The sequence below is a fragment of the Bubalus bubalis genome, chromosome X (assembly GCF_019923935.1).
Source record: "Bubalus bubalis isolate 160015118507 breed Murrah chromosome X, NDDB_SH_1, whole genome shotgun sequence".
Taxonomy (NCBI): domain Eukaryota; kingdom Metazoa; phylum Chordata; class Mammalia; order Artiodactyla; family Bovidae; genus Bubalus; species Bubalus bubalis.
The window spans coordinates 87,724,899-87,836,341 of NC_059181.1; the positions used below are offsets into that span (position 1 = coordinate 87,724,899).

General features: G+C 38.4%; 1 protein-coding gene across 2 annotated transcripts; it reads right to left on the reverse strand.

The window, feature by feature from the left end:
- Positions 1 to 22,448: 22,448 nt before the first annotated feature.
- TBC1D8B (TBC1 domain family member 8B) lies at positions 22,449 to 97,776 on the reverse strand. Of its 2 annotated transcripts, XM_006052780.3 has the most exons (21): positions 97,484 to 97,776; positions 77,999 to 78,109; positions 74,577 to 74,695; positions 73,852 to 74,077; positions 72,879 to 73,119; positions 69,200 to 69,407; positions 68,379 to 68,546; positions 56,260 to 56,409; positions 55,584 to 55,734; positions 52,772 to 52,986; positions 42,737 to 42,854; positions 41,249 to 41,534; positions 40,240 to 40,369; positions 39,638 to 39,736; positions 33,468 to 33,536; positions 33,060 to 33,300; positions 32,255 to 32,320; positions 30,420 to 30,503; positions 29,314 to 29,370; positions 27,863 to 27,960; positions 22,449 to 25,626 (listed from the first exon to the last, which is right to left on the reverse strand). In XM_006052780.3, the coding sequence occupies exons 1-21, from the start codon at positions 97,611 to 97,613 to the stop codon at positions 25,231 to 25,233; spliced, it is 3,363 nt and encodes a 1,120-aa protein (XP_006052842.1). In that variant the 5' UTR covers positions 97,614 to 97,776; the 3' UTR covers positions 22,449 to 25,230. The 2 variants fall into 2 exon arrangements, 1 of the variants encoding a protein (XP_006052842.1); XR_003106617.2 differs by lacking the exons at positions 22,449 to 25,626; positions 27,863 to 27,960; positions 29,314 to 29,370; positions 33,060 to 33,300 and having other exon boundaries at positions 30,461 to 30,503.
- Positions 97,777 to 111,443: the final 13,667 nt, after the last annotated feature.

The window sequence follows — 111,443 nt, forward strand, 5'->3', positions numbered from 1 at the left end:
TAGTAAAAGCACACAATAAGTAGTGGTATTCATAGTAATCATAGTTGTAGCAGTGGTTATTATTAATTTTATGATAGAAATCAGCTAGTAGGCTAGAGTCAGCTAATGACTGGATTTATTCAACTAAAGATTGATTTATCAGTCATCTCCACCTGATCTCCCTGGCACCATTTGATGGTTTACCAATCTCAGGATGTATCGTTTGTCCCCCATTAAGCAAACAAACAAAAGGAAACAGACCAAATGTGGCTTCAACTTATTTTCTGAGCTTCAGCAGGAACACCCTTCTTTTGAATTGAATGCAGAGGGCCAACATACAAGCCAGATAAAGATTCAGGAGCTGCCCTGGGAATTACAATGGAAGACACAGAATTCCTACTTTGGTGTCCTCTCTATGTAAACGAACTCTCTTCACCCCCTTTTTGTGAGGTACCATCAGAGGTCTCTAGATGGTGTGAAAGACTATTTGAAACCACTATCCCAAGAGTTAAACCAAGGTTGATTTGAAGTTGAAGAGGGATTAGTATTTTTAACATGTCCAGTGTTCTGATTAAAATCCTTGTTTGGGTCCTAGGCTCCCAGCATTTCATTTCATTTGAGCATTTCATAGCTCAAAAATTGCTCAAGTCCTTGTACCATAGGTAGTAGGAGTTTAAAATCTTTGGAATCCCAATATCTTTGGTTTTAGGGTATTATGTAGCATAGAATTACAAATCCCTAAATCCCCAGTGGCTTAAAGACCCTAAAACCCTTGGGGCAGTAATTCTTAACTCAATGAGCTCCTCTTACTTCCCTCTCTCCTCCCCCTTACTGAGCATGTGCCATTGGTCAGTGGCAGCCATTTTGTCTCATTTTCCTCCCAGTCCCTTGCCCTGAAATGGCTTCCAATCCTCTTCCCCCGACATAGTTGCTAAGTGATTGGAAGTCACTGTTCTGACTAATCAGAGTACAGTGTGAGTTGCTTTGTTGTCATGGATGTATCCATTCACTGTAGCAACATCAGATCCAGTGCACAGACTTGGGGTGGGGGGAATCTTTGCAAAACTGAGTCCTTCCTCTGGCTCCACCTAGCTGGCCCACCCTAGTTGCCCATATGTCCTCATCCCAGCACTACTCCTCCTGTTTCCCCCATAACAATGAGAACAGGGTACTTTGGTTGAGTGCAAATCTTCATTTGAGCTGGGGCTTGAAGAATGGGCCCAGGTAGAGATGGAGAGAGAAAACTTTCCACCAAGAGGCAGCTGTGTGAATTCCTTCATTAAACGAATGTTCATTGAGCACCTCCTCCATGCCAGGCATTAATATTATAGTGATTAAGAGCATGAGCTTTGGAGGCAGATGCACCTCAGTTCAACTCCCGTATCTGACACTGCTGGTTCCATCATAGGCCCACTCGCCTCAGGTGTCAAGGTCAGTTCTCTACACTCAGCCTCAGGTGTCAAGGTCAGTTCTCTACACTCAGCCTTCTCACTACATCTCTGTAGTCCTTGATTATATCACTCACACAGTCACACACATACACGCTGCATATACTCGTTAAGAGTTGCCTATTTTCTCCTCTGTTTCTGGGCAAGGAAAGCCCTCTCTCCAACCCCAGTGGTTGTTACCAACTCCATCTCTCTCCTCTTCTCCCGGACTGTACCTGTGTGGTTATCTAGTGGGCAGTTGGTCTCCTCTTCAACCCAGGCCCCTGTTGTAAAATGGTGGCCAATCCTCCTCCCAATCAAAGTTGTTGGGTGGCCTGAGTTCACTGTTTGGACCTCTCAGGGGCCTGGTGTTGGTTACTATGTTTTGGGTTTACTCCCCAGCTGGCAAGACTTGTAGCAACCTCTGGGCAAGCGCATAAACCCAGGTAGAAAACCTGGCAAAGAACCAGTCTTTAGGAAGTGGTAGTCACACGTTCTCCAAGGCACTTGCTGCTCGCATTAGCCGCCATGATCTCCTATGCTACTATAATCACAACAATCCTGAGGAGACACCACTCTTATGCCCATTTATGAATGAGAAACTTAAGGTTAGTAAGGATTTTGTCCCTGGGTCTGTGTGTTTGTGTGGAGGTTACTACGAGCATGGCCACTTCTTAGGATGAGGCACTTTACCCTATTACCTCATTTAATCCTTACAACAACTCTGATACATAAGTACTGTTATTATCCCCACTTTAGAGGTGAACAAACTGTGGTTTGGAGAGTTTAAGGAATCTGCTTAAGGTCACACCATGAATCAATGGCTGAACCTAGATTTGAATGATTACAGCACTTGCCCAGGTTATACCAGTAATAAGCAGCAGAACCAGGCTTCCAGTCTGTCTCATGGCAGAGCCCCAGTGCTTTCAGGAAGTAGAGTCTACAGAGCTTGGTGAAGGATTCAATTTGTGAGAGGGCAAGAGAGAAAACGTTTCAACTCCAGCTGAAGGGAAGTAAGTCAGAGATTAGGAACAATTCTGAGCCAGGAAGAGCTGAGGGCTGCTGAAAGGTGTCACCAAGAGAGGGATATATGAGGGTCTCCTGCTGGGCAGTGGCAGCCTCTCACAGAGCCTGGGCCCTTTGGAGCACAGGGCTACCAGAGGCCAGGGCCAGATGAAGGACTTCTGTTCCCTCCCCTCAGCGCTGTGCAACCTCTGTGTGGACTCCATCCTGGCTGGGCGAGCTTCCTTCTGGCTGAAGGGTCTGGGCCCAGAAGGAGAAACTTTCAATAGCCCAGCTCTCCTGAGATGCACCAGGCACTGAGCTCAGCACTCCACATGCTTTATCCTGAACAAGGCTCACCAAATCCCAGCAGGGTGGTGTGGGGAGGTGCTATCCTCATGTTTACAAATAGGAAAAGGGGGCTCAGAGAGTTGAAATGACCTCAGCAAGGCCAGAAAGTGGGGAACCTGAGGGAGACCCAGACAGTGTAGTCACGGAGTTCTGGCTCTTAACTGCTCGGCTCCTTCTACTCATTTCCTTCTGTGGCCTACATGGAAGAGAAGCATATAAACTGATGTGCAAGGCATTTTTATCCCCATCACTGGGGAAATCTGGGCCCTGGGGCTAAGTGTGAATTAAAGGGGTTGAGCAAGAACTCAAGAAAAACCTGGAGTTGGGCTCTGGGTTCTTCCAGAATTCTTCCCTCCCTGAGAGAGAATAGCCAGCTTTGGCTTCCCTGGCAGCTCAGATGGTAAAGAATCTGCTTGCAATGCAGGAGACCCAGCTTCATTCCCTGGGTCGGGAAGATCCCTTAGGTGAGAGCATGCCAACCCACTCTAGTATTCTTGCTGGGAGAATCCCATGGACAGAGGAGTCAGGCGGGCTCCAGTTCATAGGGTCGCACAGAGTGGGGACATGATTGAAGCGACTTAGCACGCAGCATGCACAAGTCCCCAGCAATTCAACTGCTGCCCATTAACAGCATGGGAGGCAGCGCCTCCTGGTGGCTGAGTTCCAAACTGACCGTAGACCTTTAGCATTGGGTGAGGGATCAGGAGGTCCAGGCACCCAGGAGATTCTATGGCCAACAATTTAGTGCCGGGTGGTTATATGAACAGGCTGTGGAGTCACACTACACACACACACCTGGATTGCAAATATGGGTTCTTTGCTAGCTAAACGATGACAGCCAAAATAGCAAATTAGTCTCTAAGCCTCAGTTCCTTCATCTATAAGACAGGTATGATAATACATTCACAGGGTAATTATAAGGATTAAATTAGATAATACATGTAAAATACTTAGCAGAGTACTGGGCATGTTACAGATCTGAGACTCAGTATGTCGTGTGTTGTGTGTCATGTGTGTTTGTGTGTGTGTGTGTGTGGAGATAGATAGATATAGATTTATAAAATGTGTGCATATATATAATCATTTTCTGGACACACACTTGAGGGCTCAGTTGTGTCCTACTCTTTGCAACCCCGTAGACTGTAGCCTGCCAAACTCCTCTGTCCGTGGAATTCTCCAGGCAAGAATACTGGAATGGATAGCCATTTCCTTCTCCAGGGGATCTTCCTGACCCAGGGATCAAACTCAGGTCTCCCACATTGCAGGCAGATTCTTTACCATCTGAGCCACCAGGGAAGCCCCATCATGGTATCATTTCAGTAATCACATCCTTGGCTTGCCTTGACTTCCCTTGTTGTTCAGTCGCTAAGTCATGTCCGATTCTTTGCAACCCCATGAACTGCAGCACGTCAGGTTTCCCTGTCTTTCCCTATTTGGCTCTATTAGGTCCCTGGTGCCTCCAAGCTTGCAGTCTCCCCTGAAGGGAGGCACTGTCAACGCTTACCCAAGGCTTATGGGCAAGAAATGGGTTAAAACATTTGTTTTTCTCCATGGATACTTTCAAGTACCTTGGACTGTACATCTTTGTCCTTCACTATCCTGTGATGTTAGTAAGCTGGCTTTACATACAGGCTGGGCTCTTTCTGCACTTCAGAGCAGCTTGGCATCCATGGACTCATTTGAGTCTCTTATTACTCCCCATGAGATATTCCCATCTTTCAATAAGGAAATTGAAGATGATGAGAGAAGCAATTGGTTCAAGGTTGCCCCACAAGTCAGTACAGGAGCCAAGACTGGACCCCTAAATCTTATGTTGAGTCCAGGGCTTTTCCACTAATCCTTGCAATCGTTCTGAGCTCTGGCTAAACATGAAGCATCTATAATCCAGGATACAGCTTTATTGTGTGGAAGCCACATCACTACACTCTGACAAAAGGTTTCCTGTTTCTAAGGCCAGGACTGCATCTGCTGTAAACTGTCAAACCATGTTATTTTCCTAAAAGAAAAGATAGCAACTTCCCGGGACTGGTTACCCAATATAGCCACATCTCTAACACATGCCAAGAATACAATTAAATGTCAGATGATAGGTTTGAGGTGAGATGAACATTATCTCCCCTGCCAACCTGTGGGAGAAATTAACTGCTGTCCTGTATTCACAGCCAACTTGGTTAGCCACTTGTGTTGGACTGAACCGTCGGGACCTCAGAAGGGCAAATCTGCCCTGTTTGCAAATCTGCCCAGACACTGGGAGGTGCTGATGTGTGTCATCTGTGTGGGTCCTGATTGGTAACACCTGTTTGCAGGCACTAAGGGAAGCAATATTATAATAGCCCTCGGTGTCATTTGACATGAACACAGGCTTGAGTGTCAGTATCAGAGGCTGGGATCCTCTCATTCTGGCACGTTGGTAGCAGCACAAGCCCTGCGGAGATAACAGGTCTTTGGGCCCAAAGAGAAGGCCCTTCTTCCTCAGGCCCTATGGTACTCGGAAGCCCCAGCAAGTTTGGTTCTACTGTGAGGGGAATCTTGTTAATTCCTCCTGGAACACTGCATCTCTGGATGACACTGGATTTCTCTTTATGCTGTCACTTACTCTTCTCTCTGTCATCACCATGGCAACCTGAGAGGGAGCCAACATCAAAATCAACTCCTCCCCAGCAAACATATGTGGAACAGTGAGCGTATTCTCTCTCATATTAGGAAAGGGAGCATTTTTAAGCCTCCTCTCCATGCTTCAGCTTTGGTCCATGGTGAAGAGCAAATTCAGGTTACCTACAAACTGACGTTTGCTATACCTCTTTCTGAGCTCTTCCTGCATAGAAGCTGCTAATCTGGTGGGTCTGAGATCAATCATTACGCTACATCTCACTGGTGAGCAGGGTCATCACAGTGAAAAGTGATCTATACATCTATAGACTATATTGTTGGTTCCACCTGCTCAGAATGATTTCAGTTAAGTAAAAGTCACTCACTCTTGTCCGACTCTTTGGTCCATGGAATTCTGTAGGCCAGAATAGTGGAGTAGGTAGACTTCCCCTTCTCCAACCTAGGGATCGAACCCAGTTCTCCTGCATTGGAGGTAGATTCTTTACCAGCTGAGCCACAAGGGAAGCCCAAGAATACTGGGGTGGGCAGCCTATCCCTTCTCCAGCGGATCTTCCTGACCCAGGAATAGCACCAGGCTCTCCTGCATTGCAGGTGGGTTCTTTACCAACTGAGCTATCAGGTCAGGCCACATTTGTTCTGACCACCTTAGATTCTCAGATTCAGAGGAGGAGTAGCTTGTGTTTTCTGATTAATTTGTGAAACCAGAGAACTCTAAAACAGAGAGAATGAGGGGAGGAGGGATTACCAAGTGTTTCTGAATTCTCATATCAAGCTTTTATTAATAAAAGACACTTCTCTTGCTGTTCTAATCACTCTGTGTGCCTATAGGTTTCTCAGTGGAAACCTTTTTTTTTCACTATTAGTTTTACTTTATTTTTTTAATTGGAGGATAATTGCTTTACAATGTTGTGTTGGTTTCATGCGACAATGTGAATCAGCTATAAGTATACATATATCCCCTCCCTCTTGAGTCTTCCTCCCACCCACTCCCTATCCCAGCCCTCTGGGTTGTCACAGAGCACAAGGTTGAGCTCCCCATGCTATGCAGCAGCTTCCCACAAGCCGTCTGTTTTACACATGGTAGTGTATATATGTCCATGCTACTCTCTCAATTCGTCCCACCCTCTCCTTCCCCCACTGCGTCCACAAGCCCGTTCTCTATGTCTGTGTCTCCATTTCTTCCCTGTAAATAGGTTCATCAGTACCTCAGCGGAAAACTTGGAAGAGAAGGGTGAATGGTGGGATTCGGGCATGAAAACTCCTTCTTGAACCAATGAAACCTAGGAAGATTGGTCTAGGGTCAGCGTCTTGTCCTAGCCGATGTCTACACTGGACAGAAAGGACGTACTTGTTCCATTTCCTCACCTTCTCATGATCTCTGAGGATGTGGGGGAGCAAATTCAATTTAAATTCAAATTTCATATCGAGTCTGTAGATGTGTGTAACTCTTTCATGGACACCCAGGAGTGACAGGACTATGTTGTGAAATTGTGAGCCTGGGAGTAGTGGTTTTACCTTGGGCTAACAGTGAAAATGTCCCCTGCTCAAAAAGATCCAAGGAAACTTGTTTAATTATCAAAGAACCTTTGGAAAACTGATGACAATTTCCACAGGTAAGAAAAGTTTAAAATAAAAATCCATTGTGTGCAAACTTATCAGACATTTTTCTTCTTTTCTTCTGGTTTTACATTTAGGTCTATGATCCATTTTGAGTTAATCTTTGTGTATGGTGCAAGGTATGATCAGTTGTTGTTGCTATTTTTTGCATAGAGGTATTCAAGTTTTCTAGTGCCACTTGTCCTGCACCACATGACACGTGGGATCTTAGTTCTTCTTAGTTCCCCAATCAGGGATCGAACCCATGACCCCTGCACTGGAAGGTGGAGTCTTAACCACTGGACCACCAGTGAAATTCCTATCAGATTTTATTATGGCAAATATTTTCTGAGGTGAGGGAACATTGTGAGTAGGAGACTTGCCTGAGGTACTTGTTCAGGTTCTGTCATTTATTATCTGTAATATGTTGGTCTATTGACTTAGTTTCCTCATCTCTAAAAAGGGGGCCAGTCCTTAGCCTATCAACTTCTTTGGGTTTGTTGGAAATGAAGTTTGGGTGGGTGATTATATAATGAAATCACTCTGAAAATTGTAAAAAATTTATATAGAGTTGTATTTTAATAAGCACCATGAAGGAAACTTCAGTATAATAATAGTCTGCCTTTCAAAATGCAGGCACAAGCCCCAGAAATTTCTAGGAGAAACCCTTGGAGATCTGGCATAAAAGCCATTCAGGTAAATTACTGGAGGAGATGAAGCTCATGGCTTTACTCCTAGAGGTAGCTGAAATATTGCCATTTTTATGTCCTGTCCAACTTTCCTGGAAACTCCATCTCCTGGTCAACTTGGGAAATCTGTCCAAGAGGCTCTGTGTACAAACCTGTGAATATGGGAGTAGAACAGTAGTTTTGCTTGAGTTACTGGGAGTGGTGACTTTTGGTAGTTGCCATTGGCAAGGGCTTACAAAATCCTCAGTTTTCTGCAAATCTAGGCTGCCTTCACATTTGAGTAAAATGAACATATTATACCACTCCAAATGTAGTCAGTGTGTTTGTTAGGAAAATGGATTTTTTTCCCTAGAAGCCATTTTAAGGACTCACACTATTCAAATTCCAAAAAGATACTGAAAATTTTTAAAAGTTCTCTAAAATGATGGGAAAACTTAAAAATAATCTACAAAAGAATTGGCATAAGAAAAACAGTAAAAATGGTAGGAGACATCTCAACTGACCAAAACATTTGCTGAAACATAAAAAGTAAGATAAAAGGAGAGTAATGGGAATTAAAATAAAATTACTGAAAGTATCACAGGAAGAGCCATATACAAAGAGTTTGGATTCATGGAAGAACATGAACTTGAGGGATCAACTTCAAAAGTAAGTGAGGAAAAAATGGAACCAGTCAGGAATGCAATGAGATGGCAGATGGCCATGTGTTCCTTGATATGGTCTTTCTCTCATAATATCACAAATCTTGAGGAAAAGGACAAAAATCATCAAGTACTTATTGTGTTTTTGTTGCAGGAAAGGAGACCCCTTCCAGGGCCCGAGAGTGGGCTCGTGTTTAACACTCAGAAATGAATTGTCCAAGGAGACACACATGCTGAAAGCAAGAGACTTTATTGGGAAGGAGCGCCAGGGCAGAGAGCTGCAAGGTAAGGGAACCCAAGAGGACTGCTCTGTCACGTGGTTCACAGCTTCAGGCTTTATGGTAATGTGGTTAATTTCCCGGCTGTCTCTGGCCAATCATTCTGACTCAGGGTCCTTTCTGGTGTTGCTCAGCCAAGATAGATTCCAGTGAGGAGGATTCTGGGAGGTGGTAGGACACATGGACTGGCATCTCCTCTCTCCTTTTGACCTTTCCTGAATTCTTCCAGTGGTGGTGGCTTGTTAGTTCTGTGTTGCTTACCAGGACCTCCTGTCATAAAATAACTCATGAAAATGGTTACTATGGTGCCTGGCCTGGGAGGGCAGTTTCAGTCAGTGTTTCCCCTAACATTACAATTTCTTTTAGAAGATGGTGAGAGGGCTAAAGGTTTTGGCCAGGTTCTGATTAGAGGCACCAGAAAGTCTATGTGCACATAGAAGCAGAGAATGATTCAGAGAAACAGAAGAAAATTGAAAGAAGTCTGAGTTTCCTGTTATCCTGGAATTGGGATTCCAGGATATATACTAAATATACTAAAGCCAAATATACTAAATCTTTGATGAGGGTTAGGATAGGTATGGTAGCTTGGTGTTCAACTCCATTCCAACCCCCATCCTAGTGTGTCATGCAGTTGATGGAAAGTATAAAAAGACACACACACACTTTCTGGACTTCCTTTCAGCTGAGATTCTGAATGATTTAGGTTCAGCTAATCATATGCATAGGTTTCCCTGATGGCTCAGCCAGTAAAGAATCTCCCTACAATGCTTCCTCCTTAAACTAGGTAGCGTGGTTTCTGCTCTCTGCAACTGAACCCTGACCAATGAAGGGCGCTCAAAGGCACGAGTGTTCATGCAAGTTTGGGTGCCCAATGCACAGTGAGGCCAAACAAACTGAAATGTTGGAGTTTGGAGGAGAGAAAGGTTTATTGCAGGGCTATGCAAGCAGACAGGTGGCTCAAGCTCTAAAGCCTGGAACTCCCCGAAGGGTTTCAGCAAAGCACTAAGGTCCTACTCTATAGCACAGGGAACTCTGCTCAGTGCAGCCTAGATGGGAGGGGAGTTTGGGGGAGAATGGATACATGTATATGGATGGCTGGGTCCCTTCGCCCTCCACCTGAAACTATCACAACATTGTTTGTTAATTGGCTATACCTCAATATGGGCTTCCCAGGTGGTGCTAGTGGTAAAGAACCCGCCTGCCAATGCAGGAGATGTAGGAGACACGGGTTCAATCCCTGGGTCAGGAAGATCCCCTGGAGGAGGGCACGGCAATCCACTGCAGTATTCTTGCCTGGAGAATCCCATGGACAGAGGAGCATGGTGGGCTATGGTCCATAGGGTCTCAAAGAGTCGGACGCGACTGAAGTGACTTAGCATGCATGCACACACCCCAATACAAAATAAAAAGTTTTAAAAAATATAAGCCAGGTGAGGGAGGAGGGTCGCAGGGTCTGAGATCAGCTTGTGCACATTTCTCTGGCTGATGGTGAGGCAGCAGGGTGGTATCACGGTTTGACATTATCAGTCCCTAGGCTCCAGGAGGCCTGGGACTCTGTCAAGTAGTTAACATCTTCCATTCTTGGACAGGGGAAGGTTTTTTACATCTGCAAAACAACTCAGAAAATGTGCATCAAATACTATTATCTAGATATTTTGGAGAGGAACTAAAGCAGAGGATATGGAGGAAGGCCTGTCTCCTAACAGCTCCCTCCCCCACCAAGGCTCCATGGGGTTCTTGCTGTTGTTCAGCTGCTCAGTCCTGTCTGACTCTTTGTGACCCCATGGACTACAGCACCCCACATTTCTCTGATCTTCACTATCTCGGGAGTTTGCTCAAACTCGTGTTAATTGAGGCGATGATGCCATCCAACCATCTCATCCTCTGTCACCCCCTTCTCCTCCTGCCTTCAATCTTTCCCAGCATGAGGGGCTTTTCCAATAAGTTGGCTCTTTGCATCAGATGGCCAAAGTTTTGGAGCTTCAACTTCAGCATCAGTCCTTCCAATGAATATTCAGGGTTGATTTCATTTAGGATTGATTGGCTTGATCTCCTTGCAGTCCAAGGGACTCTCAAGAGACTTTTCCAGCACCACAGTTTGAAAGCATCAGTTCTTAGGCACTCAGCCTTCTTTATGGTACAACTCTCACATCCGTACATGACTACTGGAAAGACTATAACTTTGACTGTGCAGATCTTTCTTGGCAAAGTGATGTCTCATGCTTTTTAACATGCTGTCTAGGTTTGTCATAGCTTTTATTCTAAGGAGCAAGCATCTTTTAATTTCATGGCTGCAGTCACCATCCACACTGATTTTGGAGCCCAAGAAAATAAAGTCTGTCACTGTTTCCATTGGTTCCCCATCTATTTGCCATGAAGTCATGGGACAGGATGCCATGATCTTAGTTTTCTGAATGTTGACTTTTAAGGCAGCTTTTTCACTCTCTTTCACCATCATCAAGAGGCTCTTCAGTTCCTCTTCACTTTCCACCATTAGGGTGGTGTCATCTACATATCCAAGGTTATTGATATTTCTCCTGGCAATCTTGATTCCAGCTTGAGCTTCATCCAGTCCAGCGTTTCACAAGATGTACAAACAGGCTGACAATATATAAACAGGCTGACAATATACGGCCTTGACATACTCCTTTCCCGATTTGGAACCGGTCTGTTCCATGTCCAGTTCTAACTGTTGCTTCTTGAGATGCATACATTTTCTCAGGAGGCAGGTAAGGTGATCTGGTATTCCTATCTCTTTAAGAATTTTCTAGCTTGTTGTGATCCATACAATCAAAGGCTTTAGCATAGTCCATGAAGCAGAAGTAGATGTTTTTCTGGAATTTCCTTGTGTTTTCTATGAACCAGCTGATGCTCTAAATTTGATCTCTGCTCCCTCTGCCTTTGCTAAATCCAGCTTTTACCTTTGGAAGTTATCAGTTCACGTACTGTTTAAACCTAGCTTGAAAAATTTTGAGCATTACCTTGCTAGCATGTGAAATGAGTGTAATTGTGCAGTAGTTTGAACATTCTTTGGCATGGCCCTTCTTTGGGATTGGAATGAAAACTGACCTTTTCCAGTCCCATGGCCACTGCTGAGTTTTCCAAATTTGCTGGCATATTGAGTGCAGCACTTTAACAGCATCATCCTTTAAAATCTGAAATAGCTTAGCTGGAATTCCACCACCTCCACTAGCTTTGTTTGAGGTCCAAAAGTGTTTCAGGAAAACAGGAAATTAGAATTGATTAGATAGCCTGATTGGATTTGAAAGTAGTGCTAATTCTATTAGTATTCAGAAAAGGAGATGCTAGTATTTCATGACACAAAATGCAAACCAATCAAATCACAACCAGTAGGCATCTACAATGAAGTGCCTCCTGAACGCAAGGCTTGGTGGTCTGGGTAGCTGCTACTACAGATTATTTAGACAGTAATGATGAACCCAAGAACTATGGAGTGGGATGACTTCTAACTGTGTTCTCAGTTCAGTCACTCAGTCATGTGTGACTCTTTGTGACCCCCATGGACTGCAGCATGCCAGGCTTCCCTGTCCATCCCCAACTCCTGGAGCTTATGTCAAACTCATGTCCATCGAGCTGGTGATGCCATCCAACCATCTCATCTCCCCTTCTTCTCCTGCCTTCAGTCTTTCTCAGCCTCAGGGTCTTTTCCAAGGAGTCAGTTCCTTGCATCAGGTGGCCAAAGTATTGGAGCTTCAGCTTCAGCATCAGTCCTTCCAATGAATATTCAGGACTGATTTCTTTTAGGATTGACTGGTTGGATTTCCTTACAATCCAAGGGACTCTCAAGAGTCTTCTCCAATACCACAATTCAAAAGCATCAATTCTCTGGTGCTCAGCTTTCTATATAGTCCAACTCTCACATCCATACATGACTACTGGAAAAACTATAGCTTTGACTAGATGGACTTTTGTTGGCAAAGTAATGTCTCTGCATTTTAATATGCTGTCTAGGTTGGTCATAACTTTTCTTTCAAGGAGCAAATGTCTTTTAATTTCATGGCTGCAGTCACCAACTGCAGTGATTTTGGAGCTCCAAAAAGTAAATTATCTCACTGTTTCCATTGTTTCCCCATCTATTTGCCATGAAGTCCTGGGACCAGATGCCATGATCTTTGTTTTTTGAATGTTGAGTTTCAACCCAGCTTTTTCATGTTCCTCTTTCACTTTCATCAAGAGGCTCTTCAGCTCTTCTTTGCTTTCTGCCATAAGGGTGGTGTCATCTGCATATCTGAGGTTATTGATATTTCTCCCAGCAATCCTGATTCCAGCTTGTGTTTCATCCAGCCTAGCATTTCACATGATGTACTCTGTATATAAGTTAAATAAGCAGGGTGACAATATACAGCCCTGATGTACTCCTTTCCTGATTTGGAGCCAGTCTATTGTTCCATGTCCGGTTCTAACTGCTGCTTCTTGACCTGCATACAGATTACTCAAGAGGCAGGTCAGGCGGTCTGGTATTCCCATCTCTTGAAGAATTTTCCACAGTTTGTTGTGATCCACACCATCAAAGGCTTTGGCATATTCAGTAAAGCAGAAGTAGATATTTTTCTGGAATTCTGTTGGTTTTTCTATGATCTGAGGGATGTTGGCAATTTGATCTCTGGTTCCTCTGCTTTTTCTAAATCCAGCTTGAACATCTGGAAGTTCATGGTTCACATACTGTTGAAGCCTCACTTGGAGAATTTTAAGTATTACTTTGCTAGCTTGTGAGATGAATGCAATTGTGCGGTAGGCAGATCCCATATGCCGAGGGACACTTAGGCCCATGTGCCATAACTATTGAGCCTGCACTCTGGAGCCCACAAGCCACAACCACTGAGCCCTCGTGCAGCAACTACTGAAGCCCGAGTGCCCCAAAGCCTGTGCTCAACCACAAGAGAAGCCACCACAATGAGACGCTCACACACCATAAGTAAAGAGTAGCCTCCTCCCTCCAAAACTAGAAAAAGCCTGTACACAGTAATGATGACCCAGCACAGCAAAAAATAATAATTAAAAAAAAAGAAAATGATAATCCTAAGATTTAAATTGCCAGCTCAAGAAACAGAGGATGGTAAGTTTCTATTATCTCTTGTTGATATAGATCACAGACCGATTGGAACCAGAAGGTTGTTGATGCTGAGTCCCACTTACTTCACCGCCTACCAATCAGCAGAATGTCCACAAGCTGATCATGCCCTTTTTGAACCATTATTAAAATAATTTCTCACTACCCTCTCCAGGTTGCAACACACAGTTTTGAGGGCATTAGCCCACTGTGGCCTCCTTCACCTGGCAAAGCAATAAATCTATTCTTTTCTACTTCACCCAAAACTCCACCTCTAAGAATTAATTCAGTGTCAGGGTACACAGGCCATATTCAGCTTCATATAGCTGAAAATTAGAGTCTTATTCCTATAGGTGTTTGAATTACAATATATAATGAACTCACAGCATTGTCATGTGTCACTTTGGGGAAAGTAAGGGCATTTGTTTGATTAGATGAGATCTCCTAGAATAGAAATGAGGATATTTGGGTGAATTCAGATGATTCTAAGTACCTCACCAATTAGACTTCTTTGTCCTAAAAGCCATCCCTAGTTGATGAACCTGGCCCTGCCTTGCTTCAGCATCCTCAAGTTACTTTCAAGGGAATGCCTATTTTCCTCATGTACCATTCCTACCACCTCTCATTGCTTCCAGACCTACAACTAGAGTTAGATCATAATATAGTCATGTATGGATGTGAGAGTTGGACTATAAAGAAATCTGAGTGCCGAAAAATTGATGCTTTTGAAGTGTGGTATTGGAGAAGACTCTTGAGAGTCCCTTGGACTGCAAGGAGATCCAACCAGTCCATCCTAAAGGAAATCAGTCCTGAATATTCATTGGAAGGACTGATGTTGAAGCTGAAACTCCAATACTTTGGCCACCTGATGCGAAGAACTGACTCACTGGAAAAGACCCTGATCCTGGGAAAGACTGAGGGCAGGAGGAGAAGGGGACGACAGAGGATGAGATGGTTGGATGGCAGATGGACATGAATTTGAGCGAGCTCCGGGAGCTGATGAGGGACAGGGAGGCCTGGTGTGCTGCAGTCCATGGGGTCGCAAAGAGTTGGACAGGACTAAGTGACTGAACTGAACTGACACTCTAAGAATACAAATATAAGTCTGAACTGGAAGGAGGAAATTGTGAAATTTTGCTAATTTATAACAGCAGAAATTTGGAGAATATGTGTGGGAATGTATTTTAAGGATAGATACTATGCCTTGGAGGAAGGAATGTAATTTTAATTGGGCCACTTATCAGAGATTCTGGATTCAATTACTAGCTTGCCCACTTGAAAGTGGTTCTATTTGCTTGGTTGACTGAAGTCAAGGCTGAAAATTAGCCCATATTAAATGAAGTTGATATGCCAGATATCCTTGGTATAATGTAAAGGAAGTTCTCCAAAGGCTTAAGGAAATCAAAACATCAGAATACATTTATGATACATGATCCACTCATCTACATCCTAACCATGTCCCCCAATAGGACCTAGGGGATGTTTTCTTCCACAAGACACTGAAAAATACATTGACAAGAGGAGCCTTATCACTCTTGGAACATGGTACAGTGGAAGTCTTCAGTAGGCCAGAGATAGGATTGAGAGATGCTGCAACTGAAGGTAACTTGCTAATTTCAATGAGAATAATGAGATCTTAGAATAGCAGAGAACAAGTGGCAGCACTTAATGACCAGAGATGGGGTGAGCATGGCTAACATGACAGGAACATAGCTAGAGAAGTAATCTGAATGTTCTGACCTGCAGAGAAGTTTGGTGATGGCTAATTATTCTTCAGATGGAAATAGATGAGCAACCAATTCCTACTTGATCTGCATAGTGGAAACAGTTCTACCTGGCGAATAAAGATCTAATTTGAGTTATTATGATGGAGATTCATGGCCTCTTGAAGCCAAATCCAGCCTTTGTACCCCAATACCGAATTAATTCTCAGAGACAGAGTTTTGGGTGATGTGGAAAAGAATAGCTTTATCTCTTTGCCAGGCAAAAGGGGCCACAGTGGGCTAATACCCTCAAACTGTGTGTCTTGAGTGGGTGGTGAGGAGTTTTATAGTAATGATTAAAAGAGGGCATAATGAGTTCATGGACATTCCTCTGACTGGTTGGTGAGGTAAGTGGGAAAGAACATCATCAACCTTCTGGTTTCAATTGGTCTGAGGTCTACGTGTGTGTGCAGCATACTGTTAACTTCTCCCACCTGGTGGGGGGTTTCAGTATCTGCAAAACAGCTCAAAGATAGTGCTAGTGTATCCTTTGAGGGGGAACCAGGACTCTGCCCCAAGGCTGCACTACTGTTTCTTTTGACTGTCTTGTCTCTGCATCCTTTTCCCTCCCCAATTAGCAAATGTTTGGACCTGCTCCTTGGATCTCAGGGAAGGTAATGGAGGCCGAATGAAGCCTATTTCCTGTAATCAAGAAATGGGGGACACAAAAAGACTTTTGTGCCCAGAAGCCCCACAGGGGCCTGCTTGGTTATCAATTTCACTTATTTGCAGACCTGAGTCAGTTCACACACCCAGAGGCCCTGGAAGGGAAAGCCAGGTCCCCCTTGAAGAAGAATACCATAAGCATGTATTGTGGATTTCTCCCTAGCTTTCCTCCTTCTTTCTAGCCAGAAGGGCCTTTGGTCATTTACCTGGGTAGCCATGCACTAGGAAATTGGAAATGTAACAGGGAAGAACTAATTCTGACTCCATGTTGGGTCTGTTTATTTGACTTTAACCTTTGCTTTTCATTGCTTTTGTTATTATAATCATACATAATGGCCTGCCTCAGGGAACCCTGCCCCTCTGCCTGAATGTTAAAGTGGCTTTGTTCAGCTCACAGGGAGACAATCTGACCCTGCCAACCTGTGAGTGGCTGAAGAAAAGATGAACACATCCCCTCCTATTTTGCAAGATAAATGGCCTTTTTACTTTATTTCCTCATCTTCTCTCCCTCTCTGTTCTATAAAAGAAACTAGTATCCAGACTCCAATAAGATGCTTTTTTTGGAGACACTACTCTGCCATCTTCTCAGTCTGCCAGCTTTCCAAATAAAGTCATTATTCCTTGCCTCAACACCTCATCTCCTGATTCATTGGCCTGTCGTGTCGCAAGCAGAGTGAGCCTGGACTCTGTAACAAAAACACACACTTTTCAGTGTTTTGAACACTGATTATGAATTCACATTCATCCAGGACCAATGTGGGGGTGGGGTAGGGGGAGAGTTTACAACACAATGGTCATTGATTGGTCAGAGTCAGGGCTTAGGGAGTCCAGAAATAAAATTTTATCCTAAATCCATCTACAATGGATCCAGTAGATCTGCAAATATATCATATGATTCTTAGTTTATGAATGAATATTTGAAGTAGTAATACTCAACAACTGGCAGACCTACCACATTTGCTCCCTGACCAGTGTAGTAAGGGCTATTTATAGTAGAAATGGCCAAGTAGAATTCACTGTATCTGTCAGTACTGCACCCCCAGGGAAATCACACAGCTGAGTGCCCACCAAATATCTGAAGGATGTATGTATGTATGGGAGGTGATTTCTATTACATCCTCATTTAATTTGCCTGTTTGGCTTGTGCAAAAGGCATGCAGGTCTTGGAGAATGGTGGTTGATAATCAAAATTTAATAATGTCAAACATGACTTTTTTAAAAGCTAGATAAATCATAAATAAGAAACTGCAGAACACTGGCAACACCAAGATCTTAAAAGCAGCCATAAAGAAAAGACATTACTCTCAAAGGAAGACAAGTAGAATTAGAGAATAGGAAATCTACTGCTTGGTGCTTTGGGGATGGGGGAAAAACTAGTTCTGATGACAGAAATGGATGCTGCAGTAAAATGTGAGATTAAGGATTAAATGCCCTTCTGCCAGTGAGTGTAAGCCTAGGAATGTAGCTACCAGGATAATTTGTTAGCCTGGCCTCAAGGGAGATGGTGCTACAGGGCTCCCAGGGTCACATGTATCAACCTTACCTTAGATAGCCAGTGAAACGGATTCTGGCTGGCAAAAGGAGAAAAAGACTTTATTGAACTGTTGGGCTCACAGATGTGTTAGGGAAATTGCTGACTGAAACCACGCACCCTGGCCAGGGACCACAGTAACCATCTGCATGAATTACTTTACAACAGGAGATCCTGGTAAGGAACATGGAACTAACAAGCCACCACCAACTGGAAGAATTCAGGAAAGCTCAAAAGGAGAGAGGAGATGCTAGTTCATAAGTCCTACCAACTTCCAAGAGTCCTTCTCCTTTGAATCCATCTTGGTTGAGCGATATGCCACCATCAAGGACCCTGAGACAGAATGGCCAGTGAAAACTCAGAAACTAACCCTATCACCATAAATTTGAGCCTGTGAGCCATGTAGTAGAGTTCTCCTGGGTTCCCTTACTCTGGTGCTCTTTTCCTGGGTGCTCCTTCTCAATAAAGTTTTTGCTTTGTCAGCATGTGTCTCCTTGGATAATTCATTTCCAAGGTCAGACAAGAGCCCATTCGTGGGCCCTGCAAGAGATGCACTAAGAAGCTCCTCTCCCTCAAAAAGGGGGATAAAGTCTATGCATCCATAAGCACTTGAAGTCCTACTTCAGAACCAGAGTGTTGATGTGAAGATGCCACTACCGCCACCAGAATGTCTTCTTTACTTTCTCTCCTGCTCTGCTATATAGATTGAGAAATTCAAGCAGAAGCATGTCATTAACCAATTCTTTGTCACATGGCTACAAGGGGCAGGGATTTGGGGACAGCAAACATCTGGTCTTTAATATGTTAGGGAAAACCCTGATGATAAGTGGTTATTAGGGGTGGGGAGAGAATGTGACTATGAAAAGACAGACTGCTTCAGGGAGTTTTGGAAGCGAAGGAATTTTAATTGTGTTCTGCATTCTAATTGCGGTGATGGTTACAGGAACACATACCTGTGTTAAAAATTCATATAAGTGGGACTTTCCTGATGGTACAGCGGATAGGAATCTGCCTGCCAATGCAGGGGACACAGGTTCAATCTCTGGTCCAGGAAGATCCCACATGCCACAGAGCAACCAAGCCCATCGTGTGCCATAGCTACTGAGCCCACGAGCCGCAACTACTGAATTCATGTGCTGCAACTACTGAACCTGTGCGCCTAGAGCCTGCCCTCCACAAAAAGAGAAGCCACCATAATGAGAAGCCTGTGCAGCACAACAAAGAGTAGCTGCTGCTCGCTGCAACTAGAGAAAAGCCCGTGTGGAGCAACAAAGACCCTGCACCACCAAAAAAAAGAATCATAGAGGTGTATATATAAAAAAAAAAAGCTAATTTATTGTATGATAATTAAAAAAAAAAAACACAACTATGGTTGCATTGTAGGAATGAGGACTACTGTACCTATCCATAGTTTCTGCCTTTCTTTTTTAGGTACATAATTATATACAGGAGGCAGTGATCAAGACCATCCCCAAGGAAAAGAAATGCAAAAAGGCAAAATGGTTGTCTGAGGAGGCCTTACAAATAGATGAGAAAAGTAGAGAAGTGAAAGGCAAAGGAGAAAAGGAAAGATATACCCATTTGAATGCAGAGTTCCAAACAATAGCAAGGAGAGATAAGAAAGCCTTCCTCAGTGATCAATGCAAAGAAATAGAGGAAAACAATAGAATGGGAAAGACTAGAGATCTCTTCAAGAAAATTAGAGATACCAAGGGAACATTTCATGCAAAGAGGGGGCTCAATAAAGGACAGAAATTGTATGGACCTAACAGAAGCAGAAGATATTAAGAAGAGGTGGCAAGAATACACAGAAGAACTACACAAAAAAGATCTTTATGACCCAGATAACCACGATGGTGTGATCACTCACCTAAGCCAGACATCCTGGAGTGCAGTCAGAGGGATTTAGGAAGCATCACTATAAACAAAGCTAGTGGAGGTGATGGAATTCCAGTTGAGCTATTTCAAATCCTAAAAGATAATGCCGTGAAAATGCTGCACTCAATGTCAGCAAATTTGGAAAACTCAGCAGTGGCCACAGGACTGGGAAAGGTCAGTTTTCATTCCAATCCCAAAGGCAATGCCAAAGAATGTTCAAACTACCGCACGATTGCACTCATCTCACACGCTAGCAAAGCTCAAAACTCTCCAAGCTAGGCTTCAACAGTCCAGGAACCGAGAACTTTCAGGTGTTCAAGCTGGAATTAGAAAAGGCAGAGGAACCAGATATCAAATTGCCAGCATCCACTGGATCATGGAAAAAGCAAGAGAGCTCCAGAAAAACATCTACTTCTGCTTACTGACTATGCCAAAGCCTTTGACAGTGTGGGTCACAACAAACTGTGGAAAATTCTGAAAGAGATGGAAACACCAGACCACCTGACCTGCCTCCTGAGAAATCTGTATGCAGGTCAAGAAGCAACAGTTAGACCCAGACATGGAACAACAGACTGGTTCCAAATCGGGAAAGGAGTACATCAAAGCTGTATATTGTCACCCTGATTATTTAACTTATATAGAGTACATCATGAGAAATGCTGCGCTGGATGAAGCACAAGCTGGAATCAGGATTGCCGGGAGAAATATCAATAACCTCAGATATGCAGATGACACCACCCTTATGGCAGAAAGCGAAGAACTAAAAAGCCTCCTGATGAAGGTGAAAGAGGAGAGTGAAAAAGCTGCCTTGAAACTCAACATTCAGAAAACTAAGATCATGGCATCCAGTCCCATCACTTCATGGCAAATAGAAGGGGGGAAGATGGAAACAGTGAGAGACTTTTTTTGGGGGGCTCCAAAATCACTGCAGATGGTGATTGTAGCCATGAAAGGCGCCTGCTCCTTGGAAAAAAAGCTGTGACCAACCCAGATAGCATATTAAAAAGCAGAGACATTACTTTTCTGACAAAGGTCTGTCTAGTCAAAGCTATGGTTTTTCCAGTAGTCATGTATGGATGTGAAAGTCGGACTATAAAGAATGCTGAGCACTGAAGAATTGATGCTTTTGAACTGTGGTGTTGGAGAAGACTCTTGAGAGTCCCTTGGACTGCAAGGAGATCCAACCAGTCAATCCAAAAGGAAATCAGTCCTGGGTGTTCATTGCAAGGACCGATGCTGAAGCCGAAACTCCAATACTTTGGCCACCTGATGTGAAGAACTGACACACTGGAAAAGACCCTGATGCTGGGAAAGACTGAAGGCAGGAGGAGGGGACAACAGAGGATGAGATGGCTGGATGGCATCACTGACTCAATGGACATGAGTCTGAGCAAGTTGCAGGAGTTGGTGATGGACAGGGAAGCCTGGTGAGCTGCAGTCCATGGGGTCGCAAAGAGTCTGATATGACTGAGCGACTGAACTGAACTGAATTATATACTTAAATTTCTTTCCCTACTTCTCTACTTTATATAAGGTGAGTTGATGGTAGTTAACTTTTTGTAGTTCACATGTAAGATGGGATGGAGATTGAATTAAGACTAAAAACTTGGATTTTCCCTTAGGAGAGAGGATTAGTGCGTTTTTTTGCTATGAGGATTTCTGTTGTGACAGAAGCATACCACTGATGCTATTAGCTCTTCTACAGAAGTATGAGAAGGGTATGGCTGTGTGGGAAAAGAGGTGGGTAATATAGATTCTTGTGGTGAACAGACTCCACAGTGCACTCCCTAGAACCTTTGCCTCCTGATGTTCATGTGTAATCTTCCGCCCTTTAAAGTGGACAGAACCTGTGACTTACCTTTAATTAACTAACAGAATATGGCAAAGGGGATATGTCACACTGTGAGATCATGTGACATTATATAAGACACTGTCTTGCTAGCAGACTTGCTTCAGAGACTCTCCTTGCTGGATTGATGAAGTAAGTGGCCATCTGAGTGAAGCCCACATGGCAAGGTCAGGAAGCCTGAAGAAGCAGTTTCTGGGAACTGAGTAAAGCCTCTAGGAGCTGGGGTGGCTTCCAGTCAACTGCCTGCGAGAAGCTGGGGCCTCCAGACCTATGACCGTATGGAAATAACTCCTGTCAACAGCCTGAGTTAGGCTGGAAGTGGATTCTTCCCCAGTTAAGCCTCTACAATAAGAACCACCTTGGAAAAAACCTTGGTTTTGCAGCTTGTCAGATCCTAAGCAGAGAACCCAGCTAAGCTGAGCCTGGAGTCCTGACTCATTGCAATGGTGAAATAATGTGTATTGAGATAATTTGTTACCCAGCAAGAGAAAGCAAACACAGTGCTCAGTGTCCATTCCAGCCTCTTAGTGTGCCTTTCTGTACTGCCGGGGCTAAGAAACTAAGGACATTTCCCAGATTCCCTCACAACCAGGACTCTGGACATTATAGGGCAGTCAGATACAAACGTGAGACAACTGGCAGAAGGGAGGTGGAGGCTACGCTTCTGCCGTTTCTGCTGGTAAACATGGTTGTGCAGCTGTCGGGTTGTCCTACTGCAATTTAGTCACTAGCTTGTGGGTGCTGAGAGGCAGGATGCTTGGCATCCATTTCACTGGTGTAAATAGTAGTAGGTGGAGTGTGGTTCTGGGGACAGGAGCCATACAGCTGGCTTTTCATCATGGAGTAGGAAGTGGCAGTTTCCTAATCGGAGAAGAATTAGCAACTCCCTTGGTGACCTGATGCTGTGGTATAGCTTTGGAAGTTGTTCTTGAATGCTCAATTTAGAGGCAGTCCTCCTGATAATTCTATAAGTGACTTAATGTCTGGTAATCTTTTCCTGCCTAAACTAATTAGAGTTAATTCTGTTCTCTGCAACTGAGCCTTAACTAATATAGGAGGGAAGTCCTCAAGTGATAGAGTTAAATATAAATACATCATAGTAAATAACAGTAAGATCTCTAAGTAAGCCATTTTCATATTTATTTAATAGATTTATAACATTTATTTTTATAAAGACAAGTAAAGCCCACCTTATAACACCTAATTTAATGTATAAGGTACAATGCACTGGTTCAGTGTGACACAACTACCTAAGAAAAACCCATTTGTTCAACAAGGTAGTGACTACAAAACTATGTGTTCAGTTTATTTCTCCTGCAGACTCAGAAAATAAATGTTTGTCTTTTTAACTTGCATTTATAATCTTTTTGCAACTCAAAAATCTCTTTAGGTACTCAACTTTAACTAATCTAGGCTAAAATACAATACTAAGTAATCTTCAATATTCTGATTTTAAAATCATATCAAATATCAATAACATATGCTCTTAAGAAAGTATCTTTTTATAAATACAACTGACAAAATATTGAACAATGTGCAACAGTGCATTTGAATATAAGCAGAGCCTTGTGTCTTATAGAGCTACTATAGTTTAACAATCATTGCTTAAAAGCAGATGTGTGATAGTTCACATACAAACTATTAACTGAACTCTAAAATTTGGACACATTTCAGGCAAATCATTTCTGAGAAAAGGCACAGATGTTTATTTAGCAATTATCTCTTTAAGTGGTAATTTCCTTGAAAAGACAAAGCTGACAAAATCATTTTAAAGACATTACTAGTAAGTGTTTGGTCAAGTCCAATTTACAAAAATTTTCAAGGGGTCAACTTGAAAATTCTTGAATCTCTCTGAAAATAACACATTTTGTGGTGATGAAACCCTCTGGGTTAAGCCTTGTTCACAGTGGATTCTTGCCAAAAGCTGATTATACCAATTCTTTTCCACAAAGGGAGACTTCTTGGGTCATTCTTAAAGGATGTCTGCCTTCTCATGGTTTCAAATCTGAAAAGTCAAAAGGCTTAAAACCAAAGTCTTTTGTGAAGAAACAAGTTGCAATGGATGCATTCTCCTCAGTTTTCCAAATCAATTGATTTATAAATTGCTTTTATCAGAAACAGCACAGAATATCAGACAGCTATGTTTTTTTCTCTTTAAAGTGCTAACAAAGCCCATTATCTCTAAATGAACTTTCACTGTAATGACTGAAATATAAGCAGCATAAAGTATACAGAAATTACACATTTAAATTAGATAAATTACAGCTTTTTAGATAGATGCCAAAATTCTATACATTATCTTAACAATCCTTATGCACAAGTACAGGCATACCTTGGATGTTGCAGGTTTGGTTCCAGATCACTGGGATAGAAGCAAATATTGCAATAAAGCAAATAACATGAATTTTTTGGTTTCCCAGGGCATACAAGAGTTATGTTTACACTATAGTGTAGTCTATTAAGTATACAATAATAGCATTATGTATAAAAAAGGAAAAAACTTTAATTAAAACTATTTTATCACTTAAAAATGCTAGCCATCATATGAGGCTTCAGTGAGTTGCATTAATAACATTAAAGATCACTCATCACGGATCACCATGACAAACATAATAATAATGAAAAAGTCCCAAATATTGTGAGAATCACTGAAATGTGACAGAGACACAGTGAGCAAATGCTGTTGGAAAAATGGCACTGATTAGACTTGCTCAATGCAGTGTTGCCACAAGCCTTCATTTTCAATAAACTGTAGTATCTGTGGGAATTTTCTGGTGGTCCAGTGGTTAGGACTCTGCACTTTTACTGCCAAGGGCCCGGGTTCAATCCCTGTAGGGAACTACCATCCTGTAAGCCTGGATCCCACAAGCCCACTAGTCACAAATCACGTGGTGGCCAAAAAAAAAAAAAAAAAAACCAAAAACTGTAGTATCTGTGGAGCACAATCAAGCAAAGTGCAATAAAACAAGGTATGCTTGTATACTTTATGAACTTGTCAGACTAATACAATAAATCAATCTATCTACTATAACTTAAAATATGACTGGTGAAAATCCAAAATCTAAAATTAGAACCAAACTACTCTGAGAAAAATACCACAAAGAGCAGTGCTTGGAATTTCAAGTAACTTCTCAGTCCAATGAGAGATGTGTACACAGTTAACTGTACATTTATTTACCCTTCTGAATTGGCTCATTTTAACCAGCTCAAATCCAAATCCAATATCATTTTTCCTCATATCAGCCCAGTATTTGAGTTTTTTATTTTTGTTAGTAACAGAGCTGGAAGTGTGTCATAGCTTCTGAACTGCTCAGGTTAGGGAGAAGGTAGAATTTACATAAAAAAAAAATCAACTACGTAATACTAGAAGACTGAATGAGATTAACTTTAAGAAGTTAATATTATTTCAGTTAGATAACTTGAAAATGAGGTTCCCATACGGTAATCTTCTAGATAATTAAGGCTACAGATCTAAGAGTTTGAGTTTCTAAAGCACAGTAATAGGACTGAGGCAATTTGGAAAGTAAGATTTATCATTATGGCATGTCAGCATCACTAATACTCAAACATAACACCACATTTTCAAAAATCATCACTAATTCATATGTAAATAGCAGCACAAACTAGTTATTTGCTTACTAAAAGTGATATGGTGGTGCCCTCTGGTGGTGACATTTAGCATACTCTCCCTGATACTGCATGTCTTGCGAAATATAAAAAGTATATTCGAATTATAGAATATCAAAATTAGATATTACCCCAAAGGAATAAATCATTGTGCTTACAATATCTTCTTTTTAACCTTCAAACACATTGGTAACAAGATAAATCCCTGATCCCTATTTCCAGGAATCAAGCTGATGGTTATAAGAATCTTGGTAAAATGCCTGTTAAGAGCTTTACTTCTTGGTTCTACAACTTAACTGAGAGGTTTTTGCATTTTCTAGTTTGGCTTTTAGATCTATGGATTTCTCAAAAAACTTCACCAATGCCGGTTCATTCAACAAAGAGGCAAGAATCTGTTCAAACGCAAATGACCACTGAGGTTCTTCCCTGGGCGAGAAGGGTTCTTTCTCCAAGGGTTTCTCTGCCTGCCCCTCACTGGGTACTCCAGAAACACAGACTGCACCAGACAGCCCTTTCATTGCCGATGGAGGGCTATGGAGTTTCCTTCCAACTTCTTCCATCCTGAGCAAAAGGCTGGTTACAACAGCAATGGCTTGATATAATGATTCTTCTTCAGGGTCCCCATGAAATAAGTTATATAGTGTCTTTGAAAACTGAATAAATTGTGACTAGAAGACACAAGTTAGAAATATCACATTATTAGACTTAGCAAATATATAAAGAGAACTTAGAAGTGAATAGTCTTCTATTTAGAATCTGCACCACATAACCCTCACCATAGAAGTTATAAGAACTGATGATAAATCCCCAAGTAAATTTTGGTTCTAGAAAAATGGGTATGAATTATGAAAGAAAATTCCACTTAAGTTTTCTCATCTGTTGCCTAATAACAGTAAATTATATATATATATATATATATATATATATATGTATATATGTATGTATATAGTGTGTAGCATTAGTCACTCAGTCATGTCTGACTCTTTGTGACCTCATGGACTATAGCCCGCCAGTCCGTGCGATTTTCCAGGCAAGAATACTGGAGTGGGTTGCCATTCCCTTCTCCAGGGGATCTTCCTGACTTTGGGATTGAACTCCAGTCTCCTGCACTGCAAGCAGATTCTTTACCATCTGAGCCACCAGGGAAGCCCCCCAAACAACATATATGTACATATTTTATACATACAATAATTCCTGGACAGTATCTGCCAGCACTCCTTCAATGTTAGGTGATACTTTTAATTAGGCAAAGTCCCATATTTGCCTACATACAAATAATTCATTCAATTAATCAATCTTAATGAACAGACTAGGATGACTTAAATTTAAGGAAGGATGTTTTGGAACCAATTCAGTAATACAAGGAGGTCATGTGGACATGTTTCTTTTTAAAGGCTAAGGAGGGGCCCTAGTAAAGAAATAAACTGGATTGTTTGCTAACTGTCTCTAGACAATCCACAGACATTCCTAGAAGATCCTTGCCAATATAAAAATTTTTTTCCAACACAAAAGTCCTATAAGTCAATCATCCTACTAGAAAAGTTTATCTGTAAATAAAAAGCAAATAAAAAAGATATACTTTGGGTGGGGGCTGCACTGTAAGGCATGCAGGATCTTAGTTCCCCAACAAGGGATCCAACCTATGCCCCCTGCAGTGGAAGCATGGATTCTTCACTACTGGACTGCCAGGGAAAGGGGAAGTAAAAGTAGCTCAGTCATGTCTGACTCTTTGTGACCCCATGGACTAAATAGTCCATAGAATTCTCCAGGCCAGAATACTGGAGTGGGTAGCCTTTCCCTTCTCCAAGGGATCTTCCCAACCCAGGATTGAACCCAGGTCTCTCGCATTGCAGGCAGAGTCTTTCCCAGTTAAGCCACAAGGGAAATCCAAGAATACTGGAGTGGGTAGCCTATCCCTTCTCCAGCGGATCTTCCCGACCTAGGAATTGAACCGGGTTTTCCTGCATTGCAGGCGGATTCTTTACCAACTGAGCTATCAGGGAAACCCCAGTACTGTCAGGAAGCCCCAGGACTGTCAGGGAAGTCCCCCTAAAAAGATACACTTTATAAAAATTTATTGTACCAAACTTTAAGCTTTATTTTTCTTTCTTTCTTAGTCTGTAACACTGTTTATTAAAATTTTAGTATTAATATATTGATTAATTTTAAGAAGTACTTATTACCTATTCCACTGAGAAAAATGAAGTTATTTCATATTTCTCATTTTGGTTAAGTTCTGAGAATCCTCAGTATCTGTACCAAAAGAATTTATTTAAAAAATATAAGAACATACAATGACTGAATAGTGTGCAAGCAAGAAATGGATTTATAATTGTGTCAATAGGGAATTCTGATGGTCCAGAGCTTAAGACTCTGTGCTTCCACAGCAGAGAGTGCGGGTTTGATCCCTGGTCCAGGAACTAAGATCCCACATGCTACATGACATGGCCAAAAACAAAAGTTGTGTTAACAGTAGTCGTTAGTACTATCTGAGCAGATTCAAGATGATTAGGAACCAGGGTATAACCTATTTTAGTTATTTCTTATTCCTACTACCTAGTATTGGGCATGTCATCTAGTAGTCACTAAAAAATGTCTACTGAATAAATGAACATTTCTAATAAAGATAGAAGTAGAAAACACTGAAATATATGTTATACACACATCTTTTCTATAGGTACAAATGTCACAGCAGAGGACTGTACTGAAACTCTAGATGCATTTAAGTGTTTAAAGTAGAAAATCATTTAAAATTTTACTCCCACTCTTCTATACTCATCTGAAACTTACAGAGATGATGCAGAGATTATTTTTGTAATAGCATGTTAGCTATTTTAGATTTGGAAACACCCACATTCATTTTAATAAAACACATAAGAAAACCAGAATTTATGAACTGAATACCTGATTCATTCTTGGTAAATCCTTAATGTTTTCTTCTTTTTTTACAAGTTCATCTTGCCATTGACTTAGATATGCTTGAATATTGACTTTTTCTTTTTCTAAATGAGGGGAATAAAATCATTTCATAATGAACAGCCCACTATATTTTCCCAAATCCTCAAAAGAACAATTATTATTGAAAGATATTTCATTGAGATATAAGATTCCACTTTTTTCTCCAGAAATTGATCTGACTATACCTTTTCTTTCACTTACTGGCTCTCAAAATATTCTCCATTTCCATTAAACTAAAATTTTTACTTTGAAAAGGTTGGGAACTAGAGAAGATGTAAGGTGAGGGGAAGAATGCCTTTTAGATTAAACAGTACACCCTGACTTGATGATGTAAAATTCATGTAGATGTTCTCATGTATACCACTAAGTTTAAAATAGCTTCTATATGATGTTCTTAATATGCAAATACCAAAGTGGTCTATGGTGACTCTTTCAAAAATTCAAAACAGTACTTATTCATTCATTCCTTTGAAGAGTTTAATCACAATGATGTTAATGTGACTTTATTAATAATTATTTAGATCTCTTGGAAAACTAGGATATACTGAACAACCTGGTGAAGTGGTCATATCTAAGCAGATCTTCAAAAATTATTTTTTAGCTGTTACTCAAAAACATAAAAAGAATGATGGACTTTTGTAGAACAATTTGACAGTCTCTATCAAAATACTAAATGTGCATATTCTTTGTGACCCAGCATCCTCATACCTCTATGAATTTATTCTATCTTAAAGAAATATGCCCCAAAGTATCATTAAAGGTAAGTATAAAAATGTTTGTTGGAGCATAGTTTGCAATATAATTAATTGGATATAACCTAAGTGTTCATCAATATTGAGCTAGTTACTGAAATAAATGACAATACAACCAAACTCTGTACCCCAATACTCAGTACATGTCAGATCCACATGTACTGACATGAAAAGATGTCCATGATATACTAAAAAATAGAAAAACAAGTTATAAAACAGTATTTATGAAGTGTTTCTTTTTTTAAAAATAGATGTCTATTTATATTTGTTTATATGCAGAAGCAGGTCTGGAAAGAATATAGGCCAAAATGTTTTCACATCTACTTCAGGGTGGGGGTGGGTGGGGATATGAGCATTTCTGTGCCATTTAAATTTCTTTTATATGAATTATCTATTACTTATACAATTAAAATAAATATTTTTAAAATAATAAATAAATATGGGTCATTTACTGTTACATTTTCTGTAACTTCTGAGACTGAAGTATCCAGAGAAGAATAAATTGTTAAACTTACACAAAGGAACTGAAAAAGCTCTAAGGACAAATCAAGAGATTTTAAAAGGAATCCATGCCTCCCCCTTGTGTAGTTAACCTTATTTACAAAAACAATAACTTAAACTAAATGATACTCCTAAATCATATACCTTTTTCTGGGCTGTTTCTTGCTGACTTTGCTTCCTTCTCCTTTGTAGGCTTGGAAACTAGAGGAGAAGAGGACAACTGCAATTTGTAAAATATTTAAAAAATACCTTTTGAAAGTAAAATAGTATTTTGATAGACTTATAAGCACACATTATTTTCTTCAACAAACCAATTATAGCTAATCTGACCTCCTATCATGAGAAGACAAAGTATTCAAGAACTTTAAAAAGAACACTGCGGGAAAATCCATATTAAAAAATCTTAGATAGAAGTATATGAATTAATTTATTTCTGGGTGGTATGTGATATTTCCTTCCTTGTGATTTTCTTCAAATTGAATAGTATTACTTCTTTTATTAGGAAAAAAATATACTGAGAGCCAAAAGACTGAGCTAAAAAAAAAAAGACTGAGCTACTAGTCCTAACTGTGGTAAAACCTCATTGAAAAATCTCACACGAGTCACTTCTCCCTTCTGGGCCTCAGTGCCCCCTGTATAATTTAGGGACTTGACTAGATGATTTGTAAGGTTGCTTCAAACCTAATGTTCAAACACCATCATACAGTAACCATACACAAGGTTACATAAGGACTTCTCTCTAAGATACTTCTATTTATGAAAAAGCAGCAAAAGACACAACAATAAGCCCATAATACTTCCAAATTTTGTCTCCAAGACAGACTCATCCCTATCTCCTACACCTACAGTGATTTATAATAAGTATGCACTGTTTGAATAATAGCTATGACCTTCTATCATCAAAGATTCTATTGTCTTCATTGCATTTTAACAAGGCATTTAAAAAGCCTGATACATTTTAGAAATTTCTGATACAAAAGTAGAAGCAAAATGCATTTTCTTTCAAATTCTCCAGTAAACAAGAAATTCCATAAATCAAAATCCAAAATGTAGTTTAGTTACTCAGTCAAATATTTATGGAATACTTACCATGCATTTAGGACTATGCTAAGTGCTATGGCAGCACAAAAGAAGTGTAAGGTATAATTAACTCAAATTTTACTAGTAGTAGCTGGGTAAAGAATGTTTAAACCAGAAAGATGTCTAAGTGATTAATCAGCAAAACAGATATATTCAAAACAGATATTTACCATGGAGTTGACTGAAGTACAGCAATTCTTCCTTGGAAAGTTCATCTCCCTTTGAAGGGTCTTTATACTGCACTTCAGTATAAGCTGCAAATAGATAACCCAGATCATATTTGTAACAATGAGAGACAGAAACAGGTCCTATAATGGATCAATTAAATCTGGGGACAGAGAATTAAACAGAGAGTCCCTGTAAAAGAAAGACATATGTGAAGAAGTATAGAAGTAGTACTACTCTGCTGCTGCTGCTGCTGAGTCGCTTCAGTCGTGTCCGACTCTGTGCGACCCCATAGACGGCCGCCCACCAGGCTCCCCATCCCTGGGATTCTCCAGGCAAGAACACTGGAGTGGGTTGCCATTTCCTTCTCCAAAGCATGAGAGTGAAAAGTGAAAGTGAAGTCGCTCAGTCGTGTCCGACTCCTAGCGACCCCATGGACTGCAGCCCACCAGGCTCCTCCATCCATGGGATTTTCCAGGCAAGAGTGCTGGAGTGGGGTACTACTCTACTGTATAGCAAATATTTTAACAAGAAGTATTTGATCACTTTGAATTCTATTTCTCCAAATTACTTGCTTTTTAACAGTTTTCCAAAAGCCATTACAAATTGAAATTTAAAAATATGACACTTGGGAATCTCTGAAAATGTGACCACAGTCATCTAAAAACATCATTAATAATAAGGAAAACATGAAACTGAGTGCTGTAACAGATATACAGTGTTTTTCCTATTTTTGATCCTTCTATGGAAAATCATATTCATTCCATTACAATATTAGACAATCTAATGACAAATTTGACTTGACAATGTAAAGTCCTTCACGGTTAAATTATTATTTGATTTGTCTTTGGTTTTTAACACTGTGTTTATGATTTGAGTTTGTGAAGGTTAAACATGACTTTTAGATTTTTGGTGTGGTAAAGAATGGTTCCCAACTATCCTGGGAAGACTTTAAAAGGGACCTCAGGTGTAGTTTTAGACAAATTATAAGGTGCTTTTTTTTTTTTTTTGGTGAATCACCCTATTTAAGCTAAAAGGTATTTTTGCAATGTTCCTTTAAAGTTTAAGACTAGATTCCCAATTATGGATCAGGCTGGCAAAGGCAGCCTCTTGAGCTCAGAGGGAAACACTTAAGTAGAACTGATGTGGTAACAGTAAGGCAGTATGGTAGAATAGAAAGAAGCCTGCATTTTGGAGTCAAACCTTAGTCTGAATTTCAGCTAAGCAATTTATTAGATATGTTGTCTTCAGCAAATTTAATCTTTCTCTTAGTTTCCATATCGTCAAAATTGGACAGATAATACCACCTTTCAAGGATATCATGAAAATTAAATAAAAGAATGCATATAAATGCCTGAACAGAACAAGTGCTCAATAAAGGGTAGTTTTTGTTTCCTCCTCCAAATGTTTAATATCCCCTGCTGCCCAGTCTCACTTTTCTGAATAATCTGTAGTATTTCACAAGTTTGGCGGTTTGTCTAAAGTTAAATTCTACTGTCTAATGACAACAACAATAAAAATTCAACATTATGCCAATATTCAAATGATAGACAGTTCTTACACATAAACTACTTATTAAATTGACTGACCACTAACAGGAAGGAAACCTATGAACCTATCTGTTACACAGAATCTCCTCTACAGATTTCAGTGTAACTATATATTAGCAAAAATATTGCTAACGTGATCCACAGGCCACAATTAAGCAACGACCTTATACCATATGGAAAATTATATTATTCGTTAAAATAGAACGTTATCTGTAATTATACTTGTTAAAAAGTATAATTGATGTATAGAATCAACTTCTATACATCACTAACAACTATTAAACTCTTACCTGGAGAAATATGCAGCTTAAAAAGCAGCTTAAGCTTCTCAGTAAAACTTCCATTGTACATTATGTCTGTTCAATAAAATTAAATTGCAAATAATCACAGCCAAAGAACATTCAATCAATTACAGCAACACAGATTAATTAAGACACAGATATGAGCTAGGATTCAGAAACCTTCTGTTACTTAAACTATCAGTTAACCAACATCCAGTAGGCCAGATTCTCTCCCTGAAGTATATAAGCAAAATAAAGGGATAAATAAAATGCTCTCTTACTGAACTCTCTCCCCAACCCCAATCTAAAATTTACTTTTTCTTTTGAATGCTTCATCAGAGGAGAGAACTCCTCTTCAAGGGGGAATCCCTAAGAAAGCACATTAGGGTGTCTGGAAAAGCAAAGGAACGATATAACTGGTGGACTATCTACAGGCACAAAATGTTTGTTGACTATTTCTTTACTACTTTTGTAGGCTATGTGATTGCATTTTTACTGAGGTAGAATATCCTCCTGAAGAATCCATATGCCTAAAGGTGGGGAAATCAGGACATTATCTTCCTTCATGTTAATCATTAAAACAACCACATCTAACAGCTTGTTTTTTTCTGGGAGGGTTGGGGCAAGATGAGATGAAATATTTAGATTTAGTAACAAACAAAGAAAATAGTCCAGTTATTGCTAAAGCTGGAGATAGTGTAAATCAGGCTGATAAAATCTGACTAAATTGGCAATGACAGGCAGTACTAAGTATTTCTAGGGGTACCTTTATTTTTCTGCTTTAAAAAAGAAAAGTTATTGGACATCATCCTACCAATTGCAGAGGAGAATTCTTTGAAGTTGATAAGGCAGTCGGAGTTTTCATCCAACAATCTGAATGTCCATAAAGCTAGGGAATCTCTATTTGCAGAATGAGCCCAGGGACTCAACAAGTGATACAACACTCTGAACTGCTGGCAGTCAATCTGATACTGCTCCAAATATGGCAGACTGGGATCATGGTGCTTCAATACTGGAGAACTCAAACACCAATAATAAGAAAAAAATAACTCTTTCTATTTAAAAAATGGGAAAAAAGACAAAAGTCATTAAATCAGAAAATGTAACTTCATAACATTTTTTAAAATCTGTCTACTAAAATAATTAAAGATAAAATAGTTGGGTGGTTCTGGTAAAATTCTGCTAAGAATATTATTTTTCATTTAAAGAAGGAAAAGAGTACCTTAAAGATGACATAAAGTTCATCCAGTTCATGAAGGCTCAACTTCACGTCTTGTGATACAACACGCAACTTTAAAAAGATTAAAAGCAATTCAGAATTTAACACCTTGGTATAGAAATTGTCTTTGAACCCATTTAGAAAACTCCCTCTGCCAGAATACAATATTTTAAACTTTAAGGAATAACAAAAGGTAAATGTACCTATTTTTGTCCTTTAAAAAAGCTGTGCATAGAGTATAGTTCAGTTCTACTCTGATATGTAATTTGACCTTTGTCTCTTCGTACACAGAGATAGCCACCAGAAGACAGCCAGTTAATATCTGTAAATATTAACTTGGATCATCGAAAAAGTAAGAGAATTCCAGAAAAACATCTATTTCTGCTTTATTGACTATGCCAAAGCCTTTGACTGTGTGGATCACAATAAACTGGAAAATTCTTCAAGAGATGGGAATACCAGACCACCTGACTGCCTCTTGAGAAACCTGTATGCCGGTCAGGAAGCAACAGTTAGAACTGGACATGGAACAACAGACTGGTTCCAAATAGGAAAAGGAGTATGTCAAGGCTATATATTCTCACCCTGCTTATTTAACTTATATGCAGAGTACATTATGAGAAATGCTGGGCTGGATGAAGCACAAGCTGGAATCAAGATTGCCGGGAAAAATATCAATAACCTCAGATATGTAGATGACACCACCCTGATGGCAGAAAGTGAAGAAGAACTAAAGAGCCTCTTGATGAAAGTGAAAGAGGAGAGTGAAAAAGTTGGCCTAAAGCTCAACATTCAGAAAACTAAGATCATGGCATGTGGTCCCATCACTTCATGGCAAATAGATGGGGAAACAGTGGCTGACTTTATTTTTCTGGGCTCCAAAATCCCGGCAGATGATGACTGCAGCCATGAAATTAAAAGAGTTATGACCAACCTAGACAGCATATTAAAAAGTAGAGACATTACTCTGCCAACAAAGGTCCATATAGTCAAAGCTATGTTTTTTCCAGTAGTCATGTATGGATTTAAGAGTTGGACTATAAAGAAAGCTGAGCACTGAAGAATTGATGCTTTTGAACTGTGGTGTAGGAGAAGACTCTTGAGAGTCCCTTGGACTGCAAGGAGATCCAACCAGTCCATCCTAAAGGAAATCAGTCCTGGGTGTTCATTGGAAGGACTGATGTTGAAGCCGAAACTCCAATATTTTGGCCACCGGATGCGAAGAACTGACTCGTTTGAAAAGACCCTGATGTTGGGAAAGATTGAAGGCAGGAGGAGAAGGGGACAACAGAGGATGAGATGGTTAGATGGCATCACTGACTCAATGGACATGAGTTTGGGTAAACTCCAGGAGTTGGGGATGGACAGGGAGGCCTGGTGTGCTGCAGTTCATGGGGTCGCAAAGAGTCAGACATGACTGAGCAACTGAACTGAACTAACTGAAATATAAGCCACAGTATTCTATGTCTTTTTCTACATAGGCGATTTGTGAAGTCACCCTGTGGGGTTGTCATTAAAGACTTCAAAGGCACTGGGAGATGTACATTCCCTCTTTGTGCCAAAAAAATGTAACCCAAGAATGAATAATCTCAGAAAATATGCAATATCATTCTACTCCAGGAAGAATAAGCACTGATGGTTACAATGATTTTGGTATTTAAGACATTTTAAAGCAAGGGTACGAGGCACGATACTGGATGCTTGGGGCTGGTGCACTGGGACGACCCAGAGGGATGGTACAGGGAGGGAGGAGGGAGGAGGGTTCAGGATGGGGAACACGTATATACCTGTGGTGGATTCATGTTGATATATGGCAAAACCAATTCAATATTGTAAAGTTAAAAAATAAAATAAAGAAAAGCAAAAAAAAAAAAAAAAAGATTTAAATCCAAAAAAATAAATAAATAAATAAAGCAAGGGTAAAGATAAAAGGCTAGAATTAATGAAACAGGAGTAACTAAAAAAAAAGTATACTTCATAAATAAAAGAGTTTGCAAACTAAAAAAGTAAAATAAATATCTGGCAAGTTTGATAAAAGAAAGCATGAATAAATATCCTTGAGAAGTAAAAGAATACTATAAAGATAGACATATAAATTATTGTGTCCAGCATATAGAAAGTAACATTAATTATCTGTTCAATGAATTCCACAAGCTGTAAAACAACATGTCTGAAAGTCTAGATGAAATGGGTAATCTCTATAAAAATATAAATGACTAAAATTAACTCAGGAAGAACAAGTTCTGAATAGACAGAACTGAAAAGGTAATCAAATGCCCACCAAAGGCAGCAGATCCAGATGGTTTTACAGGTTCATCTCAAACTTTCAGGTACTGGGTAATTTCTATGTGGTTTAAACTATCCCAGCACATAGAAAAATATGATTTGTTCAAAACTCCATTCTATGACAAGAGTCCAATTCTAATATGAAAAAATAAAGTTAGCACACACACACTGTAAGTCAATGTCACTTTAACATATGTAAAGAACCTAGCTAAACTATTCAGGAAAACTATCAAAGCAGAATATTAAAAGAATAACACAACACGAACAAATAGGATTCATCTCAAGAATTAAACAGAAGTTCAACCTAGGAATTCTTTAATGTACTTTACTATATTAATAAAGTAGAAAAATATATAATCTCAAGATACAGAAAAGTTATTTGATCAAAGTTAACACTCAATATTGATTTTTTAAAATGTCCCAAATCTTTTTTTTATGATTTTATTTTATTTTTTAACTTTACAATATTGTATTGGTTTTGCCATATATCAACATGAATCCACCACAACCTAAATGAAACTACTAAATTTGATTAAAAAGAGTCCTTCAAAAATTAACAGCAAACATCATACTTAATAAAATACTAGAGGCACTTCTATTAAATTCCAGAATGAGACAAAGAAGCTTGCTTCTACTGTTATTATTTAATACTTCTCTGAAGATTCTACCCACTACAAGAATACAAATAAAAATCTAAAAGAGGTATACATATTAGGAAGGGTCAAAACTCTTAAGCCTAGAAAAGATATGCCTGTCTATTCAGAAATTCAACTGAAAAAAATCAGAATTAATGACAGTCAGTAACACAGCCATTAAAAAAAGCAACATGTACTAATCAATAGGTTTTATAAATACAATAAATGAATTAGAAAATATAAAGGAAAAAAAGGTCTCATCCATATTAGTAACAAAACCATAAACTACACAGGAGACAAACCCAACAATAAATGTGTAAGATCTATATGATAAAAATAATAAAATTTTACACTAAAGGACATTTAAAAAGACATAATTCAAATGGATTTTAAAAAGGGCTTCCCTGGTGGCTCACTGGTGAAGAATCTGCCTGCCAATGCAGCAGACGCAAGAGACCCGAGTTCTATCCCTGGGTGGAGAAGATCCCCTGGAGTAGGAAATGGCAACCCACTCCAGTATTCTTGCCTGGAAAATTCTATGGGCAGAGGAGCCTGGGGGGCTACAGTCCATGGGGCCACAAAGAGTCAAACATGACTGAGTGACTAAGCACATACCAGATTTCAAAATGGATTATAAAGCCACAATAATTAACAGTGTGGTGTTATAGGGAAAAAAAGAAACTCCAGAAATAAATCCATGTATGTATATAAGTATTTAGCATATGAAAAAGGCAGAGTATAGAAAGGATGGACTATTTAATAAATGGTATTCAAAAAATTGATTGTTTCAGCTGGAAAAAATACTATTAGAATCCTGTATCACACTATTAACAAAATGTATACTTTAGGTGTATTAAAGATCTAAATGTTTAAAAAAAAAAAAAAGCAATACCAGTATTAAAAGCTAGTATGAGAAACTGTGTTTATAAATTATATAATTTCATATGGGGAAGGCCTTGCTAAGTTTGACATGAAACCCACACAATATGAAGAAAGAGATTTGACTACATAAAATTTTGAAACTTACACACCCTGAAATACATCATAAAAAATTAAAGAAACAAGACTGGGGGAAATATTAGCCACAAATATAACTGACAAAGAATTAACACCAGTAATATTTTTTAGTAACTAGTGGGAATGTGGGGAAAAGGGCATTTTTACATACTGTCAGTGGGATTATAATTTGATACAAATCTTTTAGAAGACAACTTAGCAGGACTTGTCAATTTTTAAATGGGCACACCCTTTGACCCAGCTGACGCTTCCAAGAATCCACCTTATAGAAATATTTTTACAAATGTGTAAGATTAGAAATACAGTTGACCCTTGAACAACATGGGGGTTAAGGGTGCTGACCTTCCACACAGTCAAAAATCTGCCTATAGAGCTTCCCAGGTGGCTCAGGGGTAAGAAATACACCTGCCACTGCAGGAGACACAGGTTTGATCCCTGATCCGGGAAGATCCCAGATGTTAAGAACAACTAGGCCCGTGTGCCACAACTACTTAGCCTGTGCTCTAGAGCCCAGTAACTGCAACTTCTTAGCCCACATGCCACAACTACTAAAACCTGAAAGCCCTAGAGCCCATGCTCCACAAGAGAAGCCACTGCTGAAAAGCCCACACACCACAACTAGAAAAAGCTCACACACAGCAACAAAGATCTAGTAGAGTCAAAAATGAATAAATTAAAAAAATCTGCATATAACTTTATAGTTGGCCCTTCACATCCATGATTCCACATCTGCAGATTCAACCAACCATGGATCCTATAGTACTAAAGTACATGTTCATTGAAAAAAATCCACATGTAGGTGAATCTGCACAGTTCAAACCCATGTGATTTAAATAAGGTATTACTTGTAAGAGCAAAAAAAAAATAAAATGTAAGGGGGGTATACATATTAAATGCATATCAACAAGGAATAGGTAAGTCAAGTATAGCATATCCATACTGTGGTATACTATTCAGCGCATTAAGAAAAGTGAGTTATACAATGATATGCAATGACTGTGATATATTTCTGAGTGAAAAAAGTAAGTTACAGAACATGCAACTAAATGGTATGATCTCATTTGGAAAGCTATATTGTCCCTCTCACCCCTTCCTTACATACATAGACGTGTATGTCTATAGATATTTAGAAAAAAGGTCTGGAAGGATACATGCCAAATCATTTTAAATGTTGATTACTCCTAGAGTAGGTAAGTTTTACTTTTTTACATTTCTATATGTTTGAATTATACATAATGAATACATATTCAGAAATGTTAATTTTCCCAGATTTGTATATCTGATGACTTAACCTTTAAGCAAGTAGGTTTACAAAAACAATATATTCTCATGATAAAAGCTTGAACAGTACAGAAGATTCATGTGCATGTGTGCATGTTCAGTTGCTAAGGCATGACTGACTCCTTGCAATCCCATGGACTGTAGCCCACCAGGCTCCTCTCATTCATATGTGTGCGTGTTCAATTGCTAAGTCGTGTCCGACTCTTTGTGACCCCATGGTCTGTAACCCACCAGACTTCTCTGTCCCTGGAATTTTCCAGGCAAGAATACTGGAGTGGGTTGCCGTGTCCTACTCCAGAAGAATTCTTTCAACAAAGTAAAACGCTCCCTCTTTCAACCAGCAATCTATTAATCCCACTCACTAGAGGCAATCAATATTAACAGCTTCTAATGTAGTCATCCAAATATTAAAAAAAGTACTTAAAACACATTGCTTTATACCTTTTTTTGGGGGGGATTTAAACATTTTTTATTTTATCATCCATCAGTTCCTAAGGACAGTTTAGGGTGACTTTCTCTCGTGGTGTTTGTATTTTAACAAACGGAACTGTTTAAGTCAAACAAATTAATCTCTCATGGTTTGTTTTATACCTTTTATACTTTATCTTGAGTATCCAACGATAATAATATATATTAGCAACCTAGACTATTATGTAGGTCAGCTGTTCTTGATAAAGTACATCACAAATATGTTATGCTTAAATGCCAACATCATAGCATTCAATATTAAAGGTCAAATAATACAAAACATGTTGGAGAAACCAATATGCTTCAACCAGAAGAAAATCGCTTATTTCCTCTCAAAAAATTTACAGTAAGCTAAGCTGTGACAAGACTCTAGCTCAAATGTATAGTTATTCTATTTTCTTCACATGAAATGATAATTTTTTAAAAGAAGTTGAGGAAAAAAAAAATGTTATTCCAATTGGTTTGCCCCATTTGGTGGATACTTACCACATTCTGCTTTGTCGTTTCCTCTAGGGTCTGTATCACATACAACCTGTTTCGACAGCGCATGCTGTGTATATTTTCATAGCGAATATTACCATATTTCTGTAAGAAATATGATTTCAGTGGATACTCATTCATAATAAATACCCACTTCTCTTACAGTTGAATTTCATCAGATTCAATTCTCAGAAGCTTTGGTTCTATTTCTAGTTATTTTCCCAACTTGTTCAGTGATTATGCAAATTTTCACCTCCCACATTTCAGTTTTTCTATATATTCACAGGAGAGCATTCCATCTACTATGGGCCTAGACTAAGTACAAGAACACTGGTAAAATTCTTAGGCTCTAAGAAGAGAATATTTTTCACCTTTAAATATAGTGATGAATATTTGTGAAATCATGTGAGTAATTTCATTTAATGAAAAGCAAACTGAAGCAGAGGAAGCTATATAACTGAGGAACAGTTCACAGAACTCATTTTTAAAGTGAAGTCAGATTTTAAATTACTACATCTTTACTTGTATTATTATCTAGAGATACAGCTATAGTATCTATCATTTTAAATACGCTATTTAATTATATTTATGGAATAAGAAAAACTTACCTCATTAGATTCTCTAATCAAATCTGTAATATCCACTCTAATCTGACTGCTTTTTTCATCACTTACATTTGAACCCTGCTGCACACTTGAAGGCAGTGGGCTATCCTTATTAGTGACATTGTTGAAGAACCTATCCAAAAGTGACAGTAATACAGAATTAGTAGAAGTATGCAGAGAAAATTACAACTAATTTCTCCCTAGATAGTCAAAGGTTAATTTCAACTGAGAGGACAAGAGACAGTTTGATGAAGAAGTAGAATTTAAAGATGGTTGGGAATTAGGAGGACATGGGAGTGAGAGATGGGATGGTGATGAAAAGACTTCAGAGGTAGACTTACTAGGATGGAATTTAGGGCATGTAGAAGCATTTAAGGAGAAATAATTTAAGAAAGATATATTGAAGCCTTAACATTGAGAGTTCTAAATGCCAGAGTGAGGTGTTTATACTTTATTCTGTACATAAATGGGATCTGATGCATCATTACAACAGTTACCCAAATATTCATATATTCATTCATTTAACATATACACAGTGTATACATACACACACACATCTCCATATATGTGCTTTAATACAAAATAGAATTCACAGAAAAGGCACCAGGAAAATAAAGCTCAGCCTATGCAATTGAAAATACCTAAAAACCAGAACAATTTCCCCCACTGTATATTTAATATTATCAACCAACTTTCCCCCCTCAAATTACTCTTACACACGTTATAGCTCAAACAGGGACTATGAAAGTCTCAGCATATTGAATCAACAATATTAGTGTACATGTGTATATAACCTAGCAGTTTCCTTCAAACTGATTTTTGTTATATTCTATTTGGAAACAGAGGAGTGGACTTTAGGACTAGCTTTCTCATTCAACTAGCTAGCTTTGTGACTTTGGGCCAATTATTTAATGTTTCTAGGGATCAGTTTCTTCACCTATAAAATAAAGGGCTTGAGCAACATAATCTCTAAGGGGCTCTCCATATTTAAATGTTATGGTTCTCACATTACCTATTTAAAGCTGTCACAGCTTCAGCATCATCTTTACATGCCAGCAGTTTGTCTAAGTTATAGTCAAGTATTGCCAATCCCAGTTGTAAAATGGCCTTTATTCCATCATAGAAGAAACAGTCCACCACATTCACTGCACTTTCAATAGGTAGCACACTAATAAAAAGTGTGAGGAACCATGAGAGAGAAACTGAGGAAAAGAATGTCATATCAGTCATATGTTCAGTCAGCTGGGGAAGGTGATCTCTGATAAGTTCTTCAAAGACTGCCTGATCCACCAAGGCACCTGGAGAACATAAAAAGAAATTTAAAAATGAACACCTTTCAAAAGGACTTGTTTTCAATACCTTCCCACTACTATTAGTAGGCTGATATATCTCATTTCTCTTCCTTAAATTATGAACTTCTTCAGTGCCTTTTCTATATTTCACACATCTCTTTATCTGATAGCAGTATCATGCATAAAGAAGCACTTGAGAAACTCAATTTATATTCATTTCACAGTTACTTATAGAATCTTTATTATGTCCAGAAACCTATACTAGGTGTTATAAGAGATATACCAATTAATTAAAATGTTCTCATCCTCAGAGAGTTTAATCTCTAATAGAACTTAAGATAAATACACAAATAACTATAACACAAGATAATATAATCAGTGACCTAGCCACGATACACCCACTCCAGTGTTCTTGCCTGGAGAATCCCAGGGACAGGAGAGCCTGGTGGGCTGCCGTCTATGGGGTCGCACAGAGTCAGACACAACTGAAGTGACTTAGCAGCAGCAGCAGCAGCAGCCATGATACAGAAGGCTTAGTCAAAGTTGCTCAGTCATGTCTGACTCTTTGTGACACCATGGACTATACAATCCATGGAATTCTCTAGGCCAAAATACTGGAGTGGGTAGCCTTTCCATTCTCCAGGGGATCTTTCCATTCCAGGGATCAAAACCCAGACTCCTGAATTGCAGGCAGATTCTTTACAAGTTGAGCCACAAGGGAAGCAAACAGAAGGCTTATGAAGGTACAAAGGAAAGACCACCTATGGTTTTAAAGTAAGGGATCACAGATCTATAAATATTTGATGACTGAAGAAAATATTATATAATTAACAAACTAAGAACTTGATCCTTCTTTCCAAGCTTGCATATATCTATACAATTCATAAAAATGTGGAGATTTTAAGCTGATTAAAATCTCGTTCAAGATACTTAACAACAGTAAACTTAAAACTTTGATTGTATAAAGAAACAGGCCAGGTACTTTCTTTTTAAAAAGCAATATATTAAGCAATCTTTCCAATCATATGTCGAGTGCAAAAAGCTCTTCTCTTGAGCATGTCAGTGAATGTGGTATCTTGATATTGCTTACGTTTTATACATTTCAAAAACTTAATTGATCAGTTCTTCCATTTGATAGGTAACCGGAGAGACAAGAGAAAAGAAATATGTGTTTGTATATGTATACATGTGTGTGTACTTATTTTTACCAATGATTCGACGATTAAAATAATCAGGTAGCATTCGTTCACATACAGCAACCAGAAGCCAAAAAGCCTCTTCCTCTTTTGCATACAGAAGCAACACTGAAGTCAAAATATTCATTGCCTAAAATTCATAGAAAAATAAAACATAAATGTTGCTTGGGTAATCATTACATCTCTTCTTCAAATATAGTAGTTTTCAGCAATAACAACTATGAGAGTAATCATAAATGGATACATGAAAACTCTGAGCCAGTCCAAAGCAAAACAAGTTGAAGTCAGTCTATCATTTGCTAATCAGTTATTTTACATGGTAAATTTCAGGAAAATGAAATAGTAATATCATGAACATAGAACACACTTAAGTAAAACCTCTGTAATTTAGACTAATTTCAATGAGTAAAAAGTATAAATTATCACAAGTCTTAAAAAATACATACATTCTCAGATCATTGCCAAATTCAGACTTAAATTGAAGAAAGTAGGAAAAACCACTAGACCATTCAGGTATGACCTAAATCAAATCCTGTGCAGTTCTACAGTGGAAGTGAGAAATAGATTCAAGGGATTAGATCTGATAGACATAGTGCCTAAAAAACTATGGATGGAGATTCATGATCTTGTTCAGGAGACAGGAATCAAGACCATCTGCAAGAAAAAGAAATGCAAAAAAGCAAAATGGTTGTCTGAGGAGGCCTTACAAATAGCTGTGAAAATAAGAGAAACAAAAAGCAAAGGAGAAAAGGAAAGATATACCCATTTGAATGCAGAGTTCCAAACAATAGCAAGGAGAGAGAAGAAAGCCTTCCTCAGTGATCAATGCAAAGAAATAGAAGAAAACAAGTGAATGGGAAAGACTAGAGATCTCTTCCAGAAAATTAGAGATACCAAGGGAACATTTCATGCAAAGATGGGCACAATAAAGGACAGAAATGGTATGGACCTAACTGAAGCAGAAGATATTAAGAAGAGGTGGCAAGAATACACAGAAGAATTGTACAAAAAAGATCTTCACAATCCAGATAATCACGATGGTGTGATCACTCACCTAGAGCCAGACATCCTGGAATGTGAAGTCAAGTGGGCCTTAGGAAGCATCATTATGAACAAAGCTAATGGAGATGATAGAATTGCAGCTGAGCTATTTCAAATCCTAGAAGATGATGCTGTGAAAGTGCTGCATTCAATATGCCAGCAAATTTGGAAAACTCAGCAGTGGCCACAGGACTGGAAAAGGTCACTTTTTATTGCAATCCCAAAGAAAGGCAATGCCAAAGAATGCTCAAACTGCAGCACAATTGCACTCATCTCACACGCTAGCAAAGTAATGCTCAAAATTCTCCAAGCCAGGCTTCAGCAATACATGAACCGTGAACTTCCAGATGTTCAAGCTGGATTTAGCAAAGGCAGAGGAACCAGAGATCAAATTGCCACTATCCATTGGATCATAGAAAAAGGAAGGGAATTTCAGAAAAACATCTACTTCTGCTTCATTGACTATGCTAAACCTCTGACTATGTGGATTACAACAAACTGTGGAAAATTTTTCAGGAAAATTCTTCAAAATTCTTCACCTGACCTGCCTCTTGAGAAATCTGTATGCAGGTCAGGAAGCAACAGTTAGAACTGGACATGGAACAACAGACTGGTTCCAAATAGGAAAAGGAGTACGTCAAGGCTGTATATTGTCACCCTGCTTATTTAACTTATATGCAGAGTACATCATGAGAAACGCTGGGCTGGAAGAAGCACAAGCTGGAATCAAGATTGCCGGGAGAAATATCAATAACCTCAGATATGCAGATGACACCACCCTGATGGCAGAAAGCGAGGAAGAACTAAAGAGCCTCTTGATGAAAGTGAAAGAGGAGAAGTGAAAAAGTTGGCTTAAAACTCAACATTCAAAAAACAAAGATCATGGCATCTGGTCCCATCACTTCATGGGAAATAGATGGGAAACAGTGTAAATAGTGACAGACTTTATTTTCTTGGGCTCCAAAATCACTGCAGATGGTGACTGCAGCCATGAAATTAAAATAGGCTTACTCCTTGGAAGGAAAGTTATGACCAACCTAAACAGCATATTAAAAAGCAGAGACATTACTTTGCCAACAAAGGTCCACCTAGTCAAGGCTATGGTTTTCCCAGTGGTCATGTATGGATGTGAGAGTTGCACTATAAAGAAAGCTGAGGGCTGAAGAATTGATGCTTTTGAAATGTGGTGTAGGAGAAGACTCTTGAGAGTCCCTTGGACTGCAAGGAGATCCAACCAGTCCATCCTAAAGGACATCAGTCCTGAATATTCATTGGAAGGGCTGATGTTGAAGCCGAAACTCCAATACTTTGGCCACCTGATGCAAAGAACTGACTCATTTGAAAAGACCCTGATGCTGGGAAGATTGAAGGTGGGAGGAGACGGGGACGACAGAGGATGAGATGGTTGGATGGCATCACCGACTCAATGGACATGAGTTTGAGTAAACTCCAGGAGTTGTTGATGGACAGGGATGCTTGGCGTGCTGCAATTCATGGGGTTGCAGAGTTGGACATGACTGAGCAACTGAACTGAACTGAACTGAGGACATATTAAGATTGGAAAAACAAACCTCATCTGTATTTTCATCCATCCACAAGGTAACATCCCTTAAATGTCATTCTCAATTGTGTCTAAAACTAAATTTTCTTTCTTCTATTAAATAACATTTTCTTTGCTACCTTAATTTTGATCATGCTAGAAACCCTTTATCTACCACATCCAATTTGTCTTCACATTCTAGAGTTTCTTCTTATAAGAAGTCTTTTATTTTTATGTATTTATTTTTCTGGCTGCACCACATGGCATGTGGGATCTTACTTCCCCCATCAGGTATTGAACCTGTGCCCCCTACAGTTGGACTGCAGAGCTCTAACCACTGGACAACCAGGGAATTCCTAAAATGTCTTTTAAATTTGCTTTAACCTCTCCATTCTCACTACCACCCTAACTTTCTCCTTCTAATCTATCTTCCATACTAATGTCAGATCATTACTTTTATATAACATTTGGTCATAGCCCCTATTATAAAGGTAATATAATGTATAGAATCTGGAAAGAATGGAAAGGTGTGAAGAATATCAAACCTCTTGCATCCTACCTAGCCAGTTGATGTACTTTTTTCTGTGTTTTTATTTTCTTTTTCCCCTTCTAAAATTTAGACCAAACTGTATATTAAAGTTTGTTTTTTTTACTTAACATTATACATTTTCAATGCCATCAAATCATCAAATAGCTCTTCTAAAATAGTATTTTAATGACTGTAAAAAATCTAATAAGTGTAATATACTATAAATGATTTAGCTATTCTACTATTATTGGACATCTAGGCTGATTTTAGCATTTCAGTATTATATATAAAACACTGTTAATGAATATCTCCATATGTATCTCCAAGTGGTTTACTATTTTCTCAGTAAAGATACATAGAAATTAAATTATTTGGTCAATTAATATTATTTTTAAATGACTTGATATTACTGCCAAATTGTATTCTAGAAAGACTGTACCAATTTATATTCCTGACTTATAGTATTTGAATGTTTCCTTCCCTGTGCCTTTGCCAATACTAAGAACTGTGACAATTATAACTGTCTTTGCTGATTTGATAGTGAAAATAGTATGTCATGGTTTGAATTTTACTTTCTTTGAGATTGAACCTTTTTTTTTTTTAAACTTTATTATCTGTATTTTTTATCTGTGACTATCTTTTCATGTCCATTGCTCATTTTTATAACTCAGTACTTTTCTTATAGATTTGTATATTAAGTATATCAATCTTTGTCAGATCTGGAGCAATATCTGACTTCAAGTTCAGTTTTCACTCTATCACTTTCCTGTTCAAGAAGCCATAATGGGAGCAGCATCAGTGAAAATAGCAGAGTAAGGCCCTCTGAAAAAAGCTTTCCTTGGTAAAAGCAGTAAGAACACTAGCAAAAATCATCAAAATCAATTTTCAGAACTTTGAAAGTTCACCAAAAGCTTACAGCAAGTCAGGAAGCATTAGTTAATAAAATGGCTGAATCTCAAAAAAAACAGTGAACCCTGTGGCATTTTAAATTGTCCAAGTCCCACCCCTCCTGAGCTTCACAGAAGCCTGAAAAACCAACACTCAGGAATCATGGTGAAAAGCAGCACCTAGCAGCCATGGGAGGAAACACAATGGGGCTCAAGTGCCTCCAACATCCCATTCCCAGTGAACTGTCATTATTTGACCTATCTGGTCATTCCCTAGAAAACTGCACTCATAAGGCTGTCTTTATTTGACCCAACACAGAGCTTACCCAAGGCAAACAACCTTTCTTTTAAAAAATCAGAAGCAGTTGCTGAACGTGTGGCTTCCTGAGGTAATGGTAACAACTGGGCCAAACAACAGGCTAATAAGGGGTGAAAATGAAAAGCTGGAGAATGAGACATCCATGGGGGACTTTGGAAAGCTCTAATTTATTCCTGGGAATCTAGAAGACCAAATGCATGATATGGTTTTATGCCTGCCCAGAGCTGTAGGCACATTCAGGAAAGAACAGAAAAAGCCCTAAGCTCTTATCTCTGGCTAATCTTGAGGCTCTGCACAAACAGGAAGTGATAGAGAATAGAAAAAAATAGGGAAAACTCAACCAAATCAAAAGCTGGTTCTTTAGAAAGATTTAAAAACCTGAAATACCTTTAGGTAACCTAACCAAAAAGACAAAAAATAGAAAGAGAGACTGACTCAAATTAAAATCAAGAAATAGAGAACATTACTACCAATGTTAACAGAAATAAAAAGGATTATTAAGGGAATACAAGGAATAACTATGCTAACAAATTAGACAACCTAGATAAAATGGACAATTTCCTAGAAAAACCAAGACCAACTCAAGAAGAAACTGAAAAATCTGACAACACTTATTACAAGTAAAGATATTGAACTAATAATAAAAAAAAAAACTTTCTACAAAAAAACTCTAGGAACAGATAGTTTCATTGGCCAATTCTATCACAATTTAAAGAAGGATTAACACCAAATGGGAGGGCAAGAAACATTACCAAGCTCATTCTTTGACGTGCGTACATGCATGCTAAGTCACTTCAGTCATGTTTGACTCTTTGCAACCCGATGGACTATAGTCTGTCAGGTTCCTCTGTCCATGGGCATTCTCCAGGCAAGAATATTGGAGTGGGTTGCCAATCTTTTTTCCAGGGGATCTTCCTGACTCTGGGATCAAACCTGCCATCTCTTATGTCTCCTGCATTGGCAGGTTGGTTCTTTACCACTAGCCGCCACCTGGGAAGCCCAATTCTTTTGACACCCTGACATGCCCTGACACTAAAACCAGACAAAGACATCACAAGAAAATTATCAATACATTTTATGAATATAAATGCAAAAATCTCCAACAAAATACTAGAAAATCGAACACAATAGCCTATAAAAAAGGATTACACATAATGACCCAGTAAGATTTACCCTGGCAATACAAGTGTGGTGAAACATGACAACAAAAGTAATACACGATGTAAAAAATTAACAAATGGAAACTTCAATTAAATAGTTTGGAGACCAGAAGGGGGCGCTCTCATGCCCTGCAACTACAGCAGAGACTAACAGGAAGACTTTTCTTTCCTGACAAGGCCAATGTAAAGCTATGGACTCTTAGTTTACTATAGCCCTTCCAACTTTCTTTTCTTCTCTCTAAAAGTTTTCTCCTCCCCTTGGCATGAGGGGACTTGCCAATGGCTCACCATGGTTGTAGACCCCAAACCGCCAGTTCTATGCTCATCCTAAATAAACCCATCTTTGCTGAAGAAATATCTGGTCATCTATTTGTTTCAGGTCAACAATGATATTACTAAAATAAAGGGGGAAAGTCACATGATTATCTCAACAGACACAGAAAATTACTTAAAATCCACTACCCTTTCATGATAAAGACACTTAATGAACTAGGAATATAAGGGAACTTCCACAACATGATAAACATAATCTATAAAACGCCCACATCTAACATCTACTTAATGATGAAAGACTGATTGCTTCCTTTTAAGATAAATAACAAGAAAGGAATACGCATTCTCAGCAGTTTTCTTTAACATTGTACCTGAAGGTTATAGCCAAGTCAACCAGGCAAGAAAAAGAGGGGAAAAAGACATCTAGGTTGGAATGGAAGAAGTAAAAATATTCACTATTCAGATTCCATGATCTTGTATACAGAAAATCCTAAGTAAGGAATCCACAAAAGAAAAAAAAAAAAAGACTCCACTAGAACTAATAAGCTCAGCAAGATTACAGGATACAAAATCAATATATACAAAAATCAACTGTATTTCTATATAGTGGCAAATGAGCAATCCAAAAATAAAATCAAGAAAACAATTCCATTTATTGTAATGTCAAAAAGAATAAAAAATTTAGAAATAAAATTAACAAAGGAAGTAAGAATCTAGAGCCTTCCACATAGGAAACTACAAAACAACCTTGAATAAAATCTAAAAAGAATTAAATGGGAAAAGAAAAAAATCCTGTGTTCATGGTTAGAAGACCAGGATTTTTTTTGCTTTCTTCAGAAATTGTCAAACAGATCCTAAAATTCATAAGGAAATGCAAGAGATCTAAAAAAGCCAAAATAATTTTTGGAAAAATAGTTAAAGGACTCAAATTTCCCCATTTCAAAAGTTACTACACAGCTGCAGTAAAAAAGACAGTATGATATTGGCATAAGAACAGAAACATAAATCAATAGAACAGAATTTTGAGTCAAGAAATAAGCCCTAACATTTATAGTCAATTGATTTTCAGCAGAGTACCAAGGCAATTTAGTGAGTAAAAGATTGGTTTTTTTTCAACTAATGGCACTGGGACAACTGGCTATTCACAAGTAAAAGAATGAAGCTGAACCTTTTCTATACACTACACATGAAAATTAACACAAAAGGGTCCAGAAACCTAAATTTTAGCATTAAAACTATAAAACCCTTAGAAGAAAACATAGGAATAAATCTTTTTAACCTTGGCTTAGGCAATGGCTTCTTAGATATGACATCAAAAGCACACACAACAAAAGAAAAACATAAAAATAAATATTAAAACTTTGGTGCTTCAAAGAGTACCATTAAGAAAATGAACAATCCATGGAATAGAAGAAAAAATTGCAACTACTATATTTGATAAAGGATTAGTATCCAAAATATATAAAGAATCATTACAACTCAACAACAACAAGATAAACAAAATTTAAAGATGATAAAGAAGAGATAAAGCCAGTCAGCCAGACATAATGAGTTAGTATTGTTCACCTGGGTTTTTGATAACAAGCAATAAAACCTGCTTACCATATTAAATTCAAACTTTTCCCAAACTTAAAAGATTCACCACGATCTTGCTTCACACAAACTTACTTACTTCTTGAGTCCAACATGAACCTATCCAGTCTGACCTCCATGGCCAACTTATTTTCACCTGAATGACAGTGCTCATAGTGTTACCTAACTCAGTAACTTTCCTCTGGCCCTCCAAGTTTCTAACTTTGCTTTCATTTTTTAGAAGTAAAAAATCGAGTAATGCCTACTTTGAAGCTGCCTCTAAACTACTGCATACAGATAATCTCAGGCTTTGTGAGTGTAAGCTCTTTGAGAAAAGAAGCATTATGCTTCTTTTTTACCTTTCAGGGACCCTAAAACAGGCTAAATACTTGTCATTTAGACAACCCATTCACTTAAATTACTTTTCAAACTTTCCTCTCTACTGATAAGTTTCAATAGATAGATAGGATTGATATGTAGTCATAATGGTTTGTTGTTGTTGTTGTTTAGTCGTTAAGTTGTGTCCAAATCTTTTGCGCCCCCATGTACTATAGCTCACCATGCTCCTGTATCCATGGGATTTCCCAGGCAAAAATACAGGAGTGGGATGCCATTTCCTTTTTTAGAGGATCTTCTCAATCCAAGGACTGAACTTATGTCTCACAAACTGGCAGGTGGATTCTTGACCACTGAGCCACTCTGAACATATGAGTATGTACTGATTCAAATTTTCTTTTGGTTTCTTCACAGAACTATCTAGCCTCTTGCTTCAATCTTTAGTAGCTGCTCTCAAGGCATGTTTCCTTCAGTTCCTTTCCTAGGTTGATGTCCTCTTTCTGAGAATCATCTCTTCCTTTTTTCATCCTCCTCAGCTTATTTTGTAGGCTTCTTCAGGTGGAGTCAGTGGTAAAGAATCCACCTGCCAATGCAGGAGACACTGGAGACATGTGTTCAATCCCTGGGTCAGGAAGATCCCCTGGAGGAGGGCATGGCAACCCACTCCAGTATTCTTGCCTGGAGAATTCCATGGACAGAGGAGCCTGATGGGCTACAATCCATGGGGTTGCAAAGAGTCAGACACAACTGAGTACACAAGCAGGCACACAACTTATTTTATAAAATCATACATTCCAGTAGCTTCTTAAGAAAGGATACATGGAAGAAAAATGTTTTAAATGCTTGCATTTGACATCGAATTGACCATTTGATTAAATATAGAATACCAAGTTAAAGATTTTTTCCTCAAGATTTAAAGGCATCATTTCACTGTTTACTACCTTAAGAGTTACTGCTGAGCAGTCTGGTGACATTCTAATTTTGTTTCCTTTCTGGTGATGTATTTCTCCCTTCTCTGGGAAGTTTAAAGATTTTTTCACTTTTGGAATTCTCAAATTTCACCGAGATGAAACTTGGTCCATTTCCATTCATTGTGATGAGTACTGGATGAGCCTTCATTATAAATAAATGTGTGGCTAAGAGTACTAGCTAGTCACCATAATCCAGTCTCCCTTTCTCCCATAGTATCTGGATGTACGTGTGTGTAATCATGCTGGATTTTTGCAGACTTCTTTATAAATATGTGTTGCCTGAGACCAAGATCCTCCAATAATATGTGGGCCTGGACAAAATAATTTCCCGTAATTATTTCTCTATGCTCTCTCCCTTCTTCCTGTGAGTAGTAATGGCAATGAAAGAGCACCGTGGAAGGCATGTTTTGAAGATGACAGAGCCTGTTGTCATCCTATACCTCTGAATAATCACACGAAGTAGAACTACCTACTGACCTGAAAACTTGCTCTGTTAAATGAACTGTTTAATCTTTTAAGTAAACTTCTGTGTTTGAGCAATTATCTGTTTGAAATTATTGGTTAGCAGTCAAGCATACCCTTTAGTGTCCTCCTAAAGGATTTTTTTCAATGATTTCTCCACTGTCTACAAAGTAAAATCAAACTCCTGACTTATCCCAATCTACCTTATTGATCCCTCCTCCACCGCCCAATTGCCCAGTTACTTCATTTCATTAACTCTACACTTCTACTAAATAGAACATCTGTCCGTTAGTCACTCAGTCGTGCCCAACTCTTTGTGACCCCATGGACTGCAGCCCACCAGGCTCCTTGGTCCATGGGATTTTCCAGGCAAGGATACTGGAGGGGGTTGCCATTTCTTTCTCCAAAACAGAACATGGTCCTACATATATTCCATATTTACCTCTATCTGTGCCTGGTTACACCAATCCCTTCATCTAGAATGGTCTTTCATTCCTTCTCCATATATCCAAAATTCACGGATTTCAAGACCTACAAGTGCCACTTTTTCCATGAAGTCTTTTCTGTTCCTCCAACTTATTCCTTTTATGAATCCTGGTGAGACTTAATATTCTCTAATAAACTGTCTCATTTGTTTTTCATTTGTCAATGAATCTGTTTTAATACCTGCCAGTCCAAATATTTTTAAGGGGAGGATTCTTATCTGATTCAGCTTTATGTAGTCCTGAGTACCAGCATAGTATCTTTCACAGAGCAGGAATTCAATAAATATTTGTTAAATATAAAAGAGAAATGAAATAATAGAATATCAATTCTAAATACTTCTACTACCATTCTTAGATTAATAATATCCACTATCAATCGCAGCCCAATCTCTGTTCTTATTAGTAGAGTTGGATTTGATGTGATTTTATCATTTGGAACATGTAAATAGTTGAGTTCATAATGACAGCATACCTGGCAGTATCCAATTTTGGGATTTCTGAATGCATAAGCAGTAAGTACCCGCCTCAGAGCAGATATACCAGTGTCACTCTGAAAGGCTGGATGCTCAGGCAGGGAGCGACGCAAATCACGTTCAATTTCTTCAGTAGCCAAGTTGCAGGTCCCTAAGGACTGCTCAACCACTTCAGCATAATAGCCAGGATTAGCAGCCATGTCATTAACAGCACCTGTATAGATGATTACATTGACACACAAAAGAAGAGGAATATAAAAAAGCTACAACTTGCATATATACATGAAGAACTGGATTGCTTTTAAATTTAGCTCTATGCTCAAGTGTTATCTGAGTACAAACAAAATGAAAAGCTTCACACTATACAGCAATCAGAAAATAAAAAGAAATTAAAGGAATCCGGATCAGAAAAGAAGTAAAGCTCTCACTGTTTGCAGATGACATGATACTAAAGATAGTATCAGAACCCTAAAGATAGTATCAGAACATTACTAGAGCTAATCAGTGAATTTAGCAAAGTTTCAGGATACAGAATCAATACACAGAAATCACTTGCATTTCTATATACTAACAATGAAAAATCAGAAAGAGAGATTAAGGAATCAATCCTATTCGCCACTGCAACAAAAATAATAAAATATCTAGGAATAAACTTGTCTAAGAACTGTACATAGAAAATTATAAGACACTAATGAAAGAAATCAAAGATGACATAAACAGATATTGCATGTTCCAGGGTAGGAAGAATCAATATTGTGAAAATGACTATACTACCAAATGCAATCTACAGATGCAATGTGATTCCTATCAAATTATCAATGGCTTTTTTCACAGAAATAGAACAAAAAATTTCACAATTCATATGGAAACACAAAAGACCCCAAATAGCCAAAGCAGTCTTGAGAAAGAAGAATGGAGTTGGAATAATCAACATTCCTGACTTCAGATTATACTACAAAGCTACAGTCATCAAGACAGCATGGTACTAGCACAAAAACAGAAACATAGACCAATGGAACAAGATAGAAAGCCCAGAGATAAACCCATGCACCTATGGGTACCTTATTTTTGACAAAGGAGGCAAGAATATACAATGGAGCAAAGACAGCCTCTTCAATAAATGGTGCTGGGAAAACTGGACAGCTACATGTTAAAGAATGAAATTAGAATACCTCCTAATACTATACACAAAGATAAACTCAAAATGGATTCTAGACCTAAATGTAAGATCAGAAACCATAATACTCTTAGAGGAAAACATAGGCAGAACACTCGATGACATAAATCAAAGCAAGATCCTCTATAACACACCTCCTAGAGTAATGGAAATAAAAACAAAAGTAAACAAATGGGACCTGTTTAAACTTAAAAGCTTTCGCATAGCAAAAAGACAACTCTCAGAATGGGAGAAAATAATAGCAAATGAAACAACTGACAAAGGATTAATCTCCAAAATATACAAGCAGCTCATACAACTCAATACCAGAAAAACAAACAACACATTCAAAAAGTGGGAAAAAGACCTAAACAGAAATTTCTCCAAAGAAAACATACAGATGGCTAATACATGAAAAGATGCTCAACATCACTCATTATTAGAGAAATGCAAATCAAAACTACAATGAGAAATCACCTCATACTGGTCAGAATGGCCATCATCAAAAAGTCTACAAGCAATAAATGCTGGAGAGAGTGTGGAGTAAAAGGGAATGCTCTTGTACTGTTGGTGGGAATGTATGTTGATATAGCCACTATGGAAGACAATATGGAGATTCCTTAAAAAACTAGGAATAAAACCACCATACGACCCAGCAATCCCACTTCTAGGCCTATACTGTGAGGAAACCAAAATTGAAAGAGACACATGTTTCCCATTGTTCACTGTAGCACTATTTACAATAGCTAGAACATGGAAGCAACCTAGATGTCCATTGACAAATGAACGGATAAAGAAGCTGTGGTACATATTCACAATGGAATATTACTCAGCCATTAACAGGAACACATTTGAGTAAGTTCTAATGAGATGGATGAACTTAGAACCTATTATACAGAGTGAAGTGAGTCAGAAAGAGAAAGATAAATACCGTATTCTAAAATATATATATATGGAATCTAGAAAAACGGTATTTAAGAATTTATTCACAGGGCAACAATGCAGAAAGAGACATAGAGAATGGTCTAATGGACATAGGGAAAGGGGAGGAGAGGGTGAAATGTATGGAAAGAGTAACATGGAAACTTACATTACCATATGTAAAATAGATAGCCAATGGGAATTTGCTGTATGGCTCAGGAAACTCAAACAGGGGCTCTGTATCAACCTAGAGGGGTGGGATGGGGAGGGAGATGGGAGGGAGTTTCAAAAGGAAGGGGATATATATATACCTATGGCTGATTCATGTTGAGGTTTGACAGAAAACAGCAAAATTCTATAAAGCAATTATCCTTCAACAAAAAATAAATTAAAAAAAGGAAAAGCTTCACACTAAAACCTCTAACATCAGGACACCAATCTTATCCAAAAGAGTAACATTTTCATGAAATGTCATTTCCCCTTAACTTTCCTCTGACACTAGAGGTTCCCATTCCATCCCTTGCAGTTAGCTATATATTGCCTCATAAACTTATCTGCTCAGGCAATGGATGTGTGTATATAAAGGTAAGTACATGTAATTATTGTACTCTCTTTGACTAGTCTGAACTCATGATGGGATGATGAGTAAGACTTTGTTCTAGCCATCTTTGTAATTATTTTTATTGGGGCATAGTTAATGTCTGTTAAATGAATAAAGTGAGTAAGTGGAATACCTGAAAAAAGCATCCAGAGCTCTCCTCTTAAGGTCTCTGGAATCCCTCTTACAACCAGATCTCGAGTCTTTTTGGTCCGAAACATGCTAACACCACGTCCACATTCTGAAAATAGAATGTTCCAGGACTGTTCCTTCATCTTTTCTTTCAACTATAACAACAACAAAAAAATCAAAACAATTAAACATGATGAGAAATTAACTTAATTTGAAATTAAGTTTCAAATAACTTGACAACTTTCTTCACCAAAAAACAATACCTATGGAAAATAAGAACACAGAAAGTCAAAATCGGTATTCACAGATGGGCTAACCACTGGAACACTGTCATCACAAAAATCTTCTAAACCCATGTGAGCATAACAGCTTTAATTTACTATTTTAGTTCTTAGCTAAACTCACGTTAAAATGGGAAAATCAGGACACTTAGGAGGTAAAACTTTGAACCATCATTCTCACCAATCACTCCAATTAGGATTGACTGTCAGAAATCTATGCAAATAAAACCCAAGATTCAACTTTCATCTTAATTCTAGATAATAGTCGTATTTTGTATCTGCTAAAAAATCTTTTCTAGCCCTAAAAGAAGAATTTTCAGTTGCAATACCTTCTAGTCTAATATTTTTATTTTTAATCAATTGTTTCAATCCACAGATTTAAATATTTTGTTTTCCTACCATTTTGGAATCAAGGGTCTCCAAATTCTGAGGGTGAAATACTGTCATTAAAGCTTCAGTGTTCACAGTTTTGCTGCATTCTCTCTGACATGTCAAAGACTGTACCTCGGTATCATCAGATGGGTCTATAGAATCAGAACTAACAGGAACCTGGAAAAGAAGGAATATAATTGTCCCAAATGGGTGCCTAAAAGTTTCTGCAAGAGGAAAAAGTGCTAATGTTTTATCTGTCATTTAAGAACCACGATTTATATACATAATAAATATTAATGCAATGTCTCAGAAGAACATTGTTTTTCTATCAAAATTAGAGATGTCAACAAACCAATGTCAAGAACATCAAACTCAGGACCTTAGTGAATCAATTCCTCTATATGGGCAAACAAATACTGGCAAAATATTAAAAAGCAAAAAACAGTTCAGAACACCGGAAATTAACCAAAGGTACAGAATGAACTGAAAAGTATCAATTAAAGAAAAAAAAAAAAAGAAAACTATTGAACCTCAGTAAGAACACCAGTCTGTTACGTTTTAACTTCAAGTTATTCCCATCCTCCCTCCCTTCCAAGTTCAAAGGTATAGTAGTCATGAAAGTCAGAACTATCACAGCCAATGGATCTTTTGGAGGTTCATTAAAAGCCCCATCCCCAGAACACAGTCAATATTTTCACCAAATTAGTAGCTACCCAGAAAACTCCATTCCCAGGGAGTTGTCACCATTGGATTTTATTCTGAGCTCAGTTCAGTTCAGTTCAGTTCAGTCGCTCAGTCGTGTCCGACTCTTTGTGACCCCATGAATTGCAGCACGCCAGGCATCCCTGTCCATCACCAACTCCCGGAGTTCACCCAAACCCACGTCCATCGAGTCAGTGATGCCATCCAGCCATCTCATCCTCTGTCGTTCCCTTTTCCTCCTGCCCCCAATCCCTCCCAGCATCAGAGTCTTTTCCAATGAGTCAACTCTTCACATGAGGTGGCCAAAGTACTGGAGTTTCAGCTTTAGCATCATTCCTTCCAAAGAAATCCCAGGGCTGATCTCCTTCAGAAAGGACTGGTTGGATCTCCTTGCAGTCCAAGGGACTCTCAAGAGTCTTCTCCAACACCACAGTTCAAAAGCATCAATTCTTCGGCGCTCAGCCTTCTTCACAGTCCAACTCTCACATCCATACATGACCACAGGAAAAACCATAGCCTTGACTAGACGGACCTTTGTTGGCAAAGTAATGTCTCTGCTTTTTAATATGCTGTTTAGGTTGGTCATAACTTTCCTTCCAAGGAGTAAGCATCTTTTAATTTCATGGCCACAATCACCATCTGCAGTCATTTTGGAGCCCCCCAAAATAAAGTCTGACACTGTTTCCCCATCTATTTCCCATGAAGTGATGGGACCAGATGCCATGATCTTCGTTTTTGAATGTTGAGCTTTAAGCCAACTTTTTCACTCTCCTCTTTCACTTTCATCAAGAGGCTTTTTAGTTCCTCTTCACTTTCTGCCATCAGGGTGGTGTCATCTGCATATCTGAGGTTATTGATGTTTCTCCCGGCAATCTTGATTCCAGCTTGTGCTTCTTCCAGCCCCGCGTTTCTCATGATGTACTCTGCATATAAGTTAAATAAGCAGGGTGACAATATACGGCCTTGACGTACTCCTTTTCCTATTTGGAACCAGTCTGTTGTTCCATGTCCAGTTCTAACTGTTGCTTCCTGACCTGCATATTCAGAGCTCAGATCTTTGTAAAAAGTACTTTCCTCAGGGCATTATAAGAAAACCACAGCAATCTGCTGATGTCACAGCTGCCTAAGGCTATGATTTCAATTTGGAGCAAACAAGAGCCTGGCTAAAATGTTAAAGGAGGGCTTTGAAAACAAGATGGCCATAAGGGAGCTTTGAAAGATTCCAACATATTCTTTGGAATCTGAAAATATGCATGAGTATACAAGACTGTGAACCTGCCCAGGAACAAGATGGGACAGGAGAAGGCCCGCGTCACTCAACTCTGGCTGATCTTGGAAATAAGAAATGAAAACTAAGGCTGACTGATAAACTGCCTAAAGTATGAGGAATACCTTTACACAAAGATCTCCTTGGAAAAGGTGGAGAACTTAATGGTTCAAGGCATTTAAGGACATCTCTGACCCATCATTGGCTGACCACTGATTTATAATGACTGAGGGGGTGATCTGAAGAAGCCAGGTTTAAAAAATACACACAAGGGGCTTCCCTGGTAGCTCAGTGGTAAAGGAGATACAGAAGACAATGCAGGAGACATGGGTTTGATCCCTGATCCAAGAAGATCCCACATGCTGCGGAGCAACTAAGCCTGTGCAACACAACTATTGAGCCTGTGCCACAATGAGAAACCCACACACTGCAATTAGAGAGCAGCCCCTGCACGCCACAACTACAGAAAAGCCCTTGCAGCAACGAAGACCTAGCACAGCCAAAACATTAATTAATTAAATTATTTTTTAAATACAAACAAGAATTTTTTTTCGAAAAAAGGCAACCAACAAATGTCCCTGAAGGGCCTCACTTCTTAGATTTTTTAAAACTAAGAATGGAAACCAGCTATTATACATATATTCAAAGAACTAAAGGAAACTGTTTAAAAAAAAATAAAGGACTCGGTTAAAAAGTAGGCAAAAGACCTAAGCAGAGACCTCACCCAAAATATATATATATATAAAAAGATGACAATCATATGAAAAGATGCTCAATATCATTTATCTTTAGGTAACTGCAAAGTTAAAGAGTAAGATACCATTTCATACCTATTAAAATGGCTAAAATCCAGGATACTGATAACACCAAGGGCTACTGAAGATGTGGAACAAGAACTCATTGCTGATGGGAATACAAGGCAGTACAGTACTTTAAGAGATGGTGTGACAGTTTCTTATAAAGCTAAACATAGGGTTACCTTATGATTCAGCAACTGTGCTCCAAGGGATATACCCAAATAAGCTGAAAACTTACATCTACACAAAAATCTGCACATGAATGTTAATAGCAGTTTTATTCATAACTGCCAAAACCTGGACGCAACTAAGGTATCCTTCAATAGGTGAATGGATAAACACTGCTATATCCATTATACATATATTATATATATCCAAATATATCCAAAAATGGAATATTTTTCAGCAATAAAAAGACATGAACAATCAACACAACTAAGAGCTGGTTTTTTTTAAAGATAAACAAAACTGATAAACCTTTAGCTAGATTTACCAAGAAAAAAAGAGAATTCAAGCAAAATTAGAAATGAAAGAGGAGATTTTGTCTGATGACACAGAAATTAAAAAGATCATAAGGACTACTATGACTGATTATATGCCAATAAATGGGATGACACTGAAGAAATGCACAAATTCCAAGAGACATACAATCTACCAAGATATAATCATAAAAAATAGGAAATCTGAACTTAACCAATGATATGTAAGGAAACTGAATCCAATACAAAATCTCCCAACAATTACAACAAAAATCCCTGGCTTCATGGGTGAAATCTGTCAAATATGTAAAGAAGAATTAATGCTAATCCTCAAACTTTTCCAAAAAATTAAATAGGAGTCAACACTCCCAAACTTCTTTTACAAGGCCAGCAGTCCCCTGAAACCAAAGCCAGATGGGAACACTACAAGAAAAGAAAACTATAGGCCAAAAATCCGTGATGAATACAGATGCAAAAATTCTCAACAAAATACTGGCAAACTGAATTCAACAGCACATTAGAAGGATCGTACACCATGATCAACTACGATCTCTGGAAGGCAAGGATGGTTCAAAATATACAAATCAATAAAATGAATAGAATGAAAGACAAAAACCATATGATCATTTCAACAGATGCAGAAAAATTATTTGACACATATTCAACATCCTTTCACAATAAAAACTTTCAATAAAGTGGATACAGAGAAACATACCTCAATATAATAAAGGCTATGTGTGACAAGCCCAAAGCAAACATCATACTCCATGGTGAAAGGTTAAAAGCTTTCTAAGATTAAGAACAAGAAAAGGGTGCCCACTGTCACTACTACTATTCAACAAAGTGCCATACATCCGGGCCAGAGAAACTAAGCAAGAAAAACAAATGAGATATAACTACACACTTGTTAGAATGGCTTTTATCAAAAGACAAGAGTTAAGTATTGGCAAGAATATGGAAAAAAAGAGAGCACAAGCACAGTTTGTGATGATGCAAATTGGTGCCACACTATGGAAAACATGTATGAAGGTTCCTCAAAAAAATTAAAACTAGAACTACCACTTGGGGACCTCCCTGATGGTACAGTGGTTAAAAATCTGCCTGCCTCAATATAATATAGGAAGGGGACATGGGTTTGATCCCTGGTCCGAGAAGATTCCGCATGCTGCAGAGCAACTAGTGAGCCTGTCCTCTAGAGCCTGTGCTCCGCAACAAGAGAAGCAGAGAAATCACCACAGTGAGAAGCCCGTGTACCTCAATGAAGAGTAGCCCCTGCTTGCTGACACTAGAGAAAGGATGAGCATAGCAATGAAGACCCAGCATAACCAAAAATATAAATAAATAAAGTTTTTAAAAAAAGACCAACCACATGATTCAGTAATCCCACTTCTCAGTATATATTCAAAGGAAATGAAGTCACTATCTTCAGGAGATAACTGCATCCCATATGCTCACTGCAGCATTGTTCACAAAAGCTAAGGCAAACCTAACTGTTGACAGATTAATCAACAAAGAAAATGTGGTATAGAGATAAACAAAAAATTATTATTCAGCCATAAAAGGAAGTTTTGCAATGTGCAACAACATTGACAGACATTAAGGGCACTACACTAAGTGAAATAAACTGGACAGAGAAAGACAAATACTGTATGATCTCACTTACGTGTGGAATCTAAAATAGCCAGCTTTACAGAAGCAGAGTAGAATGGGGGTTTGCAGGGGCTAGGAAAGGGGGAAATGAAGAGATGTTGGTTAATGTGTACATACTTCTAGTTTATATGAGAAATAAACCCTAGGACTCTAATCTACAGCATGATGACTATAGTTATCAATATTGTATATCTGAAAGTTGCTATGAGAGTAGAATTTAAATGTTTTCACTACAACTACAAAATTGTAATTACATGAGTGGGTGATAAGTGAAATAACTTTACTGTGGTAATCATTTAATTGACATATAAATTGTATAAGTTTGAGATGTATGATGTGATGATTTGATACACAGATATATTAAGGCCTATTTTAATATATCTGTGTATCAAATCATCACATCATACATCTTAAACTTACACAATTTGTCAATTATCACAATAAATCTGAGGGTAGGGAAAGAACCTGGCAGTTCCTTACACACATAGTTGAAGTTTAACAAGTATCTGTTGAATTTTTTAATTTAAAAAATGAGATATCAAACCACAAAAAGATATGGGGGAAACTTAAATGCATACTGCCAAGGAATCAGTCTGAAAAGAATACATATGTTATATAAAATTTTGGAAAAGGCAACCCCTCATTCATAAAACTAGGATCGTGGCAGCTGGTCCCATCACTTCATGGCAAATAGATGGGGAAACAATAGAAAGAGTGAAAGACTATTTTCTTGGGCCCCAAAATCACTGTGGATGGTGACTGCAGCATGAAATTAAAAGACACTTGCTCTTTGGAAGGAAAGCTATGACGAACCTAGACAGCATATTAAAAAGCAGAGACAATACTTTGCTGACAAAAGTCCATATGGTCAAAGCTATGGTTTTTCCAGTAGTCATGTATGGATGTGAGAGTTGGACCATAAAGAAGGCTGAGCGCCGATGAATGCTTTCAAACTGTGGTGCTGGATAAGACTCAACAGTCCCTCAGACTACAAGGAGATCAAACCAGTCAATCCTAAAGGAAATCAACCCTGAATATTCATTGGAAGGACTGATGCTGAAGCTGAAGCTCCAATACTTTGGCCACCTGATGCAAAGAGCCAACTCATGAGAAGAGACCCTGATGCTGGGAAAGATTGAAGGCAGGAGGAGAAGGGGGCAACAGATGAGAAGGTTGGATGGCACTCAGTGGACATGAGTTTGAGCAAGCTCTAGGAGATGGTGAAGGACAGGGAAGCCTGGCGTGCTGCAGCCCATGGGGTCACAGAGTGTTGGACACGACTGAGCGACTGAACACATAACACAGAAGGGTTGAAAGTTAAGAGGATTCAGGGAAAGTTTAAAAGGAGTATTCAAAACAATGTCTGAATATAAGGGTAGGACGGAAGAATCTTAGAAAGGAAAAAAAAAAAAACAATTATTAGTGAGTATATGTCCCATGTTACAACACTTTCTTTTTTAAAAAAGCTTGTTTTGACAAGTATGTATCTGACTCTGTGATCCCATGGACCACAGCTGGCCAGGCTCCTCTGTCCATGGCATTTGCCAAGCAAGAATACTGGAGTGTGTTGCCATCTCCCTCTCTACTTGACAAGTATACTTTACTATTAATGCTAAATTTTGATGTTCTAATTAGGGATTATGTTTTTCCAAAACCAATTCAAAAATTCATGGCTGTAGTCTGGATCTCAAAGTAAAGTGCATTCTCTTAATTTAGGACATATGACTGAGACTCCAGCTTATCTATTAGTTGTATATCTGCTGCTGCTAAGTCACTTCAGTCGTGTCCGACTCTGTGCGACCCCATAGACAGCAGCCCACCAGGCTCCCCCGTCCCTGGGATTATCCAGGCAAGAACAGTGGAGTGGGTTGCCATTTCCTTCTCCAATGCATGAAAGTGAGAAGTGAAAGTGAAGTCGCTCAGTCGTGTCCGACCCTCAGCAACCCCATGGACTGCAGCCTACCAGGCTCCTCCGTCCATGTGATTTTCTAGGCAAGAGTACTGAAGTAGGATGCCATCACCGAGTTGTATATCTAAACTATAGTAAAAGTAGCCAAGAAGGAAAATAAAAATAACCCTTATAAAATGCCAAATATCAACATATAAAACAGACAGTGTGTGCTGCTTCTCTCCATGATTACCTTTTAAGTATTCACAAAAGTCACATTAACACGCTGCTGCTGCTCAGCTGCTTCAGTTGTGTCCGACTCTTAGTAACCCTATGGACTGTATCCTGCCAGGCTCCTCTGTCCGCGGGATTCTTCAGCCAAGAATACAGGAGTGGGTTGCCATTCCCTTCTCCAGGGGATCTTCCCAACCCAGGGATTGAACCTGCATCTTGTGTTTCATATTTACCTTCAAAGATGTTTGTTTAAAAATCAATTTAATATTTGATTTGAAGAGCATAATATAGAATTAGGAAGATAAGCTTACATTTCTTAACTTTTATTTTTGTTCTGGCACTTTGAATGGGAGGATTTTACCCCAAGGCCATAACAATTCTATATATCCATATAGCTATATAGATATGTAGAATATGCTGTATATAAATATATGCTCACACTTGTGATGGTTATAAATTTGGCACTCTTCAGACATTTAGTGACTGAGCAAAATCCAATCACATGAAGAAGCAACATAGGTTGCTGACTTTATAAAGGGTATTCTTAGACTGGTTTGGTTTTTAGTATCTGCTATTGACTTTAGAAATAGCATATGGCTTCTAAAAGTGAAGAAAAGGCAGAGGAAAGATAAGTATTTCTGTATGTGTAACTTTAACTTTTCCACAATTAGATTTAAATTAAAATATCTCATTAAACTCAGCATAATAATGACTGGGGGCCACTGTTGACCTGTAAATTCAAAAACTACAACAAAAATACGAAGAAATACTTCCCTTAGATATCACAAGCTTATCTTAAAATATGCTCCTGTACATTGTTGTTGTTCAGTCACTCAGTTGTGTCTGATTCTTAGAAACCCCATGGTCTGTAGCACACCAGGCTTCCCTGTCTTCACCATCTCCCGGAGGTTGCTCAAATTCATGTCTATTGAGTTGGTGATGCCATCCAACATCTCGTCCTCTGTGGTCCCCTTCTCCTCCTGCCTTCTATCTTTCCCAGCTTCAGGATCTTTTCTAATGAGTCAGTTCTTCACACAAGGTGGCCAAAGTATTGGAACTTCAGCTTCAGCATCAGTCCTTCTAATGAATATATTCAGGATTGATTTCCTTTAGGATTGACTGGTTTGACTGTACATTGTACATAACTTTAAATTAGTATTAATTTTATTTTTAATAAAACTTTCTGATTTCCTAATGTTGAAATTCCAATCCCAAAGAAGGGCAATGCCGAAGAATGTTCTCAAACTACTGCACAATTGCTCTCATTTCACATGACAGCAAGGTAATACTCAAAATTCTTCAAGCTAGGCTTCAACAGTATGTGAAGGACTTCCAAATGTACAAGCTGTATTTAGAAAAGGCAGAAGAACCAGAGATCAAATTGCCAATATCCGTTGGATCATAGAAAAAGGAAGGGAATTCCAGAAAAATATCTACTTCTGCTTCATTGACTATACTAAAGCCTTTGACTTTGTGGATCACAACAAACTGGAAAATTCTTCAAGAGATGGGAATACCAGACCACCTTACCCCTGCTTCCTGAGAAAACTGTATACAGGTCAAGAAGCAACAGTTAGAACTAGACATGAAGCAACAGACTGGTTCCAAATTGGGAAAGGAGTACGTCAAGGCTGTATTGTCACCCTGCTTTATTTAACTTATTTGCAGAGTACATCATGGGAAATGCCAAGCTGGATGAATCACAAGTTTGGAATTAAGATTGCCTAGAGAAACCTCTGATACGCAGATAATACTAATAGCAGAAGGCAAAGAGCAACTAAAGAGCCTCTTGCTGAGGGTGAAAGAGGAGAGTGAAAAAGCTGGCTTAAAATTCAACATTCAAAAGCAAGATCATGGCATCTGGTCCCATCACTTCATGGCAAATAAATGGGGAAACAATGAAAACAGTGACAGACTTCATTTTCTTGGGCTCCAAAATCACTGCGGATGGTGACTGCAGCCATGAAATTAAGAAGCTTACTCCTGGAAGAAAAGCTATGACCAACCTAGACAGCACATTAAAAAGCAGAGACATTTTGCCAACAAAGGTCTGTATAGTCAAAGCTATGGTTTTCCCAGTAGTAATGTACAGATTTGAGAGTCGGACCATAAAGAAGGCTGAACGTCGAAGAATTGATGCTTTTGAATTGTGGTGCTGGAGAAGACTCCTGAGACAGCAAGGAGATCAAATCAGTCAATCCCAAAGAAAATCAACCCTGATTATTCATTGAAGGATTGATACTGAAGCTCCAATACTTTGGCCACCTGGTGCAAAGAGCCAACTCATTAGAAAAGACCCTGAAGCTGGGAAAGATTTAAGGCAGGAGAAAGGGATGGCAGAGGATGAGATGGTTGGATGGCATTCAATGGACATGAGTTTAAGCAAACTCTGGGAGATAATGAAGGACAGGGAAGCCTAGCATGCTGCATTCCATGCAGTCACAAAGAGTCAGACATGACTTAGCAAATGAACAACAAGAAGTGTTGAAATAAAGCTACTCCACACAGCTTAAGCATCTCTAATTTACATTATAGCTACAGAAAATATATTACTTTATTCTGACAAGGCAAAGAAAACATAAGTTGTGTGGGTTAGATTATTCTTTTTTAAGAAATTATTTATTTTTGGCTGTGGTGTGTCTTCATTGCTGCATGGACTTTTCTCTAGTTGCAGCGCTTGGGCTTCTCATTACAGTGTTTTCTCCTGTTGCAGAGCATGGGTTCTAGAGCGCCCAGCCTCTAGAGCACAGGCTCAAAAGTTGTGGAGCTCAGGCTTAGTTGCTCCACAGCATGTGGGATCTTCCCGGATCAGGTATCAAACCCTTGTCTCCTGCATTGGCAGGTAGATTCTTTACCACTGAGCCACCAGGGAAGCCCTAAAGTATTATTCTTATCTGCATTATCATGGAGGATAAGGAAGCCGTTAGATAGGATTGGTTATGAAAACTAATGAAACAAGTATATTTATAAACACTTCAATAATCTGTAGATTTTGCCCTTTTAAACATTCCAATGCATAGCTCAATTTCTACCTCTTCTTGACATTCTATAGTTCCTATGATCCACTTACAATGTGGTTGCAAAGCATCAAGTAAAGGATCTTCAGCAGTACTTTCCCTCTTAAGTCACTTTGCTTAAAACTAACCTAAAAGGGCCCATTTTTCTTTCACTTATTATAGTTCTGAAAAATTATCATATCTGGTAATATTTCTTGAGTATATGTGTTAATAAAAAATAAAAGATTAATGTGTTTTCTAAGCATTTGATTGGAAAATTTCAAAACCTGTGTATACACCTGGATTTTAACTTAACAAAATGTGGAGAATTTTAATTGACATATTTAAAAATTTAGACAGAACTGATACTTATGCATACTCCCAGTTGTTTTTGGGAGCATTTGTTCTTTGTTTCACAATTTGATATACTCATGGGAAAAATTTCCTAGTCCTTCTTGTATTCATATTTAGATTTGTTGATTTAGACTTCCATGAGATTTAGAATAAAAAGTCTTGTTGTTTGTGTATAATTTTTTAATATAATTATTTCTTTGTTTCAGTATGCTAGGTGTAGCTATAAAATAACTACAATGTCTGTCATTTAGAAATCAAATGGAACCAGCTCCTCTTTAAAAAGCTCTTTACTATTTTTTAAAATGTAGTTTAAAAATAAAGCTAGACATATACAGATTATAGTAAAACAAGTTAATATTCCTCCTCACGGTGAAGATAAAAATCTTAAGTGAAAACAGAATGTTCTGTCAATTAAAAAAAAACATACATTTCCAAGCAAGCCAGTTTACTAACTGGTATTTCGTACATATCTTTGTTAAAATCTTTAAAAATGGGTAAGAGAAACTAGAAAACCTTAGAACTTTGACATACATCTGAAAAGACGGCAAACTCATTTTGAAACAAAATCCTTTCTTGACAGTTGAGCATATCCAACTATTAAGATGCATCTGAGAATTTTCAGGGGAAAAAAATTCCAGGTATTCAGGTTTAAGAGAAACAGATAAATTAAAGGAAAGGGAAAGATAAACGGAGTGTTACATCCAACACAGAGACTGAATCTGAAATGGACTTATGACTGAAAAACAAAAGTGAGATAAGCAAGAATATGTGAGCAAGACTGATAAGTTTACTTATGTCCTCACATCAAACTGTGGTATACTATGGGTATATATATTTGACGAAAATGAAAGATTAGCAAGTTGGGGCACAAAAACTCTTAAATGGCCAACATGAAGGTTCTGTGTCTGGAACAGAGACTGTTATTGTTGTTTGGTCGCTAAGTCATGTCCAACTCTTAAACTGAAATATATACATATTTTTTAATTATATGCTTTCCCTGCACTTTTCTATTATCAAGTAGAGAGTCAGTCTTGTCAATTCTGCATTCTAATTGACTTAGCATAATATTTTCAGTCTCTGCTCTAGGGGAAGAAATAAAAGCCTCTATAATCCAATCCAAGTAAAATAATATAGCCAGTGAAGCCAATGTTGATTTTTTTCTTTGAATTTTTAATTAAAATAAAAGTAGTTGTAATGTTTTATCAATCTATTAAAACATGAGATTGAAAAAGAAAAATTAATTTGAATTGAAACTACATTTCCATAAAAGACAAACATCAAAATCAGGCTTTTAATTATCTTTTGCCAAGAATATTTGCCTTGTCTAATATTTTACAAGTAAATAGATATGTCACTATTTTGCTTTGGCCCAGATTATATAAATAAGGCTGACCTGCTTGATGTTAAATAAAAAGATTATCAGACCATCTCCCTACAGCATTGAGTCCTTTTTTAATGCCTCATTGAATTCTCATAGTTTGAGTTGTTAAAAGCCATGTTATATGAAAGTACAAGGTATGTATATATGATTAAACAACAAATATAGTCAAGAAAAATAACAAGATAATTTTTTAAAGTCTGAATTCCTAAAAAATGATAACGTCCCTAATTTTCACTTCTGCTTTATGATGTGACTTAGAGAATACAATTTCTTTGGTATTCATCTTATGAAAACTAAACATAAGTATAAATAGGAAAGGTACTATGAGTTCCTTTTAAAGAGGGGACCACACAAACATAAATCTTTTTTTCAAAATGATTTGATTGGTATATAATTACCTCTGTGCTAATATCGTGATATTGAGTTGAAGTTGCCCCACACTTGAGCCTGAGCTTTGCCACCAATTCCTCAAATTCTTTTACTTCACTGAAGCGAAAAGCTGTTTTTCCTTTGACGCTAATGATGACAGATTTGCTGGAATCATTTGTCTTATCTATAGCTAAGACCTGGGGGATGAAAACATAAGTGAATCACTTTTTTTCTCATTTTTGACAAGGTCAGGCAAAATGGCTTAGCTTATTATTATTTGTTTTTTGTGGCAACAAGTTTTGGTCTGTGGTAGGACTTAGTAAGGAATAGACTTTGAGTATTAGTAGTATCACTGACACAAGCAATCTCAGCGCAAGTTATTTCACTTCTTAAGGGAAAGGTTAACATGTAACCTTTAAAAATGACAAATGTAAAAATTCAACGCCGCAATACTGATAACTGATTTTTGACTTATAGAAAAGCTATCAATTCTATTCTTTCTGACCATGTATATATATCAAATGGGATAGCGTAAGTTTTGGTATTCATGTCATAAATGTCTGAGTGATTATACTCCATGTTGCATCACCCCAAACCCTTATGTTGTACATAAACTTTTAGTTGTTTTCATTTTCAATAAGAGCTATAAGGTTCTTATCCTAGTACTCTTATCCTTAGGAATGGTACTCTTATCCTGGAGAATATTATGGAACTTAAAAAAGATTATTTAAAAATTACTAAAAAGATGTTGCACATTGTTTTTAATAATTTACAAAATTAAAGGGTATTTTACTCTGTGAATGATAACATTTTTGAACTAAAAACTGATATGCAACTAAACTTACTTTACCTCTCGTAATGGAATGATTACACTACACAGATTGCCATCCTGGCTAGCAAAGCAGATATAGTTTTCCGAGATGCACATTTTTCCATGAGTGTTGAAGTGGCTGAATGGTACCCATAAGAAACATTCATGTACTTCTTTCAAAGTCTCTTCTTTGGGCAGCCTAAAAAAAGCACTGAATTGCTCACTGTGGGCTCGGTTTTCCAGACCTCTATAGGAAAGAAAAAAGAAGGGGCTCAAATGATGCCTTCTAAAGTGTACACATGTCTACACTAATTAAGTGCACTGTAAAACAGAATGATTAAACACTACATGCTATGCTCTTCAACAAATTATGAAATGGAAGAAACACACTGATTCCTAACCAATTTGTTCTCTTTTCCAGTTTTGTATTATTAGTAGATTCCAATGCACAACAGTTAGAGATGATGTAGGTCTTCAAACCATCTGTTAAAGGGTGACTTGCTAGGAGACTATTCTATTATTATATTCATATGTGAATATGGCTAAAACCAATCTTGGAAGATAATAATTTTTACACCTGGTTATCAGGAAAATCAAGAGAGTTACCCAGTTTAAACAAAATGATGAAAATTTACGGCATCAAAATTTAGACGGGAAGACTAGTACATAAAAATAACATTAAAATCAAATGAAGCCAAAATCGAAACGAATGTTTAAAAAATTCAAAGTAGAGACACAATAAAACAGTGCTTTCACAGTTTTGGGCACAGGATGGGTGTCAATAAATACAGATGACTTGTTAACTGACACATAAATATATAAATAAAAAACAATTGCTTAAAATAGCACAATTTTTCTAGAGGCATTAAACACTTGAGCTAAGCAGCAAAGCCATCTGGGGTAGTGAGTAAATTATGCAAGTTCTAACTCTAAGCCAAAAAAGTTAAAACTAAATTTATCCTTCCAGCATATACTGTTTGAATATGTGGCAGTTCACCAAGTCTTTTAAAAATAATTCTGATAAATATAAACAGAGACTCACAATATTTACCTCACTTAAATTGCAATTTGGTGGGTTTTTCCACTATTATTGAAAAACATAACATCTTTTTATATGAATGAAAAGATGTCTGCAATATATTATTTTAAGAGGAGAAGTAGACTGTAGCATAATATGTGATGTTTAATCCCATTCATGCTTTTGGCAAATATTCTTTAATTCATGCATTAAAAGGTCTGGAAGGATATACACTGAATTTAGCTACTATAATTCATATTTGTAAAAACAATAAACCAAAGCAATAGATATTCCATTTTATTTTAAAAATGTCATTTGGAGACGAAGTCTAAATGATCTATTTTTTTTAATGTACTAGGGAAAAGGATTTAGATATATATGATATTCAATGCATGTGCTCAGTCACTTCAGTCATGTCTGATTCTTTGTCACCCGATGGACTCCAGCCCACCATGCTCCTCTGTCCATGGGATTTTCCTAGCAAGAATACTGGAGTGGGTTGCTATTTCCTCCTCCAGGGGATGTTCCAGACCCAGGGATCAAACCCACATGTCTCCTGCATTGAAGGTAGATTCTTTACTGCTGAGTTGTAGGGGAAGCCCTAATTTTCAATAGGTTCTTTTAAAAATGCACATAGACAAAAATGAATCTACTATATCTCATTTAAATACAGACTTGGTAATGAATAACTCATTGATAAGTGGCCTTTTAGGATATTTTAAGGGAAATTAAATAGCTAAAATGTTTATGCTTAGGGTGGCCAATCAAAACAACCTATATAAACAAATGCTTCACTATAACATAACATAAATTATATTCTTAATCCTTATAGAGTTTAAATCATGCACACTGGGACCTAATTTTGATAGTAAGGTGTAAAACAAATTCACCTTGCCGATCTATCTCCAGAAAAGTAAGAAGGCTCACAAAGGGAACCCTTATGTATATAGATTTTAGGAATGGTTTAAGAATAGGCAAGAGGAACAACTGTACCCAGGTTAGGGCTATGTAACAATCACACAGCATCCAGGTTACCAGTTCTGGTCTATCCACAGGACTGCAGCTTAGCTTTATCTTATTTACACTTTCCCATACAGTCTATACCCTCATGCTTCTTGCCAGAAGCGGTTCTCACTAGCTATTTCTGGATCCTCTCCCCTTTGGCACACTCATTTCAGTCAACTGTTCTGAGTGTTGAGCAGGATGAAAGGGCTCTGGTCGGTTTCAGCAAAGCAAATATAGAGGCAAACAGCTATAAGATAGATACTTCTGATGCAGGCACTAATAATGGTTACTATTTATCTAGTGCTTTATATTTTACAAAGTGCTTTCACATGTTATATTGCTCATTCCTCACAAGTGCTCTCTGAGGTACAAACAATAGATGAGAAAACTGAGGTCCTGAGAGGTTACAACTTTTCCTCTAATTAGGGAAATATTAGCAACCTCATCAGGGTTGCTCTAATCTTATTCTAAAGCTCATGTTCCATTGATTCTACTAACTTATCCTTATAATAAAATGTGAAACTCTCAGGGGAAGAGGGTTGGAAGAGGGAAAAATTGGGAGTTTGGGATTAGTAGATGCAAGCTATTACATATAGGATGGATAAACAAGATCTTACTGTATAGCACAGGGAACTATATTCAGTATCCTCTGATAAACCATAAAGGAAAAGAATATGAAAAAAAATATATGTATAGCCAACTGAGTCACTTGGCTATACAGCAGAAATTAACACAACATTGTAAATCAACTATATGTCAATAAAATTTTATAAACAAAGAAAAAATGAAACTACCTATAAAATGTGTTTAAAAATAAACAATACATTTAACAAGTTCAGCCTTAAATCTATCTAGGCTACTCCTCAGGCTAACCATGTACATGAAAACTTCTATGTTTCTAAAAGCACTCCAGAGCAAATCCTACTGAGATCTTAAGAAATAATTTTCAAATCTAACTTCTATTACTTCTTAACATTAAATTTCTCAAAGAGGATACTATTTGTGAAATGCATATGAATAAACTTTAAAAACTCACACATCAATGATTACTCCAAAGAAAAACTATCATATAACATAGAACAGTTAACTTTTTAAAAATTAATTTATTTAATTGGAGGCTAATTACTTTACAATATTGTGGTGGTTTTTGCCATACATTAACATGACTCAGCCACGGGTATACATGCGTCCCCCATCCCAAACCCCCCCTCCCACCTCCCTCCCATCCCTCTGGGTTGTCCCAGTGTACCAGTTCTGAGTGCCCTGTTTCATGCATCAAACTTGGACTGGTCATGTTATTTCACATATGGTAATATACATGTTTCAATGCTATTCTCTCAAATCATCCCATCTTCACCTTCTCCCACAAAGTCCAAAAGTCTGTTTATATCTGTGTCTCTTTTGCTGTCTCATGTATATGGGCGTTGTTACCATCTTTCTAAATTCCATATATATGCATTAATATACTGCATTGGTGTTTTTGTTTCTGACTTACTTCACTCTGTATAATAGGCTCCAGTTTCATCCACCTCATTAGAACTGATTCAAATGTGTTCTTTTTAATAGTTGAGTAATATTCCATTGTGTATATGTATCAGAACTTTCTTATCCATTCGTCTTTTAATGTTATTCAATGCCACTGTTCTTTGGTCAAACAATACTTTAAAAAATAAATATTAATTAAGCTTTGAATACCTTTTAGTGATTTGTAGAGGATCATCAAGGACTGGGTCATTATCAAATGTTTCCTTATCAAAAATTCTTTTTATAGCATAGTTTGCCAGTTGTTCCATAAGAAGGTATGTTTGGTTAATATGTAAAAACATCGAAAAGTAGTGATTCTCCCCTTGGGAACACACATGAATACTCTCTGTCAGTATGACATTTGAAGTCTTTTCAAGTTTTGAGACTGCATCCCAGGAGATAATGAGTTTTACTGCAAATTAGAGTTATAAGCAGATATGATTAAATTTCTCAATGTTGATTAATGTTTATCAATCAGGTCTTTCAAAACAAACAATAGTCACTTAAAAAATGCTATGAACAACTAAAATGCTTTTGAGTTCAAGATTAGTTTAAATTTTGAAGCATAACAATGAACATACAACAACTGATTTTAGGAACAGATATAATTCACCAGGGAAGTCCCTAATTTTAAATAATTTTTAATCTTTTTTTCTGATTTGATATTTAAACCTGATATTAAATTTGGTATTTCAATTTATACAATTATATAACTATTGGGGTAAAAGCTATACATGTGCTATGAACAGTACTGCTTGATTCTTCTTTGTAGCTGTAGGACATTAGGTACTATGATTACTACACATATTGTGTATTGTATGTTTAAAACAATTATTTAAATATAGATTGAAGCAAGTGCATAGTTTAGAACAAGGGAAAAAAAGGATATGTCAGATCACCATCATCATTTAATATTCATTTGCTTCCCACAACAGGCAAGGCATTCTATATACAATTCAAATGGTTCTTATGTTAAACAACCAGTCTTAAAAGTATTCTTCCCCAGATGAAGTGAACTTTTAAATGTATAGTTTAATTACCTTTAATATCTATTCTATTACTTTACATGCAACCTAATATCATCACAAAGTTGATAGGTAAGTTTGTAAATTCAAAGTCATAGTAAACAACAGAAACCACTTACTTTCTGATCCTAACAAAAAAGAATAGAAGCTCAGAAAATTGGTGCTAAGATATAGCCAACCCTGACAAGGAACCCGTCCTTTCCAATAACTGCACGAGTAATAGGTAACTAACTTTTCCTGCTCTGGCAAACCAAAACATTTTTCAAATTTCAAAAGGGCTTCTCGAAATTTTTCAGGATCGTCTTCTTTTGCAAAAGAATGTTTTCCCTCTTCAGCAATTAATCCCTAAAGGAGACAAAATAATTTCTGAAAATTAATAATTATCCATCAACAAAAATACACCTCACATGTTTAAACAGTTCCTTGAATAAAACTGTGTATACACATACACACATACCTACATCTCTTATGACAGAAGTGAGCAGATCCTCTTTAATTTTGTAATTAAATTTCTTTAAATTTGCCATTTTGTAATTTAATCTTTTCCTAATGCCTCAAAAAAAGCTACCAAAAATACAGGTGCTAAATATTATCTTGATTGAGTGAAGGGTTCATTCAAAGAGATTCTGAAATGAAAATATCCCTAAGTGCACTCACAAGGGCACCAAAGAATAACCACTAAGTTTACAACTCTCTTTAGCTCTGATTTTGATATTTATATGTGTGCTTCTGCCAGTCCTGAAAGGTGCCAGTAAAACAATGAGCTTCTATGCAACTTTCATCCTCAAATAAAAGAGTCGAAGAGTTTAGTATTCCATCTACAAACTATATCCATGCCACTTACTCTTATCTTTCCTTGTACAAAATTAGTAATATCTTCATTTGAATCAAACACAGATAAGGTCTTCATGATATTTTCTTCTAACCACTCCCAATGTTTGGTTATTTCTTCTCTGTCAGCACCTGATTAATAATAAAAGAGAAAGAGAGACTCAAAGAAAACTTCACACACACAAAAAAACTGCTCTTGATATTTATAAGCTTAGTTTAAAAAGCTATAAAATAATATTTGCTCTTTTAAAAAATGATCATCATAAAGAAACAGGACACAATGTTTATTCTCCATGTCATCCTTAAATGTGAGTATGAACACTAGTTTTTGTTATAAATAGAAAGAATAAAATATTTAATGAAAGTGGAGAAAAGTAAATACAACTCATTCGAGAAAAGATATAAAATTTTAAAAACAAGGTGCCAGTAACTGGTACCTACAGTAACCAGTTCTTTTAAGAGAATATATCAAGTGTGTGCTCAGTTGCTCAGTCATATCTGACTCTTTGTGACCCCACGGACTGTAGCCCGCAGGCTCCTCTGTTCATGGGATTTTCCAGGCAAGAATACTGGAGTGGATTGCTATGCCCTCCTCCAGGGGATCTTCCCAACTCAGGGATCAAACCTGCATCTCCTGCAGCTCCTGCATTGCAGGCGGATTCTTAACTGCTGAGCCACCAGGGAAGCCATGATATATAGTGTATGTGTGTATTTGTTAGTTGCTCAGTCGTGTCCGACTCTTTGCGACCCCATGGACTGTAGCCTGCCAGGCTCCTCTGTACATGGGATTCTCTAGGCGGGAGTACTGGAGTGGGTTGCCATTCCCTTCTCCAGGGGATCTTCCCAATCAAGGGATTGAACCTGGGTTCCCCACATGGCAGGCAGATTCTTTACCATCTGTGCCACCAGGGAAGCCCAAATATATAGAGTACTAGAATATAAATATACATAATTTAATCTTTGGTCTTCAAATAATACAGTCAGCCCTGTGCCTGTGTGACTGAAAACAGCATGCATATGACAATCCTATGCACACTGCATAAACACAGATCTCAACTGTGGCAACCCTCAGGAGTATGGAGCTTTCTCTCAGTCAGCTCTTTCATTAAAAAGTCTAGTCAACTTACAGAAATTTTATGAAAGAGATTAGAAATCCTATAGCAAGGTTAAATCCTTGTGATCTGCTGAATCAAGGTTAGGTGGTTTACTGAGGGTCAGAGTACTTGCATTGACAGTCAGTATTATGCTTAACTCTGGGTTGCTTTGGTTTGAAGAACATTTTAATATTTTAATATCTATCAATTTTCCCCTATAACCAACATACTTTTAAGATCTCCCCAGCACTGTAGATTATACAAATCTCACTCAAAAGAAATATCCTGACTTCTAAGTATGTTTTATGACATATGGAGAGTGAAACATTAAAAAATGCATTGATGGGCTTCACTGGTGGTCTAGTGGTTAAGAATTCATCCACCTGCCAATTCAGGGAACATGGGTTCTATCATTGGTCCGGGAAGATACCACATACAGTGGACAACTAACCCCATACCTCACAACTACTGAGCACACGCACCGTAATTACTGAGCCTGCGCACCTAGAGCCTGTGCTCCACAACAGAAGTCACCACAATGAAAAGTCTGCATTGCAATGAAGAGTAGCCCCTGCTCACTGCAACTAGAGAAAGCCCATATGTAGCAACGAAGACCCAGTGGCAGCCAAAAATAATTTTTTAAAAAAGTATTGACACTTCAAAACTGCCTATTTCCTACAGATCAGTTAGAACTGTATTCATGTTACTCAAGTCATCACACCATGTGTAATAACTTTCTTTAATGAGCCACAAATAAAAGCCATGGGGAAATTTTAAGGCCTTTATTGTGGCCCTTTAGGTATAAAGAAGCTTCACTAATAGGTAACTACTATATTTCTGTGAATTTCCCAGGTGGCTCAGAGGTAAAGAATCTGCCTGCCAATGCAGGAGATGCAGGTTCAATCCCTAGGTCGGGAAGCTCTCCTGGAGGAGGAAATGGCAACCCACTCCCATATTCTTGCCTGGAGAATACCACAGACAGAGGAGCCTGGCAGGCCACAGTCCATAGGGTCACAAAGAGTCAGACATGACTGAGCAACTGAACACACATGTACTGTGTTTCTGCATCAAGTTAATTGGGAAGTAAGTTGTATATTCATCCTTTTTTTTAAGAAATGAGGATATAATTTCAACCAACTCAACTTAGAGCTGAGGTTATAGACATCTCATGATGTCAGCAAGTATAATATCTTCTATATTTAGTTTAAATGGTATTCAATTTGAAAGAGTCAAGAAAAAACACTCATCAGAAACACTAAAGGAAATTGAGAGGGAGATGCAAAAAACAAGCCACACAGTTTTAAAAATTAATTGTATGCTATATGTTCACACACATGAACTGTCCAGAAGTTCACATGCTTTTGTATTTTTTAAGTATATCTACTTTAAAAAGAGAGGGGGAGAAGAAAGAATCAGAAAAAGGCAACCTTTCAACATTAAAAGAAACCCATAAATCTCAGATTCTAATTTAGACCAACATTGTAATGGCATCATTAAAGAAGTAACAACTATCACTGTATTTTTTCTTAATTTTGAGTTGCTATGTTAAGAAGAATCATCCTAATTCCTTTTCTACCACAATAGATACATGTGGAAGAAACTGAACCACCTGAATATGGACGCATTTGAACATATTCATGGATGAATATGTTGCACTACGTGTAAGTTATCCCTTCATATTTCAAGGATATGATGCCTTGTTTAGGTTTTCAGGCTTATATTTTCTTCGAGATCAGCCTTTAAGTTTTGGGCTTGATTCTCCTCATCTGAATTATAAGAGATGAAACAAAGAACTTCATGGGGGAGGTTCTCATCTTCCTAGCAGTTGGGTTAAGCAGGAAAGGTGAGTTGAAGAAAGGAGTCAGATTAACAGTAGCACTGACCAAAATTTGCTCAGAATCAACACTGCCAGAACACATGCTTCAGGTCTCACATATTAATTGATTTTTAAAAAATCTGTAATCTTTCTTAAATAGATATTTTTCTAGTCTCTCAAAGTAGAGCTGCACATTTAACTCAATTCTAAATTAAAACAACTGGAGAGATTCTATTACCATATAGGTCATTACAAAGTATTAAGTAGAGTTCCTTGTGCTATACAGTAGGTTCTTATTAGTTATCTATTTTATAGTAGTGTGTATATGTCAATCCCAATCTCCTAATTTATCCTTCACCCTCCCATATACCTCATTTGTTTTCTACATCTGTGACTCTATTTGTAAGTCAACTATACTCCAATAAAAAATAATTAAAAAAAACTGGGGAGTATAAATAAATTTAAATATTCAGTTCCTTAAGATCCTTATTTGTTTGAATTCTATGTTTTAAAAATCATACTCACCACATGCAATTGACAGGTAAACTTGAGAATCTGGTGTCTGATGTAGGATGCGAAATGGAGCTACTTTTGCAGTAGAGTCTAAGACTGAATCAAGAGTCCCAACCAAAAGTCCTGTTGTAATAAAGAGACTGTTGAAACAAGGATCTTACAAGAGATAAAATCAATATTGCTTCACACGAATAACAACCAATGGTTTTTTTTTCATTTCTAACTCAAAGCTTCTTTACAGAGATTTTTCTTAAAGAAAAAAGTACAATCGGGATGAAGAGATTACAGTGTTCCAGTGTCATTAGTGCTTTAAAAATTATCTTTCAATAAAATAATGTCAGATTCATTTGTCTAAACCTCATGATATATTTGCAGCACTTATTTACCTCCTTTACAAGGTTATGTATAAAGCAGATAAGAATGCAGATTCTAGTACCAGAGATTTTCTAGGTTTGAATCCTAGTACTAACTTGTGTCAACTTGACCCAGTTGTACTTACCTTTTCTTCATTCTCATTTGTAAAATAAGGGGTTAAAACTGGAGCCTACCACAAAAGGTTATTGGAAAGATAAAATGAGTTATTACACATAAAACACTTAGCACAATGTTAGCACATAGTAAAAGACTCAATGTTAGCTAATACTATAAGAAAAACAATGGATTTTAACAAGATAAAAATCTTGATTAATTAAAATGCTTAAAGGGGATTTTTTTCTTTTTAACATTTAATTCCTCAATTTCAAATTCAAGGTTTTTATTACTTAGCTTCAATTTAATTATTTGATATTTCCTACTCCTCCTAGAATAAGTTTCCTGTTTTCTTAATTTCTCCCTTAAAGTCTTTGCATAGCAAGTCTGGGGTTCCCTGGTGGCTCAGTAGTAAAAAAATCCACCTGCCAATGCAGGAGACCTCAGTCTTATCCCTGGTCCCGGAAGAGTCCACGTGCCATGGAGCATCTAAGCTCGTGAGACAACAATTAAGCCGGTGCTCTAGAGCCAGAGAGCCACAACTACTGAGCCCATGTGCCCTAGAGTCTGTGCTCCACAACAAAATAAGCCTGGGCACTGCAACTAGAAAGTAGTCTGGGCTCTCTGCAACTAGAGAAAAGGCCCATGCAAAGCAACAAAGATCCAATACAGCCAAACGTAAATAAATAAATAAAAACTTAAAAAGTCTCTGCTAAGCAAGTCTCTTTTTTACCTAGAAATGTAAATGGAAGTCTTGTAGACCAGTGTGGCTAATCCAAATTCTATGTTTTCTTCAAGACCCAATTCCCCTAAGAAATCTTCATTGGCAACCCCAAGCAATTATGCCTTCCCTTGTCTCTGATTATACACAGCACTTAAAGTCTGTATGATACAATCCAGCATTCTGATTATTAGGTTAGTTATTACAACTACTTTCTAAGTACTTCATGTATATTAATTTTGCCTCTTTACCTAGATTATTAGTTCTCTGAGGACAATAACCATGTCTTCTACCTCTAGGTTTCTTTTTTTTTTTTTTTTTTTTAATTTTATTTTATTTTTAAACTTTACATAACTGTATTAGATTTGCCAAATATCAAAATGAATCCGCCACAGGTTTACATTTCTATCCCTAACTTTCAGGAGCAAAATTTGTTAACTTATCAGTGAGATGGCTGAGAAACATAAATCAATCTTTCTTTTCTGGAAGCTTTGACTGGTTGAGTGTTGGTTTTACTTTATGAGGCATTCCTCTTTGATTTAGCATACAGACTTAAGAAAAAAATAACTCAACTATAAAACAGGCCTTTGGCTATTTTCCTATCTTTACCCACTTAAAAGGAGTTAAGATTTCAAGCAAGATTTGAATGAGAATATAGGTACATTGGCAGATGTGAGGTAGGGAGTTATTATAAGCATAGAAGGAAGTAAATTAGAAGAGTAGAAGATAAAACAAAGAAATAAAGAGAAACTTGGCTCAGGTGAAAGGAAAGGGTGGGAGAGAGATGTAGGAATTGGTAAAAACAGGGGTCACAAATGCAGCATATCAATTAGCAGTCTTAAAGGGCAGTCTTAGAAGGAAGATTTTGGCAATCACAACATGTGCAGATAATAGGAAAAAGCAATTATCTGATATGAAAAAGTTATAATATGAATTGAAGATTAAGAAAAAGAAATATGAACACCTACACAAATATTATGAAAGAGATGGTACGGGGGAAGAGAGAATGGGAATGAAGACGTGAGATATAGGAAGTGATTCTATGTCAACTAATGAGGGAATTACTGAAGGGTTGGAGATAAAAGGAAAAATAAGTCTATCACTCTCAGTATGAAAAAGTGACTGTGAGAAATTGGAGATCTGGCTAAGAGATTAGGATAAAGTAAGAAAAGTGGGAGCTGGTGAAAAAGAAAAGTGGGAGTTAAACATATGCAGATAGCCTCTTCAGAGCAACTTAACTGAAATTATTCAGGAAATAGAAAAAAAAGAGGATGTTTTCATTTTGAAGATGGGAAAGTGAAAATACTAAAAAGAGGCAGCGAAAGAAAACCAAAAGAGGGAACTATCTTCAGGTTGAAAAAATGGAATCAAGTATATGAATGCGTGTTTATATAAACAAACATACAATGACTTAACAAAATTGTCAAAATAAGGAGTTCAAATAAAAGCATTCATTAAAAACAGCACTATTAAGCTGCTGGATTTGGCTCCCATGAATTTAAGTTCTAAAAAAGCTTTCAAAAAAGTTTTTGCAAATTTGCAAGGAAAATTATTTACTGCACGTTTTGCCACATTTCAAAGAAAAGGAGCTCAAAGTCTATTTCCTTCTTCATATACACTAGAAAAAGCATTATTAGAAGAATGGGAAAAAGAACAAAGAGGTCAAGAAAAGTTTGGCTCAGCTGAAAGTTAACATGGAGTGTGGAAGTGTGAGGAGGCAGAAAGGAAAGGAGAGACTACAGATCATTATTTCTGAGTAACATAAGAAAAATTAGCTCTTCGATAGAAAGTTTGAGACTGGGAACAAAGTAGTGAAAATCACTGGCATGAAAGGTCATTGTTTTTGCAACAGAAATGTTTGCAAGATTATAAGTGCTTTACACTATGCAGAAAGGAAACTGGTCAGTTTTGGTAAGTGCTTTAAATCTGGGAGCTAGTGCAAAACCATGCAAAAAATAATTTGGAAGCTAGTGCAATACATTTCAAGTCACTTGGGGAAGTCTTGAAGCTTATTAAGCTATAATCATCATCAAGTCCCTGCAAGTCATTCAGGAATTAATATGTACCAATGTCTGGGTTCTAGAAGTACAAGAAAATAAGCAGAGAACTTTGGGTTGCTTTTCCATATAAACAGAGGTTTATCATCTGATAGCCTGAACATCCAAGGTCATGAATCAGCCTACATATAGGAAGATCTATAGCAATAGAAACGGGCTTCCTTGATGGCTCAGAGATAAAGAATCTACCTGCAATGCAGGAGCCTCAGGAGACATAGGTTCAATTCCTGGGTGGGAAGATCCCCTGGAGGAGGGCAATGGCAACCTACTCCAGTCTTCTTGCCTGGAGAATCCCATGGACAGAGGAGCCTAGAGAGCTACAGTCCATAGGGTCACAGACAGCTGGATATGACTGAAGTGACTTAGCACGCATGCATAGCAATAGTAAATTGGGAAAAGAATACTGTCTGTCAGCTGCAGGACAGAACAAGAGAGTTAAAAATATTAAGAAACTCAAAAATCATTTTTTGAATGTCTATAGCTAAGTAAGGTAATGTTCTACACCATGTTAAAGGAAACCATCGCCATAGTTGATATGAAATATTTTTTATTAAATAATACAGCAAGATAACAAAAAGCAAGGTTCTATGATTTCAAAAAACAGACAACTTGCGGGTAATGAACTGTTCATGAACCAATTATTTTTGAATGGATAGAGATAGAGCACCACTGATGTCAGAGATGAAAAAATATCCTAGCATGTCATATGGTCCAACCACCGACACATTCATCTATTCTATAGTATCCCTGATTGGAAGCCTAGCTTTTCCCTTTTTAACTCCAGAGTTATCCCAAGGGAGCCTATTGCATTGGTGGGAATGTCTACTAATTAGAAACTTATTTCTAAAATATTTTTACAACTGACCCGTGAACAACGCAGGGGTTAGAGGTGTTGACCCCCACGCAAGTCAAAACTGCATATAACTTCATAGTCAGCCCTCCATGTCTGCAGCTCCACATCCACAGATTCAACAGACTGAAGACTGTATAACACTGTTGTATTTACTGGGGAAAAAAGTCATATAAAGTGGACCCATTCAGTTCAAATTCCATGTTGTTGAAGGGTGAACTGTAAATTTCTAGATGTTATATAATTAAAGCTAGCTTCATGAGCTTATGACCTGTCCATAGGGCCTCATGCCAGAAGGGCCCCATGCTTGCTTTAATACTCTGCTGTTACATCTTTAAATTCTTATTTTTTTAACATAGAGCCCTGCACATTTTCTTTCTTCTTCCCCCTGCATTTTCATTTTGCACTGAGCCACATACATTAGGTAGCCAATCTGGGTTACAGTGGTTATCTCTGGGCAGCAGGATGATGCGTGGTCATTATTTTCTTTTTCACACCTATACATATTTTCTGAAATGAACATTTTTTTTAACCTTTACGATAGAAAAATGAAAGTATTTCTTACACACTTTTAAAAAATAGAAAATGATGGTCTTCCTTAGGGTAAATACTACTTTTGCAACTTTGGGGCCATACAAAATATATGCTCTATTCAATATGGTAGGACTTCAAATATTATTAATATGATTATAGTTTTCTTGTCTCCCTGTGCTTATTCTTCTCATCTACTGGCTTAAAATATACCTAGTTCTTTCATCTGTTTGTTGTAAGAGATTGTCTGAGTCTCTTATTATTTCTCTTAACATACCTATTTGTCAAAGTCTCATAAAATGTGTCTTTCAAACCTGAATATGAGATAAGATCTGAACAAATGCAGGGTTTTTATACTGTAGGCTACATGGTTCTATTAATGCTGTCAAAGATCATACTAGCTTTCTAGTCATGATGTCATATTATCATCATACTAACCTTGTGATAAATTAACCTACTTTGACCTTTTTCACAAACACAAGCACCAACCTACATATTCTCTGTCCTGTACAGTTGATTAAAAAAAAACATAAATACAGTTTACATTTACCTATGCTCAATTTTATCTCATTGATTTCAACTGAGCTTTTAACTTGTCCAGATCTATCTGAATCTTGACTTTATTTTCCATGATAGTGATTCTCAACTGTAACTGCAAGTTTGAATCATTTGGGGGAGGGATTTTTTAAAGATTTATTTATTTTAATTTATTTTATTTTTGGCTGTGCTGGGTCTTCGTCACTGCACAGGCTTTTCTCTAGTGGCGGCAAGTGGGGGCTACGCTCTAGTTGTGGTTTGAGGGCTTCTCACTGTGGTGGCTTCTCCTGTTGCAGAGCATGAGCCCTAGTGGGCGTGGGCTCAGTAGTTGCAGCTCCCTAGCTCTACAGTACAGGCTTAATAGTTGTGGCACAAGGGATTAGTTGCTCTGAGGCATGTGAGATCTTCCCCGATCAGGGATTGAACCCATGTCTCCTGCATTGGCAGGCAGATTCTTTACCACTGAGGTACCAGGTAAGCCCTGGAGGAGTTTTACAAACTACTCAAGCTCAACTTTTAAAACCACTAAAGCCTGCTACTACTACTACTACTAAGTCGCCTCAGTCGTGTCCGACTCTGTGCAACCCCATAGACAGCAGCCCACGAGGCTCCCCCGTCCCTGGGATTCTCCAGGCAAGAACACTGGAGTGGGGTGCCACTGCCTTCTCCAGTGCAGGAAAGTGAAAAGTCAAAGTGAAGTCGCTCAGTCGTGTCCGACCCTTAGCGACCCCATGGACTGCAGCCTACCAGGCTCCTCCGTCCATGGGATTGTCCAGGCAAGAGTACTGCAGTGGGGTGCCATTGCTTTCTCTGACTGAAGATTCTAATTTAATTCATCTGGGGTAGGGCCCAGGTATTCTATTTTTCCTTAACTGTGTTTTATAAAAACTTTCAAAAAGAAAAGAATAAACTAAAACTTCTATGTGCCCATGACATAACTTCAGTAATTACCAACAGTTTGCCAATCTTCTATCATTATTCCCTCCTAGAGTATTTTAAAGTAAATCCCAAATATCATATCATTTTACTCATAAATACTCCAGTGTCATTTAGTTTGTTTAAAAAGGTTCTCAGTTGAATCTAACATGCAGTCAGTATTGAGAAAACTGATCTATGGTATTAACTGTCACTTTCAATTTTCAGACACCTGCAAATCTGACAAACATTTTTTTCTTATATTAGGTTAATAATAATATGAACGAGTAGGCTGAGTGTTGGATGAAGGGACGCTCTAAAATAGCCAAAGCTTGGTACTCATTATCATGTGCTAGTTTAGTACGCTTTCATTTGACAAGTGGCTTTTTCTGCCTGTACACTAGATTGAGGACATTGTGTAAGGCAACACTGCTCCAGCTGCAGAAGTTATTAAAATGCACTTCCTAATACAAAGAACATTTAATTTCCATTCTAAGTAAAACACTCAATTATAAACTTTGACAATAGAAATGACTGTTGAAACTTTATAATGGATTCTGTATCTTGTCTTCAGTTGCCAGGTTTACCAAGTCAAACAAGTACACCTTTACTGAATTTTTTATAATCTCAGGTTCATTAAATGTTGATGAACAAACTAATTGGTAAACTTAGTAGGAAATACATTCAAATAGGAGAAAGTAATGTTCTCAGTAAAGGCCGTAGGTCTTCCTCTTTCTACTGCTTTTGCTGCCAGTTCTAAGTCCTTAAAACAAGATTGTGAACTCTTCTTTTACAATAATCCAACAGACATAGCTGACATTTTGAAAGCACTAAAAGCTTTTAGAAAACAGTTAATAAAAATAATTCTCTTGTCTTATTTTCCCTCTCCTTGCATTTTTTACAGACATTTACTTGAAAACTAGATACACATAAGCACTCATTTCCTTCCCTAACTGAAAATAAAGCTTTGTTTCATTAAAGGATTTAGATTTTGTAAAGGTAAGTAATTGAGCATAAATGGCAGATTACAATGTCATGGGGAAAAAAGAATATAAGAATTATCCATCAAATACAGCTATACTTCTAAAGATTAAAACAGAGAAATATGAAAATTGTCATCATCTTTATTTACAGCACCTTAATACACTTCAAGACTTATACATCAAGGTGCAAAAAGAGTAGCCCTCAGAAAATTAAAGAAAATAACATCTGAATTCCTAGGGGAAAAGCAAAAAGCAAGTGTGGCAGCAAATGGAAACTCATATATAGTACAGTATTTTTAAAACATTGTTTAGAAGAACTAAAGCTGGCTACTGGTTGGGGCATAGACTTGGATTACTGTGATATCACGATGGCATGATCACTGACCAAGAGCCAGACATCCTGGAATGTGAAGTCAAGTGGGACTTAGAAAGCATCACTATGAACAAAGCTAGTGGAGGTGATGGAATTCCAGTGGAGCTATTTCAAATCCTAAAAGATGATGCTGTGAAAGTGCTGCACTCAATATGCCAGCAAATTTGGAAAACTCAGCCGTGGCCACAGGACTGGAAAAGGTCAGTTTTCATTCCAATCCCAAAGAAAGGCAATGCCAAAGAATGCTCAAACTACCGCACAATTGCACTCATCTCAAATGCTAGTAAAGTAATGCTCAAAATTCTCCAAGCCAGGCTTCAGCAATACGTGAACCGTGAACTTCTTGATGTTCAAGCTGGTTTTAGAAATGGCAGAGGAACCAGAGATCAAATTACCAACATCCGCTGGATCATGGAAAAAGCAAGAGAGTTCCTGAAAAACATCTATTTCTGCTTTATTGACTATGCCAAGCCTTTGACTGTGTGGATCACAAGAAACTGGAAAATTCTGAAAGACATGGGAATACCAGACCACCTGACCTGTCTCTTGAGAAATCTGTATGCAGGTCAGGAAGCAACAGTTAGAACTGGACATGGAACAACAGACTGGTTCCAAATAGGAAAAGGAGTACGTCAAGGCTGTATATTGTCACCCTGCTTATTTAACTTATATGCAGAGTACATCATGAGAAACGCTGGACTGGAAGAAGCAAAAGCTGGAATCAAGATTGCCGGGAGAAATATCAATAACCTCAGATATGCAGATGACACCATCCTTATGGCAGAAAGTGAAGAGGAACTAAAAAGTCTCTTGATGAAAGTGAAAGAGGAGAGTGAAAAAGTTGGCTTAAAGCTCAACATTCAGAAAATGAAGATCATGGCATCTGGTCCCATCACTTCATGGCAAATAGATGGGGAAACAGTGGAAACAGTGTCAGAGTTTATTTTTCTGGGCTCCAAAATCACTGCAGATGGTGACTGCAGCCATGAAATTAAAAGACGCTTACTCCTTGGAAGGAAAGTTATGACCAACCTAGATAGCATATTCAAAAGCAGAGACATCACTTTGCCAACAAAGGTCCGTCTAGTCCAGGCTATGGTTTTTCCTGTGGTCATGTATGGATGTGAGAGTTGGACTGTGAAGAAGGCTGAGCACCAAAGAATTGATGCTTTTGAACTGTGGTGTTGGAGAAGACTCTTGAGAGTCCCTTGGACTGCAAGGAGATCCAACCAGTCCATTCTGAAGGAGATCAGCCCTGGGATTTCTTTGGAAGGAATGATGATAAAGCTGAAACTCCAGTACTTTGGCCACCTCATGTGAAGAGTTGACTCATTGGAAAAGACTCTGATGCTGGGAGGGATTGGGGGCAGGAGGAGAAGGGGACGACAGAGGATGAGATGGTTGGATGGCATCACTGATTCGATGGACATGAGTCTGAGTGAACTCCAGGAGTTGGTGATGGACAGGGAGGCCTGGCGTGCTGGGATTCATGGGGTTGCAAAGAGTCGGACACGACTGAGCGACTGAACTGAACTGAACTGAACTGAAAGCTGGCTATGATTTTGGTTAGTTTAAAACAAAAGGGCAACTAATTTAAGGATAAAAATCAACAAATGTGATTACCTCTTGTTTTAAAACTTCACTTTTTTATACTGGAGTGAAAGAGAAAAAAACAAAACCATCTAGACTGAATTCAAAGGGCAGTGGAGACAAAAAACAACAAAGGTTTCATTCTCAAGTCCTTTTGAATTTCTATCTCCAGTTTTCCAGGTTTTCCTCTTCTGTAGATGAGGGCATTGTTCTTCAACAGACCTTTCTGGTTGCAAAGGGCAATATATCTTGAGTTTCCTATTTTCAGCCACAAATAAGTGAATCTGGGGTACTTACTGTATCCCCCACAACTGCCATCTTTTGCTTCTGCACTAGCATATTATTCCTCTCTATCAAGCCACATCCCAGATCTTGTTAGTGCTGAGAGATGGCTAATTTAAAAAAACAATCCAAACTGGCTTTTGACAAGTTGCTCCACAGATGTCATGCTGGAATTCTGCCACCAGAATACCACCTATTGTTATTAATCACTGCTTTTAGGAAATCTTTGTATCATTTAACAGGAAATTAGATAAAGCATACTTTATACCAGATCTGGCCCTGGAAAATTGCTTTGGGAGTTTCAAATACTCCTCATGCATGACTATTTATAAGCCACTCACACCAGGCAGATATTATTACTGACTACCCCAATAATTATATATTTGCTTGCTTACTTATTATTTGTCTGTCCTACCAGATTATAAAGTCTATGGGGGTATAAGTTATTTTTGTTTTATTCACCACTGTATACCCAACACCCAAACCAGTAGCCGGATACCACCCATTTCTCTGCTTCTTTTCACAGTGAAATTCCTAGACAGAATTATATATATTCAGTCTGTTTCAAACTATCTGCTTGGCTCATGTACTCTAGTCCCTCTGGTCTCTACTCATAGGTCACCTTAAGGAAGCATTCCTAAACCACACTTATCTAAACTACCAATCCCCTCCCCTCTCTATTACTATACCTTACTTTATTTTTCTTTATAGCATTTACTGCTACCAGCCATATATTAATTTGCCTCCCTCAACTAAAATGTTAGCCCCATGAGAATGGGGATTTTGTTTTGCTCACTGCTATTATCTGTAGCACCTAAAACAGTGCTTGATTTTTAGAAGTCACTTGGTAATTATCTGTTGAGTATTCACATTTAGGATTTACTCTTACCAGCAGTGCTCATATAGCAGCAGCAAAAGGAGGAAAACTGGGCAGATTTTCTAACATAAAAGTAATATAAAATCCATGTCATAGCTGTACAGCAACATGGGAAACAGTATAGTCCCATTTATTTTATTAATTTTTAGCTTATTTTACATCCATACTCCTTCCACAGCTGTCCACCAGCAGCATGGCCTTTCACCAGCTGAATGGTTATTTCTTCTTCAAGTATTATGTTTTGAAAAATATAACATAGACAACTAGAGTTACACACACTCTTCGACACCACTCAGAAAGACAAATGATGCTTGTATCTATAGAAGCACTGTTTGAGGACTTCTGGGTTTGGGGCAATAGCAGATCAAAAAGAAATGCTGTCCTGCTATTTTAGTCTAAGTCCTCTTAAATATCACTGTTTTGGTTTTGCAGTGTTTTGATTCTGCAGTGTTATCACTGCATATTGTATAGATCATGGCATCCAGTCGCATCACTTCATGGCAAATAGAGGTGGGGGAAAAAGTGGAAACAGTGGCAGATTTCATTTTCTTGGGCTCCAAAATCACTGCAGACATTGGCTGCAGCCACAAAATTCAAAAATGCTTGCTCCATCGAAGAAAAGCTATGACAAACCTAGACAGCATATTAAAAAGCAGAGACATCACTTTGCCAACAAAGGTCCGTCCAGTCAAAGCTATCGCTTATCCAGTAGTCATGTATGGATGTGAGAGTAGGACCATAAAGAGGGCTGAGCACCAAAGGATTGATGCTTTCGAACTGTGATGTTGGAGAAGACTCTTGAGAGTCCCTTGGACAACAAGGAAATCAAACCAGTCAATCCTAAAGGAAATCAGTCATGAATATTCATTGGAATGACTGATGCTGAAGCTCCAATACTCTGGCCACCTGATACGAAAAGCTGACTCACTGGAAAAGACAATGATGTTGAGAAAGACTGAAGGCAGGAGGAGAAGGGAGCGACACAGGGTGAGATGGTTGGATGGCATCATTGGCTCAATGGACCTGAATTTGAGCAAACTCCAAGAGATGGTGCAGGACAGGAAAGCCTTGCATGCTGCAGTCCATGGGGTTGCAAAGAGTTGGATATGACTGAGTGACTGAACAAAAACTACTCCAAATCAATTTCTACAAGTTGTTGTTCAGTCATGAAGTCATATCTGATTCTTTGTGACCTCATGGACTACAGCATGCCAGGTTTGCTCAAACTCATGTCCATTGAACCAATGATGCCATCCAACTATCTCATTTTCTGTCGCCCCCTTCTCCTCCTGCACTCAATCTTTCTCAACATCACGGTCTTTTCCAGTGAATCAGCTCTTCATATCAGGTGGCCAAAGTATTGGAACTTCAGCATCAGTCTTTTCAATGCATATTCAGTGTTGATTTCCTTTAGGATTAACTGGTTTGATCTCCTTGCTATCCAAGGGATTCCCAAGAGTCTTCTCCAGCACCACAGTTCAAACGCCATCAATACTTCAGCACTAAGGGCTTCCTCATAGCTCAGTTGGTAAAGAATCCGCCTGCAATGCAGGAGACCCTAGTTCGATTCCTGGGTCGGGAAGATCCACTGGAGAAGGGATAGGCTACCCACTCCAGTATTCCTGGGCTTCCCTGGTGGCTCAGCTGGTAAAGAATCCACCTGCAATGCGGGAGACCTGGGTTTGATCCCTGGGTTGAGAAGATCCCCTGAAGTAGGGAAAGGCTACCCACTCCAATATTCTGGTCTGGAGAATTCCATGGACTATACAGTCCATGGGGTGGCAAAGAGTCAGATACCACTGAGCGACTTTCACTTTCAAGCCTTCTTTATGGTCCAACTCTCACATCCGTACATGACTACTAAAGAAACCATAGCTTTGACTATACAAACCTTTGTCAGATACAACATGGGAAAAGTAATTACTAGGAAAAAATGGTACAAATATAGATCCTTATTTGCTCTTCAGGTAAAGAAAATGGCACTAACAAAGACAGAAATATAGATCAATGGAACAAAATAGAAAGCTCAGAGATAAATCCATGCACCTATGGACACCTTATCTTTGATAAAGGAGGCAAAAATATACAATGGAGAAAAGACAATCTCTTTAACAAGTGGTGCTAGGAAAAATGGTCAGGTCAGATCAGATCAGATCAGTCACTCATTCGTGTCCGACTCTGCGACCCCATGAATTGCAGCACGCCAGGCCTCCCTGTCCATCACCAACTCCCAGAGTTCACTGAGACTCATGTCCATCGAGTCAGTGATGCCATCCAGCCATCTCATCCTCTGTTGTCCCCTTCTCCTCTTGCCCCCAATCCCTCCCAGCATCAGAGTCTTTTCCAATGAGTCAACTCTTCGCATGAGGTGGCCAAAGTACTGGAGTTTCAGCTTTATCATCATTCCTTCCAAAGAAATCCCAGGGCTGATCTCCTTCAGGATGGACTGGTTCGATCTCCTGGAAAACTGGTCAACCACGTGTAAAAGAATGAAACTAGAACACTCTAACACCATACACAAAGATAAACTCAAAATGGATTAAAGATCTAAATGTAAGACTAGAAACTATAAAACTCTTAGAGGAAAACACAGGCAGAACACTCTCTGACATAAATCACAGCAAGATCCTCTAGGACCCACCTCCCAAAATAATGGAAATAAAAACAAAAATAAACAAATGGGACCTTATTAAACTCAAAAGCTTTTGCACAATGAAGGAAACTATAAGCAAGGTAAAAAGGTAGCCTTCAGAATGGGAGAAAATAATAGCAAGCGAAGCAACTGACAAAGAATTAATCTTCAAAATATACAAGCAGCTCATGCAGCTCAATACCAGAAAATCGAAAAACCCAATCAAAAAGTGGGCCAAAGAACTAAACAGACATTTCTCCAAAGACATACAGATAGCTAATAAACACATGAAAAGATGCTCAATATCACTCATTATTAGAGAAATACAAATCAAAACCACAATGAGGTATCATCACATGCTGGTCAGAATGGCTGCCATCAAAAAGTCTACAAACAGTAAATGCTGGGGAGGGTGTGGAGAAAAGGGAACCCTCTTACACTGCTGGTGGGAATGCAAACTAGTACAGCCACTATGGAGAACAGTGTGGAGATTCCTTAAAAAACTGGAAATAGAACTGCCACATGACCCAGCAATCCCACTGCTGGGCATACACACCAAACTAGAACTGAAAGAGACACATGTACCCCAGTGTTCAACACAGCACTGTTTACAATAGCTAGGACATGGATACAACCTAGATGTCCATTGGCAGCTGAATGGATAAGAAAGTTGCGGTACATATACACAATGGAATATTACTCAGCTATAAAAAGCAATGCTTTTGAGTCAGTTCTAATGAGGTGGATGAAACTGGAGCCTATGATGCAGAGTGAAGTCAGAAAGAGAAACACCAAAACAGTATATTAACCCATATATGTGGAATTTAGAAAGATGGTAACAATGATCCTATATGCAAGGCAGCAAAAGAGACACAGATGTAAAGAACAGATTTTTGGACTATGTGGAAGAAGGGGAGTGTGGGATGATTTGAGAGAATAGCACTGAAACATGTACATTACCATATGTGAAAAAGATGGAGAGTGTAAGTTTGATGCATGAATCAGGGCACTCAAAGCCAGTGCTCTGGACAGCCTAGAGGGATGGAGTGGGGAGGAAGGAGGGAGGGGGGTTCAGGATCGGGGGGCACATGTGCACCCATGGGTGATTCATGTTGAAATAAGGCAAGAAACACAATATTGTAAATAAATTATCCTCCAATTTAAATTAACTAATTTAAAAAATGGCACTAAACAAATCATTCCTTTATCAACAGATAAATGAGTGTCAAATGTTTAATTAGTTGCTCACAAGTTTCAAAACTCATTTGACTCACGTAACAGTGCCCTGAGATACTGAAGATAAGTTCTGTTCCCATTTTACACGTGACAAAGCTTTTATAAAACAATCACAACTAAACAGACACATAAAAATATTAAAGAATCAGGGAAGATAAAGGAAATAGGGTTAATGGGGTACATGGAATCACTGGACTGGTGGTGCATTCATGCATTTGTGGATTTTGGCTTGTAGTTGACTTACTAAAAAGAAAAATCTCATTAGGGTAACCCCTGGGGAGAGCAAATCACACTGCGCTCACTTCCCTTTCTGGAAGTTCTCAAGTTTTCCTTAGCAAAATATTCCTGCATTCCATACTCACAAAGGATACAGGTGAAATTAAGTAAAAATTACCTTCAAAGATCTCTTTGAATGATATGACAAGAACAAACAGGTCTGTAGGTTTTGAAAAATGAAGGTTGGTCAGTGTCATCACTTCTTAGTATTCTTTTTTCATTAGAACAAAATCTATTTGACAGCAAATATTAATTTCCCACTTACATTATAAACCTCCAATATCTTAACCAAAAAAAGAAAAGAAATCAATCTCTTTGCACACAATCCACATCATTATCACTTTAACTCTTGAGGATTGAGGATTCATGACCCTAAGGTGAACTAGAGTGGTGGTTCCCAGGCTATGCTTAAGGGAGGAGAGACCCTAGCAGCAAGCAGAGGAGGGAAAAGGGCAAGAGAGCAGTGTATTAACAGGTATGTGAAGAAAGGCCTGAAGCTCACAGGTATGCACTCAATAATCCTTCCATTACTACCTAGAAAAAGCGGTGACACTGACCATCCTTTATGTCTCAAAACCTCCTGCAAAGCTGTCCTTCATCATTCTAAGAGATCTTTAAAGGCAACTGTTTACTGGATTTCACATGGATACACACTCCAGGAAGGGAAGACGAGAGGGGAGCATACAGTGTGATTTGCCTCCCTAGGGGTTGCCCCATGGGATTTTTCTCTTTAATAAGCCAAAATGATATTTATTAATTTACACTGTGGTGGGGTGGGGGCGGTAGACTGGGTGGGAGGGTTGATGTTTCCTTATGTAAAATGAAATGTCAAGGCCACTATTTAGCACCCAGGTCCCAGTAATGAGATATGTGGGAGGCCAAAATTTTATCAGCTGCTTCCTTTGTGAGTATGGAATGCAGGAATATTTTGCTAAGGAAAACTTGAGAACATTTTCAGAGTTGGGTCCTTGAGTTGGGAGTAGGGAAAAGGGAGAGAAAAACCTTGTGTTTTTGAGGGATGGTCATGAAGAACTTTTTTAAAGGTTACCTAATTGATTTTTATGTGTGTGTTTATTTATGATAACTCACATAGTGATTTATTAAGTTTATATAAATATCATAAAATGGGAAGCTCATTTCAAATGTTATCATGTTCTAGTGTTTACAGATGGTTTAATTTCAAAGTAGTGGTGCCAAGATGCAAAAAGGGATAAGGAAACATCCTCCATTTTCATGTTTTATTTCTTAGTCTAGTTCTACATCACAAAAAAGTAAGGTCTACTGAAGGAGATTGTCAGTCTAACACAAAAGAACCTGCTCACACTATCCAGATATGGAAAATTCAAGAGTAAAATACTGGGACTTCCCTGGTGGTCCAGTGACTAAGACTCTGAGCTCCCAGTGCAGAGAGCCAGGGTTTGAACCCTGGTCAGGGAACTAGACCCCACATGCTGCAACTAAGACCCAGTGCAGCCAAATAAATAAAATTTTTTAAAAAAGAGTAAAATACTCTCAACAAACTATCTAAATTAAAGCTTCCTAACTGGCAGACCTTCCTAGGTCCCATACTAGAGTACTTAATAGAATGTAGCCCCATAATTTCACTCATGTAGTAGCTCCCATCTGACAAGCAAGTTGTTGATTTGTGCTTAATAAGCCAAATATGCATAAATTATTTTTAATTACATAAAGCCAAGTGGTAAGTGCCAGAGAAAAGTCATTACCCTTATCATCCAGGAGGAACAAGGAATACTGCAAGGTAACTGCAAAAATCTAGAAGGGTTTATTACTTCTCTAAATGAAAATCACTTTATCTGAAAAATAATCTTATGTATAAAAATTTTTTCACAAGATATTCCACCCTGCTGGGAACTAGGACAATTAAGTAAGATACAGTTAGGCAAATGCTAAGTAATCTTACCAAATGCTAAGATATCCACTAGAAGTGTTTCAGAACATTTAGAAAAGGACTTCAGAATTCTAACTTCCAAGTTAGTCACCTGCTAAAACCATCCTAGGGTTCTCTGTTGCTCCAATTCCATTACTAGAATTTAAAAAAAAAGAGCCAACTAACTTCTCCAAGTCCACAGCTAAATTCATTACATTGGTGGTGCTTATTGCCAATTATCACATGGCCAAGAAATGAAATCTTAAAAAAAAGTACAATATTAGCATCTCTAGGTGTTCATTTTCTTCATTAAAATAAAATGTACAAATGAAAGTCTTAAAGGGGGAGCATGTAGCATTGGATTTTAGCAAACAAAATGGACAAAGGCAAGCTTATACTAACACAGAATCAATCTCCTATGAGAGCGAATCCAAATGTGTATTTGTGGTAAAGCACAGCAAAGCTGTTGGGTTCACAATTTTAAGAATACAGTAATTGAGCAGCCATGAAAATCAGCACACACTTTTGCTCTGGACCAAAACGAACCAAATAAACCTTAAAAACACCTCCTTGCTCCATTCTGAGCCATCTTAATTTACATGAAATATAATAGCGGTAACTCTCATGTGGTAATTTCAAGCATTCTACCACACCACAGATAAAGACAAATATGCTGAGATACGAACTGACCACAAAAATGGGGCTATACCTGTTCTCATCATACAGGTGTGGCAGAAATCTTGGTTTATTTCTTCAGACAAACCCTCTCTTCTTTTACAGAGATGGGGCTAGAGTAAATGCGAATGGGTGGGAGACAGGTAAGAAACTGGTGCAACTGATGCATGCTTTAAGAAAAAGCACCTCAAAGGAATTCCCTGGTGGTCCAGTGGTTGTGACTCCCGGTCTCTTGATGCCAAGAGGCCTGGGTTCAATCCCTGGTCAAGAAACTAAAATCCCACAAGTCAAGCAGCAACAAACAAAAAAGACAGCGTCAAATGAAAACCCAAATAAAGAAAACAAGGAGTGATTATATAAAGAAAATTTGCAACAAGTAAAAACATATTTACTACTACATAATAGTGATTTGCGGAGAAGGCAATGGCACCCCACTCCAGTACTCTTGCCTGGAAAATCCATGGACGGAGGAGCCTGGGAGGCTGCAGTCCATGGGGTCACTAAGAGTCAGACGTGACTGAGTGAGTTCACTTTCACTTTTTACTTTCATGCATTGGAGAAGGAAATGGCAACCCACTCCAGTGTTCTTGCCTGGAGAATCCCAGGGACGGAGGAGCCTGATGGGCTGCCGTCTATGGGGTCACACAGAGTCGGACACGACTGAAGCGACTCAGCAGCAGCAGCAGCAATAGTGATTTGATTCTCAAAAATCTGATTTACCTATTACTTTTCAGGAACACAGTAGTTGTAACAAAGTGACATAAACTTTGGTAAATGTGGACAGGAGCACCAGAAAAATTCTGGTCAAATAAAATTATGGGGAACCAAAATTTTATGCTGTAACAATGGGCTGGAAAATATATTTTAAATATATTCTGATCTGTTTTCAATGGACTCAAATGGGCAAATTACATCACTGGGTAATTATGAACATTGATTCTCAAATTTTAATCTGGAAAATATATACATCTACTAAATGGAAAGACTCCTCTGCAAAATAACACTTCTAATTTTTGAAAATTATAAAGTGGCAAAACATCAAGTTTTATCAGGCAATTTTTGTGGCGGTATTTTCAAGAGGGCTCTTTTAGAAGCTGAATAGGATGAATAGGTCATGCAAGATATTTTTTTAAATGTCCCATAGGACCTCAGAATTCTCACCACACTACCTGGATCTTGAAAAAAAAGTAAATAATAGCACATGTTCATCACCATCTCAACAATACACATTGATTTGGCGCCTATAATCTTTCATTTCATCCTCTCAACTCTGAGGTAGACACCATTTAACAGAAGAGAAAAAGCAATGCCTTCAGTTATTTGGTTCTAATTACAATTTGCCTGGTTTAGCAGTTACAGGTCATAATTATAATTTGCCTGGTTTGCTGATTATTTCCCTCAAACCCGACCCTCTGCCACTTATCTCGATTACGAACACTTCAAAGACAGGGAACTGAATATTAATTATCTTTGTATACTAGCATTCCATATGGCACACAGTAGGCTCTTAAGGTTCAATGAATGAAAGAATTTGTCGAACATCATTCAACAGGAGATTATGATGGGACTAACAAGCAGGTTTTGAGACACTTCCTTTTCATTCCATCTCGCTGCTGAATTAATCCTGGACCATCACTTCAAGGCCACAATATCGAACTAGAAGTTGTCACGAAAATGAGCTCTGGTCTCTTCAGTGACCAAAAGTTTGCACCTGCCCAAGAAGGCTGGTCTCAAAACAAAGTTCCCAGACTAGACATAAATAGAGTTCTTGATTTGTAAATCAAAGAAGTGAAGGCAGGATGGATTAGGCGGGAAGAGAAACTTCCGTTTGTTTAATCGGTTTGCTTTACAACCTTGGCTCTGAAAGAAAGGGCAGTCAGCGCCAAACACTCAAGAAAGAAACGAGTTACAAAGGTTACTTTGGGAGGGGATCCCAAGGATCGAAAACTTGGAGACAAAGTGAAAAACGCTAAATGGGGAGGAATTAGCAATTCTGAGACCTACTCCTCACCTTCCCCCCGCACCCCGACTCTCCCCTCCCCCCGCCCAACCCCGACTCCCGAATCTCTTTTGACGCCCAACCCCCTAGATGTGATTGGAGTTCCTCCCTTTCTCCTCATCCGTCCTCCCACACAATTACCCCCCACCACCCCTCCCAGGGTGGTGGCTAAAGATGGGGGAGGAGGGGAGGTTGTGGGAAAAAGTTAAGTGCACAACTGCGAACTGGCCCTGATCACTAGCCTAAAAGCGATCTGCCCACGTCTAACGCTTGTCACCAGCCCCCTCCCCCATGGGTACTCTGCCTCTGAAAGAGCCCCTCCTTTACCTCAGATTCTTCCTAGGCTTCAGAAAGAACCCCCTCCTCCCTTTCGCCGTCCCACCCGAAGACCGACTGCTGGTCCAGGGAGGCGTTCTTAGGACTCAGTGAGGGCGATGGAAAGGTGGTGGGGGGAGAAGAATCCGAGTCCCACCCACCCCCACCCTCCCCGCCCAGGGTTTAGAATCAGGTGGCGGGCGGCGACGAGTAACTGTCCCTCACCTCCTTTTAAGTACCAGAGAACACGGGGCCCGAGGCAGGGAGGGTGGGGGTAATGGCCACATCTTACCTGTGAGTCCCCCGCCGCCTTCCTCCCCGTAGCCCCGACGCCGCTGCAGCACGAAGTAGTCATTGGACCTTTCCATCATCCACAGCTTCAGCGCATTTTTCAAGAGCACTTCCTCGGGCTTCAGCCACATCGCGAAGAACTTTATGCCGCCCTGGAGCAGCCACCCAGATACCCTCCTCACCTCACCCCTCCACTCTTTTCCTCCCCTCTACTTCTCCTCCCACTAAATCTGCCTCAGGCGGCCGCCGCTAGAGTTCTGCTTTTCCACACTTCCCCCAACCCTCCCTTCTCTCCCACGTAGACAGCGAGATTGCCAATTCCCTCCCACAGCGCTAACGCCCGACTGGGAAATAGTCCTGTTCCTTTCCCTTCTGGGAATTGTAGTTTGCTTCCCGCTTTCCTGTACTCAAGCACTTGGAGCGCGGGACTCACTTCCCACAATCCATTGGGGTGAGAGCTGGGTGCGCGTGCTTTCAAAGCGAGTCCAAGCCACCAGTTCAGTGGATTTTGCCAATCGAAAGTTTAAAGCGGTTTTTGGAGCGAATAAGTGAGGCCCGGGTATAGAGGTGTTGTTTCTTCTCATCCTTTTACAGCTGAGGGTGTTAAACTGTAGTAAATATTTTCCGGAATTTGGGGGTAACGAACGGCCATTCTGGGAAGGAGCAGTAGCGGTAACTAACGTTTTGTTGTTCAGTAGCTCAGTCGTGTCCCACTCTTTGCGACCCCGTTGACTGTCGCCCACCAGGCTCCTCTGTCCGTGGAATTCTCCAGGCAAGAATACTGGAGTGGGTTGCCATTTCCTTCTCCAGAACTAACGTTTAATAAGCTCTTGCTGCTGCTGCTAAGTCGCCTCAGTCGTGTCCGACTCTGTGCGACCCCATAGACGGAAGCCCACCAGGCTCCCCCGTCGATGGGATTCCCCAGGCAAGAACACTGGAGTGGGTTGCCATTTCCTGCTCCAATGCATGAAAGTGAAAAGAGAAAGTGAAGTCGCTCAGTCGTGTCCGACTCCTAGCGACCCCATGGACTGAAGCCTACCAGGCTCCACCGTCCATGGGATTTTCCAGGCAAGAGTACTGGAGTGGGGTGCCATTGCCTTCTCTTACTATGTACTAAGCGATTTCACTTACAGTGTCTCACATAATCCTTACAGAAGTCTCACAATGTATATCTCATTCCCCACTCTGTACATAAACAAATGGGCAGTCGGGTTCGGTGACTTAGCCAAAGTTACACAGAAAGTAGAGTCTGATACTATTCATTGTCTGATTGAAAAATCTTTCTTGGATTAAGCTCTTTTCTGCCTGTACAATAAAAATATAAAATCTCCAGAAACCATATAGTGTTTTTCATGCCCTGTGCTCCTTCCTTCCCAGATTTGTTCTAAATATTGTAATCAGCCACAGAAAATGTCGTTCAACTTTGCTTTACTGGATATAATAATTTATGAGCGATTTTTTTTCTTCAGTTCTTTAAGAATCCCTTTCAGGGCAGCCTGTACCTTGTTAGTGATACGCAGCTACTTAAACACTTTGAAGTCGGTACTTTGTGAGACATCATTATGAGAAATTATTTGAGGGACATTTTTATTTACTGCTGTCACTAAGCCCACCAGAATTAAAGAGGCTTCTCTGGTGGCTCAGACGGTAAAGAATCTGCCTGCAATGCAGGAGACCTGGGTTCAATCCCTGGGTCTGGAAGATCCTCTGGAGAAGAAAATGGCAACCCACTCCAGTATTCTTGCCTGGAGAATTCCATGGACAGTGGCTACAGTCCATGGGGTCGCAAAGAGTCAGATAAGACTGAGCAACTAACACACAACAACTGAAAGTGAAAACGTTTATAGGAAGGAAAGAGTTGAGAGGCAGCATACAAAAAAAGGGGGGGCTCTTGGCAAGCTATATTGAGAATGAAGCCTCAAAAATATGACTTAAAAAAATGGGGTGGGGCACACCCAGATGCCAAGGAGCCATAAAACTCTGCCTCAGAGCAGTGTCTGTGGCTTAACCCTCACAAAATGTGGGCCAGCTCAAAGAAAGCAGGTGTGTGCTACAAGCAGGGATTTTTCTTGAAAGTGAAAAAAAGGCCAATTTGGGATTCTTTTTTTCTAAAATGCAGTTATTAGTCCCAAGGCAGCTTTTTGGAGGCGGGGGGCGGGGGTAGTCGGGCGTTGGGGGAGTGGTGGCGGTGGACAGCAATCTTCCCAGAGCCCGAACTGCAATGTATCCTTGGGGAAAGCCATCCTAATTTGGATATGTATTAAGGAAGATAATTTCTTAAATCTTCCTGGTGAAAGATCAGTAAATGTGGCAAATAAAAAGAGATGTGAAGTATCCTTTATTTATTACTTTTCCTTCCCCTTTTTATTTCCTTCCTCATCAAGCCACATTCTTTTCCAATACCCTTAAACTGTAAGAGTTGTGGCAAGGGCTGTGCAGAGCTGGATGATTCTTCTGTCCCTTTACTGGGCAATTCTATTCAGATAAACCCACATGCTCCCTGTTACAGAAGTGGACCCACTTTTGGCTCGGAGCAGGGCATTTAGAGAGCTCCTGCTGTAGTAAACATTTTGGTGATTATGTGAATAAAACATGTTTAAATTACTCCTGGAATATAACGTTTTATATTGATCATCTACTGTATTTCAAGCCTTTGCAAATAGAAGTATTTTTCTTAAAATGACTTAAAATGACAGACCATATCACTATATAGACCATGTCACTATTCAATTGTGTATATTAGTATACATTGTTTTTAGAGAAGAAGGACAAGAATTACAAACTGCCATGGATATCACTGCTGGTACTGTGCTAGTAATATCTATATCTATCTATGACTGGATGCACAGATAGTCATTTGACCCTCATTAATAAACTTGTACATTTTAACATCCTTAATTTGCAGATGAACAGGAGGTTCAAAGAAATTAACTTGCCTAAAATCAGATAACTAAATAAATGGTGGAGCTAGGGTTTGAACCTGGGTTTGTCTGAGTACAATATGTCTGACAATATGGTTTATAGATACCTCAAAGACAATATGTCCAAAGCATAATTTATTTCTCTAGTATCCTCCCTGCCCAAAGTTGTCTCTTCTACTACATTCTCATAGTTCTGAGCACCACTGTTTACCAAGATGCTCAAGCTAAGAACCTTGGAATAGTCTTCCCTCCCTGCTTTTTTTACATTTAAAAAAATGAGGTGTTAGTTTCAGGTGTACAGCAAGGTGATTCAGTTATATATATATATATATATATCAGATTATTTTCCATTATAGGTTATTATAAGATATTGAACTTTGTTCCCTGTGTTATACAATAAATACTTGTTGCTTGTCTATTTTATATATAATAGTGTGGATCTGTTAGTCCCATACTCCTAATTTATCTATCCCCCTTTCCTTTTGGGGAAAAGTTTGTTTTCTGTATCTGTGAGTCTATTTGTTTTGTAAATAGATTCATTTTTATTGTTATCATATATTTGTCTTTCTATGTCTGGTTTACTTCACTTAGTATGATATTTTATAGGTTCATCCATGTTACTACAGATGGTATTACTCCATTCCTTTTTTATGACTGAGTAATATTCCATTGCGTGTGTTTATTTATATATATGTATACCACATTTTCTCTATCCATTCATTTGTTGATGGGCACTTAGGTTGTTTCTACATCTTGGCTGTTATGAATAGTGTTGCTATGAACATTGGGGTGCATGTAAGGAACCTGAGAATAGTCTTAAACTTCCTACTTTCACCACCTGCACTGTTACACACACACACCACTCTACTCTTTTTTTTTCCAAAAGTCCATTCCATCCTCCTGTTATCACTTCAGATAAGCCTCACATCACTTTTCTGCTGCACTGTAATAGCCTCCCAACTCATCTGTCTACTACCATGTTCGTTTTCTGATTTATCCAAGCCACATATTTATGGACACGATGTTATACTATGCAGGGCTGAATAATACCCCGTTTATCCAAAATTCAGTCTTCCAGCTGACTCAGGCTTCTAAATCATAGTCTCAAACACCTATGTGAAAGGTACTGGGAAACACCAAATAACAGTTCCAAACCCTGCACCATGGAAAGGCTTAGGCTGTCACTCAAGATTCCACTGGATTCTTATTTGAAGTGAATTTCACAAGCTTAGTTGATATTTTACAGTCTGAAGCAGGTTTAGAAGCAGTAAGATTCAAAACAGGTGGAGCATTGCTAGAGGAGAGCCATCTAAAACTTTAGTACTCAAATACAGACCCTGGACCACCAAAATCTGCATTACCAGGGAGCTTGCTATTAGGTTGGTGCAAAAGTAAAAGAAATTCAGAATCTCAGAACCCATTCCAGGCCTTAGAATGAGAGTATGCATTTTAACAAGATCCCGGTAATTTGTAGGAATATTAAAGTTTTAGATTCTCTAATTGAAAGCAAATGAGGTATTTGAAAATCAAATTTTACAACAAATTGGGGGTGATTAATTACGTTTCTACTAAGAGCTAATAGGTATCTTTTAAAAATTAAGCTCTATCAATGAAATTTAGATGACTGAATTTTTTTTAAGTTTATATCAGAACATGCAAATTAAAATTTTCTAGGCCTCAGAACTGGGATGTTAGTTGGAGGAGAAATTGACACTAGGTATCCATGGCACCCCACTCCAGTACTTTTGCCTGGAAAATCCCATGGACGGAGGAGCCTGGTAGGCTGCAGTCCATGGGGTCGCGAAGAGTCGGACATGACTGAGAGACTTCACTTTCACTTTTGACTTTCATGCATTGGAGAAGGTAATGGCAACCCACTCCAGTGTTCTTGCCTGGAGAATCCCAGGGATGGGGAAGCCTGGTGGGCTGCCGTCTATGGGGTCACACAGAGTCGGACACGACTGAAGTGACTTAGCAGCAGCATCCATGCTAAGTGAAACTGAAGGTCACTCAGTCATGTCCAAGTCTTTGCGACCCCATGGCCTATACAGTTCATGGAATTCTCCAGGCCGGAATACTGGAGTGGGTAGCCTTTCCCTTCTCCAGGGGATCTTCCCAACCCAGGGATCAAACCCAGGTCTCCCGCATTGCAGGTGGATTCTTTACTAGCTGAGCCACCAGGGAAGCACAGCCATGCTAAACTCTATTTATATATACTACTATTCTCCAACTGGGGCTTTCCTGGTGGGTCACCTGGTAAAGAATCTGCCTGCAATGCAGGAGACCTGGGTTCAATCCCTGGGTCAGGAAGATCCCCTGGGTAAGGGAACGGCAACTCACTCCAGTATTCTGGCCTGGAGAAGTCCAAGGACAGGGGAGACTAGTAGGCTACAGTGATGGGGTCACAAGAGATGAACATGACTGAGTGACTAACACACACACAAACACTCTCTAAAGTGAAGTGAAGTGAATGTCGCTCAGTCGTGTCCAACTCTGAGACCCCATAGACTATACAGTCCATGGAATTCTCAAGGCCAGAATACTGGAGTGGGTAGCCTTTGCCTTCTCCAGGGGATCATCCCAACCCAGGGATTGAACCTAGGTTTCCTGCATTGCAGGCGGATTCTTTACCAGCTGAGCCACCTAACCATCAAAAAAATCTAGGTATGTCCACAAGTGTCTCACATTTATGAGATTGTATGTTTCTGGAAGAAAAAAGGTTAGAACTTGTGAGTAGTAGTTTTCAAACTTTTCCCTGAATTGCCTCTAAGGTAGAAGATAATGAACATTTTGCTCTGGAGGTCAAAGTGCCCACTGTAATAATGAACTTCTTTTAAATCCCATGTAGTATGCAAATCTAAATGTTATATTGTTTAATATGCTTTAAAATATTTTTAATCTACTCTAAATGGAAGATACAATGAGTAAGGCAAATAACTGAAAATTTTTATAACCTAAGGTGATAAAATTGATCCAGGTATTATAGAACATAGCTAGAATATTTAGTAAATGAACCAAAACCAGATGGAGGGGGGAGAAGTATTATATATCTAGCATTCTAATTGTATCCTTAAATGTATTTTTACTGACTTACCTGCAGATGGTGATTGCAGCCATGAAATTAAAAGACACTTACTCCTTGGAAGGAAAGTTATGACCAATCTAGACAGCATATTCAAAAGCAGAGACATTACTTTGCCAACAAAGGTCCATCTAGTCAAGGCTGTGGTTTTTCCAGTGGTCATGTATGGATGTGAGAGTTGGACTGTGAAGAAGAGTTGACTCATTGGAAAAGACCCTGATGCTGGGAGGGACTGGGGGCAGGAGGAAAACAGATGACAGAGGATGAGATGGCTGGATGGCATCACCGACTCGATGGACATGAGTTTGAGTGAACTCCGGGAGTTGGTGATGGACAGGGAAGTCTGGCATGCTGCGATTCATGAGGTCGCAAAGAGTTGGACACGACTGAGTGACTGAACTGAACTGAACTGTTTCCATACAAATTGTGAAATCATTTGTTCTATGTTGTGGTTCTTTAATGGACTGGAACCTGGTGGTCCAGAGTCAACGATAAGAAAATGAAAGAGAGAGAGAGAGAGAAAGAAAGACATGGGGACCCAAGCTCTGATGGAGCAAGGGTGCTTTATTAGCAGAAATGTAGGCTTATATATCTTTAGTAAGATGATTAATCAGCTATTACACAGGATGAAATTTTATCAATAGCCACAATATGGATAGTCTAATACATACAAGGTCGCTGATGCTGAAAATAGTCACTGAAGGGAGTTACTGAACAGAATCCAAGCAGATACCCTTTCCCATCACCTCAGTCCTGAGAATTGCACGCAGCTCTACTCGTTCTCAGAATAGGAACCGATAAGGAACAGAGAATCCTTGAGAAATAGAAAACAGCATGCAGGAATCCTCCTGTTAAATGTTCCCTGACAATTTACCCTTATTTATTATATTTGTAAAAAGGGTCTTGACTAATTGAGTTTGTTTAGTTTTGCATAAAGGCAATGGTAAACAACAAATGTAACAAAAGGAAGGGGAACACAAGCTTGTATGATATATGATTGATTATAATGAAAGAAATCGTTACTATGACTACAATTGTTCTCTGTGAAATGTCCAGTCTAAGTTCTAAGTTCTTTGGTGTTTGCGGCAAGTTTCCAGATGTCTCATTGTTCAGGCCCAATCTGTTTATCGAGGACAATTCGAGGATGAGGGGGTATCATTTTATCGTCAAGCCAGCCAAGAAGTCCTTTGTCATGGTAATGTTTTATCGTAGTATTAGTAACTTTTTATGTTACTGGAGTAGCATTGTCATACATAGTACTGTTAATATCATCTGAGCAGTTAGATAACCACATACCATGGGGTCTCCAATTGACAATTGTATGATTAGCTATAAACATTAATTTTCTTGATTTTGGATTTTGGTCCCTTTTGATATCCTGTTCATGTCTGTCTACCGATTTTCCTTTTCAGGCATTTGGGAATCCAGTCTCAGGGGAAAGTGGGCAATGACTGCTCTGGCTTTTTCAGGCTGTACAGGGGCAATCGTGGGGTTTTGGGTTTCCTTTGCCTGTTTTCTGTCAGGGTGGATTAACAGAGGGAGATGAGAGTCCATGGAATGATAAGGTGACTTGTTTCAGCATTGTCTAGGTGTTGGTTAGGGAATATTTTTGTCATACTACCATTTGGATATTTGTTGTATTCTGGAAGAAACAAACTTAACAAAAAAGTTAAAGGTATATGGCCCAAAGATTAAGAGAAGTAGAAAAGCTGTTTAGGGGCTACCAGGAGAACTAGGACCAGACATTGGTTCATGACATTAATGTTTCTCTAGGTATGAGAAGATGCAAGAATCTGGGCTCATAAAATCTTTACCTGAAAACATCTGACTGTCTGAAGGCCAGTTTTTCTGGTTTTTTTTCCAGAGCATAGAGTGTCTTATTTTTGATTTCTACCCTGAACTCCTTTCAGGGGGTGTTGAAGGTCAGCAGCGTGCAGTGGTCATGATGTAATCTTTGTAGAGGCAGTTGACAAGTATCAATTTTCAGCCAGTAGGGTCCCTTCATAGCCACATATTTGACCATGTTTGGAGGGCATTTTATGGCCACTGTGTCTCATGGTATTGGGAGACATTCCCAGGTTTAGGGACGATTTCATTGATAGGCCACTCAGTGTGCTGTTATTGGACCAGGCCTTGTAAGTAGCAAAAGTCTCTGGACCACTGTCTTACTAGCCTCTTGGTCCAGGAAAATATTTCCTCTTGTTGTTTTTCCCATATCTAGTGTTACATTATTACAATCATTGATCTCATATGGAACTGTATATCAGCATTATATCATAGGCTCAGTCACACATTTGTTAACGTAAGAAATTCTTCCGAAACAAGTGACATAGAAAATAATATAGCTATAGTTAGCAGTTATTAGTAAAGTCATGTCTTAAGAAACTTGTATCATGCATAAAACACTTTTCTACTTGTTATAAACCTTTTGTATACTTTTTGTATTTATCTGTAAGGCGTATTTTTTTCTCATATAGAACTTTCTTTTTGGGTTTCACTTTCCACAAACCTTTTTTATACTTTCTGTATTCATCACTTTATTTGTCCATTCATAGAATAGCCATCTATAAGCCATACTTCTTTGTTTTCTTAATAAAATGTAATTTCATTTCTTATACCTTTTTTACTGAAAATATGTATCTTACTTTTTTTAGAAACCATGAACTGTTGTTTAGCTCATTTATAAATTAACCTCAGCAATATTATCCAGAGACAAAGACATACATATATATCTAGACAGACAGAGATCTCATAGATTTCTGCTTTAAGATTTAAAAGGTCTGTCCCCCACTTTTTTTTCTGGCTTGAAGTTGTACTAATCTGTCTAAGGCTGACATCTCAGGCAAAGTGGGTTGTCTATTTCAATAACGTGATAAGAGTTAATTACAGGCTTTTGCTTAGACATGTTTCTGGTATATCAAGTTTGGAGCTGTTGGGTCAGGAAGTCCCATGGGAGAATGAAGAGAGGGGAGTACAAATAATTTTAGAGGTAAATCTAGTCTGATGCCAGTAAGAAACTGTTTTTGTAATTTATTTTGCACTAAATAGAGTTCCTCTTGTGTTTCTTGAGAAAGTGAATGAGGGCTATTTAAATTAGGATCTCCTTTCATTAACTTTTCTAAGGTCTGTCAAGAGACGTCATTTGTTAGATTTCTTTTTTATAACAAAAATAGGAGAATTTCAAGGAGAGCGAGTAAGTCTAGCAAAGGAGAGACTTTTGGATTTGTGTCTGCTGGCAGAGGAGGAGCATTTGGAGCAGCCAGGGTAGGATTTGTAGGAAAGTTCTGAAATATTTTATGTTGTTCTAATTGGGCCTTTTGTAAAGTTTCATCATCTAATTCATATTTATGTAACAAGTTTTCTGTCGTCGAATATCATGAGGGCTAGAATTACCTTGAAATGGCAGAATTACAGCTTTAATGAGAGCTCATAAGGGCCAGAAATCAATTGGAATATTTTTTCTCTGCCTGGCGGCTCATTCAACATTTTCTTTGACTCAGTGCCAAATTTCTAAATCAAAACTGCTTTTATCAGGGAACCAAGGATTACACTCAACCACTGTTTGAAGGCAAGGCTCTATTAGTTTGCGTGAAACCAGCAGAAGTCCCTGAGCTTTAAACAAATGGTGAAGTAAAGTAGAGAAATGATGGGGCTTTCCAGCTGTTTAATCCATGTCTTACCGACCTCAATAGGCCCTGAGTCACTCCATCTGAAATGCCACATATACCAGGTCCCTGTTCTGGGGGCCACTTGTTGTGGTCCTTTAATGGACCGGAACCTGGTGGTCTGGAGTCAATAATAAGAAACTGAGAGAGAGAGAAAGAAAGAAAGACACAGGGACCCAAGCTCTGATGGAGCAAGGGTGCTTTATTAGCAGAAATGTAGGCTTATATATCTTTAGTAAGATGATTAATCAGCTATTACACAGGATGAAATTTTATCAATAGCCACGATATGGATAGTCTAATACATACAAGGTTGCTGACGCTGAAAAGAGTCACTGAAGGGAGTTACTAAAAGGAATCCCAGCAGATACCCTTTCCCATGACCTCAGTCCTGAGAACTGCGTGCAGCTCTACTCATTCTCAGAATAGGAACTGATAAGGAACAGAGAATCCTTGAGAAATAGAAAACAGCATGCAGGAATCCTCCTGTTAAATGTTCCCTGGCAGTTCTAATTCTGTGAAAAATACTGTTGGTAGCTTCAATCTATTGAATCTATAGATTGCTTTGGGTATATACTCACTTTCACTATATTGATTCTTCTGATCCATGAACATGGTATGTTTCTCCATCTATTTGTGTCACCTTTGATTTCTTTCATCACTATTTTATAGTTTTCTATATATAGGCCTTTTGTTTCTTTAGGTAAATTTATTCCTAATTATTTTATTCTTTTTGTTGCAATGGTGAATGGGATTTTTCCCTTAATTTCTCTGTTTTTTTCATTTTTAGTGTATAGGAATGCAAGGGATTTCTGTGTATTAATTTTATATCCTGCAACTTTACTATATTCATTTATTAGCTCTAGCAATTTTCTGGTGGTATCTTTAGGGTTTTCTATGTAGAGGATCATGTCATCTGCAAACAGTGAGAGTTTTACTTTTTCTTTTCCAATCTGGATTCCTTTTATTTCTTTTTCTTCTCTGAATGCTGTGGCTAGGACTTCCAAAACTATGTTGAATAGTAGTGGTGAGAGTGGGCACACTTGTCTTGTTCCTGATTTTAGAGGACGTGCTTTCGGTTTTTCACCATTGAGGATAATCTTTGCTGTGGGTTTGTTGTATAAGGCTTTTATTTTGTTTAGGTCTGATCCTTCCATGCTTGCTTTCTGGAGAGTTTTTTTTGTTTGTTTGTTTAATCATAAATGGGTGTTGAATTTTGTCAAGGGCTTTCTCTGCATATATTGAGATAATCATATGGTTTTTATCTTTCAATTTGTTATAATGGTGTATCATATTGTTTGATTTGTGATATTGAAGAATGTATCCCTGGAATAAAGCCCGCTTGGTCATGATGTATTATCTTTTTAATATGTTGTTGGATTCTGTTTACTAGCATTTTGTTGAGGGTTTTGCATATATGTTCATCATTTATATTGGCCTGTAGTGTGTGTGTGTGTGTGTGTGTGGCATCTTTGTCTGATTATGGTATTAGGGTGATGGTGGCCTCATAGAATGAGTTTGAGAGTTTACCTTCCTCTGCAATTTTCTGGAAGTGTTTGAATAGGATAGGTGTTAGCTCTTCTCTAAATTTTTGGTAGGATTCACCTGTGAAGCCATCTGATCCTGGGCTTTTCTTTGTTGGAAGATTTTTGATTACAGTTTGATTTCCATGCTTGTGATGGGTCTGTTAGGATTCTCTGTTTCTTCCTGGTTCAGTTTTGGAACGTTATACTTTTCTAAGAATTTGTCAATTTCTTGCAAGTTGTCCATTTTATTGGCATATAACTGGTCATAGTAGTCTCTTATAATCTTTTGTATTTCTGTGTTGTCATGATTTCTCCATTTTCGTTTCTAATTTTATTGATTTGATTCTTCTCCCTTTTTTTCTTGATGAGTCTGGCTAACAGTTTGTCTATTTAATTTATCTTCTCAAGGATCCAGCTTTTAGTTTTGTTGATTTTTGCTATAGTCTCCATTTCTTTTTCAGTTATTTCTGCATTAATTTTTATGATTTCTTTCCTTCTACTAACTTTGGGTTTCTTCTGTTCTTCTTTTTCTAGTTGCTTTAAGTGTACAGTTACATTATTTCTTTGATGTTTCTCTTGTTTCTCGTGGTAGGCTTGTATTGCTATGAACCTTCCTCTTAGCACTGCTTTTATAGGTTTTGGGTTGTCATGTTTTCATTTTCATTTGTTTCTATGCATATTTTGATTTCCTTTTTGATTTCTTCCATGATCTTAACACAATGTGACTTTTACAAATGAATTTTCATAAAACCCCAACATCTTAAGTTGGAGACTACCTATACATGCAAATATATCTACTGTCACTGTTTAAAAATATCAGCCTATATTTTGAATGTCATGTTGTTGTTTAGTTTCTAAGTTGTGTCCAACACTTTTGCAACCTCATGGACTGTAGCCTGCGAAGCTCCTCTGTCCATGGGATTTCTCAGCAGGAAGAATGGAGTGGGTTGCCATTTCCTCTCCAGGAGATCTCCCCGACCCAAGGATTGAACCCCCATCTCCTGCATTGGCAAGCAGATTCTTTACCACTGAGCCACCAGGGAAGCCTTAGATTTTGACTATGAAAATAATAAAGTCTGTTGCTCAAACTCTTATTTATAATCAAAATATAATACCAGGAAGAAAATTCACAAGTGACATGATTCCTCTTCTTTGCATATACCCAAGAGAATTGAAAGCATAAATCTACACAAGGACTTGTACATGAATGTTCATAGGAACATTAGCCATAATGGCCATAAAGTGGTAACGATTCAAGTGTTCCTTAGCTGATGAATGGATAACCAAATATGGAATACCTATAGACTGGAATATTATTCAGCAATTAAAAAGGATGAAATACTGATGCATGCTTCAATATGGATAAACGTTGAAAATATGCTAAGTAGAAGAAGGCAGTCACAAAAGACCATATATTGTATGATTCCATTTAAATGTAATGTCCAGAATAGGCAAATCCATAGAGACAAAAGGATAATTGATGATTCCCTGGGGCTAGGAATGGGAGCAGAAACTGAGTAAAAATGGATATGAAGGGATTTTGGGGGATAATGTCAGTCAGTCAGTTCAGTCGCTCAGTTGTGTCCGACTCTTTGCGACTGCATGAACCGCAGCACACCAGGCCTCCCTGTCCATCACCAACTCCCAGAGTCCACCCAAACCCATGTCCATTGAGTCAGTGATGCCCTCCAACCATCTCATCTTCTGTCAACCCCTTCTCCTCCTGCCCTCGATCTTTTCCAGCATCAGGGTCTTTTCAAATGAGTCAGCTCTTCGCATCAGGTGGCCAAAGTATCGGAGTTTCAGCTTCATCATCAGTCCTACCAATGAACACCCAGGACTGATCTCCTGGTTAATGTAATGTTCTCAAATTCACTTGTGGTGAGCACAATTCTATCCATCTTTAGAACCATACATTTACAATGGCTGAATTTTTGGTATATAAATTGTATGTTAATACAGCTAGTAAATATTCAAAAACTATAAATGCCTCCCCAGAAGAACCCCTGCAAAGCTTGAGATGATTAACTTCCTAAGAATATAGAGAAACTTCCTAAGAATATAGAGAAACTTTATAGTGTGGCATCACACACACTGGGCATATTGCCCCATAAGACATATGTATATCCTGGATTTCAAAATCATGGTTCTGAAGTGTTCCACAGCTGTTTATTCTTAAAATGTTTGCCAAAATAAAGAGCTGCTTTTAACCCATTAACAGCATCCCAGGAATGATACTTCCAAAGAGAAGACCAAAGGAAATGTCCATCTTTATATTATACAAAACATAAGGCCATTTTATATAAAGCAGCTTTATGTTTTGTGTAATATAAACATTTCCCTAGTGGCTTAGTGATAAAGAATCTGCCTGCAGTGCAGGAGACCTGGGTTTGATCCCTGGGTTGGGAAGATCCCTGAAGGAGGGCATGGCAATCTACCCCAGCACTCTTGCCTGGAGAATCCCCATGGACAGAGGAGCCTGGTGGGCTACAATCCATAGGGGTCACACAGAGTCAGACATGACTGAAGTGACTAAGCAGCAGCAGCAGTATAAAGATGGACTGGCATCATGGTCCTTTTCTAACCTTAAATTTTCAGTGATTAATAGGAGGGGGATTCTGGAGAGAGGGGACATACGTATACCTGTGACTGATCTGTGTTGATGTGTGGCAGAGGCCAACACAATATTGTAGAGCAATTGTCCTCCAATAAAAAAAGAAAAAGAAAAAAATTTATCAGTGGTCAACCTCATTATTTACCTTGCTGA

What these genes read in the sequence shown, in the direction of transcription:
- TBC1D8B (XM_006052780.3), bottom strand. Translation starts at nt 97,613, where the DNA reads ATGTGGCTGAAGCCCGAGGAAGTGCTCTTGAAAAATGCGCTGAAGCTG. An exon ending in TGATTAGAGAATCTAATGAG is followed by an intron (nt 39,737 to 40,239) that starts GTAAGTTTTTCT and finishes TATTTCTTACAG; the next exon opens with AAATATGGTAATATTCGCTA. An exon ending in AGAATTCTCCTCTGCAATTG is followed by an intron (nt 32,321 to 33,059) that starts GTAGGATGATGT and finishes TTTATTGAACAG; the next exon opens with ACATAATGTACAATGGAAGT.